Consider the following 110639-nt stretch of genomic DNA (forward strand, 5'->3'; position numbering starts at 1 on the left):
TTTACATCGAGGTCTTGGTAAACTGAAGCCTGTCAGAGTAGACAACACCAGGCTATATGAACCAACAGTCTGATTCAAGATAGGGCACATTCATGTTCATAAAAAACCAAAGGTCTATATAAATGCAACACCTTGACAGGGGCAGGATGATCTATTCGCCCAGGCTACAGGCACAACCGTCGTGGCCGACTCTGGGGTTGCGGCGCTCATCACGCTTTATTGGCTGAGGGAGCCGGTGTACAGCTTCCGGGTCATGTGGCCAGCATGACTAAGCCGCTTCTGGCAAACCAGAGCAGCGCACGGAAATGCCGTTTACCTTCCCACCGGAGCAGTACCTATTTATCTACTTGTACTTTGACGTGCTTTCAAACTGCTAGGCTGGCAGGAGCAGGGACCGAGCAACGGGAGCTCACCCCGTCGTCGGGATTCAAACTGCCGACCTTCCGATCAGCAAGTCCTAGGCTCTATGGTTTAACCCACAGCGCCACCAGCGTCATGTAATGCTTATTTCCCCTAAATTGATTTTTGATTTTTGAATTTTATTGTTATTCATGTTTTTATACTGTATTTTATGCTGCTTTTACAATTAAGTGTTTTAAATTTGTTGTTAGCCGCCCTGAGCCCAGTTTTTGAACCGGGAAGGGCAGGGTATAAATAAAAAAATATTTTTATTATTATTATTATTATTATAAGAGGGTGTAGGAACTAGAGGGCAACACTTACTCGCTCCAGCACTGATCCTTGCTGAGAGTAGCCGGATTTCCTACAATTATCAAGAGTGCCTTGGCTCTTGTAATGGCCACATTGAAGCGCTGAAAGTGGAGAGAAGAAAAAGAAGAAAAATTAATCCACCTGGCCTGGCAGTAAGTGAAGATTACATTCAGAAACACACTATGGCCAAGCCAAGCCACAAACGGTACTGCTTCTCTCGCAATCTCTGGAGGGGAGGAACACAGGTGTAGTGTTTCTTGACCTGTCCTGGATCCCAAAGGAAAGGCGACAAGGGCCTTTCTGAAGATTATAGGATGATGTGCCCAGATTTGTACCTTGGGGTTCTGAAGGAAGCCTATACTGAACTCCTCATCTATATTGAAGTAATTGCTGCTGCTGCGCACTGTTGAGATGAGCACCACACGCCGCTCCTGGCCCTGGAACTCTTCAACACAGCCAACCTGGAGGGAGAGAAGAATAGCCAGATAACAAGGATTGGGAAAATAAATCTTCAAATCCCAAACTCAGGAAAGGCAAGCAGTTTAGCTTGGGGCCTTCTTCCTCCTGGTACTGAGATGCTTGATTCCGATCTCGCTGTTAAATGTTGATTATAAAATTTTCGCAGGAATATTGGCAAGTAGAGTTAAAAACATATGGTCAGAATATATCCATGGAGATCAGGCGGGCTTTCTGCCGGGCAGGCAAATGAAAGATAATATTAGAAATATAATAAATTCTATAGAATACTTGTCTGCCAGGTATGATAAGCAAGCCATAATGATGTTCGTGGATGCAGAGAAAGCATTCGATAATATAGTTTGGGACTTTTTACTAAAACAGCTAGAATATATGGAGGTCGGTATGAACTTCTTCAACGGAATAAAGGCAATCTATACGGAGCAAAAGGCCAAATTGATTATAAACAACGTGGTGTCAGAAGAAATAATGGTAGCAAAGGGTACAAGACAGGGTTGCCCACTCTCCCCGTTGCTATTTATAATAGTACTGGAAGTACTTCTGAACTCAATAAGACAAAATAAGAAAATAAAAGGGATTAGAATTGGTCAAAATGAATATAAAGTTAAGGCGTTCGCAGACGATTTAGTAATAACAACAGAAGACCCGCTGAACTCAATAAAAGAGATACTGGAAGAACTGGATCAATTTGGTAAGGTGGCTGGTTTTAAGTTAAACAAAAGAAAGACTAAAATAATGGTGAAGAATTTAGATTCGAAGGCAATCGAGGAATTACAACAACAAACAGAAATAGAAGTGGCCAAAAAGGTAAAATATCTAGGAATATGGATAACCCCGAAAAATATAGACCTATTTAAGAATAACTATGAGCAGGTATGGAAAGAGATAAAAAAGGACTTGGAGAGGTGGGGGAAGCTGAGATTGTCATTCTGGGGTAGGATAGCTTTAATCAAGATGAACGTTCTCCCGAGAATGTTATTTCTGTTCCAGAACTTACCGATAATCAAGGGCACTAAGATATTTAAAGAGTGGCAAAGAGGAATCTCAAAATATGTCTGGCAGGGCAAAAAACCAAGGATTAAGTTTAAATTGTTAACAGAAGCTAAAGAAAGAGGGGGATTCGCTCTGCCAGATCTGAAATTATATTATGAGGCATCGTGCCTTTGCTGGGTGAAAACGTGGATAAAATTGGAAAATAAGGAACTATTAGACCTGGAGGGGTTCGACAACAGAGCAGGATGGCATGCGTACCTATGGCAGGGGAAGAGGAAGCACAAGGGTTTTGCAACGCATATTTTTAAAGGCCCCCTAATAGAAGTTTGGGAGAGGAATAGATTTTTACTAGAACCTAAAGTACCACACTGGCTATCCCCATTGGAAGTTATGAGCGTGAAAAAAGTAAACATGAGAGGTGATTGGATAACTTATGAACAATTGTTAACAAAAGTAGGGGGGACATGGAAACTGAAACCATATGACCAGGTTAAAGAAAAAGTCTATGATTGGTTACACTATTTCCAAATAAACGAAATGTTTAGACAAGACGTTAAAGAGAGAGGATTCGCGGATAAAGAATCTAAATTCCAGACTGAAATAATAAACAATGATTATAAAATTCTTTCTAAAATGTATAATATGCTATTAGAGTATAACTTGATAGATGAGGAAGTGAAGTCTGTGATGATTCATTGGGCAAGGGACATCGGCCATAATATATACTACGAAGAATGGGAGAAACTCTGGAAAAAAAATCTTAAATTTACAGCTTGCATAACGTTAAAAGAGAACCTCATGAAGATGTTTTACCGTTGGTATTTAACACCTGCAAAATTAGCAAAAATATATAAAACTTGTAATAAATGCTGGAAATGCAGGGAAAAAGAGGGATCCTTCTTCCACATGTGGTGGGACTGCAGAAAGGTCAAAGGCTTTTGGGAAAGTGTATATAATGAAATGAAAAGTATATTAAGATATAACTTTGGGAAAAAGCCGGAGGCTTTTCTGCTAGGCCTAGCAGGAAGTGATATAAAGAACAATGATAGTAAATTCTTCCAATATGCAACAACAGCCGCAAGGGTCCTATTGGCCCAAAATTGGAAACAACAGAACATACCGACGCTTGAGGAATGGAGAGCAAAACTACTAGAATACGCGGAGATGGACAGATTGACGGGGAAAATTAGATATTTAAAAGACCAAAGGTTCATTGAGGATTGGGGGAAATTTGTGGAATATCTGGAAAATATAAGTGAAGGTCAGATAATGCTAGTTGGGTTTAAAAAAGCTCTGTGAAAAGGTTGGAATATTGTCTAAAGAGAAAAAGAAGGAAAGAGAAAATAATGTCAATATAAGCTAGGATTTGTGTGAATTTGTTAAATTAGCGTATGGATGATTTCAGGGGAAGCTGAAGGAAGTCTTATAGAAAGAAATCTGTGATAACAAGGCGTAAATTGTTTTACTTTCTTGTTTGTTATGATTTAAAAAACAATAAAAATTATGCAGAGGAAAAAAAAAGAGATGCTTGATCCCGCTGCCCTCCAGATGTTGCAGGACAACCGCTCCCATCAACGTAGATAATGGCAATGCTGTAGTTGTAAGTCAATCACCATCTGGAGGGCATCTTCAGGAAGGCTGAGGAAAACTCCTGCCTGAAAGCCAATCAGTGTAGACCAGGGTATTCCAATCTTGAGTCTCTAGCTGCTTTTGGACTACAATTTCCATCATCCCTGGCCACTGGTCCTGCTAGCTAGGGATGTAGTCCAATAACAGCTGGAGAGCCAAATCTGGAAGGCCCTGGTGTAAACAATACCGAGTTAGATGGACCAATAGTCAGATTCCATATAAAGCAACTTATTGTGTTTCTGTCCTTGATGCAGTGCTTACTCTGTTCCCACAGCACTTGTGATGTAAGAAGGCATACTTCATCATACAAAACCTCACTTGGGAACTTTTTTGGACCATATGATTAGCCACTGCTGGACACACAAGTGGCAGAACAGATGGATTTTTGGTTGGGTGCAGCAAAGCTATTCTTATTTAAGATGCACCACATCTGATGTGGATATATATCCAAACCATTTCTCCCTCGGCACGACTGGCAGGAAAACTTAAGTCTCACCTTTAGTTCCTTGATATCGTTCACACCCTTTAGTTCCAGACCAATGGCTTTTCTTATCTTCTCCACCTGGGAGAGAAAAGCAAAACCAGTTATTTGTGCACCCCCTCATTCTTATTGTTCAATTCAGTTTCTATCAGGCAAGAATGCTGCACGTCTGCTGCCTAATGCCCTTAGCAAATGGATGAATTCCTTTGGGCCACTAAATAGGAATGGTGGCTTCAGAAATCTTCCCTGCCACAAATGGGCAATGTAGCCTTTCATTCTCTGTTGATGCAGTGGGAGTAACTGGTCTGATATTCCTGGTAGAGATGATGGGAGTGGTGCAGGAAGGATTCAGACCCTGGGCAAAGGCTATATTATATTGGCCCTGCAGTCACTGCTACCTTTAGCAGAAACCCAGGACATGATGGAGCCTCGAGGTTACACAGCACAACTATTCACAGCATCCACATGGAGAATGCAAGACACATGACTAGCTGCAACCACCCAAAAGCAAGTTATATGACTGCCACACCACATTTTTAGCTGCTCCAACCGTAACAGCCATGGCATCTGTCTACAGCAGAGTGCATCCTTCCACTGACCACATACATGCATATAACGAGTTGCAACCACATAAGTTGGAGGACAACTTGGCCAGTGAAAAGGCTCTAAGTTTCCATGACTCCTGGAAGGGAATCTTGTTCAGTGAGCTGGGACCAACAGAAGATCTCACCTGCTTCCTGTATGGAGTGATGACTCCAATCTCTTTGGCGGAAATGCGAGACATGCCTTTCTTGCCCTGCTCCTCCAGGAGCAGTTTTTTGAGGTAGTCAGTCAGCACTTTCACCTCGGCTGTGTTGAAAAACGAAGGGCTGTTCCCTTCACGCTGGTCTTCCCCGCAGACTCCGTGAAAGATGATGGGAAACCCCTGCAAGGAGAAAGCACGCCGACTCAGCTGTGCTCATGCCTATGGCAGAATTCCCAGGTGCCTACCGCTCCTCACCTGCTTCACCAGCTCCTTCCATTTGCAGTAGGACTCAGTGATGAGGCGGTTGCCATGCTCCTGCAGCTCCCCATCATAGAACTTATCATTGGGGAACTTGAGGATGGTAGCATGGGACCTGGGGGGCAAGGAAGACAATAATTTAGCACACACAAGATCCTTTGGACCATGGCAAGTCACTTTCCTCTTATGCTCATAATAATGCAATGCCACATTACACAAAATGGGCCTACTGGTGCTGCAGCAGCGTTTGAACCTTTTCACTGATACAAATGGTAAATGGGTGGGCCTCCTTGTCATGCCATTTGTAAATAACTTTCACAAGTTGGCAGGAGCTGAGTGTGTGAAGGTAAGCGAGTGCTTTTCTTTTTAGGAAATGGGCCAAGAGGCTGTGGGAGAGGCAAAACTTGCCTCTGTGTAAAGGCCATCCCTCTGAAAAGGAAAGGGTAGTAGTAGTTGTAAAACACGACGTTTACAGACTGCAATTTGTAAAAATGTGTTAGATGTCACTATTCTTTGAAGGCAGTGGCTTCCTTCCATGAAATGGGTCTATAAACATCTGGGATCCAGACCTGAATCTCTCATTCCAGTCCCTAGTTCAAGTCACTCTTCTGATATCTTACCCTCAAGTAAAATAAACATTTTGTCTGTGTTTTAGGGCAAGAAGATCATTGTTTAACAGTAACTGGCAATCTTTCTGCATTAGTATAAAGCATTGGCTGGCCCCACTTCTGCTATAGTCTCTTAAGAAGCTGGCCCAGTCCACTTATCAACCTGAATTGGGAAGACAGAACCCAGGAATACCACTCAGGTCAACCTAATGCTGTGTTACATTAAATAGGCAAGATCCATACAGGCACACTTGTGCGCCACCTGCTGGAATCCTGAGGCAGAGCAGTGAATGTACCTGTAGTTGCGCAGCAGCTTAGTGACAAACTGTGGATTGTAGCTCCCATCCTTCTTTGCGTACAGTGAGTTTTCATGCATCAGCCGCTCCAGCAGGGAAAGTCCTATAAGAGCCGAGATGCTGCTCAGAGCTTCCAAATGAATGCAAGGGACTGGGGCTGGGAACTCTCTTATCTATCCTTTTCTAAACCCTTTTTCAGAACAGTAAAGGTAAAGGTAAAGGTACCCCTGCCCGTACGGGCCAGTCTTGACAGACTCTGGGGTTGTGCGCCCATCTCACTTAAGAGGCCAGGGGCCAGCGCTGTCCGGAGACACTTCCGGGTCACGTGGCCAGCGTGACATCGCTGCTCTGGCCAGAGCCAGAGCCGCACACGGAAACGCCGTTTACCTTCCCGCTGGTAAGCGGTCCCTATTTATCTACTTGCACCCGGAGGTGCTTTCGAACTGCTAGGTTGGCAGGCGCTGGGACCGAGCAGCGGGAGCGCACCCCGCCGCAGGGATTCGAACCGCCGACCTTTCGATCGGCAAGCCCTAGGCGCTGAGGCTTTAACCCACAGCGCCACCTGCGTCCCCTTTCAGAACAGTGCTAAGGCCCAATTCATGCGCCTGTCCTGCAGCACAGTTGCTACTAAGAACAAGAACGATGCGGGTGCAACCTCAAGAAGGGCAAGCCATTTGTGTGAAGCACGCTCACATAATTTGAGTCAACTTGCAAAAATCTCTCGGTTTCAGAATGTTTTGTTTATGCACTTAACATAATTGCCAGCTGTATGGTACAGTTTTGCAGAAACAGCTCAAGAAGCACCAAGGAAGCTGCTTCTTACTGAGCCTGGACCAAGGGTCCATCTAGCTCAGGACTGTCTACACTGATTGGCAGCAGCTCTCCCACATTTCAGGCAAGCGTCTTTCCCAGGCCTAATCTGGAGATGCCAAGGATTGAACCTGGAACCTTCTGCAGGCAACCCCCATTCTCTTATCACTGAGCTTGGTTCTTCCTCAACTTGCCACATGGGTTGCATCCGCTGCAACAACTGTATTGCTGGCATTGCATGAATCGAGCCTAGAAGCAGACTGTTCAACAAGGAAGGAGTCCGCACAGAGACTCCTTTGGTCGAATTAACCATTGCCCACTTAAAAACCCACTAGGAAGATTTCAGCACAGAGCTCAAATGATTTATGCTCCTCCTCCTCCCTACCTTAATTACAGATACCTCAACTTGCATGAAATGCCACGCAAAGCAAAATAAAATACATGTCAGTGGGTTTTTAAAAAATTGCTACCTGCTCCTTACTCACCTAAGCCATGGTCCTTAGCCAGAGGAGACCTCAGGATTGGTCCCAGTTGCTGGGGATCACCTGCCAAAACCAGCTGACCTCCTTTAGCATTAGTCCTTGGGTCCATCATGGCTAGGATGCCTAAAGAAAGAGGAGAAAAAGACAGGGCTCTAGCCATTTGCTCAGTCTGGTCCATAAGCAGAGTCCTGGGGCTTGAACTTTAATCTGCTTTCCCCTAAAGCAGAATAAAGCTTAGAACTACAGAACTGACTAGACCTGGAATGTGTTTTGGGAAAGGCAGCCTGATCATCAACAGCGGAAGCAAATGCAGAAAGCAAACAAGATAAGCTAACTGCTGTTTAAAATGAGTGAAGGACGTTTTAGGAAGAAACATTTCGATTCAGGGCCTTCCAGAACTCTGGGGGCTGAACATAGTGAAACATGCTAGCGAGAACATACATGACAAGGCAATTGCCCCACAATGAACCCTGTCAGTTTAGTGAATAAAATGAAAGTTTGCATTCTGTTCCATTAAAAACCAGCATGTTAAAAAAAACGTTTCCCACAGAAATGACAATCCTTTTCAGGGTAGAAAACGCACCTGCAATGGCAATCAGGCTCTGAGGTTCCTCAGCATGACCACTCTCATCGATGAAGACGTGAGTGAAGTGTCCCGGAGGGAACTGAGCATAGACCACCCTAGCCAGGAGAAACAAAAGGGAGCACAGGGAGGATATCTGACTTCCCAGCTAGAGGACAACCACATCAAGTGGCCATTTAACAGAGGAGTCACATGGAAGATGGAGGAAGAAGCTTGTTTTCTGATGTCCCGGAGGGTAGGAACAGAATCAGTGGGTTCAAATTGCAAGAAAGGAGATTCCGAATAAACATTAGGAAGAACTTTCTGATGGCAAGAGCTGTTCGCCAGTGGAATGGACTGCCTTGGAAAATGGACTCTCCTTCATTGGAGGTTGTTAAGCAGAGGTTGGATGGCCATCTGTCACCGATTCTTTAGCTGTGATTCCTGCACTGCAGGGCAGACTAGATGACCCTTGGTGTCCCTTCCAAGTCTGTGATTCTATGTAACATGGCTGCCACCAAAAATGCCATTTCTGTTTTGGTCTGGATTCCATTCACATGGTGGCAAACAGCAGTTATGTGGCATCCTGAGTACTAAACCAGGGCCTTCAGTAGCAGCTGTGTCACTATGGTCTTAACTCTGGTTTTAGGTTTCACAGGTAGCAATGTAACATGCCCAGAAGAAAGAATTGTGCTTCAGAGTGGTGTCTTGGTGAATTGCATCAACTGACAACTAAAACATTTTCTCTCAAAAATAGCTAATAAAGGCCATTTTGGCTGTGAGTCCTGGAATACCTGCTCCCTTCCTTGCAGACCATTTCCACCTGGCTTGGGAGGGCAAAGTCCTGACTTACGCCAGCTGCAATACCTGAGGGCTGTTATTTAGGGATTTTTTTTTAGGGGGGGTGCTGCTGCTGCTATTGATTATTTTTTCTATCTTTATTTTAGATCTTATTATGATTCACGTGGAAATGTTTAACGTGGTTGTGTATTTTTCAATGTTTTATTTATTGCTTAGGACTACTTTATGCTTGTAATTATGTAACTTTTTATGTTGTAAGCGGCCTTGAGCATGGTTTTAACTAAGGAAAGGCGGAACACAAATAAAATGATGCATGTATTTATGTATTCCATCTCCTTCAGTGGTGACTGGCAAAGAGAATGTGAAAGGGTTTATTTAAAATTTTGTGGCAACAATGGTAACAAAACAGTTTTCCATCCAAACATATTATGCCTTCCCCACTACATATGCAAACACATACAGATTTTCACTTCTCACCTATTCACATTTGTCATTTTTGAATGATATCTGAGCCTTCTTACCTTCCTGCTGTTATCAGGGTGGTGATGATCACTCGGTAGTTTTCTAGAATCTCCCTGCTAGGAAAGACGGGAGAATCCAGTTTCTTGTCCCAGTTACAGACATGCTAGAAGCAAAAACAGGTATTAGGCATAAGCTGGGCTCTAGCAACATCCTTGTTCACCTTGTATCCGAGAAGGAAGAGGGTACTACAAGCTTACTACCCTGAGAGGAGTGAATAAAGAACCCTAGGTAGGACAGAACATTTAGCTTGGACACATGAAACTAGTATATACCTTGATATCCTCAGGGATGGTGCGGTAATCCCTGCTGCTAGCATTCATCCTGTAGATTTTCCTGCTGTCCACATGTTTCAGGAGGAGGTGACAGAGCAGGTCAGAGGCACTGTTGGAGGGGGCGCAGGCAAGCACGTGGGAACCCTCAATATGCTTTAGTACCTGAGTAGAATAGGGAAATAATACTGGGGGACTGGTGGCCAGCCAAAGAAAACACTTCCAGGCTTATAAGGATTGGTAGCATTCAGAGGACTCAAGAATTACCCTGAGACTGGTCCAGACTTGCAGGATGCAAGATTGGGATGATAACAAACCAGTTAGGTTTCTGCAAGATTCTTGAATTAGGTGAGTATCCCAGTTCCATCATTTCAATACTCTTAAGCAAGTCTATTTCTCTCCCGCATTTAATAGTACAGTGGTACCTTGGGTTAAGAACTCAATTCGTTCTGAAGATCTGTTCTTAACCTGAAACTGTTCTTAACCTGCAGCGCCACTTTGGCTAATGGGGCCTCCTGCTGCTGCTGCACCGCGGCTGAACGATTTCTGTTCTCATCCTGAAGCAAAGTTCTTAACCTGAGGTAATATTTCTGGGTTAGTGGAGTCTGTAACCTGAAGCATCTGTAACCCGGGGTACCACTGTATACTCAATGCTAATCTAATCACAGTGATCAATTTCTCTCCTCACCTGATTAATGGCCTCCACCATAGTGACTGTCTTGCCCGTACCTGGTGGCCCAAATATAAGGTATGGGGCTGGTCTGGACATGCCTGCTACCACCTGACAGACAGCTTTCACCTGCTCTTGGTTGCTCTCCAGTTTCCGGTCATATAATCTGAAAGAGTGAGTGGGAAGAGTGAGTGAGAAAAAAGAAGAGGTACCAAAGCGCAGGGCAAAGAGAAAGTAAAAAGGCACGTTCATACCACATACTCATATGAACCCTCAGCTCTAAGACCTCCATAAAGTTAGGGCATTTCCATGGCAGAAAGGGACCTTTGTCCACTTCCAATCTCTCCCTGCTTCCTTTCCATACACTCACTTGAGCAGCTGACCGGCAGTGAGTAGAGAATGTCCCAGTGAGAAAGTTGGGAATAGCAGGTTCTGAAGTTGCCTCTCTTGGGCAAGGTCAACGGCACGATGCTGGACTCGTAACGGCAGACGACAGAAGGTGAAGTTCACATCAAACTTCATTTTATTGATGAAGCGAGATGTCAACCTGGGAAAAGGAAAGGGTGCTGAATAAATTACCAACAAGCTCTGGGCATCACTGATCTCAGGTCACTCTTGCAGGCTACCAATTTCCACCAACCTTTCTAGCTCCAACTTGCATACCCTTCCCCCACACAATACCACCTGCTGAATCCATCCGCTTGAGAGCCACCTGCTGCCAATTCAGGCCAATCATAAAGTCAAACTATCCAACTACACTGCTTTCTTTCCCTTTCAACTACTTCCATTTCCCCCTTAACCTTCAGGGCAATCCCACCCCCAACCCGCTTCAGCCATTCTTCAAAAGGCTACAGACCAAAACTGCTCCACTTCATCTGCTGGTCCCACCTGACCTGCTGGAACTAATGAATTTGCTTTCCAGTACTGTCTACCAACCTCCTGGACTTTGCTTCCCCTTCTTTCTTTTGCCTGTCTACAATATTGCATCTCTTGAGTTTTGTCCATCTGATGGTGTCTCTAGCAAGTGAAAATCTAGGTTTGACAGCTCCTGACCCAAAGGATATCCCTTTGCTTTTAACAGCCAAGTGATGAAGAAAGGCAGAGCAGGTTCTGCAATGTTGTGAATTACATCTGCTACATGTCCACAAAAACAAAATTACAAGTAACCACACCTGAGTTGGAAATCTTAATTCCATTTTCAATGGAGGGAGGTCTAAACAAAGCCTCAGGCCGGAGGACTCACCTGTCAGAGAAGCCCAGCTTGAGTTTATCCCATTCCACAGCATGGACATAGCCCTTGTATTGGACAATTGGGTGCCGTTTGCGTTCTTCAGCCAATGTTACTAAAATATGATCACCTCTCAGGACTGATGGGCGGTTCTCGGCCACACCAGGTGCCTAGAGCAGAAAACAGAACCCAGTCTGAGAGGCAACCATGCCCTTTTAACTTCATGCTCCCAATAACTACCTGAAGAGGGGAAGGCGGCATCTTGCACACAATCTGGTCCTTTCCATTGGTGCCTCCTCAGCTGACTTCTACATTGACTTGCTTGCCCCCTTCCTGCTCTCCAACTTGTTCACCTCTACCACTCTCTTCACTGCTCAGCACTGAATTGACATGTTCCTCCTCAGCACCAAAGGAAAGGGGCACCATGAAGTCCTTGAGATCTCCTCTCACCTCCCCAGGTACTGGAAACAGCTGAGGTATTCCTCAGCTCCTCCTAGTGTCCATCAGCGGAGAGGCGCTGGGATCTTAATGTGCTGGGAGGGGAAAGGTTGTGTGTGTTTTAGTGTGGATGGCAGGAGAGGGGAGCCCAGGCTTGCCAGCAAGTGCCCCAACCCACACTACATGCAAGCCAAAGCCCAATCCACATCCCTGATCTAACTGCTACATATGATTCACACAATATGAGAAACTCTCTTCTCTAAGAGAACTCTTTGTCTGCTGCTTACCGTCAGGACAAGAAACGGACTATTCTTGTCTGCTTCCATGCAAACATCGGACTGATCGTATCGATGAATGTCCACCTCCATTTGGATCTCCTCTAAGTAAAGGAGCAGATGAAACTTCTTACTGTAGTTGTCAAACTGCAAGGCAGCTTTCAGGTCGCTCCTATGGAAATGAATCATAGTATCAAATCAAATTTAACCTTCTCAATTCATGAAGTTGGAAGGAACCTCACTGGTTACCTGGTCCAACTTCCTGTCAATACAGGAAATCAACTACTGCAGCAGCATCCCAAACCAGGAAATGCACTGAACCCCCAACAGGTAGCCATCCAACTTCTGCTTATAAACCTCTAAGGAAGGCGAGTCCACCACCTTCCAAGGGAGTTTGTTCCACTGTTTAACAGTTTGTAAAAATATAGCAATATGCACTTAATAAGGGAAGAAACATTGGAGGAGGGGGGCGGTCTTACCGGAGCTGTGCAATCTTCTCATGGGTGCCATCTTTGGGTGCGTGACCATTATTCATGCATTCTACCTGATACTTCAGGTCTTTTGGGTAGTTGTAGTGCTGCAGCGGTATTTTTTGCTCAAGGTCATAGTTCAAAGTGCTAGAGGGCAAAAAGCAGTGCAAGGTTTTATTGATTAATGTCACGTGTAACAGGACAACCCCCAGTTGTAGCAATGCTAACTCCCGTATAGCATGTAAGCTGTCAATCTGAGCAGCAAGCAAACAATTCCAGTTGCCACCAAGCAATACTTCACTTTCTCTCACAGGAGAATTAATTCAATGATACAAAATCAAAGGGCGTGGCACTCTCACCCTCTGGTGACCCACCACCTCCCTTTGGTGTTGACCCTTATATGTTTGGCCTGCTGTCCTGCAGAAGCCCTCTTATCTAGTCTGTGGGCTGGGAGGCAAGTCAATTAATTGCATCCGTTTGCACTTGCCTCAGGAGTCTCCTGACTGCTAGAGCAACCAGTAAGTACATGTGTGCAGCTGCAGTGCTTGTGGCATGAGCAGCGGCTGTGACAGTTTCCTCAATTTGCAGATGTGCTCATAGGCCCCCAAAGGTTGCTGATTCCTGGTATAGAATGTTAGGTTCTGCACAGTCTCCCTGTAGGCAGTCTGCATCCTTTACTTGCAAGTTCAACAATGCCCCACAAATTCCCAGAATGGGCAATTGCAAGGAAGATCCAGGAAACTCTCAAAGCTCTACATGGATGGCCAAATTCACAGAAGCATGTCAACCTCTTGATGATTATACCAAGTGGTTCCTACCATTTGTGGAACAATAACCATAGATCAAACACTATAGACAGTGCTTTGATATGCAGTGATGCAGATAATTCGAAGTGAGGTGGTATATTTACAAGCAGCAGCTCCTTCGACTCCCCCCCATTGTAGGAAAAGCCTGGAATATGGACAATGCCATCAACTGACAGAGACTAGAAGAGATAGCCATAAAAATTTATCTGTATTATAATTGTACCTTTCATTGTAAGCTGCTTTGAGAGCAAATATCGGTAAAAAAAAATGTATCAATGCACAAGTTAAAATTTCACCTGACATTTCAGACACAATATTATCTCTTTCTGCGGATGCCATCTACATGTTTGAGTCTCACTGGATGAGAAGTGGCTGAGGCAGAGCTTTCCAAACTGTGTGTTGCAGCACATTAATGTGTCGGCTGCAGTGTGTAGGTGTGTCACGTGAACACTCCCCGCACTCCTCCCGGGGCTGGAAAGAAGTTAGTTTAACCTCTGGTTTGCTAGTAAAACTGAATTACTGTATCGCAAATGATGCATGTCTAAAAATTGTGTCACCAACATGAAAAGTTTGGAAAGCTCTGAGCTACATACACATGCATGAATCAATCAACCCCCCACCTAGATAGTTCATGAATGACTTATCTCAAGGAAGATTTAGGAGGTAGAATGAGGTGAAGACTTTGGAATGCTTATGGAAGGACATAAATAAGCAAGAGGTCTAACTCTATCTGAAGTCCAGCTCCACGCAACAACTCAGATGTTGCCTATTACAGTCATACTTTGGTTCCTGAATGCCTTGGTACTCATACGTTTTGGCTCCCAAACCCGGAAGTGAGTGTTCCAGTTTGTGAACGTTCTTTGGAACCCAAACCTCTTATGTGGCTTCTGATTGGCTGCAGGAGCTTCCTGTAGTCAATCAGAAGCTGCACTTTGGTTTCTGAATGTTTTGGAAGTCAGACAGACTTCCAGAACGGATTGTTTGACTTCCAGTGTATTTATTTAGCACTGAAAGAAAGCTAGGTGCTGTACAGCGTCAAGGTGAGTTTTTTTAGAATCTACATCAGCTGGGAAAGACATCAGAAAGGAAAACACTTAAGAAACTGAGTAATTCAAAGTAGGTAGGAAGGAAGGAAGGAAGGAAGGAAGGAAGGAAGGAAGGAAGGAAGGAGTGTTATATGGCAGGAGAAAAACAGCTAGGAGACAGCAAGACTGGTTAAGGACAGAGTTCTTAAAGAGTATAAATTTGAGAAGTGGTTTGACAAAGAAGGAAGCAAGAGAGAACACAACACTAACAGAGAATCCCCACGTACTTTTTTGGTGCAATGCCTTCCACTATCTCAACTTCCTGTGGCTTGTGCAGTTTGGCTTGGTATGGCTTGTAAGGTGCTGAGGGAGCCAGCTGTTCTTCTAATTTACTGTGAGCAACAGCAGACATGAAACGTCCAATGATGAAGCGTCCAGTCTGCGCACTATCAAACTCAAACATCATGGTGACAGGAAAGTATCCGTAGTCCTTTGTCTGACAGCGCACTCGGATGCTATACGTTTCTCCTGAAAGTAACAAAGCCTCTTAACAGTACAAGCTATGAGGAGGGAGGAGGGTGCCTGTTTCTCAATCTTTCTAGTGTAATTCCTAACAACAATATCTGAAATCAGGGGACTGAGATACATGCCCCTCCAGAATATGTAATGCAATTTATTAACTGTTAACAGATCATCTGGTTTTAAAATGGATCAAGTAAACAGAAAATGTTAATGGTTTGTGGTAACTTATTTTATATTTCATCTAGCAGAATATAAAATATTTGCTTCTTGAACACACACAAAACATGCTAGGAATTTTTTTGTGTGTGTGCTTTTATGTGTCATCTTAAAGGTAGTGATAGGAAACAATTTAATTTTTATTTTTTTAATTCTGGAGGAGGATGAGGGGCAGCCAATACGGTTTCTCCACATAGTTTTGATCAGATTTTCCCTTTCACTACCATGGTGGTTTCAATTCCATGAAACTGAGGGAAAATTTGTTACCAAAAAAGAACAAGACCCTTTTTGTTTTCTCCACCAATTTTAAAAAAGCACCTCCCCACCAACTTTAAAAAGTGCATAGCAAAAACTTTCAACCTATTTGGCTGCAATTTGGCAGGATTCTTACCTAGGGATACCTCTCATATCTGTTAATTTTCATAACAACTGCCCAAATAATGTTAGGAGAGATTAACTCTTCCAAACAGTAAAGGCTGCCATTATCCTTCTGTAATTTGGCAGGATTCATCCCCTCAGGAGGGAGAAAAATATATAAATTTTAAAATATGCCCAGCACAAAATCCCCATAATCTATATCTTTATTATCTGCTAGGCTTTATCCACTCAGAAGGGTTAATATGCCTGCAAATTTCATCCACTTCTGTCAAAAGGTAAAAAATGGGTGAAATCCATATAATGAAAAGGGGGAAGAATTAAGCTTAGTTTCTCTGAAGTAGATTCTGCCTTGGACCCCAAGCCAAACCACAGACCGTGGCAAACTGAATCAGGGTCTAACTCAATCTGACCCTCGATTCATTTTCAATGACATTTCAGACACTGCCCCACACCCACCAGCACCCATTTAGTGACATACTCTGAAACTTCCAAGAAAATATATATCAACAACAATACTGTTAATATATATCAATGACAATACTGTTAATATATATCAATGACAATACCAGATTTCTAGTAAAATAATAAATATAAAAAAGATATAAAAGGCTTATGATATATTTTTTGTGCTAGACAAGTCGTTTCACAGTCCATTCAGTTTGGGTGAGAAGTTGCTTGAATAATTTGTAAGTTGGTTGTCTCTGCACTGGCACTACTTTCCCTTGGAGGCTCACTAAAGCCCAAGTTGGAGCATATTTCACATGAATGGAAACACTTTTTGAGCTGACTTTTGGGGTTTTAAGGGGTTTCAACAATATTTTTGCAACTATTTAATTGGACGGTAGTGAGATATTTTACATATCTCATGGTTACCCAATTTAATCCCCTTCAATGGGTTAACCAATACATTTCAACAAATAAGCACATAAGTTACCTGGCTGTAATTTCACAGGTAGCTGTTTATAAGTAAAGGTAAATTCACGACGTCCACGTAGTTTTCTGAAACTCGTCAGCGTCACTTCATTTTCTCCATTATTTTGTACCTCGATTACAATATTCTTTTCTTCATTTCGAGATACATGCAACCTGATTTTACCATTCTCCCCATCACAACTCGAAACAATGTCCACTCCATGCTTCTTGGAGACAAATTCGGCTCTAGGGAATTGAAATAGCAGAGTAACAAGTTCCTAAAATATTCTACCCTATATACACATCTGCAATTGCTCCGAGATAATGCCCCATGTTCTAATGTGGAGTTATTCAGAGGGTATCATTGATATTCTAACATTATCGTACAGCAGGAAGTAGAAATAATGACCCAGTATCAAAAAGAGGAACTGAACCCATTACAGCAACACTTTTTAATGCCAACCAAATCCGCACTAAGCCCTGAAGTTCACTGGGTGACCTCAGGGCCAGTCACTGGCTCTCAGCCTTAGCTACCCTCACAAGATTGTCGTGAGGACAAAATGGGGAAGAGAACTATGTATGCCACCTTGAGCTCCTTGCGGGAAAAGTGGGATAAAAATATAACAAACAAACAGCAGCAGATAGTCTGACATCACTTATCCATGCCAAAGTTTTCTCCAGGTTAGACTATGGTAGAGTGTTGTGCATGTCTCTGAAGGCTGCTCAAAAGTACACTTATCTAACAACTTCATCCAGCACTAAGCAGGATTGGATATTATTATCATATTTTGCCTCTATAGCACAGTGAATCCAATTTTAAGTACTGAGTCATAATTGGCTTTTTACATTCAAAGGCCTTGAAAGTTTAAGATCAGGATACTTGTGAAGGCCCTTCTGTCTTCATAAGACCTTCAGCTGAGGGGCCCCTGGGAATGCCCCTGCTATTTGCAATGTGACTGGCTTCTTGACAATCTTGGATTTAAAATGTTGCTTTCAAATTTTATTTTCTTGCAAGACCATATTGAGCTCCCTGCTCTGCCCAGCTTTTGTGAGAGTTAAGGTAAAGACCAGAATTTTTTTTCACATCCCCAAGGCTGCATGTATACTATGACACACATACACAAATCCAAATTCTGTGCAAATATAAATAACTTAAAGGTAAAGGGACCCCTGACCATTAGGTCCAGTCATGACCGACTCTGGGGTTGCAGCGCTCATCTCGCTTTATTGGCCGAGGGAGCCAGCATACAGCTTCCAGGTCATGTGGCCAGCATGACTAAGCTGCTTCTGGCGAACCAGAACAGCGCACAGAAACGCCGTTTACCTTCCTGCCAGAGCGGTACCTATTTATCTACTTGTACTTTGACGTGCTTTCGAACTGCTAGGTGGGCAGGAGCAGGGACCGAGCAACGGGAGCTCACCCCGTCGCGGGGATTTGAACCACCGACCTTCTGATCGGCAAGTCCTAGGCTTTGTGGTTTAATCCACAGCACCACCCGCGTCCCTATAAATAACTTACCCTGCACTATGTAAATTAAGGACATTTGCATTTCCCATAATTTATTGCACTTGCTCTAGCCTTAAGCGAGGAATAAGGGGCTAGATGGCTTCTGATTATCTACCCCTAGTGAGCTAGTCAGAGTGAGCTCACAGTTTATGTTTTCAAGTTTATTTCCACAGCAAAGAGGGCCGAAAACTTTTTCTTAAATGAAGATGAAGATTCCAAAGTTTCTGAAAACAAGGGCCAACCCCAGCCCGATTTTCAGTTATGTGGTAGGACTGGGGACTCGGGAATGCAAAGACCTATCTCTGAAATGCAGAGTACTAGAAAGTTGTGCTCACACACAATCCCAGTCTTTTAAGTCTTCATCATCTCTTTCGTTACCTGTCCTTAGCACGTGACCTGCGAGGAGGTGGGGCAGCACCTGGGCTTTGGTCCTGGTTAGGCTGATCTCCAGCATCATAGCTTGGTCTCCAGTACTGATCAGTAAACTTTACTTTTTTCTTTACCTACACAAGGGGAACAAAGTGTAGTGACCATGAACAACTGGAAGACTCCGAGAATAAAGTTCATAGCAGGAAGCAGGGAGTTCACAATGGGTCAAAAAACATACTTTGGATTCAATACAATCCAACTTCAGAAGGAGCCTTCTCAAAGTGCCCCACCATTGGGGGATATTTTCAGTAGAACCCATCTCTACATACTAGATGGAAACTTGTGTTCAGGGCTGCGTATCCTCTCTGGTTTAAAACAAACAAGAACAAATCCAAGACTTTTGCAGCAAGATTAACTCTGATTCCGTGTCAAATAATCTAAGTACAGCTACTTGTATAAATTACTGATTTGCATATATTTTCTTTGTTCTGCTTTTGGCAGCTTCTTGCTCAATGGAAAAGGGTTTAGCACAGCAATTAAGGGAGAAGCAGACTCGAGAATGGAAAAAGTTGTTGGGCCAGCCAGCCTGTCCTATATAGAAGGAATTGCCGGATGCTAAGTGAGAACAACAATGCATTCGACTCAGCCCTGTCTACACTATTTGGTAGCTGCTTCCTGGAGTCTCGGGCGGAGGCTCTTTCCAATTAACAGCCTTGAAATGTGTCAATGGCAGGTGCCAGTAAATTAACTGCGTGAATTCTGTGTTCCCTTAGTTTTTGTGGGCTTGTGGCTTCTGAGGCTTCCCTGTCACAGAAAATCTGGGTACAAGGGTGGCTTGGTTTCTTCCTTCCCAAGAATGTAAAACGGAACCATAATTTTTTGACATGGTACAGTCAAACAAGTTGATTTTGCTGTCTAAAGAGCTGAAATGGATGAATTAATAATATATGGGGACACCACTGTTATTGTTCAAGTAAACTGAGAAAGATTTACATTTTTAAAAATGTGTAAAGCAAAAGAGAGAGTGGGAGAGGGTAGACCCTAAAGATATACAGTACTGGGCCTCCATACCACCTCCCACTTTAACAGGCCTCAAGAGACATATGTTTCAGTCTCTCTCAGGCCTAGTAGCTGCTCAAAACAATGTATCAGACGAGGAGTCAAAAATCAATAAGATAATCATCTCTCACCCTTCCAAACATCACAGAGTCCTGATGGAACCCAGCAAGGCCAAAGCGCCAGAGTGCATAGAGAACAGCCGAGAAGTTAGGTCCTCTAACATCCTCTCTGCCAACACAAGAAACAGAAAGAAGACAGTTATTCAACAAAGGAAGCTAAACTGAGCAGGACTATTCTGATGGATTAACATCTAATTCAGTACACATAGGAACTCCCCTTTTCCAATACAGTTGATAGAAGGGATTTTTCCCCTAGTAAGTTCTTGCATCACTGCAGCAGGAAAAACTACAAATCTTCTGCCTTCATTGTATTTTAAAGGCACAAGAGCCTTGCCTTGCCCTGAATGTGTAGGCAGTCACAAATCTGCTGGCCAAATACATCTGCTGTGTATTTATGTGTGAAACTTGTTTGTCTTTCAGGGTTCATCTAACTGCTTTTTGTCCCCTTTTAAAGTTCCTCCTAATAAAGTTCCTTTGTTATCAAAGCAGAGAGAGTACTGTGGTAAACTAAAAGTCCAGCAAATTTTTTTGTAGAATAAGCTTTTGTGAACTTTCCTGATGAAGGGGACTCTAATCCACAATTAATGGGATCATAAATATGTTCATCTTTAAAGGTACCACAGCTCAATTGTTGCAAAAATCATTGTGCAATTGTTGAGTTTCTGTGCAACTTCTGAGTACCGTATTTGGCTTATATTCTGAATCTGTTTATTTATAATGTTTCGTTGAGAAGCTTATACATTAAAAGCATGACATTCAAATCAATGAACAAATACCACAAATTGGTAAACAGCATATGCATCTTGGTATACAGTTTATATTTTCTGGGATGACTGTCTACATATACCTGGTTAAACTACTTTCTGCTCTCCATTAGGATTTCAATAAAAACTTAAAAGTTTGTAGCAGCAGCTTGGGCAGTTTTCATATAAACTGAGTGTAGAAGAGAACCATTATTGTTTTGTTTACTCATCTCCTTTGCCTCATGTCCTACTTGTAAATTTAGACAATTGTGTCTTACATACTTGGGATTTCCTGGGAAAGAAAGACAGGATTAACCAACTGTTTTAGAATGCCAATTTTGTTGTACTGTTACATTTTGGATAATTAAAAAGTTAGGATTTCTTTTTTAAAAGACAGGGTGGGATGAGAGGAGCTAACAGGCCTGGAGAACATGAACCAAACAATTCAGGCAAATATTCAGAAATGTAAGAGTCGCTTCCCAGGCTCTTCAGAATACAAACCTGGGAAAGTTCAATGTGACTTTTCCCTCTCCTTGCTTACTGAGCCTAGACAAACTCCCTTGCAAATGACCTTGAAAAACGAGCCTTTTCCTATCAGACAAATTCCAAAGGAGCAGCCAAAACAAAAAAGCAATCTTGTGCCATTATGTGTTTTCTTTACTGTGCTGCGACTCCCTACCCCACACACTTTTTTTAACATTCCAAGAATCTGAACTTAGCTACTCATTGAAAATCCTGTGCATACAAGTCTTGCCAGGAGCTAACCAAAGTACAGTCATACCTCAGGTTTCAGATGCTTCAGGTTGTGTTTTTTCAGGTTACGGACCGCCGAAGCCCGGAAGTACCGGAACGGGTTACTTCCGGGTTTCGGCGGTCGCACATGCGCAGAAGCGCTGAATGTGGGTTGCAAATCCCGCACGGATCACATTCGCAACCCGAGCGTCCACTGTGTTTCTTTGAAGTGTATTTCATTTGGCACAGAACAGTTCAGGTAAATTAGGAGAAGCTGCTTCAAGCCATTAAAATATTTGGGGAAGGCTAGCTCAGTGGCTGTCAGGGCTGTCTGAAGCATATGCATCGCCAGGGTGCAAAGATCCACCTGGCGCCCCCCCCCCCCAGTTGCTCAGTCCCAGGCATGCAGGAGGGTGGAGCCGGCCGGCCGTCTCAGTGTCTTGCTGGCTCAGTCACCCCGAAACTCGTGACGCAGAGCCACCCGCAGCAGAAGAGCCTGCCGCGGCACTCCAACCAATGGGCGGGCTCTTCCCCGGACTCAACTCTCGGACCCCAGACTCTTGGTCTGGCACCCCTGAGAGCCCGGCACCCTACACCCCTAACGCCTATGGGTAAGGCGGCCCTGGTAGCTGTAGTCCTCAACCTGAGCAGTACAGTATGGGGAAATTTTGTTGTTGTTTCTTACAAGCTCCGCTTCCCGTGCTGCATCAGCAGCCCTGAATTTGAGTGCTAAAGTGCCTGTAAAACTGAGGTGGGAAGGGGGGGAGATTTCAGGGCTTGATGAGCCAGCTGGTCCCCAACTTGAGTGGAAGAGTGCAGGGAGGGAAGATTAATAAACACTCTGTATTCAAAAGTGAGGTGCAGGTTGTGCAGACAGCAAATAAATAAATAAATAAATAAATAAATAAATAAATAAATAAATAGATAAATAATAGATTATTTCTACCCCAGCCACTCTAGGCGGCTTTCAACAGAACATTCAAAACAGAATAAAACTTCAAATATTAAAAACTTCCCTAAACAGGGCTGACTTCAGATGTCTTCTAAAAGCCAGATAGTTGTTTACGGTATTTCCTTGACATCAGAAAGCTACAGACGAGAAATATTTCTGGGTTAGCCCACGAAGTAGAGCAAGGAACTCCTTGCAGAGCATCTCCTCTGTGTGCTGCCTGGGAAAGCTCTTGGGAGGAAGAGAAAATTTGTCCTCACACCTTTCCACTGTGAGCATACAATAAACAGAACAAACAATAAACTGTTTGCTAAGCAGCAGCTTGGTTCCTTGTTGTTACCTGACATTTTCATGCTGCTCTCTTCAATCAGGTTAACTGACAGGTTTCTCTGTCCTCTCTTCAGGGTAAAATGGCTTTTCGCTAGCCTGTGATGGCAGTTTGGGGATTAAAAGGCTACCTCAGCTGGAGGTAGTGAGCAGGCTGTCTAGCTTTTCTCTTCTTACCTTAGAACTAGGTTGTTGCTCGGGAGATTTACTTTCGATTTTTCTAATGCTCTGCTTATAGGGGAGGATTTTGCGCATACACAATGCTCAGTGTAAGTCGTCCCATCCCCATCCCCCCATGAAGAGCCCTCCAAACATACAGAAACACCTATCTTGTCTGTGGATACCCCACTCCTTTTCATTTCCACATTGCTGAAAAGGAGAAGGGAGGTCTTAGGCCCAGTTACCTCAGAGTGTCCTAGGCCCAGTTACCTCAGACTAGAATGGTCACATACTTTTAGCAGCTTAAACCTTGACCATTTATAACAGCCTTCCTACCAGTAAGACAAACAATGTTATTTGCACAGATAGGATTCTGTTCTGAGGAACACTAATCATTAATCTTTTTAAGGCATGGCACAGCTTGGTCCCTTTTGCTCTTTTTCTACAATAAATTCCACCTTCTAGAAATTACAACATCTGAAAGTGACCCTTTGGTTCTCCTCCAACAAGTTCACCAATTTCCAAACCAAACTCTAATTCTCCAGCCACATTCTTGTGCTCCCAGATTCTTAAAAACACCCTCTCAGGGGATGCCTACACTATCTTTTAAAACATTCTTCTCATTCCATTCCCCCCCCCTAAAAAAAATATTACAAATGTGAGCGCAGTAGAGAAATTCCTTTCCAACATCCAAAATGGTCATTTAAGAAAATCGTCCCAAAGAGGGGAAATTGCTTTTTTTAAAGCAGTTGTCAGCCTATGAGCAATAGTCCACTTCTATCTGATGCATATCAACACAACAGTCACTGTAAGCAGCTTCAAAGAGGAAGAAATTGGCTTGTATCCAATGAGCCAAACTATGCGGCTTCCCCATCCCACCTAACTCATCTATAAAATCTTTGAACAATCTTTAGCGTCTTCTGCCTTTTCACCATCCGAGACTGCGCCTCATTGTAACAGAGAACTCTCGTGTTGCCATTTCCACTTCCTATTTTGGTCATTTCCCAATGGCCTATTTATTGAGAATTTACCCCAATTTCTTTGAATAAAGTTTGTGGGGAGGTTAGATGATGCGAATGAATCGGGCTGTTGTATCAGAAAATTGTTAACCCCACACTTTCCAGTGCATTTTCCTGTCACTTTCCTCATTGCAAAATGTCCTGTTTTGGTGGGGTAAGGACTCTGGTCACACGCAAGTGTCAAAGCCTGAATTTGCAAGTACTTTATTGGCTCCCATCCCCAAAAAGTGACTGTCTGCAAGTGCCCAATAACTCCATCAGCTACACTGCACCACTAAACCACAAATGCACAATTTTCATAGGGAGTCCTGGGTGTTGTTGGGTTTGTTTGAGCACTTGTGTGTTCATTTCTGTTGCGTATTTTAGAGCATGAGAACTGGGAGAGTGAGGTGAACAGAACAAAGTTGTGTATTGAGAGCTTTATTTTGGGAATATGGGAAGAATTTATTTTACCCGCCTTCCTAACCTCAACCTACCCAACCGTAGCCACGTCAGACCATGAGAATCCTGGGAACTGTCGTTTAAGGTGTTGTGAATTACAGGCCTGGGATGGGCAAACTACAGTTCCCATAGTTCCCTTTTTTATTATTTTGGGTGGGGAAGGGAATGTAATTTGAAGGTCTGGTACTTTACAGAAAACATGGCTGTAGGCTGCTCTGAACCCACCAGAGAAGGCGATGTTTAAAGATCAACAGGAAAAGCTTGCCGTCCAACTTGCATGTTTCAACCAAACCATTCTGAAACCGGTCTACTTATCCTGGAGGCCAACCCATCCAATCTTCTCCTCGGGGCCCTTCCTTTCCTTCGCCTACTACCCTTCCTCTGAGCACCGTCTGACTCCCTCCCTTCGACCCCACATCCTTGCTCCATTTTTCTTGTGTTTCTCCTCAGAACCTCCTTCTCGAACGCTAATATGTAAGGCTGAACAACTGAGAGAAGCCACCCCAGCCTTTTCCCTCCCCTCGAACACGGCCGTCTGTAGTACACCGACGTGCCCCATTTTGCGCCACGGATGCGCCTTTGCGCTGCGCCGAGAACGCAGCCGCTGCTGCTTGCCAAACTCAAAAAGGAAAGGCGTCGGGGCGCGCGAAGTTCCGCTCCACCGAGGAGACCCAGAGGCGAGTTTGAATGAAGCGAGAGGCCCGGGGGAGGGGTCCCACTTTGGGCAAGCCTGGGCTTGCTGCTCAGTAGGGATTCCAGCGCTTTCCCCTTCATTCCAAAGCCAGGAAGCCGAGATGAAAAGCCTCCTGCGCGGCAGAGATGCTGGCCGCTCCACCATCCTTGAACCTCTCCCGCCCCCCATCGCTCTCGTCTACTAACCTGTACCGAAACTCCTGATTGTAGATCGCCGTCAGCTCTTTTTTGTTGCTCACTTTTTCCTTGCCAGACTCCTTTAGGAACTGCAGGAACCGCTCTCCGATCTCCTTATTCTCCCTTACGGTGCGTTTAGGCATGGTGCTCGTTTCCTCGCCTCCGCTCCCACCAACAAGCTCCAGCAAATCCGCCTGCCCGGCTTCCCCCTCCGCCTGTGAAATGATCCAGCCTGCAGCTTACCTGCTTGCAAGACTATCGGCTCTGAATCGGAAGAAACGAAACTGAAAGCTAATGGCCCAGGCTGACTCAGGCTCCTCGTCGGCCTGGGAAGGGTGGAGACAAACCAATCGCCTCTTCCCCTGCCAATCCAAGGATTCAGGCTTGCTGATGGTTTTCCTTTTTTTTTTTTTTATCAGTCCACCCATGGGGTGGGGAAAGAAATAAGGAAGGAGGGGAAAGCACAATTCTATAACCTGAGCTCAATGGTCGAACGCTTAGACGTGGAACAGGTGAAGAAATAAGTAAGAACTGTGAATATGTACAAAATAACTTTTGCTAAGTCTTTAATAACGAGGATTATGACTGTTCCTCTTGTTAGGCAGGCTAAGGCTGCAAACCTCTATACATTCAGTGGGGCTTGAGTAAGTAAAGATAGGATTGCACTGCGAAGCAGCAGATTTTAGGTACTATTAAAAGGCACCAAACATTCAGTTGTTTTAATACATTTTTCACTGCCATCAGAGGAGGCGGATCTTTAATTTCTGCCTCAGGTATCAAAATGGCTTGGGGCATTCTCTAATTTGGAGGCAGGAAGTTTGGCTCTCTTAGCAAGCTGACTTTCACCAACTCCCATTTTAGAAATTTATCCATACAATAGCGACTTAGCTCACAGGTGGGTGCATTTTGGATTAAAAGTGCTTTATATTGCAATTCTGTGCATTTCTACTCACAAGTAAGCCTCATGTATTTCAATGCAGGTTAAAAGGTAAAAAGATAAAGGGACCCCTGACCATTAGGTCCAGTCGTGGCTGACTCTGGGGTTGCGGCACTCATCTTATTGGCCGAGGAAGCTGGCGTACAGCTTCCGGGTCACGTGGCCAGCATGACTAAGCCACTTCTGGCGAACCAGAGCAGCACACGAAAATGCCGTTTGCCTTCCCGCCAGAGCGATACCTATTTATCTACTTGCACTTTGACATGCTTTTGAACTGCTAGGTTGGCAGGAGCAGCGACCGAGCAACGGGAGCTCACCCCGTTGCGGGGATTCGAACCGCCAACCTTCTGATAAGCAAGTCCTAGGCTCTGTGGTTTAACCCACAGCGCCAGTAAATAGGTGTAGAGTTGCATTTTCATTAAATATGCCAAATAACTCAGGGTGGCCCACAAGTGTTCTCAAAACCAGGTTTAGAACAACTAGTAGGTCCAAAGTGTATCTAATGTTGATTCAGTAACCTGAGTCCTTTAGATGGCTTTGTCAGTTATTCAGACCCTCCCTTGATAATTAAAAGTTTTGTTCTTGTGTCTCAGAGGATGATCAGCAGTAGCTAAACAAATACATAGTTGGACAATTCCTCCTTATCAGCATTTCTCCAAAGTCAAATATCCTTCCAAAATTATCTCCATTGTGATTGAGGCATCCCAATATACTGATACAGACTTTGGCATTTGCTTTAGATCTCAAAACTGCATTGTTTAATCTTAAAAGCAAGACCTGTTTTTTTAAAAAAGTAAGACCTCTTCCAACATACACTCCCATGTCATTTTCCCATTTCTCTCCCCATCCACCATCAGTTAGGAAGCATGAATTTTCTTGATTTCTCAGATGAACTTAAAATCAAGTGGATAGCAGACTTTTTATTATGTACTTCATTGCAGATTTCTAAACTTATGTGTAAGCTATTTTAATCTTAAACTTTATACCTACATTTTTATAATTATTGAAAAGGCTGCATATATGTGAGATGGGCCAATGCAAGATCCATTTTTATATGCATGAGCAAGACCGACTCCATCTTGTGTAGCCATCTCCATCTCAGTTATGCTTGCTAGCATCAAAAGCTTAAGGTGAAGCAGGACTACCTGGATGAATTTTACCTTTATGATTTCTATATAATCATATATCCATATATAACCATATATCTTTATGATGATTTCTATATATCCATGTATACGAAGGGTGTTTGAATCATGAAGGCTTCTGCAGAGCTAAATGCTTAGATTTTAGAAATCCAAAATGACCTCTGCCCCATTTCTCCCTCCCCCCCTGTTCTTCTAATGCACTCAATGGTTCGCCAACATAGTAGGAAGCAATAAATCTGATGTGCTGGTACTTTCCTCCGTCCAGGCAAGCCCCTCAGCGGCTAAAAACAGGAAAACGCTAACCACCGTGTCCCTGTTTATAACAGATGGTGTGTAGGAGGGTTACCAACATTGTAATGGGCAAATACGTTTCTTTTCTCAGGGGAAAGGTCAGGCTGATGTACCGTCTGAGGAAAGCAGAAGTTGGGGAGGATTCTTTACATGGTCAGGGGCAAGGTTTATGCATGCGCTCATTGGTTTGATTTTTGCTGCCATATGCGATTATATACGATTATGTCATGTATTATGATGTATGTACTCAGGTATAAAGCCTTAGGGCGCTAGAGCTTTGGCGGCGCCCAGTCTTTGGAAATCATTCCACTGGGTCATTATTGCTCAGCAATAAAATACCACTTCCTTTTTCTTCATTGCTGCGTCTGTCAATTCTTGGACACAATTTGAGTGGGCCACATGTACTTTAAAAATCCTTGCAACAAAGGCATGAGCCCAGATTGCTGTTGCATGTGTTTCATAATATGGTGTTGTGAGGAGGTTTGGTGCCCTGTGGGGGGAAACTGTCCACACAGCCTTAATTCTAGGAAGTGGTTAAGTAGACATATACAGAGAATTTCTGGTGGTTACCTATTGTGGAAATATTATCTCATTTACTTGTATGTATAAAAGGATTTGGAAACCCATCTGAGGTTTTCCAGCTCTGAACAAGCTTTGCTGATTGCTTGTCAAGCAACCTTTCTTGTCTGTAGCTTGAAATAAAATCTGATTCTGCCTGTTTGAAAGAAGCACTTCCTGGACTCTCTCATCATTGCTGGGACAAAGTGACTCAGCCATGTCTGAACCTCGGATGTGCTTTCACCCACATCATATGGTATGTTAACATTTACAGCAATAATAGTTCTTATGCTTGGGAGTGTGGGGATGACGCACCATACTCCAGCATTCTAACAATTTCAATTAAATGTGATATTCCTCAGAGGATCATTGATTCAAAAGGCAAAATATAAATCTTTTAAGTAACTGACTAAAATACAGGGAAAATAGCCTAGCTTTAGCCCAGAAAACCTTAGAACACCAAGTAGCCCAAACAAAAGACAGTTACTTAAAGGCAGTCTTTAGCAATTTCATTCAAACTAAGTAAACATAATGAACTATGAATAGCTGTGGCCAGATCATCATTTTCCAGTGAAGTCCCTTCATATATCCCATGATTGGTAACAAGATGGTAGCTGGCTGAAAACAGGCATCAGAGAGTAATAATTAATGCACATTTTTCATGACAGTTGGAAGTACTTTTGTATCAATATTGGCATTGCTATTAATTTAGGCATGAATGTTTGGGAATCGGGTGAACGTCAAGGTAGCCAGTTGCAGTCACCAGATTATTTAAGAAGGTAAAATGCCACGTTGAATTATGTGAAACATTTCTTCAAACTGAATAAAGGGGATGTTCAACCTAAGTGAGCATGGACAGGGTACATGAGCAAGTTGTAGCAATGACGCTCCAGAGGTTTTAGATGAAACTGATTATATGGTTCCATTCCAATTTAGATTCCGGACTGATTTTGGTACGTACTGTATTGCTCTAGTGGATTATCTACACTGGGGGAAGGTTAGATAGGGGGAGCACGTGATTTTGTGTGTTGCTATATTCATAGGATGTCTATCTCCATTATCAGGAAAACATGGTGGCTTGGAAATGGGCTTGAGGATCTTGATCTAGAGTTGGGCCAAAGAGACAGGTTGCAGATTGTTAGTGGTACATTGCTCATTTCACTAACCAGCAGCTTCCCCAACAGAGCTGGTGCAGATGGCTTCCAATGAGTTGTTGGAAGAACCCAGGAGACTTCAACATTCACAGGGAGGCCAGCTTGAGACTTCATGGCCTCCGTGACAACCATGGGGTTGTCCCAAATTGTCAGCCAAATGCACAGAGTGAGGCATACCCTCAACTTGGTATTTGGTCCAAGTGGCATCACTGGTGAAGTCTGGGCTTAGGGTAGCACATTTCCCTCAATCAGAAAGTTCAGTGTGTAGCCTTGAGCTGCCCTCAAATCCATCTGTCATTGGAGTTGAAGGTGGCCATATTTGGCTTGTGCAATAGCTGCAGCCTTGCCTGGATAGGATAACTTAACAGCAATAGTTACAGATAGGTAGCCGTGTTGGTCTGCCATAGTCAAAACAAAAAAATTCCTTCCAGTAGCACCTTAAAGACCAACTAAGTCAGTTCTTGGTATGAGCTTTCGTGTGCATGCACACTTCTTCAGATACCACTTCTTCAGATACTGGTATCTGAAGAAGTGTGCATGCACACGAAAGCTCATACCAAGAACTGACTTAGTTGGTCTTTAAGGTGCTACTGGAAGGAATTTTTTTGTTTTAACAGCAATAGTCTTCAAGATGAATCTGGAAGGCTAAGAGCTTTGGAATGACGCAGTTAAAAATGCCGTCACCATTTTGGGAAGCTCTGTCAGAGGTCTTGAGTCTGGGAGGAGAAAGAGAGAAACAAAGCTGTTTATATATCGTGGATTAAACTCCTCAGTGGGACTTAAGAGCGACAGCTTTGTAAAATTATGATGGAAAGAGCGATGTTATCTATGAAGGAGATGATATATGGAAACCATCTGGACTTGGATTGGAAGAACAGGAAATTCACACAGGATTATTATATTTGTGTTTATCGGCTTAAGGAGACTATCAGAAGAGATCATAAAGAAAAAAGAGAAAATATATGAACAAGATGTGATGTGGAAACAGCAAGATAAGACTGGATAGAATTATGAACTCTGTTTGGACTGATTGGGACCGATTTGGACATTAACGCAGTAGCAAGAAGATGATCAGAATCCCCCTTTGGATCTTGAAGTATGGGTCCCCCCCAACAAAATTCAAAATTTGGCTTTGTAATTCGGAATTTATGTGATGTGATTTAATTTGATGTGATTGGCCAGTTAATAAAAATTATTTTTTTAAAAAAATAACTTAACAGCAATAGTCCAGACATCAATCACCTCTAGATTATATCACTGCAATGCACTCTATGTGGGGCGCTTCTCAATGTCTACTCGGAAGCTGCAGCTGTTGTAGAATGCTCCAGAAAGACTGTAGGCGATGCCCTAGTAACAGCATATAATACCTGTGCTGAAATTGCTGCTGCATTGGTTGCCAATATGCTACCAGGCCGAGTTTATTGTCTTGCTATTGGCATATACTGTACTGGCCAGAATAAGTTGGGACCAGGTTACTTCCAGGAATGCCTTACTTTGTATACCATTGCCTTGTCATTTTGATCTTTGGGAGCAACTGAAGCAAGACCACCTCCATCTTCGTCATAATTGAAGCAAGACAAATGCCAGCTTGCTGCAGGCTTACAACATAATCATGTATTCGCACTGTGATCACGCTGAAATGCAAACTTAAAAGAGGAACAGAGAAAGTGCAAACCATAAGGGTGTGTGTGTGTAAATTAAAGGTTTAAGAGTGTGCAAGGGCATGACATTTAAAACAAGGGTATCAACAGGAAATACATAGCTAGTGGAAACTTCTGTCTTTGTGGTCAAGCTGGCAGTAAGACTATTTCGGGATGTCTCGAATGTGCAACCTATATGACTATAAAAAGTCTTGTGTAAACAGATCAGGGTTCACCCTCTGATTAATTTCCTGATCACTGCTGTAACCTTTCCTGCTCAAGCAAGAAATAAAAGTTTTGCTTTTAGATAATTCTTGGGTGTCACTCATCACAGTTAATGAGTAAAGGACTCGGCTGGGCAACTGACCTCAGGTGCGGTTTTCCCACATCAGGATACACATTCTTAGTATAGACTTCTGAGGTTAGTCTTATGTCTGCCAATATCAAAATTGTTAGTCTTGCACTTCTGAATGTGATTCCAATGAAAAACAGGCAGACACCACAGTATTGGTATTTAGGTGCCTGCTTAAAATGTACCTTTTCACCCAGGCTTTTCCCAGAGGGTCATCTTGCTATGTTGATATAGCCATCTGATCTACTGATTCTGATCTACTGATATATTGTATTTTATTTTATACTGTTCACTGCCATGAACTATACAGGATTCCTGCTCCCCCTCCTGCAAGCAGTGATGAACAAAAATAAAGAAAAAAAAAGTTTCCAGAAATATACTATGTGGAATGACAGGGCCTAGATTTGTTTTTAGTGACCCAGAATATAAAAAATGGGATCTTTGTAGAAAGCTTGCTATAAAGATCCAGCAATAATGATTACCCCTGACAAATACTGCAATCAGAGAAAATGTGTTGGGAATAAAACAACAAAGGATGGTTGGCCATCTGGTATCAGAATTGGCATTCAGGACTAAATGGCCTTTGGTCCAATTTAACAAACATTCTCATGTTAGGAACCAATTCCCAGTATCTCCAAAGTTTTTAAGGATTTAAAATCTCAACAAATAGTCAACCAAGCAGTGTTTTCTGAGCATGTCAAAAGACTGGTGACACGAAGAAATGCGTTGGTGCAAATCTTTTATTGACCATTTAGACACGTCCATTCATACATCTCTGGGACAAATGCAATGAACTTGCCACAAAGCATTAAAGCACAAGAAACCCAAAGTTCATTAAACATTTACAGTTTTTCATTTCTGTAATTTCTTCCTCCATCTAAACAAAACATCTCTGCAGCAATCAGACAAGTATTAAAAAAGGAAAATGGAGAACCCATCCTGTAAAAATGCAGATGTCTAAATTAACCGTACTTCCAGGAAAGAACAAAGAAAAAAGTAGTTCACTTGAAGAGAATGTGGCTCAAGTCTTTGGATTTAAAAAACAAAAACAACTCCTCCCAAAAAACACCTTTCCAGAGGACCTGGCCTTCTTGAGATTTCTGGGAGAAATCTTGTAAACAACCTGCAAACATGAAAAGCTAAGCCTAGAGGATATTGCTAGGTGGTGATTGGCAGTTTTTTGGGGGCAGGGGGGGAGGGACAGGTCATGACAAGTTGTATCTGGTGCAGTGCAGCACCTTAAAGCTGCCAGCAGTCCCATTAAGCTGAATACAATACCTGGACTGGTGGCAAGGAAACAATATTTCCAGCACTACCCAGCCTGCATTTCTAGTAGGACTTCCTCAGCAAAGAAGTTTACCAACCAATATAAGGACAGATTGTGCTGATCCCAAAGTGGCCAAATGAAGAAAGCCTACTAGGAAATGCATGATTACGTTTACAAAGGAAATTTATGTTTACATGGCAGGGAAACGGAAAACAAGACAATGCTGTGTGTTGACAGTCCTCCATAAGGCTAGAAAACCTGTTAAGTCTGAAAGCCCTAGACAAGTGGCAACATACTAGAGAACCCACCTACTTGGCATAGGACCACCTTTGCTTTGCTTTCTTTGCATGCTAACATTGCCTACACCACCTCTGCTCTGTCCTTAAGCATTCTGCATTTCCTTGCCGATCTTGTAGCTGAGGATTTTGTTCCAGTCAATCTTGGTGCGGGTGACAGGCAGTTGACGACGTAAGGCTTTGAACGTGGTATCTGACATTGTCTGATAATTTTCACTGATTGCTGTCTGTAAACAAGTTAGTGAACTAGAGGTTAGAGCTTGATGCTACATAAACAAGTTCCCTTAAGACTGGTTATCTCTTGACATATTTTAGCTACCCCTTGGTACACTCAGCCAACATGGCCAAACAAATGGTAGAAGTACAGTCATACCTTGGAAGTCGAACAGAATCTGTTCCAGAAGTCTGTTCCACTTCCGAAATGTTCGACTTACAATACGCAGCTTCTGATTGATACGAAGCTCCTGCAGCCAATTGGAAGCCGTGGAAGCTCCATTCTTTCGAAAGAACGTTAGAAAACCAGAACACTTACTTCCGGTTTTCAATCGTTCGGGAGCCGAAAAGTTCAACTCCCAAGGCGTTCAGGAGCCGAGGTACGACTGTACAGTATAGCCTTTCTATGTCACCTCAATGCAAGCTTCTGAGTGGAGGCTTACCCATGAAATTAGTACACTGTACAGCAAAGAAAGAAACATTAGGACTCCTTTCTTTGGGGAAAGGCCATACTTCTTTAGTAGTGTATTTGCATACAGGTTTCAGGTTCAATCTCAAGCACTTCCAGGTAGAGCTGGGAAAGTATCCTGCCGGAAACCCTGCCAGTCAGTATAGACAGTGCAAAGTTCAATGAACCAATGATTTGACTCTGTACAAGGCAGCTTCCTCTGTTCCTTTAAAAAGAACCCCACACGAAATGTATATTTTGAGGACCCACACTATTTCTTATGATGGTAATTTTTGTAATTGTAAATTTTAAAACTGTTTTTCATGTTGTAGTTTAAAGTGTTGCAATCCACCTGGGACCTTAGGGTGAGCTGCATGGTTAACAATGACAACCAAGAGCCAGACTAGTGGTAACAGAAGATCCATGTGCTTAAATCCAGAATCATGTAGAAAAAAAAGGATGGGAGTGATTGGATTTCAAAAGCAAGAAATAGCCTCTTCCTACACAACGGATCTGCTGCCGCACCCTACTTAACATGGTCTAAAGACTGTCTATACTATTGCCACATACTGATCTGGACAGGGCTTCAACACTCTACTGTGTACTTGGAGCCACTCTAATTCTGAATGACAAGTGTATTGTTTCCTCCAGTTCTGCTATGATACTTCCCCCTCTCCTCCTGCATATGGAACGCTGACTGCACCAATGCAGCAACCTTTGAATGTCATATATGAGATCACTGAAATTCCTATAGCTCACACTGCTCATGACTGCAGACCTGGGCACAAAGTCCACAGGTAGAAGTGTCGCTGCCCATTGTAACAGCTCAAAGCTGGCTCTCCAAATCTGTGTTTCTCTGCAAACCAGAGATAAGTAGCTTATAGCTTTCTTGATCATTATATAAATACGCTGACAACTGTATGATGTCCCTCGAAATTGTAGATGTATCCAGTAAACATGTAAGGTAAGTGTCTGAATTTGTACCACTATATATAGAGGGTGTGGTATAGCGTGAGCACTAGGGGCCAGATTTAGAAGCCTGGCAGGCTAGAGGTTCCCTGTGCTACAGGCTTATGTTCTGGAAATACAGACATTTGCAATTGCGCATTATTCTGAAATAACTTACCAACATAGTAATGCCCTACTGTCTACTTCACTGGGGGCAGGGAGGGAGCCAGGTCAGAAACCAGGCCCTAGTGTACAGTACCATGATGGGGAAAGTATCCATTTCCTGGAGTTATGAGTCAAATAATTAAGGATGGGAATGGGGAAAAGAATTGTTGCTCATGCGTTTCTGTTCTCAAGTCTACTCTTTATAGTTCTATCATTATATTCACTTTTAAATCCTGCCCCAGATCTTTCTTTATTAGGCAATTTGTATAATTATATAAACCCTGTAATTATGCTTGCAGTGGAGGCTGGTCCATTAGGACAATTGAGGCACTGTCCCACCAACTAACATTTCCTCCTTAGCCGCCCCCCCTCCCATCTTACAAACCAGTCCAGAAGCTGTTGGCTTCTTACCCCTCAGTCTCAGTGTTGCCTTTGCAGAACTTAGCAAGGAGGTGGATGGAGAACAAAACTAGGATTAGTTGGCTCTGCCTGTCAATGCCTCTGGCTCCACCCCCTGTTGGCTTCTTTGCCTTCTGTCCTACCAGACCCAATGGGCACCAGCCACATGTATGACTGTATAGAGAAGAAAAACTACATTCCTTGTCAGTTATGGTGCATCCAGTAACTAAATAAATACATAAATGGGGAAATAATACATAGATTATCATAGGGCATTGCATGAAGGGCCTTGAACGTGGGAACCTTGCTGAAGTTCGGCAGGTCCAGGCAGTGCCTGGACAACAGACTGCATGGGAATCCAATGAAAGCCGCTATTGAATTCTATTACAGAACAAAGTTGGGATATAAATTCAATAAATGGATGCAACTTAGGGTATAAAATGTTCTTTCTGTAATCTAAAGGTGTTAATTTAAAATAAATCTTGATAAAGAGCAATACTCTTACCTGGTACTCATTTTCTGCATGCTCAATGATTTTAATAAACTCCTTGGCTGTTTGGACATCATTCTATAAAGATGAACAGGCAACAATTAGCATATCAACACATGGTCAACATCTTAAAGTTCCATGGGGAACTCACATTCCCACCCAAGCTTTGGAGTGAACATGAGTACCACAGCTCCCGTTCCCTCAAGATATAGTCAATTATAGACATTATATTTTGATTTATTTTTAAACGGATTACTGGCTAATGGAATTGGTTAGTGTACCTGTTAGTGTTTTGAAAACCACTACAGTGAATGTTTGAAAATTCCTTTGCTACATAGATTTAAAAATCAGCAAGTTTTAGGCAGAGACTGCTGTCCTTTGTAGGAAAACACAACTTAAGAGATCAAACATGTGACCTGATCTCTCTCCACCTCCCCCAGCAATACACTGAAGATTAAAATTTTGGGAACAGGGAACGATGATATGTAATCTGGAACTAGATTCAGGTAGGTAGCTGTGTTGGTCTGACAAAGTCAAAATAAATAAAAAAATTGTTCAGTAGCACCTTAGAGACTAACTAAGTTTGTTCTGGGTATAAGCTTTCGTGTGCATGTACTTCAGAAACACTGAAACAGAAGTCACCAGACCATTATATCAGATCACCCATCTCCTACGACCCTTCTGAGAAAAACCCCACCCCACCCTCCCACTATATATAATGGTCTGGTGACTTCTGTTTCAGTGTATCTGAAGAAGGGTGCATGCACACGAAAGCTTATACCCAGAACAAACTTGGTCTCTAAGGTGCTGCTGGACAATTTTTTTTTTAATGTATTCTGGAAATTATTGTGCAAATTGGACAAGTATGTGTCAGCACTGTTCAATAAAAACATGGTTTCTTTGCAATTCTGGGACTGTGATAAAATATATTGAGAGAAAGTATGCATGTGGTACAGCATGTAGATAAAGCTGTTGTTCCTGACATTAAGCCTGGAGAAAGAATACTTCCTGAACCCTGGAGTGTTTCTTACAAATGCCCTGCTGCCCACAAACACTCATCAGCAACTGCTTGGATATTTGAGTTTGGCCTGAGTGATAGAAACAGTCCCACTCCCAAGGTCACACAGTTCTCCTCAATATCCATGTGTTAGGCATGAATATCTGCGGGGGCTATGCATGTACAGTGGTACCTCGCAAGACGAATGCCTCGGAAGACGAAAAACTTGCAAGACGAAAGAGTTTTTCGTTTTTTGAGTTGCTTCGCAAGACGATTTCCCCTATGGGCTTGCTTCGCAAGACGAAACGTCTTGCGAGTTTGTTTCCTTTTTCTTAAAACCGTTAATACCAGGGTGCATCCATGCTTCGCAAGACGAAAAATTGGCAAGACGAAGAAACTCGCAGAACGAATTAATTTCGTCTTGCGAGGCACCACTGTAAATTTCTAAGGGAACTGAAAATGTCATCCTAAGAAAGCATACACATGTAGGCTCCCCCCTGCAGATGCCAGGGATGAGACCAGAGAAAGCAGCATAGTCCTGCAGCCCCTTAATGGCAGAGCTCCCTCAGAGAAACACCCCCTCAAGCATAGAGTGGTTTTTGTTTTTTTTTAATAATTTTTATTAACTGGCCAATCACATCAAATTAAATCACATCATATAAATTCCGAATTACAAAGCCAAATTTTTAAATTTTGTTGGGGGAACCCATACTTCAAGATCCAAAGGGGAATTCAGATCATCTTCTTATTACTGCGTTAATGTCCAAATCAGTCCCAATCAGTCCAAACAAAGTTCATAATTCTATCCAGTCTTATCTTGGTGTTACCACATCATATCTTGTTCGTATAATTTCTCTTTTTCCTTTACGATCTCTTCTGTTAGTCTCCTTAAGCCGATAGCAAGTGTAATAATCCTGTGTGGATTTCCCGTTCCTCCACTAAGTCCAGATGGTTTCCATATATCTCCTTCGCAGATAACATCACTTTTTCCATCGTAAATTTTGGCATTTGTCGCTCTTAAGTCCCACCGAGGAGTTGATTCATGATATGTAAACAACTCTATTTCTCTCTTTCTCCTCCCAGACCCAAGAGCTCCCACAATGCCTCACAAAATGGCGAACGGCATTTTTTCCTGACTGCGTCACTCCAAAACTCTTAGCTTTCCAGCTTCATCTTGAAACATTGCTTTGGATCGAAAGTTTATCTCCACACAGCCTTAAATCCACAGCTTAAGTCCTTAATTTCTGACTCATTAGGGGAGGGGGATTCTTGTTAAGTCACATAAAAAGGTAGAGGCAGGTTTTTCCCCCCTCCCCCCTCAGTCATTACCGTATCTTGACGTTCTTCTCGTATTTTATTGTTGTCTTGTTATCAGAGATCTCTTCTGTCAGCAGTATTTACTCCCCTTTTTCATTGATGTATGTGCAATTAATCATGTCCAAATTATTTCTTTTAAAGATCATTGCAACCAGCGGCGCGAATCGGGGACGGCGTCGAGGAGTGCCAAAAATCCCACAGGAGGGCTTTGTGCCTAGTGCCCCCACCCCCACAAATTCGGGGGTGGTATAGGGCACAGCAGGCAAGGGCCGTCCCCCCCATAATTCTGGGGGGGTTAAGGAGGCTAATTACCCCCATCATAGCCTCCAAATTACCTTGTGTGGGTCGGAGAGATGTTATTGTCAGCCATATTCCGATGCGCCACCTAGTGGCCCCCCCAAGCATAGAGTGGTTTTGGACATATGAATTCATCTATAGAGCATGCCTTCCTGCATTGCTCCTTCTAAATAAGCAGTTCATGGTACTAGTTTTCTACTTGAGAATGGTATTCACTTCAGTAAAAGCCTTCCCTCTCTTCCCCCCCAGGTTTGAAAGTAAAATTATATGTAGTACAATGGAAACTTGCTGCACTCACCGACACTGCTACAGAATCCTGTATGTCTTTGTGACTCACCAGCTGCACATTACCATCTTCATAGTAATGCACCTAGATTAAAATAAAACCCATATTTTTAAGTAGTATTTAAGCCTCTAGCACTGCCTGGGGGACTATGTTGTGCTAAGTACTGTATAGGCAGAAGGGAAAGCTCCACCTCCCAACCCCAAAGCTAAACATCTCAACAGCAGTTTAGCCTCTTCTCATAATATGCATCATTTCCCAAAAGTCTTTTAAAAAAATGATCCAACCAATATCTTTCTTTTTGAACAGCCATTGTATCATGAAGAACCACTATGGCCAACTAGACAAAGACTTTGCCGCCGATAAGCTTTTAAAAAGGCTCAGTTAGTCTCAATTTCAATTGTATTGTAGATAAAGCAGAATACAGGGCTTTGTTGCCTTAAACACCAAAGTGGGGCTGCATCATGCTCCAGCACATTTCATCTTGGCTATGCAAATCAGTGAGAGCCTTTTTATGCAGTCAGGCATGTTAACTTGTAGCTTCGAAAGTTCTACTCTGGGAAGGTACCAGCCAACAAAGCACTAATTTCATCATTCTAGACTAAACCAAAAGGTTTTCTTTAAGCCAAGACATGTAGAAACTGCTGAAGGAAGCCTCATTGCATTTGCTGGCATTGCTTCTGTATAACTGACCTGGATCTTGAGCACTGCAACCACCTGAGCTGTAGGTGGTGTGATGGTAAACTTCCATTCTGACCTCCAGCGCCCATTCCTACACAGAAACAGAGCACACACTTGCAGTGACCAAATAGCTCCTTAGAGCAAAAGTGAACTGGACAAGTCCTCCCTCCACCATAGGTTAATTGAAGCAGGCTAATTGTTTACTAGTCTCACTTGTTCAGGCAGATTTGCTTGGAATTTATATAGCTGACAACTCCTATGCAGATGAACACTACTTCACAGCTGAACTTTATCCACATTCTGAAAGCAGAGCTTCCAGTGAACTACTGTTTTTTTTTAATTATAATGAAATAGGCAAAATTAAGTAATACAAAAGAGCACTAGGAATGTGCTCTTAGTCCAAAACACAAATGATTTGTTTGTGGTAATTTATTCTGACAGTAGATTAAAACAACAGTTAAGGCCTTTGGGCTTTGAAACAAGTAAGGCTACTGCCTCTCTTCTGATTCAGCTAAATTAGATATTAAATGCCTCCTTGTATTTCACATGCAGGTTGGTTTTTTAAAAAATTCTGAGTCCATAGATGGGACCTGATTATCACGATCACAGGCGACAAAGAAAGCCTTTCATCATGTGCTTTGGTTTTGAGGAAAATCCTTCCTTTTAAGGTGAGACTTGCTCTGGGTGGAAATCCCCTATTAATGCCAGTGGGTGATTTCACACAAGCGCAAATGCCAGCTTCAAAGGATGGAAGGGTTAAATCCCCCCTCTACACCTGCTACGATTAAGATTATCAGCCCCCACCTGATGTTATTTGCATTTTTAATGTCCACATAGTTTGGTCCAAAGAAGAGCAGGTCTGCCCCTGAGGAATTTAAACTTCCAGAGAAGATGGTCCATTAAGTCACAGCAGATAGTTCCCCTTTTCAAGCCATGAAGGATAATATGGACCAGTGTGGATTAAGTTGTGCTGAATAAAGATTATGTATCAGAGACATGCTTACCAGAAGTTTTTGGGCTGAAACTGGTGACTCTCAATGCAAGCAATGACTGTTGGCTGCCCATCTATTGTCTTACTGTAAACCTATTTCCAGAAGAGAAGCTTACATAAGAGAACACAAAAACTTCAAACTCACCTGGCTTTAGATATTATAGCAGCAGAGTGGGATACACTTTTCTGTAGGTTTATTCCAGGCATGGCCCACCACCATGAGCAGCAGACAAATTGCCACCCAATTGTCATCTCAATTTCAGTCAGATGACAATTGTAAAGCAAGAGTTATGCAAATGCTCCTGTCCATGTGCTGACAGACTTGTAAATAGTGCATCAATACCATGTAATAAACCCATGGAAAAACAGTTCCCATGCCAAAAGGACACCCAATTGCTTGGTAAAACCAGTTCTAAAGAGCATCAGGCTGACACACAACAGCCTGCTTTCCTGACTAATGATGTGTTACTTGGGTGCCAATTTGTTATCCTATACTCCCTTTTTGCCTGCATATCTAAATGGATTTCTCTTCCATTGTGTTTAAATGTCAGACATACACTGTATGTCATCTAAGCACAGCACCATTTTACACTTGTCCTTCTGTCAAGGGGGAAAGGGAGGGAATATTTTGGTTCCATTTTGTAGCCAGAATAGGGAAGATGCTGGAGTTGGTTGAAGCCTATAAAATACATTTCAAGGTTATTTAATTCAGCTTTCATATTTCTAGGCCATGTGTAAGTAGCACACACACTTTTTTAACCTCCCATTGCAACACAGAAAAAGCAAAGTGCTACTATTGTTAGCTAATGACATCTATGTCACTGTTAGAGTCAACTTTTTCTGTTCTTTACATTAGTCAACATAAGAACAATGAGTCACCAGAGAAGAACATTGGATACTTAACAGTACAGAAGCCATGTGGATAGTGATCTTTCACATAGGCCCTTAGTGCACCATCACAGGCATCCCTCCAGGTCTTCAGCGCTGCATCTGTGTCCTCTGGCTGGGGATCACTTGCTTCTTTTCTTAAATGATCAAATTTAAAGGAAAGCTTGTTCCTTGGGTCTAGAAATCGACCATTACCAAGATCACCATGTTCCGTAATTAAAACCTTAAAAAGAAAAAAAAACAACATTATAGTTAGAACACTAGCAAGCCATTGTGAGTGCACCTTCCTACAGGCTTCCTTGGCTCTTGTTTCAGGTACAGTGGTATCTCGGATTACGAACTTAATCCGTTCCGGAAGTCCATTCTTAAACCGAAATCGTTCTTAAACCGAGGCACACTTTCCCTAATGAGGCCTCCCGCCACCGGTGCCCTTCCACCGTTTGGATTCCATTCTTTCTGGTTTTGCAAAGTTCGTAAACAGGGCTGTTCTTAAACCGAGGTACCACTGTACATTAAAAAAAAAAAAAGATTGATCCTTCTCTGTTTGCAAGAGGGACCCTTGAGAAACATTAAGTAACCCAATTCTGAAAGGGACAAGTTAAGGAAAGGCAGAAGCACAAAACTGGATCTTATCAGTGGCTGATGTGTAACCCTGCACCACCACTAGCTTCCTGGGAAGGTGGAAAACCCCTATGAGGCAAGCATCTTCCTCAAGGAAGAGACTACTCAACAGCTTTGCTGAACAGGAAGCCTTATATCTCTTTTCAAACTCAACATTAATTAGTATATTCTCCATAAAACTTGGTAAGCCCTCCCCCTCCCATCATTGTCACCCCACCTCAATGCCCTTGACGAAGCATTTTCTCCCTTTGCTCCAGCTGCCCTCTTCTTGCTTCACTACCTTGCTGGTATCATCTCTCAAGTCCACCTTCGGACCTGAAGTGCTTTTGAGGCTGCGCTGGATACCTACAGTTTGTTCAAGATGATACTGCCTTAAAGGCATTAAAGCCAGCCATGCTTAGTTGCTGCTTGACGATTCAGTCCTCTGGGGGAGTAAAGAAATGGCAAGAGGTATGGCGGGGGGCGGGGAGGGAACATATGGTTGAAGCACATTTAAGGAAAGCTTGTGCACATGATGAATCACCTGCTTGCTTTCCCCAACATGCAGCCAGAAGTCACATTCCCCTTAGCTGGGGTGCAGTCTTGTCTTCACCCTATTCCACCCATCCTGAGGCTATAGAGCTTCCTGTTCCTGCAGGGGGAGTTGGAGGAGGTTTTGGGCAATAAGCAGTGAAGCCAGCCATAATCTCTCCAGCTTCTCACCAAATTCAATACTTTAAAGCAGTACTGCGCCACATTTTAAAACAGTACTACATTTTTTATATTGCTTTAAAATGCAGGCATGCTCAAAATTCTCTCCTTCAGCAAACTCATGATGTTCAGTGCCAATATATGCAACCTGAATGACATCCCAAGATCTCTAACCTTTAATCATTCCCACAAGAACAAGCATTTTGCGAGCATAAAGGGGATGGGGGAGACCAGGCACAGAAGAGGTCTTAATATCTAGTTACACATGAAGTTCAATATGCAAACACCATGGAGAATCAAAAGGAGAATAATTTACCTGATCATCATATCCTTCTATCTTAACAGGAGTGAACTGATCCATGTTGTACTGGGCAAATGCACTGTAAGAGACAGAAAACAAGTAAGAAAATATTAGATCCTGACTCTGCAGAAAGAAAACACACATAGCCCTACTGTGTTCAAACATATTTGCAAATTATGGCCCTCTATTAATATTTCACCACTGCAGAAAGCATACAATTTCTATAGTTGGCAGGTTTATATTGAACAAACTCCCATCAGTATTGAAAACAATTATATACAACAATCCCTCCATCCTTCCTATTTCAAGCTTTACTGAAGTGGTTTATGAACAAATTGCATAGCTTGAGCTAACACAGATCCTAACATAAAATAAGGAGTACTTACTGTGCTGCCCCTTCCCTAAGAAGATTGTCATTGTTAAGCAGCAACCGGACATCTAAAAAAGAAGAAGAAAACATTCATACAGATGAGCAACAATTGCACTGCTTCAATATAATGTTTACTAGCACACAGATAAATGTTTTAACAACAAATTGTTTGGATTGGATACCAAAAAAATAGTTCACAAAAAATAGTTCTCATTTTTTAGGAATGTGAGAGCTTTTAGCAGAAAAATAAAGAAAGTGTGTTGCATTTAGAATATCTTCCGATATACTAAGTACTTCTGAAAGGTATTTGCTTTTGAGGCAGTGTTTTTCTTAGTATAGTATATGTCAAAGAATTAGGTTTCAAAGAGTTAAAGAATTATTCAGACTGGAGTGGAGGGAAATCAATTATACGCCCATTTTTAGATGGTACCTAAGCAAATAGCTGACTACGTGGGTGGGAATTAGACCCCCTCCTTTCTTAAACAAAAACCAGGTTGGAATTCTCTACTAGAGTGATAAAAGGTAAAGGTAAAGGGACTCCTGACCATTAGGTCCAGTCGTGACCGACTCTGGGGTTGCGGAGCTCATCTCGCTTTATTGGCCGAGGGAGCCTGCGTACAGCTTCCAGGTCATGTGGCCAGCATGACTAAGCCGCTTCTGGAGAACCAGAGCAGCACACGGAAACACCATTTACCTTCCTGCCGCAGCAGTACCTATTTATCTACTTGCACTTTGATGTGCTTTCAAACTGCTAGGTTGGCAGGAGATGGGACCGAGCAACCGGAGCTCACCCCGTTGCAGAGATTCGAACCACCGACCTTCTGATCAGCAAGTCCTAGGCTCTGTGGTTTAACCCACAACACCACCTGCATCCCTGGATATCAAAAAGGAGCACACTGGAGGACAGATACCCTTTGTGTGTGAAATTTTGCATTTCCATGAATGGCTCCAGAGAAGACCAATTATCTTGAATGTTACTACGGAGGCAGTTGACAAAAATACAAGTGCTACTTGGACAGTTCAAGCGTGGCTCATGAACACCTTTTCTTTATGAACTACTGGAGGTAACTTTATGTTGTGAACTGCCCTGAGATCTACGGATGAAGTGTGGTATACAATTTTAATAAATAATAAGTAACAACAACTGAAGTTCCCACTTTACATGTATATTGGCACCATAAAAGCATTCATGTTCACTCAGCAGGAAGCAGCATATGTAGTTTTATCTTCCTTCCCAGCTACTTGAACCAGGCAGCAGCATAGCAGCTATTTGTTTGCATAGCCCCAATTGCCCTGTCACACAAAAAATAAGATGTTGGGGAAAGGCCTACGTATATAAAATGCAAGACCACCAAAAGCCAAGATACTCACAAGCAATCTGCAATTTTTGGTACAGAAGACATTTTAAAAGCGAGTTTATTTATTAAAAACACCAAATTCCCTATTTCTGAATGACAGTAACCCCAACAGCAAGAACTTTGGTCTTAAATAGTTCAGTATCGCCTCATAGGCATTCAGTGATTATTTTGTTATCTGATAAAATGGAGAACTTATATGAATCATTTCGGTTTTTTAACTTACCATTAAACACTTCATTGAATTCCCCAGGAGGTGCATGAGTGATGAATTTTGCAGCTATACGCACCTGCAAATAAATCAGATCGGCTTCAGTCTGTGCTCTTAAACAGATATTTAGCAGTGGCTGCAGTTGAAGCCACACAACATGCATGGTTGCAACAGGTGCAGCCACAGCAGTGTCATATTGCAATCCAGTTAACAGTGCAAACTGATGCCCTTGAAAGTCCCTGGTTATCCTATTTGAGAAACCCCAAACTAATTAGTTATGTTCCTCTTTTGGGGGTGGGCAACAGCAAACTGCAACATGCATAAAATGGGCCACTGAAAGACTGTTAAATCACAGGGGACAATCAAAGTTAGAGCTTCTGTACCTTTCCCAGTCATGTATACAAGGTTCAGATTTTCCATTTTATGCAGGATTATGATGTTGAAACTTCCTCATCAACACAACTGCTATACCCTAAAGAAGAGAGATTGTCCCTTCTGGTATTAAAACAAATTTATTATGATCTACTATCTGTTGTCATGTCCTCTCTTCCATATAAACATACACAATGTAAAAATTTAACATCCCCAAAATTTGTGATCGAGATCCTAAGGTCCACGTTATATATCAACAGGCCTAGTTTTCACATCAAATGAACATCCAAGTAAATCGAGTCAAATGGCACTCAAAGTGAAAAAAATATTTTCAAGTGATAGTTCTTTTACTATTGATCATAAGATGTCAGACTTTGGCAGAAGTAATAATAATACTTCAGGAATATCTGCAGTTCTGTCAGATTGCCTCAAAGGTTTTTTTTTTTTTAATGGGATTCAGACATCTATGTGCTTACTACATATCTACCACAGTCACCAGTTGCCTGTGATGCAATTCATTTGCTGAGGATGCCTGGTTAGGAAAGCAAATGCTCCAGGTCAGCATTAAATCAGAACAGTTATGAGGTGACTGAGGGACTTCAAATTCCTCCCAAAGTACAAAGGATACCAATCTAAAGAGATATTAGGGATACCTAGATTAGAAATGAGTACAAGGGATTGAGATTGATATAGGATGAGTTTCATGTTTTCTAGGCTAGAAAAAGATGGTTGAATAAAAACTTCATTGAAAGTAATACATATACATAAAGCAACAAAACTTTCTCTGAGGGAAGCAAACATGGGATTACAGCCATAGATATTAAAGCCCACTTCATATACAGGCGGTGACCATTTTAGGCAGGTCCAACTGATATGTGATTGTGATGAGCAGGTCCTTTTGGACCCAGAAGACAGTGGAACGGGGTGTGGCGTGCTTATACATGCTCCACCGACATGCATGGAGGCTGGGAACAGAACCCCTGCATGAAATGATTACTGTAGGCTTCCTCAAATTCGCCCCCCCCCAATATTTTTGGCGTACAATTCCCATGATCCCTAGCTAGCAGGACCAGTGGTCAGGGATGATGGGAATTGTAGTCTCAAAACATCTGGAGGGCCGAGTTTGAAGACGCCTGGGTTACTGCCTGTATTCAATTGTCCTACACTGGTGAACAAGCTGATCGATGCGAGTTTCCCAAGTGGCATTTGCTCAGCAAAAATACACTCCCACCATCACACAAAGCTACTATCTATATGCTTTTTCCAAATTTTAACGCACGTCAGAGGGAAAAAAAACACATGACGTGGATCCAAGGCAGATTTAATTGTATTTAAACATTGGCATGCCTAGTTAGATGATAAAAACAAGCTTTGTTGTTGTTGGCATCCGTCTGTCTCAAGAGAGAATGGTGTGTGCCTCTGGGAGTGAAGTCAAACCACTGTGTTACTAGCAGTGAAGTGACCTCCTGAGGGTGCAAGCCAGGGCAATGTGTATGGAGGTCCTGGGCTGCTCAGATGACAAGACACCCCCCTCGCTGATGTGGTCCAAAGGAAAGCAAAACGATACATTTGGCACCAGCTTAGCTGTACAATGTGCCATACAACTGTCTTAGGGACTCCATTCTGGATTTGTGGATGGTTTACCCCTTAGCATTTTCTTCTCCCAAAGATATCCCTCAAGGCAGCAGAGGTTTAGGCTCAGAGTACAGTAGAACCTGAGTTTTCGAGCATCTCGGAAGCCGAACGAAACCCAGAACTGAATGCTTCCATTTTCAAACGAGCCTCAGAAGTCAAACGGCTTACGAAGCCTGTTTCTCCATTTTCTCAATGGAATTTGCTGACCGCCCATTGCATCTCAGTTGTTGAACATTTCGGAAGTCGAATGGTCTTCCGGAACGGATTACGTTTGACAACCGATGTACCACTGTATTTCTTCTCCTATGGCTACCTTCCCAGGTAGGCAAGCCCCATCTGCCCCTCATTTCCCTCTACAACATGTGCAGAAACCACCTTCTTGACCACTAGACCCGCCATTTGCTCATTCCACCAGAGCTTATTTTTGCATGTAGGGGAAGTCCATGCAGGGTTTGAAACTCATCAGTCACCCTCACCTGGTTTAGCCGGCCATTTGAAGCTGTTTCCTGGAGTGTGGCCGCTGTCTCATGCTGACAGCTCTTAGGTGAAAGCTGAGTGCAGGGCTGGGACCAAAGGTGGACAGACTACCCCAGAAGGAGCACAATGTGTCCCCCACTAGAGGTACTTCCCCTCTCCCAACCCCCCAAGTAAGCATCATTAGACCTGAAACAGATACATAATTGTACTGTCATGATTCTAAGAGCACCATATTACCCAAAAGAAACTTGCTCCAATCCTCCTTCCCCCCAAACGCCACCCACATAGATGTAGCCCTGAGAGGCACATAGCTGGGAACAAAGCCTCCTCTGCCTTTTGGTATATGTAACAGAACTAGAACACTGTGTCTATCATATCATAATGCCAAGGAAGAAAAGGGACTGCTATATTTTGATTCTGAAACATGAATCTGTATAAAAGAAAAATAAGGAATGGAGGATATCCTCCCACCACTCCCAAGCTGCCACTGCTGTTAATTGGGGGGCTGGGCATTAATAATTCCCTGGTGAAAATTACTGAAAAGCAACATCTAGAAATAAGTTTACCCTGTAATTTCCCCCAAGACTTTCCAGAGCATTGCCCTAGATGGCTGAAAGTCTCCTTCAAACTATAGCATGTGCTTTTATTAGAAAGTGCATCTGTAAGCAGTAAGCATGACGCTCTGGTTGCATTAAAGCACTCCCACAAATACTGTACTCAAAGAACATATTACTTTGTCTAACAAGCACCAGGATTCATTTCAATGGAGAGTATCGGATCCATTTCCCCTCATTTGACCATCTTCACCTACAATTATCTCTCGGGGTATCCAAAAAATAACAAGCAGTCAAAATGAGAAACTGAAAGCGGGGGGGGGGGGGGGAGAGGAATACAACCCTTTTGCGGTCTTTTATAATCCAACTAATAGCAACTTATTAAAACACAAATCTATTGTGGACACAGTCCTATCAAATTCATCACAGGTTCTAAAACTTTTTTGATTCTTTTCAGATCCAAACTCAACTAATCAAAAAGTGTGTGTTCATCAGTGTGCTGAAATCTATTTTCATTTCCATTCTCTCTGACAAGATACCTATATCAAGCAATGAATGTGTCCAAGCAGCAAGGGGGAAACAAACATATTCATTAAATCACACAGCCTTATATTATTTCTTTAGAAAAATAAAGGCATAGCAGCTATGGCTAAACTAAAAAATAATGCATTTGCCTTTGTTAAACTGAGCAAAGTTCTAGTTATTTGGTGTGGTAAGGACTATTTTCAAGCTTATCAACAACCTGCAATTTTGACTTCTATTTTCTTAGCGTACTAATGCAGACAGGTCCCCATCTGCTTCAATTTCACATGAAAACAAAGCTGAAAGAAATTGATTTCCCTTCTCTGGAGCAGAAAATGCACCAACATAAAGGTTACTGTATTTGGGTTGTCATGGGTACATGCAGACTCTACATATTCGGACACACTGCAATCGAATATTGTGACTACAGTAATTCTAGCCTTTGCTGAATTAGCAATTCATTGCCATGTCCTACAACAATCTTACTAAATTTAAAGCTGAAATTCCCAATACATAACCTGCAGGTTTTTAACTATGCAATGTATCCAAATCAACACTTCCTTGTAATTTCTTACTATACAGATTCTAGGTTTCATGGTGCCCTCAGCCCAATTTTTTTTGCATCTCTTTACTATGTGAATAAGAGACGTGGGTGGCGCTGTGGTCTAAACCACAGAGCCTAGGGCTTGCCGATCAGAAGGTCGGCGGTTTGAATCACCACAACAGGGTGAGCTCCCGTTCCTCAGTCCCTGCTCCGGCTAACCTAGCAGTTCAAAAGCACGTCAAAGTGCAAGTAGATAAATAGGTACCGCTCCGGCGGGAAGGTAAACAGCGTTTCTGTGCACTGCTCTGGTTCGCGAGAAGTGGCTTAGTCATATTGGCCACATGACCCGGAAGCTGTACGCCGGCTCCCTCGGCCAGTAAAGCGAGATTAGTGCCGCAACCCCAGAGTAATCCACAACTGGACCTATAAGGGTCCCTTTACCTTACTATCCGAATACCGTAATTTTGCATAAAGAACTCTTTGCTGTGCACTTTGTGAACTGTTTTCACTCAGATTTAAATTAAGTACTATAAACTGAAAGGAATAGCGTTAGGACAGTGGAGAAATTAGCAGAACTCAATAAGTCATTAAATGCCAAGACTGGGCCTACAGTATAAAAACAAGGTCTCATTTGCTGCTGTTCAACTTTCTGTGTCATCTGCCATAGTAGCCAAAGTAAGCTAAAGTCAGCAAAAATGCAACATCTGCAGATTAGCAGCAATCACTGAATGGAGTGGATGTCTGTTTCCCTATCTTTCTGGCTAACTTTAAGATGTTTGCCCATGACCAGAGAAGAGCTACAAAAATATGTGCATACTTACATGATTTGCTTATGTGCAACTGGAAAGAAGGGACAAGAAACTGCCTAGTTACCATATTCAATCTCAGACAAGTATTCACACACCTTGTTTCTCATATCCTGCTGTCAAGATGTCATAATCATGGATATTCCACCCCCCTCAAATTTGAACACTATAGGATAAAGCTCCAGAAGCAAAAGAGTCCATCAAATCTATCTGTAAAGCGATCAGCATTTTGCATTTCCACTTCCTAGCAAGTGACTTAGTTAGAAGAAAACTGATTAGAAACAGAAAGGTAGGTATATGCCCTGTATTAGCTGCAGCAGTCTATACCGTATGCGCTCTCATACACATACACCCATGCCATTCTTTACCTGGCATGGTTCTCTCAGCTATGTTGCAGATCAAACAAGCATTTGCTTCCAAGTCACTAGCTAAACACTTGGGTGGAAAGCAAATAAGATTACCTTTATTAGAACACTAGAAGGTTTGATGATTGTATTTCCTCAGAAAGTGTCTAGGAGCCACAGGTAAGGCGAAAAAACTAACGTGTCTACACTGAACTGTAAGACACTGTTCCTGTCACTCAACTGCTTCCACCTCCTGCCTCTAGCACAGGCCAATTATTTCCTTAAATTTTTATAATTCATGTATAAGCACACCTACTATTATTTGATCAAACAAATTCCATAGCCTGGATGTAGCACTCCTTTGTATTCCTTCCCATGCGAGAGGTGCTCTGATGGCATAGCAGAAATGCAAAAGAAAAAATTCCCTGGGTCAAAAGCATATTCCATTAAAGATCAAGAGACATGTTTGTAGACTGGACAGGCAATAGGATAGCTGAAAGTGATTGAGAAATATAGCTTCCTATATGGCACACACATTTCTTCTGCCCCAATGCCGACCCTGGCGAATTGCTTTGAAACGTGTAAAACCTGTTTCTCCAGGATCAACAATGAAATTTATACATAGGAGATAACAATCCTTTCAAACTGCTCCTCAGCTCTCCACAAAAATCGCTTACCTGTGATCCTGAGAGAACAAAATGAGTACTGTGGGTTCAATACTACGTTTCTTAACAAGGAATGTTATTTTGTTAGGCTAACAATGTTGGGATTTCTCCTACACTGGGGAATTCCTTCAAGGGGCACTGCAACAGCAGAAGCGCAAAATAATGTTCATAAGGGTTGTCACTTCACAGGAACAGCACAATCCCCGCCACAGGTTGTCGTGACAATAAAACAGTCAAGATTAAGATGTAGTAAATAAATACTGGACCGGTAAAACAAATAAACCGGTAACTAACTATCAGGCGATCAGAGCGGCATCGTAGATGAGCGTATGCATTTTCCCATAAAGCAAAGGAAGATGTCAATAAAACGGGAAATCGGGGACAGCCTGTCATACAATTTAGTCCCCCATCAGTCGAAAGAGGCACTGGAGAATGTTCTTGCAGTTGAACTTATTAAAAGAGACACGGCGCGTGGGGGGGAAAAGCAGAGAAAACGAGTCTCTCGAAATCGAGGAAGTAAAAGGAACCTTCAGCTCACGAGGCTTCACACTTTCAGGAGCCTTAGAAACACCAGCAAGAAGAACCGAGGAGGAGGATACCGCTTCGCTATGTGCACAAAATAATCGTTTTGTGCCCGAAGAACACAGAAACAGCCCTCTGCTCTTCCCCGGACAACTTATTACCTTCTCTTCATCCGACACCCGATCCTCAAAGTCCGCCATTTTGGGTTCTCTAAACCCAGCCCCACCTGTCAGCCCAGCGCAAAGCGCGCTGGGAATGGGGGCGTGGCTGGAGGCGAGGCACCACCCCGCCCACATGTCAATGGTGAGCGATGCGCTTCTTTGCTTTTCAGGGGATCTTATTGACGCGGACAGGCGCCATCTTAGGTAGGGGCAAGCCTGCCCTTTTAAGTCAAAGCAATGCAACTAGGCGGCCGCTACTCGCTGTGTAGAGCTGAGTGACGTTTACGCTCGCCATGATGGCTAAGGGCAGAGCTACTGGAACGTGGAAGGAGTCGTCCGGCAACGCCCATTTAATGCCCCAGGGCGCAACCCTGCCCAGCGCTTAGATTATATCGGAGGCGGACACAGCGCACCGCAATACTTTCAGCAGCTCAGTTCTGTTCGCCGGACAGCATGTGGATTTCGCAAGGCGTCCTAAAAAATGTCTCTCTGTCTGCCCCCCCCCCCAAACCCATCATCCTGCAAAGAAAGGAAAGTGGGAGAACGCCATTCGCCCAAATTCCTAATGGTTAAGAACAGGGACCGTCAGGCTGCTTCCTTGTATCTGCGTGCTGTGCATCTCACATGTACAGCATGCATTCAGTGGAGCGCTCTTAGTTATTAAAAATGTATATCCCGTTTGTTTGTTTTTTTAAAAAAAAACCTTAAAGACCACTTTACAATTCCAAGCGGAAAAGCAATAATAAATTTTTTTAAAAAATCCCACGTGGGTGGGAATCGTAAATCGGAGCCGCGTCCCTTTCAGCGAAAAAAACTGCACGGGATGGCAGCCCTAAAAAAAAGGGAAAGAACAAAAGCGCCCCTTTTAAAGCAGGCCGGCGGTGGGGGTGTATCCCCGAGGGGTGCCCTCGAAGGCTGTTAACAGACACGTGCGCTGGGACAAGAGAGGGAGCAGCGGGCGGGCGGGCGCGCTCCCGCTTCTCTCAGAGTCAGGCGGCGGCGGCGCGCGCGGCTAGTCCCTCCCTCCCTCCGTTCCTCCAGCCAGCCAGGCCTGAGCGAGCGAAGGGCGGGAGTCATGGCGGAGAGTGGTCCTTCTCCTGTGGATGGGGATGCGGCGCCTTCCTCCTCTTCCTCCTCCTCCTCCTCCTCTCAGCTACCCAGCCACTGCCCTCGGCGGTGGGAGAGGCTGAGACTGGCGGGGGGACCCTGGGCGCGGACGCTGGCCCTGCTGGCGGCGCTCGGGCTCCTTTACTGCTTGCGAGGCCCGCTCCGGCTGCGGGATAACTTGGCGGCAGGTGAGGGGCTGCTCGGGGGGAGCGGGAGGGGAGGGGACTCCGCCGCCGGGGAGGGGCGCGGGCTGGCCCGCCTCCTTTCCCTCCGCTGCTATGGACGGGAGGGGTGGGGGGCTTTGGGGCGGCCGGTTAGGGGGCTGTTTGGGCTACTCGCTGCCCCACAACTCTTCAGCCCTAATCTCAGGTGCTTGAGGTGCCGTTTGTGGAAAGAACTCTGCACGTGCTCCGTGAAACTGGCTTTACGCCCTTCATTTCTGGGCTGAGCCCTGCGGGTGAAAACAGGCTTCTCTAGAGCTATGACTTTGCCTCACACTAAAATCTGGGGTGTGCTTACCTTGGGGTTGGTTGCAGACAAATACAGGGTTCGTAAGAAGGGTCGTATTATCAGAAAGGATTGGTTCTTGCAGGGCTCCTGGGATCTGTTCTCCTTTGTGTTTTAGTGTGTATTTACCGTAAGTGCTTCTGTCCTTCGGGGGCCTCGTTATTTTTTGTCAGGTTATTTGTAAGCCAAGTTGGTTTTAAATCTGGTTCTCCACTTTTTCTTTGTCTCTGTTTATTTTAAAGATTGCAAGGCAGTCTGTAGTCCCTGATGTCTTCCCTTTGTCAGCTTTTTTTTTAAAAAAAGCTTTCTATCATCTGTTGCTGTCTGCAAGCCCTGAATGATGACAGCATCTATACTACCAGCTGTCAGATCCTCTGTGTCATCAAAACAGAAAGAAACTAGACCTGTTGTTTGAAAGCTGCAATTTACACACAGTCACTATTATTTTATTAGAGCAGTGAGCTCCATACTCCCCTTTTGTTGCTTTTAAATTGCAGGCCTTACATAGATGCTAAGTCTCATAATATTTTGTTGGTCTAAAGTTAGTGGTTGGGGAGTTAAAAGCACACTCTTAAGTCTGCAGGCCAACAGCATGACTTACAGCTCAATCCTCTCCATGTTGATTTAAAAGTAAGTGCCATTATATTCAATGGGACTTATGTCATATGGTTACATCCTTAGTATTGGGTATTTTAATAAAACATCCCAAATCATGATGATACATGCATAGGTAAAGGTGAGAAAGGTAAAGGGACCCCTGACCGTTAAGTCCAGTCACGAACGACTCTGGGGTTGCGGCGCTCATTTCGCTTTACTGGCCGAGGGAGCTGGTGTTTGTCCGCAGACAGCTTCCAGGTCATGTGGCCAGCATGACTAAGCCGCTTCTGGCAAACCATCCCGCCAGAGCGGTATCTATTTATCTACTTGCACTTTGACATGCTTTCAAACTGCTAGGTGGGCAGGAGCTGGGACCGAACGATGGGAGCTCACCCCGTCGTGGGGATTTGAACCGCTGACCTTCTGATCCGCAAGCGCCACTCGCATTCTCAATACATGCGTAACTTTAGAACAATGTGTCCATGGGTTAAAGTTGCTAGGGAATGAAGGAGAGTCTGCTTATTTATTTGCCTGGTGGGCCTACTGAGTTTTGCCATACTCTACACATGAAGCACTACATCAAGTAAGTAATTGACTTTTACCTTAGGATCCCCCTCAGGGCTTAATGTATATGCCCTGCTTTTAACTTGGTCTTATTTTGTGTGTTTAAGACTTTGTCTCTTGCATGCTGTGGTTTCAAAAGTCCAGGAAGGTAGACTTGTTCAGACAAAACTAGCTATACTGGTTAAATTGTGAGACTGACACTAATATAAGAGCTGTCAATTTCTCATTGACAACATACCATATTAATTTTCTTTAGACTTTTTATTTACTAATCTCTTGCTAAATAACAATCAGTAGGCCTAACCCACAAACAAGATTGTGTGTTGTAGGTTGGTTAATAAAATGCCTCAGGTAGTATTTGTTTGTATTTTATGAATCAGTCCTAAACATGCATATTCAAAAGTAAATCTTACAGAGTACAATGAGATTTACTTCCTGTCAGCATGCAGCAGTGTTAGTTTACCTTTGAGCTGCTTCAGATATGTTGTTCCTACATGGAAATAGATGTTTGCAATGATCTGTATTCAAATTTCTCACAATTACAAGGAACCCTTAAGTGTTGAGACTTCTTGGAAGATTACGGTTTAATTATTTTGAATACGTTGAACCCTTGTTACAAGGAGCACATTCTATGCTCCATGCTAAAAGAAATGTTTGTGCCCATTCTAATAAACAAATGAAACTAGTGTCTATTGTTGTTTATTAAATTTCTACACCACCCTTCATCCTAGGATCACAGGGCAGTTTACAATGTAAGAACACAAAAATGTATAACATAGTATCAAACAAAAAACAGTTAACCTCCCTCACAGTTTTAAAGGCTGTAGATGGCTTAATTAGCCAAAGGCTTAGAAGAGGGACGTTTTCATCTGGTGCCTAAATATATGTAATGAAGGTGCCAAGCAAGCCTCCCTATGGAGAGCATTCCACAAATGGGGAGCCACTGTGTTGCCATCTTCTGGACCTCTCATGGAGTGGGCACACAAAGAAGTGGCTCAGATGATGATGACAGGTTCTGAGTCTGTTCATATGGGAAGAGGCAATCCTTGAGGTATTGCAGTCCTGAGCTGTTTAAGGCTTTATGGGTAAAAACCAGCACTTTGAATTTGTCTCAGGAATTGATTGGCAGTCATTACAGTTAGACCAGGATTGGCATTATATGCTCAAACTTTCTTGCTCCGGTGAGCAACCTGACTGCTGACTTCTGCACCAGTTGAAGTTTCCTGTTTTCAGAGGCTGCCCCACATATAATGCATTGTAGGAATCTAGGTCCTTATTTAAATATATCTATACTGCTCTTCACCATATGGTCACAAGGCAAGGTACAACGCATCAATATGTGTTTTCAAAAGTATTTAAATATCCATAATTCCCCATATTTTACTCTTTACAGATTTAAGTTAAAGCTATTAAACTTGTGTTAAAACTGTGGTTTGCTGTTTTGGATCCTTGTGTTTGACTGTATCTAGGTTAAGAGAAAGCTAAAATATCAGTTAAAACATTTAGGGTTAGCTGTTTGAACTCAAACTCATGGACTTCTTATGAAGCTAAACATTGAACAAAGAAACAAACCAAAAGTACTTAACACAGCACGTAGTGAAATTATGGTATTCTCTACCATGAACGGTGGTGATGCCTACCATGTTGGATGGCTTTCAATGGATTAGCCCACAGTAGCTAGGTTCTAGCTCTACTGTTGGAAGCAGTACAGTATGTCTTTGAATAGCAGTTTCTGGGACTCACAGGTGGGAAGAGTGTTGTTGTGTTTGAGTCCTGTCCAGCACTTTTAGCTAAAAAGTCTACTTTAACATTAATGGTTCTCCTAACTTCCAAAGCATAGCTTACCTGGGCTACATCATTTCCCGATTCAGACTTTCCAAAAAATACCCACAACCAATGGAGGAATTGACACTGTGTGTGTGTGTAGGTGTGTGCGTGCATTGCTTAAGTAATGTCATCTCAGACACTGAGAGGCAAATGTATTGATTGACAAAGCTTCCCTTTTTCTTTGACAGTGACCATTTTCTTGAGCACATTGACTCCAAAATTCTATGTTGCACTTACTGGGACATCTTCTCTGATATCTGGTCTGATATTTGTAAGTAATTTTCTCTATTTACTCATGCTGGAATTTTTGTTGATCCTACAGAACCAGAAATATAGTATAATCGTGTCTTGTGCAGGGATTGCATTCCAGGGGTGGCACATACATGCAAAAATGCATATACTTGAACCACCCCCTTCGAACCACCCTCACAGGGCCATCCTGACCTTCCAAGCAAGGCAGAGACCTCTTAAGCTCTCCATCTTGCTTACCAGGCTCTGGGAGGCTCTCATGATATTTCATGTGGCCACTCAAGTTCCTGCAATATCTAACGAGAGCCTCCCAAAGCCTGGTAAGCAAGTCTGAGAGCTTAAAAGTGCTTTCCACACCAGGAAAACCAAGTGCAAAAGGAGCTTTTAGGCTCTGCTTTGCATGCAATTAATTTGTGGGATTTCAGCTGGCCAGCTTTCAACTACGCAAGGTTGAAATTGCACATGTTAGGATGCAATTGCACTGTAGAGTAAAAGTGAGATTATACTGCTACATAAGCTAGTATTTAAAATGCTGCCCACAAGTATTGTATAGAACTCTTCAGATTTTCGATGTTTAGAAGAATAAAAGTTATTTTTTTAATTGCTAAGATGGCTATTTAGTTCCTTCTGCTGCTTAGGACAAAGAAGAGATTAATGCATACTCGACCCTAAATTTTGGCCTGCTTTTAAGACTGTTTTTAAAATGTCGAGGAAAATGTCTACAGCAACTAAGAATGGGTCATGTCTGCATCCACAGTACATTTTTGGGATTTTTGGAAGATGAGGAATAGTTATTGTGAAATGGGATGCATCTGTGTTTACAGTGTTACAGATTAATTTTTAAAATTAAAAAGGTAAAGGTACCCCTGCCCGTACGGGCCAGTCTTGACAGACTCTGGGGTTGTGCGCCCATCTCACTCAAGAGGCTGGGGGCCAGCGCTGTCCGGAGACGCTTCCGGGTCACGTGGCCAGCATGACAAAGCTGCATCTGGCGAGCCAGCGCAGCACACGGAAATGCCGTTTACCTTCCCGCTAGTAAGCGGTCCCTATTTATCTACTTGCACCCGGGGGTGCTTTCGAACTGCTAGGTTGGCAGGCGCTGGGACCGAGCAGCGGGAGCGCACCCCGCCGCGGGGATTCGAACCGCCAACCTTTCGATCGGCAAGCCCTAGGCGCTGAGGCTTTTACCCACAGCGCCACCCGCGTCCCCTAATTTTTAAAATTAGACTTTTGTAAACTGTGCCAGTCTGAAGATGAAAGTTACCTTTGATATGCCAGCTGAACTCTAGGTGGCGCTCCTATACAGAAAAAGAAACCAATATTTTTATTCATTTTGATGTGATTCCTTGCTGATAACCACAGCCTTCCAAGTGAAAAATGAAATGGTTTATAGCATTGTAAGGGGCAGCTGTGACAATAGTGTTGAGCCTTCTCTGGCAGTATTCTGAAGCACATTGCTTAGGCTGCCAACTCATTTGTGGGACTCTACCTGAATTGCCTCATTATCATGGCTGTATGAGGGGGTCTTATGCATAGCCACAGTTGCACTATACAGTGGTACTTTGGGTTACATACACTTCAGGTTACAGACTCAGCTAACCCAGAAATAGTACCTCGGATTTAAGAACTTTGCTTCAGGATGAGAACAGAAATGGTGCGGTGGCAGCAGCGGGAGGCCCCATTAGCTAAAGTGGTGCTTCAGGTTAAGAACAGTTTCAGGTTAAGAACGGACCTCTGGAACGAATTAAGTATGTAACCAGAGGTACCACTGTAATGCCATTCCACTGAACATAAAATATGCATATTAGGAGCAGTGTACAAACCAAAAAGATGATAAAAATATTATCATTTGCCTTCAGGCAGTTCTTGTTCATCTTGAGTCCACCAGCATATGATTTAAGGCACCCCATGTTTTACCAGAATTGCTCAGAGTAGCATTTAGTTTTTGTCTGGATCCTACTTGTTGGGGCCAAATCTCTGACATAGGACATGCCAGTTCTGAGTCCCGTGTGCAGCACTGTGCTCAAAAGGTAAGATGAAACCTGCCTGTCTATTCCTAACCCTCATGCAGTGCCACAAATAAATGTACACAAGTGGTTGTAGGAGGGGTGTGCTATCACAGGGTAGTAAAATGACCAAAATCAAGTGCATAGCATTAGAAGAAAGACGGTTAAGTCTGCTTCCCTGGATTAGTTTTAATTTTAAAAACATAGGATACTATTTTTAAGCCAATATTTTCCATTGGAAGGGGGGCAGCAGCCCTGTGGTAAGAACCAATAGATTTATTGGGCTATCTTATATCTCCATTACACTTTTGTTTACAGAGAAATAGGAAGTGGCTGAAATTTGGGAGCATTGCTTACTACTTTGCTGGTGGCTGTGCCCTAAAAGGGATTTGTTTAGAAATAATTCTTTTCTATCATATTATCTGTTGGGAAAACTGTCAACCTTTGCTGAAAGGTACCATAAATATAATTGTGCGCAGCCTTTTGTTTTGTGAGCAAGTGACGTGACTTGAGATTCTTGACCCAATGGTTTATTGTATGTTTTTCTGTTTCTCACTGCAGATATTTGAATGGTGGTATTTCAGAAAATATGGCACATCTTTCATTGAGCAGGTATCCGTGAGCCATTTACGACCACTTATTGGAGGAGCAGAGAATACTAATTCTCCACAGGCAACTTTCTCTGCCACTAGTGGAGAAAATGAGACAAGCAGGCAGAGTTTGTCAGGTGATTGCTTCTAACATCTGGCTTTGTGCAAATGTACTTCATGATAGTTGGCCTTAGCCAAAGCCTGTAAATACAATTTATGTTTATTTTTGTAAATGGACTTAGCTTTGCATCAGGTAATGCCTTGCTTAGGAAAAACAAGAGAGCTAAAGTAAATCAGATTGGGCAAAGCCTTTTTAGTGGGGGCAGGTGAGTTGTTGAGTATTTTATTTTCCACAACCCTTTGCAATTTCCAAATCAATATGATTTTTAGTTTTTTTATAATAGATATATTGCCTTTATATATTTTGCTATATAGATTGAGGTGACAAGTGGCTTTTGTTTTTGGTTTTGTGTTTTGGAAAATTGCTTGCTTTGCACCTATGTGTGATAGAAAAACTGTTTTCTTGAAGTGGTATCTCAATTTAGACATTCATCCAAGCTGTAATTTGGGGTATCGGAAACAAACCAGGGTTTCCTCTGTTTCCTCTCTTCTTTCTTGGGGCTTTCCCTTTTTAAATTTTCTGTTTAACACCATTAATGCCGGTAATTTGTCATGCCATCCACATTTTAATACTATGGTTAGGGTTTGCCATGCCTGCTTCAAATGATTGTTTATGAATCTAGTTTTGAAAGCAAGTGCTAGCCATCATTTCAGATTTGCATGTCATGGTAAATTAAGGCTACTGCAGACCAGAAAAGGGAGAGGAGGAAGAATGTGAGCCCATCATTATTTCTGATTCTGCGGAGGAAATATTTTTTTATATTTGGGCCAGTTCAGAAGTAATGATTTCATATTTATTGAACCAAGATTCTTATAGTGAACCAGGCCTCAACACGCAAGGCATATAGGTTAGAAATCTACAGTTCTGGCTTAATTTTGAGATTAAACTGTTTCTTTTTACAGAGTGCAAAGTATGGAGAAATCCCCTCAATCTCTTTAGAGGAGCAGAATATAGCAGGTATTTTTATCTTTGTTATATTAGTGTATAGCCATTTTTGTAAAATAAATTAAAATAGAACTAGAGCTTCTGGTTTGTCAGAACGTTGTAAGCTTACTCTTTCCTGTAAATTCCATATATAAAGACAAAGATGAATCAGTTTGGATAGATGATTCATTTCTTTACTTTTTTGAAGGCAGTTATTGTCTCAGGGAGGTGGTAGCTAGTTGTTGGACTCCAGCTCCCATCATCCCTGATTGTTGGCCATTCTGGCAGCGACTGATGAGAATTGGTGTCCAACACCAATGGAGGGCAGCAGTGGAGGGCAGCATGTTGGCCACTCCTGCTCTGGGGCATTTCTTCTGGGTTGCATTTCTTCACCAACAGGGCCTTTTTGATGGTTCCCTCCTCCCTCTGTGGAATTCCCTCCCCCAGGAAGTGCATGTGACCCCAACTTTGGAAAACTTTAAGATAAAACTTATTTTAAAAAATAAAAATCAGCTGGCTTTTTATTAATTCCAGTGATCATAGAATCATAAATCATTGCTACTGCTCAATTTCAAAGGGGTATAATGTAGTTTTTTAAAATGATGGCATGTTATTATCTTTCCATGTAATCTTATGCACCACCTTGGGAAGGCTGTTGTTCCCAAAGGTGGTGTATAAATCGCTTGAATATTTTCTTATAATAGACGCAATGAACTTTCCAGTTCTTAAGTTTGAAGAGTTTCAATATGTATCACCACGAAAAGGGTTTCAGTCAAGTTTGAAACTTGTAGTGAATGTTCAATGCAAGGCTGATAATCGCTCATTGGAGAAAATATTAACTGTAGCCTCCTACTGATTCCTGCCTTATTTGGTCTAGCTTGTGCATATAATAAAGATCAAGCTGCTCTGTGAAAGATACTTCTCTATTTCTCATATAAATGCGTCCTTTAGGTTGGCATGTAGATACTTAAATGGGAGCATATCCCACTGGCTTTCTTTTGAGTAGATATGCAAAGAATTGGGCTGTTAATTAAGCCTCTTTTCTTTTTCTTTCTTTTTTTTAAGATATACATGGGTGACTGGAAAGGAGCCACTTACATATTATGACATGAACTTATCTGCTCAGGATCATCAGACCTTTTTCACATGTGAAACGGACTCAGTTCGACCCTCAGATGCAGGTATCAACCGTATCTCTTGTGCGAAAGATAAAAAGATGGCTGGCCATGAATAATTTTTAATGTTGGAAATGCTTGTTCTAAATGTCTTTTCTAAGTCTCTTTTATATTTGATGGATAATTTATGCCATTTTTCCTAATGTTTCTGATCTCTTGGGATGGAGAAATCAGGATGAGAAAAACAAACCTTAAGTCATTATTATTGCCAGAACTTTGCATGTCTGTGATAATATTTTTACATATGTCCTCTGCTCACCTGAGAGTCCTCTCCAAGCCTTCATAGTAGGAAAGAAAGGTGTATTGTGGCACCTTAAAGACTAAAATGTTTACCATGCCATGTGTTCATGGACCTCACCGGATGCATTCAGGAGAATTTTTGTGACAGTTCAAGACCCTCACTGTTCTTGCTACAGCAAGATTGATATGGCTACCCCTCTTGAGTTTGTTACTTTAAATAGTAAAACTTGCAAATGTTATGTACTTCTGAATGTTGAATTACTACTATAAAAAAACCCACCATGCCCTGAGATTATTGTATTTCTTTGTTTTTGATTGCACCAAATTGTATTGAGGGTTACATATTGTGTATTCCTATCTTCGGGACGCGGGTGGCGCTGTGGGTAAAACCTCAGCGCCTAGGGCTTGCCGATTGCATGGTCGGCGGTTCGAATCCCCGCGGCGGGGTGAGCTCCCATCGTTTGGTCCCAGCTCCTGCCCACCTAGCAGTTCGAAAGCACCCCTAAGTGCAAGTAGATAAATAGGTACCACTTTATAGCGGGAAGGTAAACGGTGTTTCTGTGTGCGGCGCTGGTGCTGGCTCGCCAGATGCCGCTTAGTCACGCTGGCCACATGACCCAAAAGTGTCTCTGGACAGCGCTGGCTTCCGGCCTCTTGAGCGAGATGAGCGCTCAACCCTAGAGTCGGACACGACTGGCCCGTAAGGGCAGGGGTACCTTTACCTTTACCTTTACCTTTACCTTTATTCCTATCTTCAAAGCAATGGCTTTTGTCATATCTGGCCTTTGTCAGCTTATGTGTTAATTCTTACTAGTTAGTTCATCTAAATCGGCAAAAGTTAGCTGTCTACACATTAATCTGATGAGATGTTTAATGATATGAGAGCTGTAGTTTTTGTTTTATAAACATCGTATATTGTTTCATCATCAGAGCCAAAACTAACATTATGTTTTCAGAAAAATGCTCCAACATTTTCCACATTATTCTTGCTGGACAGTTGCAGGTTTAGTTCCAAAAGAAACATATATAGGTTCTCTCCCTTTCTTATAAAAACTGAGGACCATCAGATATATTCAAACTGCAATCCTGTACTTCCTCACCTGGGAGTAAGCTCAATTGAAATCAGTTGGACTTACTTCTGAGTAGACATGAATAGGATTGTGCAATCAGTTCATGAATGTTCGCTTTTTAACCGTTGTCAGGATTAGGGTTTCATTTCCCAAAAATTGAACCCAGCCAAGTGAGTGGCAATGATGAGAATTTTATTCACTTAAAATGAATAGCATCTGGCAGAAGAGAAGGAAGCAACAGCCAGACAGACGAGGAGGAAGCAACAGCCAGGCCAATCCCACCAGCTTTGGCACTGTTCTCCATGTAGCCAAACTCATTCCACCCAGAGGCTATCAGTGACCAAACTTACCTTGTAGCCAGCAGGAGGGAAAACAACAAACTTTTCATGAGCCACCTGGGGCCAGTTGCCACAAGCTCGGCCCCCCCTTCTATCGGTCACCTTATGAATTTTTCTCTCTTTTAAAAATAAAGATGAAGAATAACATACATTTATGATAAGGCAGGGGTCGGCAAGGATTACTTTGCCTGGGCCGGTTCACTCCAGCAGAGATCCCTCCGTGGGTCAGATCATGCGCACGCGCGATTTCCGGCGTCTGCGCAGACGTGATTTATGGTGCCACAGAAGTGAGTCCTTGCGCTGTGCTGCACCGGTTTAGCATAGCGCATGGGGACTTGCCAAGCAGGCGGCTCAGTCTGGGGGCAGCTCGTGGGTCAATTAAACTACCCCCATGGGTCGCTTGTGGCCCAAAGGCCTTAGGTTGCCAACCCCTGTGATAGGGGCTGGTGTTCAGTTTGGTAGTGGCTTTATTCTTAGAAAGAGAGATGTTTGTTAGTTTGTTTCTCCATGAATACTTACAGTCATGACTTGCCTGTAAATAAATCCTGTTTTCCCCCAACAGTTATGCAGAAGGCATGGCGGGAGAGGAACCCTCAGGCCCGAATAAAAGCAGCATATCAAGCTTTAGAATTAAATAATGAGTAAGTTTAGTAACAAGTCTCACCCTAATTTTATGAACTAAAATTAAAGCTATACAGCATTGTTAAGTAATTTCTTATTTCAAGGTCAAAAGTAATGGGTGGGATGCACCTAACACTCCCCATCAGCAGAAGCCCTTCACAAGGACATCGGCTTGTGCAATGGAGCTTTCCCTCCTTCTACTCTCCTCATGTGCCCCTCAAAATGGGCTTGGGGTTGGGACAATCCCAAGAACAATGTGGGGAGGGGGGACATCATTCCAAGTGGCAAGCTGTAATGCTCACACAGATGAGTAGTTCATAATAACACACCATAAAATTCCACCCAATATTTTGAGCTTCTACATAGAATGAACTGCAGTCCTTTTTTAAAAAACTTCATTTTTGTAGTTTGACAGTTACTGAAATTTACCTTTTACTTAGTGCATTTTGTAGTCATATTGATTGTAAAATAGCCACCCTCAATGAAAATTAGTAGTCCCTCTCATGCCTGGGGTCAATCTCACAGCCTGTTTTCCTTTTAATGTGTATTGAAACATTTTACATGTATTGTTTGGATGAAAATAGTTTTGTTCCACAACTTTGATTGCAGTTTCTTTGTAAGTATGATCAGCTACTGTACTGTATACATTGTTAATCATGTCACTGTGTCAACATACATCTTTTGAATATCTGGTTTCATTTTCTCTCTCTCTCAGTTGTGCCACAGCGTATGTTCTTTTGGCCGAGGAAGAAGCAACTACTATTGTGGATGCTGAGAAATATTTTAAGCAGGCTCTGAAAGCAGGAGAGACCATTTATAGAAAGTCTCAACACTGCAGTTCCCAGAGTCCACAGCATGAAGCACAGTTTAGTAAGTATCCTTTCACAAATCATTCAAAATGGTCAGTAGTGCTGTGCTTGGTCATATTTGAATCTACAGAAGCACTAGAAAAGTTTAATGCTGAAGGATTAAAATCTACATTAACACAAAAATTTAAAGTACACATACTGTAAGTACAGTATTTTAATTTCAGAAAGTCCTGAATGTTTTGCACTGCATTTCTATATGTGTCTAAACAGAAGTAAGCTGAACTGAATACAATGGGACTCACTTTCAGTTAAGTGTGTAAAGGATAAGGTTTTAGCCTTATTTTAAAATATTATGAGAATATTTTAAAATATGCTGGTCACAGAAAGAGAGTTGCACTCTAGGAAAGAGATCATTCTATTCACAGAGCAGCAACATGATACAGTTCTATATTAACTACATTGCAGTTAGCAGGGCTGTGGGAAATAATGTTTTACCTTTGGTATTTTACCTTTGGTAGGTTCATCCCTCTACCAACAGCTCATCCTATTTGCTTTTTCTAGCAAGTCTCTGTCAATAGCTCAAGATTACAATATCATTCTCTCTCTTTATATTTCTCTCTCTCATGCTGCCTTGTGCCATGGAATGTGGTGTCTTAATTTTGAGGCCACAAACAAGTTGTCAAACTTCAGTTTATTATTACAATGGAACAGCAAATATGTGCTGAAGCTATGAATATGTTGTTTGGATGAAAGGGTGTTAGAGGGTTTCTTGTCCCACATCCTTGGATGTGGTGGCTTGAGGAAATAGTTGGATTCCTTGTGCTTCATATTAAGTCAGTGTTTGGCACATCACATTGTCTGTGCCCCTCCCTTTCTATTTTCTCAGGATATAATGTTCCCCCCATTTTGCAGACTCAGATGGATAAATGTTGATTGACTCATGTGTGTTTTCAAAAAAAGTCACTTTGTGATTTTATGGGTGTGTTCTGTGGTTTAACTCTCAACCTTCTCAATATGTTTGTGGACAGGGAGAACAGGATGGATCTCCTACAGCATATGCAGAAATGAATGCCTGGTTTAGAAAATGTGTGATAACTTAGTTTTTATGTATTTGATGTAGTCTCTCTTTTTCCCTAGGAAGAGACACCAATGTATTGGTTTATGTGAAAAGGAGACTAGCTATGTGTGCAAGGAAGCTTGGAAGAATTAAAGAAGCAGTAAAAATGATGAGAGATGTAAGTTATCCAGACTTCAATCCTTTATCCACTTACCTGGGAGGACATAAGAAGAACTTGATGGATCAGACCAATGGCCCAACTAGTCCAGTAACTTCTTCTCACAGTGGCCAGCCAGATGCCTCTGGGAAACTGGCAGACAGGATTTGAGCACAAGAGCATTCTCTCATCGTGTAGTTTCCAGTAGGTAGTATGCAGAATTGGCATTGCTGCTTGCAGTTGTAGCTCATCCTGGCTAGTGGCTGAATTTAAGTCAACAGCACTTACTTCTGAGTAGACGTGTATAGCAGTGATGAGGAACATCCAGCCTGAGAGGCTATTTTCCCCATGTCATGCCATCTCTCCCCCCCCCCCCCCCCAATATCATTTATGATGTCAGGTCCAGAGCAGAAATGATCAGGAGTCTTAAAAGGGGTGCTGACTGTTCCATGACTTGTTTTCAGTGCCTGTTAAATTTGGCACCAGATGGAAGTCCCACTGGGATTGGTTCCGCTTGGAAGCTACTGAATGGATCTGAACCCTTTCCAAAGTGAGGTTTGAAATCAGTGCTCTTTGGCTGTTTCGGTCAACTGATCAATTCCTTTGCAGAATGGCTTGAGTTCAGTGTGTGCTGCAAAGGAAAAATAGGTCAGTTTCACTTTGTATAGGAAAAGCAGCACCTGTGATTTCAAGATATGAGTGGAATGTACAATCCTTTGTGTTTGGTTATGGAAACCATGAGTTTGCTACCGAGTCTGTTAACCTAGATTGTAAACTTAGGTACATTTACTTGGAGGTAGATCTCATTGAGGGACGCGGGTGGCGCTGTGGTCTAAACCACTGAGCCTCTTGGGCTTGCCGATCGGAAGGTCAGTGGTTCGAATCCCCGCGATGGGGTGAGCTCCCATTTCTCGGTCCTGGCTTCTGCCAACCTAGCAGTTCAAAAGCACGCCAAAAAGTGCAAGTAGATAAATAGGTACAGCTCTGGCAGGAAGGTAAATGGCATTTCCATGCACTGCTCTGGTTTTGCCAGAAGCGGCTTAGTCATGCTGGCCACATGACCCAGAAAAACTGTTTGCGGACAAACGCCGGCTCCCTCGGCCTGTAAAGTGAGATGAGCGCCGCAACCCCAGAGTCATCTGCGACTGGACTTAACTGTCAGGGGTCCTTTACCTTTACCTTTACCTTTTTAGATCTCATTGAGTTCATTGGGTTAGTGTGCGTAATTCATTTTATTCTTAAAATCAAATTTAATGCATATTTACTTAATGGAGTAAACATGCATAAGACTTGGCTGCAAGATAGAAACTCGTGTAGCCTAATTTATTCTCTCCTCCCTGCTCTTATTTACAGTTAATGAAAGAGTTTCCTCTTCTAAGTGTATTGAATATACATGAAAACCTCCTAGAATCACTTCTGGAACTACAGGCTTATGCTGATGTCCAGGCAGTTCTAGCAAAGTATGATGGTAAGAATATATAAATGTCATTGTGTGCTAAATGCAAGTTGCAGTGTGTGCTTGAATAAAATATTCATGAATCACTAGGCCCCTTCCCTCTTGGAGTCCAAGGCCTCCCATGATTAGCAGTCACTTTTCAAATAACTCAGCAGAGTAGATAGGTGGTGCCTGAAAATCAACACAGACATCTGCTCATCTTGATTTGTATCTTATCTTGGACCTTGGGCAGCTGATATAAATTGGATGAAATTATTTTATTTGTTCAACTTTTAAATTGCCCTTTATCCAATCAAAATCCCAGGGTTGTTTGCAAAATACTAATCGTTTTTAAGTTATTGTGTTGTTTGGATTTTATTATTCTAGTTAGGTTGTAAATAGCTGGTGAAAGACTCTCTCTCTCTGTGTGTGTATATATAATTCATTTTAAAAATAGTAACGCTCCCCCCAAAATTTAAAGAAGATATCATTTAAGCAAGACATATAGGAATGACAGTTCTATCCCACTTATTTTTTTCTAGTAGCTCTTTTCACTCCAGAGAGCCTAGGGTTTGCTGATCAGAAGGTCAGCGGTTCAAATCCCCACGACGGGGTAAGCTCCCGTTGCTCGGTCCCTGCTCCTGCCAACCTAGCAGTTTGAAAGCACTTCAAAGTGCAAGTAGATAAATAGGTACCGCTCCGGCGGGAAGGTAAATGGCGTTTCCGTGCACTGCTCTGGTTCTCCAGAAGCGGCTTAGTCATGCTGGCCACATGACCTGGAAGCTGTACGCCGGCTTCCTCGACCAATAAAGCAAGATGAGTGCCACAACCCAGAGTCGTCCGTGACTGTACCTAATGGTCAGGGGTCCCTTTACCTTTATCTTTTTATGTTAACTTTTTACATTATAATTGAATAATGTGTCCTGTCACTAGTATGATATATCAGTGTTTATATATAGATCAGTTAGCAGAAGAGACTAATTCCTTCTTTATGTTCTCAAAGTTACACTGCTTTTTTTGTGGTGCATCTCTCTGCAAAAGATTTCAGGTCAAAAAACTATAATGCGCTTCAAGTTCAGTGCCAGATTTGCCACATTTTCTGTGAGAGGTGCTCTAAAGGAGTTTTTCCTAACAGTTCTTCCTCTCGGACTGCATAGTGCTTAGTTGCTTTTCAGCATACCATGGAACACATACATAAAATGTAAGAAGAGTTTCATGTAAACTCTGAACAGTGATATTAAAACTAATTATCATGTTTTTGATGAAGTTAAGGGTAGGAACACAGTTCAGTGGGTGTCAGATTCACTCCTTGTCCCCTCCAGCAATGGGTGTTCAAGATTCAAGATGCTGAAAAGCTGCTGTGATTCAGATGCAATGCTGGAGCTAGATGGAGCCATTGCTTTAACTCAGAATATATTGCAGATTCTTACACTTGATAGCCAAGTATTTTTTTAAAAGTTAAAAAGTAGATAGTGGCTAAAACTGCCCATTAACATAGAATTGGGGGGCGGGGGATTTGAAGGTGGCTGGAGGCATTTTAGAATGTGTTAATAGATTGCTTTAACCTGGTTTTAAGACATTAGTGATGTCGAAGACTTGCCAGAAACAATACATGATTCTGAACATTGCTGTGTGGCAACCAGCCCAAAATTTTGATCCTCTCATTTGGGAAAAGGAGGAAGAGAAGTAGTAGCTAGGAAGAGTAACTTCGTGGGAAGTTGTGGTGATGACAGTAAGGAAAGCGGTGATTAGGAGAAAAGAGGAAAGAATGGGACTTATGGTTGAGATTGTACAGGAAAGAAAGATGAGTGACAGAGAATATATGGAACAGAAGAGGTTATCCCACATTCTGTTGCTGTGGGCACATGGGTGTTGGGGGCATATGTTTTTTATGAGCCACATCAATGGCCATGGGCCTTTAGTCATCTTGGAATTCTCAGAAATAAGAAGCTACAGACAATTTGCAGCCATGATCCAAAGCAGTGAACATTTGACACATGTACAAGAGAATAAGATGCATAGCCATGTCTTTCTCTGTAGTTTCCTCCCCTGAGCTCTCACACAAGGCAAGTAAACTTAGTCTGAAACATTGCCTTTTCCTCTGTGGTAGCTTTAAAGCACCTCCCTCTTCTTGGAGGGTATGGTTTTGAAATGTTTCTCACTTTAGAATCTAAATACAACAATTTGTTGTTTCATAGACATCAGCCTCCCAAAATCAGCAGCAATATGTTACACAGCAGCACTCTTAAAGGCCAGAGCAGTTTCAGATAGGTAAGTGAAATATTTCAGATTCAGATGTAAAGTGATAAACTCTTCATTCTTCCTGCAAGCAAATAATTTTGCATCTGGCAACTGCAAGTAGTGCTTTTGCTTTGTTGGATTAAGCTCTGGCCCAGCTAATTTGAGCTTTTGCTTAAAATTTTTATTTTCAATCAGCTCAGCTTTAAAAAAAGCTAGATTATTCTTTGCCTCAGTTTGAGTAACTTGACAAAATTTTGAATGTTGCTGCAGATTCTCTCCAGAAACAGCCTCTAGAAGAGGACTTAGTACAGCAGAGATTAATGCTGTAGAGGCAATTCACAGAGCAGTTGAATTTAATCCTCATGTTCCAAAGGTAAGTGTTTGTTCGCGTGCACGCATACACATACACACACAAAGCAAAAGGCAAGCCAACTAAAACAGTGATTATTTTAAGCACTTCTCTACATACATATTGAGGGTAGAACTACACAGTATGCCCAACATTCTGTCTTACGAGGCAGATGTAGCAGGCACTTGGGACTTGTGGGTAAAATCACTTTTAACAAATGGGCTCTGAAACAAGGGATAAACTCAGGTGGGAGAATAGTGATCTCTGGAGTGGGAGTGTCTTCATGGAGGCATTTCCTGCACTGATTTCCACCCCCATCTCCAGCATTCACATTTTCTCAGGCACACATAGGTTTGAGAGCATACATTTGCTAAAATATAAGGCAGAAGTACAGGGTTGTTGTTTTTAGCTCTTCAGAGTTCTGTCACACATTGACACCATGTTTTTCTGCAACATCTAACAATTCATGATTGTTAATCCCAAATGCTTGCAGCCCAAAAGCATTTTTGCATGACCGAGTTTCAGAGAGATTAATGTCCTTATAATTGGTTTGATGCTGAGAGATTATGTAGTTTGTATGTTTGTTGGCAAATTTGTTGTTCCTGGTGCTACTGTTTGATTGTTATCTTCAAATAGGAACAGTGCATTTTCCATTCATTGGTGGTTCTGGTGCTATCAAATGCTCTCTCCATTGCTTGTTTTTGTTTTAAGATTGGCACTGCAACCTCCAGCCTGCCACAATATCCTTCCTCTCTCCTGTGTGTCTCCTAACTAGAGCCATCCCATTTGGATTATTTGTTTATATTTGATGAAAGCAGACTATTTCCTAATCAAGGCATAGGCTAACTCGGCCCTCCACATGTTTTGAGACTACAGTTCCCATCATCCCTGAGCACTGGTCCTGTTAGCTAGGGATGGTGGGAGTTGTAGTCCCAAAACATCTGGAGGGCTGAGTTTGCCTATGCCTGTCCTAATCCTTCCTTCACCATTCAGTGAATTCTTTACTTTAGCCATCACTGAGATGGACTCTGTTTTTTATTGGTCTCTCACAGCACTTCTGAGGTCCTCGGCCTCACTCAGACGTGCTCATGCACTTCTTGACTTGCATGTTCAGATCTCAGCTGTTCTTGTTGGTTTTCTGAAATCACAGTTGCTGGTAAAGTTCTGCAAATGCTGTTAATACTGATAGGAGGATCCTAATCAGTCTGTCCTGAAGTGAATCATGGAGCCCTTGGGGATGGTAGGGTTAGGAAGAACACTTGGGGTGGGTGTAATGTCACAAGACTGGCAGGGAGAGTGGGGGAATCAGAGAAGAGGGTAACAGAAGAGGGAGCAGTTGTATTGCACTGCTGGCAAAGAGATTAACAATGGTGTGTATTCTGTAGAGTTGTCTTGAGTTAAGGATGTGTGGCTGAGCTAGGTGTATGTACAAGAAAGAGCGAGTGTGGGTAGCTATGCCTGATTTGGTTTTGACCATGCTGGTATGTGGTCCTCAGGGGGTGGATCAAGAGGCAGTATGGCTCTCAGATTGAAAATAAAGTTCACCACCTCTGATCTAGGGAGTCTAGGAATCTCGTGTTTTCCTCTAGCCCTTTAAAAAAAAAGGATTTTATGGTTCTGAGCTCACTGTCTTTCTAGTTCAGTGTCTTTTCACCCCTCTGCTATTATTTATTTACAATTTTATTTGTTTTAAAGATGTATGAAAATTGTTACCTGATTTAATTGTTCTGTTTGTAAAACCACTTTGTGTTCTGTTTTGAAAATTATCATAAATCTAAATAGAAATATATAAACCATTTCAGCTTCTGTAATACCAAGCATTTACCTCTGTGTTTCTGCTGGCTGCTTTTGAGCTACTGAGTTGATAAATAGGTTGGCTGATCAAGGCAGTCCTTAGGATCTCCTGCTAAATAGACTCTACTTGCTTCCCCAGCCATAATTTTCCATACAGAGGGAGATAATATATGTTAGCCTCCATAGGGTGGGCACTTGTTTACCTTAATGAAACATTCAAAGACCATGAAATAGTATGCTGTCCTAGAGCATGATTTTGTTTTCTGATTGGTAGAAGCATGTTGACTGAATTTCCAACCTAATATAATTCCCTCCTAAATAGGGTAGTGAATGTGGTGCCCTCTATATGTTGTTGGACTCCATATGAGTTGTACTCTCATCATTCCAGACAATTGACCATGCTGGCTGGGGCTGATGGGAGTTGTAGTTCAAAAACATCTAAGAAGCACCATGTTGGCTACCCCTGTCCTAAGATAAGAGACAATGTTTGAGCTTGTTTAAACATAACTAAGAAAAAGCAACGAGTTGGTGCCGCTTGTTGTCAAGGCATGATTTAATATGAGCTCAAAGGGTCATTTAAGGTCCCTGTTTAGATATGGATTCCAGAAAAATAGAACACAGTGAACCCCTCTGTTTATTCTTGAATTCACACAACGCATACAAATGTATTAATATATATCGCTATTACTTTGACTTCCAAGTAAACGCCGTGCAAGTTGACACTATATAGATTAGTAAAAATAAGAAGAAAATCGGGGAAAATGTGGGGTAAACAGGACCACTAATACTCCCAGGGATTGCAAGCCTTCTTAGGGAGATTCACCTACCACTTTGAGAACCATGGGAACAGAACAACTATCCAGGAAATAATGATCGTATCAGCATTTTTTGGGACAATTTCATCTGTAGACAGTCAGAACTATAGCATATTGTACTAGAACTAAGTTAAAAATAACTCCTCTAGGGAAGAACTTGTTTTTTGCATGCTTTTATTTGTTTTTTTTCCAAAGAGTCAATTGTTAATGGACCACTTTCTTTGTCTAATAGGAAGTGAAAGCTTTTTCTAAATGGCTGAAATTTAGGATTTTGTCCAGTTGAAAACTTGATGTATCAGATAAGTGAGACAATAAGAAACAGATGGGTTCTCAGAAAGATATTTGAGTAAGTGTTTTAGTTCCATCCTTTTGTTTGTGACTATGGCTAGCTCTAAATGAACCTGTAAACCATTCTACATACAGTGGGTTTGATCCTTCTCCGTTTGAATATAGTGCTTTCCCATGCAGGAATACCCATAGGATAAGCATGGTTTCTGCTTTGAAGAAAGATGTCCTTTAATGGGGACCATTTTTTCTTGGAAGCAGGGCCTATTGGGGCTTGAAACTGTTCCTATGGAAGGCATTTCTTTGGTCTTGTGCAAACTAATTGGAGGAGACTGGAAGGATATCTTACTGCTCCTCCAGAGACCTTGTTTTCATCCCCAAACCTTGCTCCTCACACTTCCCTGGGGATCCACCCTCCTGTCAAAAGTGGCCCACAAAGGGGTGGCCACTTTCGAATCTGGCCTGCTGAGCCAAAGTTGTTTTCACCCCTGAACTACAGCATCTCTTGACTGATGGTTGACCAGCTTCTGACCAGATGCCTCCAGTGAAGCTAGTGCCTACCAGCTGCCCAGATAGCCTATTCCACTGTCAAATAGCTTGTAACAGTTAGGAAGTTTCTTCTAACGTTTAGGTGAAATTGGCTTCCTAGCAGTTTCCAGACTTATGTTACGTCTCACTTTTAGTATTCAGATCTTTCAACTGCTCTTCATAGAGCTTGGTTTCCAGACCACCTCACTATGCTGGCTGGACATTCACCAGTCCTTTTTAAATGTGGCACCCAGAACTGAACCCACTACTCCAGATGTGGCCTGACTAGCAAAGAGTGGAACTATTTTCCCATGTGGTCTGGACTCTGTATAGTGCAGTTGCGGCACACACACATTCTACATGCGCAAATTCAATTATGCACTCTTGGCTTTTGAGGAAGCAGCAGCCTTCCCAACCATGGTTGCAGCAGAGGTGGCAGCTCCAAAATAAGTGAAATGAGTGGGGAAGCTGTAGAGGCAGATGGAAGAAGAAGAAGAAGAAATGTTGAGCTGCTGGCTGGACAGAGAGAGGCTTACAGAGCTGTAGGCAACCCCCCCCCCAAAAAAAAAAACACAACTGGAATTGAGCCACATTTCTGCCTGCCTCTCTCCCTGTCTGATTTTCTCTCCCTTTTCGCATCTGAAGGAACCAAGCTTCCCCCCACCTTTCTTGCAGCCTAGGGAGCCACTGCAGGGTCCTCTGCGCAGGACTTCCCCCACTTCCAGCAGGCAGCTTTTGTCTGTGAGATTTTGTGTATGTGCTGCGTAGAACGTAGGGCTCACATGAGCTGCAATCTTACTGTACTGCTGTTAATGAAATGTAAGGCTGTCTTACCTCTTTGAGCAGTTGCATGCATTACCAGCTCACTACCAGCTCATTTTACTGTAAACTTGGCAGGATAATTGTAAATCCTGACAGCAAAATTGGACCTCATAAACTGAAAAAGAGCTTTTTGTCATGCCTTTCTGAGCTCTTCATGCAAAACTGAGGACTGATTTTTGCCCTTAGTCTTTTTGCAGACAGTATACATGACATTTATGAACATATTCTTTTGCAGAATATGTGGCTTACTGGGCACATTGGTGCTGATCAGTGTTAAGGGATTATGTTTTGAATTTGTTCTGCTGGCAAAATATAAACTTTAATATAATGTTGTACAAATGCTTCACTGTTCTAGATAGTGCAATTTGTGCATTTCAGTTGAACTGTTCATTATAACAAATTTTAAGTGTTCTCAATATCTGAGGCTGGGATGACCAACATGGTCCCCTCCATATATTGTACTCCACCTCCCATCACTCACAGCCAATATGACCGGTGGTTAGCAATGATGAGAGTTCTAGTTCGCAGCATCTGGAAGTCGCCACATAAATATTATCTCTTAGCTATGTTGTCTAATATTTCTAATATTAGAAACTTACAATGATTATGTTTAATTTGCTTTTGTAGCAAATGCTACAAGTGCTAGGTAAAAGAGTGACTTAAAAAGAAAATTAAAACATCCATGAGGTTAATTCAGATAACCTGAAACATAAATGTTTAAGCTGCTGTAATTGACTAATTTCTTATCCCGACCAAATTCTGTTTCCAAGACAGATTTTAAAAGCATTTTATTTTCATGTCATATGAAACAATTAAAGCCTTCCTACCACACTCGTAAAGTGTATATCACCCAATGGGATGAGTCTAGATGGTAGACTCCCCTCCCCCCAGTCCAACTTTCCCCTAAATGAGTGTATACATTTGGAATTTCAACCAGCTCTATACATTCCTGACACTGATGATATATGGCCCTTGCAGTCTTGATAGTGGAAGGATGGCTTATCCCCAGACCTAATCCTCCTCTGATAATCGGGACGTCCAAATGGTTCTTTCCTTGAAGGTCTGAATTTATCCACCCAGTCTTCTGTCTGCCTGTCCAATCTGATAGAATGTGCACTGAGAGAGCTAATTGCTGAGAGAATTTGCTGCTTGCCTGCATGACTGATCAAGAGCACAGCAAGTTCATTTCAGACAGTCTCAGACAGATTTTGCTTCATCCTTTGCCTTTAGGGGGAGAAGATTATGATGTCTTATCATTATCTAAGAGTTAGGTGTCTCTTCAATTGCCTCAGAACTGCTGTATCCTTAAGGAGTTTAATATGTCTGTACCATCTTTTTGTGTTGTCCTGACTAGCTCCATGTGTTGTCAAGAAAATTAGCGCTTCGTGTTATCCATAATTCTATCTTCCTTTCTGGTCATGCTTTCTTTCAGATTTCATTATTTGTATTGGTGCAACTTCCAGCTGACAAGGAGCTGGGGAGAATGGTGTGCCAGCAGTGTTAGATACAGGCACAGCTTCTTTAGATTAAGGAAGAGTCACGTTCTGGAATATATTGTGTCTATGGTTTTCAATTTAAGCGATAACAGGCTTGCTTGACTGCTTGGTTTATTTGTGTGTGTGTGTGTGTGTGCATTCCCACCTCTGCTATCTGAGTTTCCAGGGAATGTATGTTCAATCTTATAGTTAAGCATGAATCTGAAATAACAAATGCTTGTTTTAGATGTGCATTTTTCTTGGTCAAAACTAAAGTTTCAAGATGCGAGGTCCTGTGCATATCTACTCAGAAATAAATCTCATTAATTCAAATGGATCTTTCTTCTGGAATTCCAAAACTTCTTTTATCAAACCTTAGTTGCCTTATAAAATTTGTATAGCACTTTTCACCAGACACACTCAAAGTGTTTTCCAACAGTACTGAAAGCTACAGTTATTAAAATGAAATACAATTAAAGCAAAGCAAATATTACAACAATAGAGGGTTGTAAAATTCCAAAGATTTGGGAGAGGTGCAAATTTGAACTGTACAGTGGAAAAGTGTAAGTGATTATTCTGTCCATACCGTTGGGCAAGGTTTCAGAGTCAAGGTACAATCACAGAGAAGGCCCACAATACTCATAGGTGGGACTGCAAATAAGGCACTCTCAACTGATTTTGGAGCTCAAGCTGGTTAATATGGAGAGAGGCACTTCAAGTCATTCAGGGCTTTAACATACTAATAACACCTTAAATTGTAGGTAGCCAGTGAAGCTCCTGCAGAATAGGTGTAATAAGCCTTGGAGCACCTGTTAAAACTTTAGATGCAGCTGTATGTAGAGTGTATTACAGTAATCCAACTGGGAGATTACTAGAACATGTAAAACTAGCTGGGATATTTTGATCCAGGAATCTAGAAGAGGCAAAATACACATTTTCCCAGCACAAGGACCACCCACCAACAGTGTTTTCACTAAGTCAGGATTCAGTTTATTGGCCTTCATCCAGCTAATTACTACCCTCAGGCACTGGTTCAGCACAAACAGGACTATATCTAGTTTAGACGGTTGTCGTTTAGTCGTTTAGTCGTGTCCGACTCTTCGTGACCTCATGGACCAGAGCACGCCAGGCACTCCTGTCTTCCACTGCCTCCCGCAGTTTGGCAGACTCATGTTTGTAGCTTCAAGAACACTGTCCAACCATCTAGTCCTCTGTTGTCCCCTTCTCCTTGTGCCCTCCATCTTTCCCAACATCAGGGTCTTTTCCAGGGAGTCTTCTCTTCTCATGAGGTGGCCAAAGTATTGGAGCCTCAGCTTCATGATCTGTCCTTCCAGTGAAATCCAGGGCTGATTTCCTTCAGAATGGATGCGTTTGATCTACTTGCAGTCCATGGGACTCTCAAGAGTCTCCTCCAGCACCATAATTCAAAAGCATCAATTCTTCGGCGATCAGTTTAGACGGTACTCATATACATTGCTGAATGTCATCTGCATGTTGATGACACTGAGTTCCAAACTCTCTGATGATGTGACCTAATGACTTCATATAGATATTTAAATAGCATTGGGAACAAAAATAAGGATTGCAGAACTTGGGGCTAAGCCAAACTCAGCTCTTTGGAAGCAGCCCTATAGGTAGGTCTGGGATCATTGTAACACCGTGATCCCAACCCACCAAGTTACACCAGGAGTATAACATGGTTGATGGTATCAAAATCCACTAAGAGTTCAAGGAGAAGCAGCAGGGTAACACTTCCATATCTCTCCTAAAGCAAGTTATCAGCCACAGCCGTCTCTGTGCCAAAACCAGACCTGGGACTCAGCTACATTTGTAATGATAAAGCACTTTATATGCATTATAACACTGTGACACCAGATGGCAATGTGGAGTCCTGTCTTTCGCCAATTGGATTCCCCTGTATGAAGTTTACAACAAGTTTAACTGAAACACTTTTTCAATGTGTCTAGATTCAGCCCTAGTGCTGAATTAAATGGGTCAAGATAATTGCTTTTCCTTTTGTCTGAAATTGCATGGCCACAAGTCTCTTGAGCACCTTCCTCAGAAAGGGATGTTAGTGACTGAGTAGTGGTTTAGATCCTCATGATCTAGGCGTGGTGAGGTACCCCTTCCTTTCAATATGACAAGGAACACTCTCTGCTACAAGGAGGCATTTACCACACTTGAGATTACCAGCTTTGACAGTTGGTACACCAACATGATCACTGTTCTGTTTCTCTGGTAGTACAAACCTCCAAACTGGTACCCAAGTGCACTTGCTTCTGGGGGGAAATGGGTGGCTTTTTTGGAAATGACAGCAACACAACTCTCTCTCTCTCTCTCTCTCTCTCTCTCTCTCTCTCTCTCTCTGTGTGTGTGTGTGTGTGTGTGAGAGAGAGAGAGAGAGAGAGAGAAAGAAAGAAACAGGTTCTGCATGCCAAATTTGCAACTAAAATACTTTCAGCATGCCATCTCCCCCTCCCCCCATATGAAAGCAAATAGCTAAACAAGTGATTTAGAACTAGCTATTTTTCTGCAGTTTCCACTTATTTATCTTATGTGTCTGCATGGCATAATGTAGAAAGACAGGCAGATTTAACCCCCTGAGCTGGAGAGTTCACAATTAGTGATTGAGAGGCTAATATAGTCGAAGCTTGACCATTGTTGCAACATTCCCCCTGCCTTATTTAAGAAATCTATCTCAACAGCAAACTAGTTACTGAAGACCATCAGGGGTCATGTCAGAGGTCAGATATTTGAGACCATTTTCCCACAGTGGCTCTCTACAAGTGATCCCTTACTGTGTTAAAAAAAAATTGTCAAAGAGGATTAAATGGGATTAGTAAGAATATTACCCTCCCAGAAGTAGCCCCAAGACACAAAATGAAGAACCTAGTGAAGCAGTAAATGCACTATATTTGACCAGGGCACAACCTTGGCTACATTCCTTCAAGAATCTGAATGGGAAAAGTTAAGTCCTCTAAACTGGATTAGTAAATAATCTCATGGTTTGTGGCATCTGCTGAAAAATCATTAAGTTCACTGCATTCTTACAGTTTGGGGGAGAACTGACAGTGTTATTGACTGCAGTGATCAAGGATGTGATTAGCTTTGGCCATTATTGTGTGGATCAGGCCAGTTCATAAGTGACTTCATCAAAGTCAAAAATTCCTTCCAGTAGCACCTTAAAGACCAACTAAGTTAGTACTTGGTATGAGCTTTCGTGTGCATGCACACTTCTTCACGAAAGCTCATACCAAGTACTAACTTAGTTGGTCTTTAAGGTGCTACTGGAAGGAATTTTTTTATTTTGTTTTGACTATGGCAGACCAACACGGCTACCTTTCTGTAACTTCATCAAAGTCATTCATTTAATGTTCTGTAAACGTTCTCTGATTTGTTTTCATCAATGAAATTTTAAACCTGCAATTCTTAGTACTTTACTCTGAAAATATTTCTCTTTTTCAAAAATAATTTCTAAAGGGGGGGGGAAATACTCAAGTAATTATACACGAACAAGAGCATTTAAAGTAACCATTTGCATTTTGTGGAAGAGTATACCTGTAGAACAGGAATGGTGAACCTGTGGCCCTCCGGATTTTGTTGAACCCAACTCACATAAGCCCCTGCCAGCATGGCCAAGGATCATGGATGATGGGAGTATACTCCAATAGCAACTTGAGAGCCACACTTATCCCTGTGGAATACCCTGCCTTCAGATGTCAAGGAGATAAAGAACTACATAACTTTTAGAAGACATCTGAAGGCAGCCTTGTATCGGGAAGTTTGTAATGTTTGATGTTTTACTGTGTTTTATACATGCTGTAAGCCGCCCAGAGTGGCTGGGGAAACCCAGCCAGACGGGCGGAGTATAAATAAAATTATTATCATCATCCCATCCCTGGTATAGAATAGACTCAGTAGATTGCTTTGTGAATGGCACATGAATACAGTTCTCTAAGAGACCTATTAATGGAGTTTCTTGTGTGTCACTGTTTGGGACCTACCTATCAGTGTGAAACCCTAACAAAGACAAACTCCCTGGGCTCCTCAAAATTTTGTTTTCAACAGGCCCTGCTGGCAGTTGAGCACATCACCCTTATTACTTCTGTAATTTACTGTTGTATCCTCTTCCACTTCTTGGGAGTCATTTCCTTATAAATCGTGTTGATTGTGGTTATTTGTTTCTGCTGTCCTAATCTTGTTCTTGCACGTAAATGTGGAAGTTCATTGCTCTGTAAAAGGAACATGCACTATTTCCCCCACTTTGGCATATTTAGCAGTGCAAACTAAGTTGCATTTTTTAAGAAAGCAGTAAACAAAAACCACCCATGTTAGTAGTATCATGTTGCTTTTCCAGATGCATTGCCTTCATCTAGATAGTGGGCCTTCTTCAATGGAGAAAAGAGTGCCTGTGATTGAAGGGGTTGGGAAGGGGGCTTTGGAGTACACATGGTGCTTTAAATGGCTTTTACTGGACTGCGGAGTTGCTTAATCCCTGGCTACCACTTCAGTTTTCATTATGATTTGTGTTCAGCCAGTGCTGTCTGTTGCTGAAGGGTGTCTTCTGTTTGATAAATTCTCCAAGAACTGGGGTTTAGTATTAGCATCTAATATAATGATTGCATCACATGGACTGAAGATTTTCAGTGATGTTCTGTCTCCTAGTCTGTCTAGAAAGGCAATTACATGTATGTTCCTGGAGCCACTTTGCGTACTGCAATCTGAAGTCTGAATGTGTTTGTAAAATATGAACACTTATCTGATTTAGTCTTTCCCCATTGAATGGTGTCTGTATATGCCTGTACATAAGGCGCTTCTCAAATTTGCATTTGCCAAATATAATATATGGATCAAGCTAAAAGTAATTTTGAAATATTTGAAAGTCTGTGTATACGAAAAACTACCCTCAATAGCCTGTGTAGCTTCATGTCACTTTACACATTTTCTTCCAGTACTTGCTAGAAATGAAAAGCTTAATTTTGCCTCCGGAGCATATCCTGAAACGTGGAGACAGTGAAGCAGTGGCATATGCTTTCTTCCATCTCCAGCACTGGAAGCGAATTGAAGGGGCGCTTAATCTGCTGCACTGCACATGGGAAGGCAGTAAGTATTCTTCGCTAGTGGCATGAGCTAATATTTCTCTCGCTCTCTTTTGGATCATTATTTTTAAATGTGCACCTGGAGCTCAACTGTGAGGCTGTCCTGACTCATTATTGAGGTTCCCTCTGCACTTTAGTTAGTTTTGGTATTAGTTCTTGTCCAGATTTCAGTCACATTGAAGGTGCAGTTAAGATGACACAGGTGTTCAGCTTGTGCTCTCTTTCTGCTCCAAGGTTTTAAAAATGCGTGCATATAGGTGCTCTCTTCTGCAGTGTGAACACTACAAGATCTATTGTGCATGCATATTTCTTTTCCTTGTCCACCCTACCCCTTCCTTCCAAAAGCCAGTTCATGGAGTTACTTCAGTGTAACTGAATGCACAGCCAGAGTACTTCGGGGGAAATACAAAATAGCTGATATGTAGAAGAGCATGTGCTGCTAATATTCCATTCTTATGAAAGAAACCACTGTTTTTCTAAGAAAGTTTTCTAAGCTAGATGGGGTGTTTCAAACTAAAAATGTCAAAAAGTATCTTGGATCATATTCATATTATCTTAGAATCATAGAGTTGGAAGGGACTCCATGGATCATCTAGTCTTGTTCTTTGATGCCAACAAGATGTATGCAACATGCCATGTGAATATTGAATTCCTATCCTATTTGATTTGTGAAAGAAGACTGGATGGCTTGGGAGATGATTGTCAGTGAGTCTGAGGTAGCTAGAATGGTGCTAATTTAATAAAAGGAATCTGATCACAAGTGGTATACAGAACACAGTTTCCAGGCGACTCTAGTAAAGTGAATTTTGCATGGGTCTGATGTTGATTTTTTTTTTTTACCTCCTCAGCCTTTAGAATGATCCCATATCCATTAGAAAAGGGCCATCTATTTTATCCTTATCCCAGCTGCACAGAGACAGCAGACAGAGAGTTATTACCAAGTAAGAAAATGTTCCATTTCTCACATATATTTTTTTCCATCTACAGTTAATCACAAAAGTCTGTTCTCTTTCTGTGTGGCATTGTGCTCAACTGGAATACCTGTGTGTCTATACATGCATACAATAAATATTCCATACACTTGTACACTGAATGCAGTTAGCTTTTAAATAAATGAAGCAGCTATCCAACAATGTAAATTAGCCCCCTTTTGTATCTTATATTTAAGTGGTGGAGGGATTGTGGTCCAACTCCTTCCCATTCTGCAAAGGAAATGTCAACACCTCACACTTTGGGACAGACCACCTCAGTATGACTTCTCCCCACAGAAGCATTGCTGTGGCTTGTTCTTTTTTCCACATGACTTGGGGTTTCTAGTACAAGATCTTATGGCATTCATATTTATTACACATACACACATATAAAATACCTTGCTGTATACAGCAATATATATATATATATATACAGATACAATAGAACATAAAATACCATAAAAATAATACAAAATAATCTTAAAGATGACTGGTATGGAATGGAGTTGTGCTGTGGTGAGTTCTGTGCTGTGAAGATAACCTGAGGAGGGGAATGTTTCCAAAAGGAGTGGCGTTAAAATATCATTGCCCCCTTTTGTGTCTTTAGCCAGTCTCAGTGTTACTTGACAATACTGCCCCTCGGCTTTGTGGTTGTTGAGTTTCTTTCTCTACTTGTTTGACTGGAGCAGCATTCTCTGCACTCTAGGTTAGTTCTATCAAAAGGGAAGAGCATTTTAAATGGCCTGTGTTCTCCTTCATGCACCACAGGCCAGAATGACAGTTTCTTTCAGGTGGGAAAATATTGAATGAGTGCTTCCCTTGTGGGAATGTCAATTTGATCAGCACTCTTGTGGACATTTCCACTGTGAAGAAAATGCTCAATATCTAGGTTTCAGAATGGTCACTGTGCAATTTTAGACACCATCACAGCAGCGAGAAGCTGCTGCACTCCTTCAGTAAGCAACCTGCACGGCTTGATTGAAGACCTACATTTGTGGGTGGTATAGAGGTCTTTATCTGAATTGTCTTGTATATTTATGTTGGTCACCTTGGAGACTGTACTATAAAAAGGCAAGGTATAAATATTTAATAATTAGACTTGCATACATTTGCTTAACCTGCAGTTTCAGATAACACTTTGGAGCTTTAACTCAATGTTTTAAATAAAAAAAGGCTATTTTCTTTCTGGCTTCTAAATAGCCATACTCAAATGAGGAGAGAAACTGGCCCAAGGTCAACTTGTTCAGCACAGACCTAAGCTGGAAATGTGCCATACCTAAAGATTCCAGCTAGTATGGCTGTTTTAAGCACATATATTGCCATGACACAAGCACATAGCTTGGCATGCTTTGTACTTTTGTATTTTTCTGTATGTTGCAAGAGTTTCTCAGCTCTCAGATGTTTGGAGATAGATGTAAAGTAAAGTGAATTTTAAAGATAGGTGAACATGAAAGTTAGGCAATGAAAAACCTTACTCGAAAATATGTTCTGTTAGATAGGTAAAAATGAGTTACACTCACAGAGAAATTCTTGGTGTGCTAGGAAGGGTGCCATTCACTTAAATAACTGAATCCTGTAGTCAGATCTGGAATGTTTTATATGTTCAATATTTTTTGTAGGGAAAAAAATACGTTAATGACATAGATTGTTCTATAGGAATATTACAGAATGGGGAGTGAAATAGATCCATGTGCAACTGTTGCTTGTGGTGATCCCCCCTTTTCAAAAATTATTTTTTCATGCATAAACACTTCCTACAAGAAATGTGCATGGTCTTCAAAGGATTCCTAAGATGTTTCAGGTTTGGTATGATAAACAATTGCAATTAAAAAACATGATTTTTGAAATATTTTGGTATAAAGCCCTAATAAAAGTGAGGTTGTTTTGGCCTTCTGAATGTCAAACCCTTAGGAGGCATGGCTATCACAATTGATTTAACCAGAAAGTGGTCAAAACAGCAGTGGTTAACCAGCAATCAGCCCTTATAAAATGGCAAACCTGCCTTACTGATACCAGACAGCCATAGAGCTTCCTAACCACTAGAGTTTCCTAATCACATGTACTTGACTTGTACTAGAATCTATGCAAAAATAGAGGTTCTTTGCCACACTGGTAAATTCTAACCTTGAGTTAGGCTCTTGATAGTAGCCCATGAACGATCCTTTGTAAAGTGATTTGAAAATATACTTCTCAGTTGCTAAGTGCGAGAATTTTGGTGCCCCTTTATTTTATAATGAGGGTTTTGTTTCATGCCAGGTGCTGGTGAGATTCTGATAAGTGTTAACTTCTCCATCTTGGGAGAACTTTGTTTATAAAGTATATGGCATACTTATAACTAAAGCAGCCAAGGGGCACATCTGCCACAAGTGCACTTGCATATTTTTGCAATTCAATAAAAAAATTAAGTCTTGAAAAGCTCTGTTTAAAAACTAATTAAAATCTGCCCCCAGACTGCTCTAAATTACTCATTTCTCACTCATGCAGGATATTGCTCAAGGAATGCCTCTGCTAGTGACGAACCCTAAGCCATCGGCTTCCCGGTATAATTAAACTCCAGTGCATGAAGACATTTCAGCACAATCACTCACGCATTCCTGTTAAGTTTTTAAATACAAAACTTATCCATAAATAAAATCATCTTAACACTTTTTATGCTGCTACTCTCCAGCAGGTTTCAAATTTTAAAAATTCTGTTGCTTTGGTCAATTCTTAAAAGGAAAGAACGTTTTACTCCATTGAGGCTTTCACTGATGTATATCTTAACTGCAAAGGGTGTATTTTAAAACAATTCTTAATTTAATCAGTGTTGCAGATTCCTCCCCTCTATTTAAAGTTAGATAATAGTTCATCTCAGATAGGTCTTTCTTCTTTGCAAAATCACGACCTTTATCTAACCATCCCTAAAATACCTGGAATATCAAATAACTATTGCCATTTCCCCTCTTCCTTCCAGCATTTCATGATGTGTCTGTGTACCCGCAGAAGGAACTTCCTTTTTTCATCCACTTTACTGCAGGGCTGTGCTCTTTCACAGCAATGTTAGCGCTCCTCACACACCAGTTCCCGGAACTTATGGTCATTTTTGCTAAAGCTGTAAGTATTGACTCAGCTTACTTAATGTATTTATATGACATGCAGGAACCATCTCTGGAACACTATAAACTAATTCAGAACAATGGGCATCTAAAAACCTGATTCAGCATAGCTTAGTGTTCTTTTTTTAAGAGGGGATTTTTCAGAGGTGATACATGACGATCTTGGTTTTCTTTCGGCAGCTGGACTGTATCTCATTATGGGGGAACATCTGATGTACCACAATTTCCAGTTTTAAAGCAGGACATGGGGGCACGAAAGCCATTTCAAACCACATGCAGTTTTTCTTTGACTGTAAGGATTTGCTAATAATTACAGTAGGGTTGCCATACTTCTGGAATACTGTTTTTGCCCAAAAATCTCAACTACTTTGGGCAAAACTCCTTTGCCCAAAAAAGCTCAACAACATTCCAGATTTTCACTGTTTGAAATATGGCAACCACTTACAGTGTTTGAATTATTAGGATGAAAATATTGAGACTATCTCCCAGTATCCTGTTACATATTAAGTACATATACAAATAATAAATAAACGGTTGCATTCTTTCTTTCTGTACCCTGGGAGCTAATTGGGAGCTAGTAGCTGACCAAAGAAAACTTCTTTTATAAGGTCTGAATGGAAGCATTGCTTGTCTATTTACCCTAATACTGTTTAGTTTCCATTCCATGTATGGCAAATATGGCAAGTTAAGTCTCTGAAGCATAAAAGGATTTTACTGTTTCTTTATGTTTTTAAAACACTATGTTTCTGTAAGCTTTTTTGAGTATATAGATAGCTTACTCTGGCAGGAAGGCGGTCAATTTTCACTATGTGATTTTCACTTTGTATTGATAGCACAAGGCAAACACAATTATCAAAGGGATAAGTGCATAACAACAAGAAGTACAAGTAGCATTGTTCAAACTGCAGAATAAAATTATATGGTAAAATAAAAATAATTTGAGATATGTCACATGGGAGAGGCAGAATGGGACCCATAACAAATACTACTTCAATAACAAATGCCCTCATTGACAAGAATTCCTAAAGAGGGTTGTAAAGGTAAAGAAAGCACTATTTTTGGCCAGTTTTCAGTGGTTATATCAGATCAGGATGATTGGCTAATATTTTGTAGAGATAATCTTCAACATATTTTCTTGATAGTCAGTAATCATTCTAATATGCTTAGAAGCTTGAGTCATGAGGGCTCTTGTTACCTAAACTGGTATTCTGAAAAGGGATCAGGTAGACATTTGAATGAACTCTTCTTCAAGCTGACTGCTTTGATTAATAGCCTGAATTGTGCAAATGTTATTTATTTACTTACTGGCTATTTCTTGTCCATCATTCATCCCAAAGGCTTCCAGAGCAGGATACCAGCTAAAACGCATACACTTAGATACAGTGTCACAAAATGTTGTATAGACATTAAAACAACAGGAACAACTAAAACAATTATTAAGACCACAAAGCAGACTAACTACTACTCCACTCAATCCCTTAAAACTGCACGAGCAAATAAACATATCCATCCTTGGCACTGAAACAACTAACACATCAGCACAAAGCATACTTCTAAGCCAGAGAAGGATAGGAAGATGCTTCCAGGATCCTAATGAATACTGTACAGTAAACAAACCATGCATTCCATATTCACAGGGCACCAGCATTGTCTGGTAGATCTCCAATTTACTCTCCTTTTCGAAGCAAGCATCCTACCTCTTTTCAGAATTGTTTTGAAGGTCCATTGAACCACACATGTCAACAGATGATGTCACATGTACCATCTGCTGAACTGTCATTTATTTTCTTTTCTGATGTACTACATGCCTGTTAAGGGTCTTCCACTTTGTCACTATTTTATTTTACTTGCTTACTTTGAGTATTTATACCACCTATTCTAAACATCTTGAAGATGCTTGTAATATATTTAAATAGGCAAGAGTTACAAGGGAGGTGCAGGATGTGTATACAGGTTTTCCCCAGTCCTCAGGTATTTCAGTTGCTACTGTCCTTCTGGATCTCCAGCTCACAGCATATCTCAGTAGAAATGACCTTGGCCAGGAAACAGTTGTCAGAGCAGCCTGATGTTAGTCCAGGGGCAGCCAGTGTGGTGCCCTCCAGATTTTGTTGGGAGTCTTCCATCAGCCCCAGACAACATGGCCAGTGGGCAGGGATGATGTGAGCTGCTGTTCAACAACACCTGGTGGTACCACAAGGTGGAGTTTCTTCACCCAAGCAGCTGTTGCAGGTGTCTCTTGTAGCTTCTATGGTTAAGGTAGTGCAGATCTAGGCTGAAAATCGGGTCATGAGGACAACATGACCCCCAACCCCCCTTTTGTATTGTGTGTATTACCCAAAACAAAATGCTGATCTATGTAGTTTGACCTACTGTGGCATTAGAAGATAGCAGCAACAACCTCTCTGTAAAATACCAAATTGCCCTCAATTTTAGCTCCTGTGAAACATTGTTTAGTACTGTGATTCGGAGTACCTACCCTTGAACTTTTGAACCGGGCATACACCAGATCATTGATTTTGCTATTGTATAGCCTTGGATGGAGAGTGTGTGCTGAATATGTGTATTACAACAAGTGGAGATCAGAAATAGAGCATAGTTACTAATTTTTGAATGTCAAAGTTGCATGAAATCCATATTCTAGTTTCTTTTCATTAAGCAGTGTTCAAAATATGTAGGTCTGATAACAGGGGCCTCATTTCTACCAAATTTAGTTACTCATTATGTGGGAAAATGTTGCTGGACATGCCAGTAACAGTTTTGTGTGTGGTTCATAATTGGCTAACTTTTAAGGAATGAAATATAACTATCTGCTTGATTAATTCAAGGACTGTGCTAGCAAAATTGTATGATTTCCAACAAGATACAAGGTCAAATGTTACACTAACAAAGAATAGCTCAGTGAAGTTCTATGCTGGATTTCTTTATTGTTGCTTCCTAATTTACATATAGAACAATTGCAGTGTTAAACCTGAAAACAATTCTAGCATGCACACATATAAAACTTTCTTTTGAAATAATGCTTGATGGGAAGTACTGTATATAGTTTCAAATATGTCAAACAATATGGTCATTACTAGCTCTGTTCTTACGAGTTTCCTTAATCAGAGGGAGCTTGCACTGACTTGTGTATGCTTTTGGACTTTGTCATTTTGTCTGGATGAGTACCACTCCAGAACATCAAGACTTCTCCGGTAAAGCTGATCATCAGTGCTTGAATTATTGGGAAGAAGGAGAGGGTTCCCACTCCACCCTTCATTCATGCACTAACAGTAAGCCCATAAAGAAATATGGTTCCTCCATTAATGTGCAAACTATTGCCTTGTTGTTTCTTTTACTACAATGGGAATCTTGCTCTGTGATACTAGAAAACACTTTATGAATGGAGCATCTCTATCACAGTTAAGGAAGTCTTCATTGATAGATGGAATCTGCAGATCTTCTCGTATGAACAAAGTGAATACTTTTTATTTTTAGATAATATTCATACATGACTCAGCAGGCATAGTCTTGGAGGCACTGTGTGAGAAAAAGGTAGAACCCCCTTCTAAAATACCTGCCCCCTCACTGTTTTTGTAAGTACTTACTAAATCTGCCCAGTTAAACAAGGACAGGTCTGTAACTGAACATTTCAACCTTAATGAGCAGTTAAATGGGAATAGCAGGGTTTTCGTTCATGCCATATACTAAGTTAGAAACTATCTTTTTCCAAAATGATTTGTTTCCTTAAAAGTAATTTTTCATAAGCTGACAGTGTTCAAATCAGTGTTGTTTTTATAGTGAACTGGTTCATGTGTCACATCAAACTATAGTTACAATAAACAATGGCTTAATTTGAAATCCTAGACCTGGGTGCCCAAACTTTTTTCAAAGAGGACCAGATTTGATGAAGTGAGCATGCATGAGGGTTGGTGAGTTTAGGATTTAACCCCAAGGTTGTTGAGCTTTTTTTAGGATTTTACCCTAGGACATATACTGTGATGAAGGCCAGATTAAATCGACCAGCAGGCCCCCAAAACAGGCTGTGGACATGCCTGTCTTAGACGCTTCACTTTTCCGCTGGTCCTACTGCTGCCATACTGCTGGGAAACAAACCATTTAAAACTATGGTTTAATGTTACTTGCAAACATCGCTGCTGTTTGTCCGCTATAGTGATAGCACAAAATCTTATTAGTGTAGGTTTTTCTTGCATAGTAACATTGGCCTCAATTTTATTTGGAGACCAAATTTCAGTTTGGTCTTTACAAGCATTATAAATTTACTTTGAATTGCATCTGAAACATGCTTAGTCTTGTAAAATGTTATATCTGGAAACAATTATGTGCTTCAATATGAACAAATCTAAAAAGATAAACATTGTAATACCTGTATTTTCTAATTTGCTGATATACCCAGAATATCATTCTATCATAGTAAAAAACGAATACCTACCGTATTTTTCGCCCCATAAGACGCACTTTTTCCCCTCCAAAAATGAAGGGGAAATGTGTGTGCGTCCTATGGGGCGAATGCAGGCTTTCGCTGAAGCCTGGAGAGCGAGAGGCATCGGTGCGCACCGACCCCTCTCGCTCTCCAGGCTTCAGGAAGCTATCCGCAAGCCTTGCAAGCCCGGCGGGAGTTCCCGCGGGCTCACAAGGCTTGCGGCCAGCAGCCTGCAGCCCCGGCAAGTGTCTGCAAGCGATGCGCACCAGGCGGGAGGTCCCGCCGAGCGCGCAAGGCTTGGGGCGGCAGCCTGCCGCCCGAAGCATGCAGAGCCCTCCGGAGGGCTCCCCGTGCTTCGGGCGAGTGTCCGCAAGCCTCGCGTGCCGGCAGGAGGTCCTGCCAAGCGCGCAAGGATTGGGGCGGCAGCCTGCAGCCCGAAGCACGCAGAGCCCTCCGGAGGGCTCCCCGTGCTTCGAGCGAGTGTCCGCAAGCCTTGCGCACCCGGCAGGAGGTCCCACCGGGCGCGCAAGGCTTGGGGCGGCAGCCTGCAGCTCGAAGCACGCGCAGCCCTCCGGAGGGTGCCCCGTGCTTCAGGCAGGTGTGCACAAGGCTTGGGGCGGCAGCTGCGGCTAGGGGGGGAAATAATTTTTTTTTATTCATTTCCCCCCCCCAAAAAAAAAAACCCGAGATGCGTCCTATGGGCTGGTGCGCCCTATAGGACGAAAAATACGGTACATTTAGTCCTCTTGTTACATCTGTCTATAATGCATTTGTCCTTACGTTTCAATGTTTAACTCAATGTTTTTTTTCTTTCAATGCAAATTTTGAAAGATTTTAAACTTAATGAAAGTAAAGATACTAATAGTGCAATCCTGTTCATGTCCTTTCAATTCCATTAATTTCCGTGAGACTTGCTTCCAGGTATAGGATTGCTGCCATGTATAATCTGAGGCTGTGATTTTAATTGCCACTTCACCGTGACCCAATAAAGTTAACAAGCCTCCACCAAATACCTGCTTTGAGTATTATTGTAATAGAAGACAAGATATAAATATTAAATCTAACAGAAAGTGGTCATTTGAACTGCCCGTGAACAATGCTGTAAGAGCCTGGCTTAATTCCAGTTCTTTTCTCCCCTTAATTTTGGGACCATAATTATTTAAAGTATACAGAATTCTCCTGTCATGAACATGACCCTGGAGCCCATCACCATTCCTTCTTTCAGTGTTCAGACTTGCAGAATATTATGTATATAGCCAAAACAGTAGACACACACAAAACAACAACAGCACACAGGAAATATTGGGGGAACCCTGAAGTTTTTACAGGGGGGGGGAGCAAGTGGGTGGGAATTAAACAGCCCCTCAAAAAAGGATGAATGATTGGAACAGTAAACAAACACTCTGCACTACAACACCTTTTTGTTGGTCCTACTTGTTTCTTTTATATGCCTGTTGTCTTTGTCCATGGAGTTTTCTTGGCAGGGATACTGGAGTGGTTTGCCGGTTCCTCCTCCAGGTGGATCACGTTTGGTCAAAACTCTCCACTATGACCTGTTCATCTTGGGTGCCCTGCTCGGCATAGTTCATAGCTTCTCTGAGTTCTTCAAGCCCCTTCGCCACGGCAAGGCAGTGATCCATGAAGGGGAGAAGATCAGTCTACATCCCAATCCCAAAGAAGGGCAGTGCCAAAGAATGCTCCAACTATTGCACAATTGCACTAATTTCTCACGCTAGCAAGGTTATGCTTAAAATTCTACAAGGAAGGCTCAAGCAGTATGTGGACCGAGAACTCCCAGAAGTGCAAGCTGGATTTAGAAGAGGCAGAGGAACCAGAGACCAAATTGCAAACATGCACTGGATTATGGAGAAAGCTAGAGAGTTCCAGAAAGACATTTACTTCTGCTTCATTGACTATGCAAAAGCCTTTGACTGTGTCGACCATGGCAAACTATGGCAAGTTCTTAAAGAAATGGGAGTGCCTGATCACCTCATCTGTCTCCTGAGAAATCTCTATGTGGGACAAGAAGCTACAGTTAGAACTGGATATGGAACAACTGACTGGTTCAAAATTGGGAAAGGAGTACGACAAGGCTGCATTTTGTCTCCCTGCTTATTTAACTTATATGCAGAATTCATCATGCGAAAGGCTGGGCTGGATGAATCCCTAGCCGGAATTAAGATTGCCGGAAGAAATATCAACAACCTCAGATATGCAGATGACACAACCTTGATGGCAGAAAGTGAGGAGGAATTAAAGAACCTTTTATTGAGGGTGAAAGAGGAGAGTGCAAAATATGGTCTGAAGCTCAACATCAAAAAAACGAAGATCATGGCTACTGGTCCCATCACCTCCTGGCAAATAGAAGGGGAAGAAATGGAGGCAGTGAGAGATTTTACTTTCTTGGGCTCCATGATCACTGCAGATGGTGACAGCAGCCACGAAATTAAAAGACGCCTGCTTCTTGGGAGAAGGGCAATGACAGGCCTAGACAGCATCTTGAGAAGTAGAGACATCACCTTGCCAACAAAGGTCCGTATAGTTAAAGCTATGGTTTTCCCAGTAGTGATGTATGGAAGTGAGAGCTGGACCATAAAGAAGGCTGATCGCCGAAGAATTGATGCTTTTGAATTATGGTGCTGGAGGAGACTCTTGAGAGTCCCATGGACTGCAAGAAGATCAAACCTCTCCATTCTGAAGGAAATCAGCCCTGAGTGCTCACTGGAAGGACAGATTGTGAAGCTGAGGCTCCAGTACTTTGGCCACCTCATGAGAAGAGAAGACTCCCTGGAGAAGACCCTGATGTTAGGAAAGATGGGGGGCACAAGGAGAAGGGGGCGACAGAGGACGAGATGGTTGGATAGTGTTTTCGAGGTTACCAGCATGAGTCTGACCAAGCTGCGGGGGGCAGTGGAGGACAGGAGTGCCTGGCGTTCTCTGGTCCATGGGGTCACGAAGAGTCGGACACGACTAAACGACTAAACAACAACAACAACTTGTTTCTTGCTAATAGTCATGTTTCTGTGTCTTCTTGACTCAGCTGATACCAAGTTATAATACAACATTCCTTCTGAAGATTGAGAGAGTTCCTTTTTTCTGCTGACAGCTGTAAGCTTTATTCGCAAATGACTGAGTCACTCATTCCTTAACGCATTTTCACTACTGTAGCCAGTTTGTTCCTACTAAATTAATTATTGGACTATTTGGTTATTTATTTAAATTTATATCCTTCTCTTTCCTGAGGTAGCAATTAAAACATGCACATGTGCAGTCTTTCCTAAATTATAATTACCCTACGTTTCCTTAAGCTTAGAATGTTTTACATTCAGGTTCTGAATTTGATGGACCTCCAGGTGAAGCGAGACCTTCAATTATGAGGACAGCCACAGAACACCTCTCTGTGTCCTGGCGGTGTAAACTTGGCATGTGGATTTATACAGCCATGAAGGCCATGGTCAATTGAAATTAATGCTTATGACAGCACAAGGAAAGGAAGTTGGTCTCAGGGATGTAGGGCTCAAGCTAAGCACTTTATAGGTTAAAAAACAGCACTTAGGCTCTCATTTGAATGACTCTTTTATTTAGATTACATTATTTGCCTTGTTTACTAAATAGATTGCATTCAGATTTCAAGAAAGTGAGTGTGGCTAATTCATTTTCTACATTTACGAGATAAAAAACAGAGCTTCATGCTCTAGTAAGTTAGAGATTTTTTTTTAAAAAAAAATCTTATTATTAACATGTCCTGCAACAAATTGGTAAGTCCTAGGCCTAAACACTGCCCCCCACCAAAGCTCTTGCTCTTTTAAGCTATGAAAGTAGATCAGTAATAACACCTGGGGTAGAAGCGCATAAGATTTGTTCCCTACTTTCAGGTTTAAAATTTGGACTACATGAGGTTATCTTTGAGCAGTTTTTATGCTTTTAAAAGACAGCCTTCCTTCATATCCCCCAACTCTTCCATGTATTCCACAGAGGAGATATTGGATGTTCTCAGCTGTCTAATCTGTTCTGTCAGCTATGTACTTCTGTAAAAGAACAAAACTTAATATCTTTTATTTAACAGAATAACATTGACTTATGCATTTTCACTGGATAATATTTCACTTGTTTCCTCTACAATCAAATCGCCAGACAAGCCTCTTGCCAAGCTACAACAAAAATTGTTGAGAGGCCAAAAACCACAGCCAGTCTTTTAATAGCTGCATCGTATACACAAAGGAATATGCCAACAGTGAAAGCTCAAAATTGGCTCATAGCTGCTAAATTGAAGTGAATGGAAGCTTTCCATTGGGTCCAGTGGGGCACAGCGATCTTGATTGGCTTTTGTTAGCAGCTGGAATGGGTTACAGGGCCTGCTTTCCAGAAGCTTTGAATGTCCCAGTGAGAAACAGGATTACTATTATTTGAACTTGTTTATGTGGTTGCTTAACCTGAAGAGATAGAAGCCAGTTGAATGGCAATCTTAGATTTCTTTGCAAAAACAAGAAGTCATTAGCAATATGCAAGGAAAAGAGCCTGTGTAGAATTGGGTGCTCTGTTCTCATCTCTGTTCCCTTTTTCACTGCCAACATAAGCAGGAAACAAGAGGAATGTACCCTCTGTGTCTCCATCCCTCCAATGTTCATATGATGGAGTCTTGCTGATGGCACTTCCTTAGATCTGAAGTAACAATGCAAAGATCCTTCGGTCTGAAACAATACAAAGCAATCACCTTAGGTGGCAGCTCTAATTCACATATCACAAAATACCAGTGTAACAAATTGTCATCCTATCATCAGCTACTCCATGTATTCTTGCATATTTATTTTGAAGCACTGGGTTCATTTGGAGATTATACTGGTAGGGCAGCTAGACCTCTGAATTCCAACAAATGAATTCACATAATTGCATGACAACTGCTTTTGTAACAGGAATAAATCCCTTTACTGTTTTGTTGAAGGCTCATTAAGTTACACAAGAATTAAATTAATACACAGCTGCTGAGCATCTCAAATTTATAAACACTAGAAGCTTCTGCTTATCTGTGAGAAAATGTATATGGCTTGGAGATGTGTAATGAATAATAGCCTACATTTGAACTATGTGAAATAGTCTCCCACAAGCTGGATGTGCAGGGATGAAAGGTACTGTTTTCTTGCCTTACTAACCTACATCTTAATCTGTAATATTAATTTGAGAGACGACACTTGTAATTTACAGGTTAGCTTCTGTGTGTAATTCCTGGATATGAAGAATGAGCCTTTGATTAAAAGTATCATTAATATAGTAGTGGAGCTGTGAAGTTACTTGGAATGAGAGCTAACTTTAGAGTTAGCTGAGTCAAACTGTTCTATGTCAAGGCAATTGAAGATAGCATGGCTGTCTCCCTCAACATTAATCCATTTGCATAGCTAAAATACTATTTCAAATGACAACTTTCTAGACTGTATTTTCTGATGTGAAGAATGGCAAAAGGTCCCAGTGGATTATAGAAGGCAATTAGGAGAAAGGATGGTCCATTGTGTAAAATAGTATCTGTGCTGAATATGAGAAGGTTGAACGGGGTCACCAGGGCCTACAGTTTTTTTCTCGTAAAGTCGAAGCAAAGATTAAGGCACTATTAAGTGAATATAGCTAATGGCTTGAAAACTTTGTTTCTGCACTAGCTCTGCCTCACTTCCATATTTAAGTTAGTTATTTTTGCTGTCATTGAAGCCTTATTCCATGATTTGCCTATCTCTAATAAGGGTAGTCCTGAAGTACAGAATGCCTAAGACTGACTGAACTGTTTAAAGACAAAACTGTAAAAAGGCTAGCATTCTTAACAAGCCAGTGTTTCATAGAAATGTATTTCTTTGTGTACCTTTCCCCCATCAGCTCCTCAGCTGAATTTTTCTTCTAGGCATATTTTGGTGAATCCAGCCATTTCTCTTCACAATCTTTTATTTTTAAAGCATCTGCATCTTTCTGGAGAATTCAGATTCCCCCCCCCCCCCCCATTGTCACTATGTATACCTTTTTTTGCATATTTAAAGTTCAGTTTCTCTTCTTTTGGAAAAAAAATAGAAATGTATTTAGAAAGTTTAACAATAAAAAGAACTATATTGTGCATCTGTTTCTTCCCCTGCCAAGCCTAATCTGTTTTGATTCCTAAATTATTCCACTTATATTCAATGAAAGCCAGTCAAATATGTCAGCAGAATACATCTTGAATGAGTGTGTTAACTTTAGCATTAAGCTTAATTGTAGCTTTTTCTTTTCTTTCAGTTCTTTGGAACTCTTTTGTCACCCTTGAGCTTCATGATGGAGAAGATTGAGCGCCTCATGCCTACTGGTCTTTGGCATCAGCTGACCCAAATCTGAGTGAACTCAGTCCTTGGGTCAGTGTTCTCAGGAACTCCACCACCAACACCCTCTCTAGCACAAAAGCATCTGCAGCTACGGGTGTCAAGGAAGACAAACTCCGTGACTTAGTTTTGTTTTGCATCCTGTTACTGGTGCTTAAAATTGCTGTATCCCTTTTTAAGCCTTAGAATCTATAACGATTTAAGAACACCATGTTTGGTGGGACGGGGAGGGCAAGAGTGTTGTGCTCACTTTAGCTGTACAATTTGAGATTACTGCTTTCTTTCCAGAAATTCCAGAAAGCAATAAATCTGATAGACTGTGTGTTGAAATTGCCTTCTGCGCGTAAATGTTTTTTTAACAAAAAATAAAACCTGCAGGAGTGGTGTTGGAATCACTTGGCATTTGCTGAGGCCCACACCCAAGTAGCCCACGGACAACAGCCAGAGAATCCTAGTCCTGCTGCTCCTTCATCTTGCTGTCGCTGCTTGTTCACCTGTCCTCTCCCGAGCAAATGATAAATTACAGGAGCAGCCATTCACATTGTCATTCTCCTATTATATTGCCCTAACTGTGCAGGTTAGGCCCAAAGCAAGAAAGCAGGTGAATGGATAGCAGCACAGAGGAGGTGGAACCACTGAGGATTTCTGCTCATGCAACAAAATCTTCCTGCTTTCCTCATCCTGTGTGCCCCCTAAATCTATTCTGAGGCTTCCCCCAAACCTCTGGAGCAGATTGAAGGAGGGCACAAGGTATGCACAGGGAAAGTGGGAGTTCAGTACCACAAGCAGAAATCCCTGTGCTGGTGGGACAAATTACTGGGTTCCACCCCCCTGTTCTAAAACACCCTGAGTATATGACCTCTCAGATTGGTCACCACATTCTTGTGATTCTGATTTTTAACGAGTTTACAGCTACCTTGCAGAGTACATGGATTCATGACCCATGATGCTACCTCACCCTTCAAGATGGGGCAGGGTAGAAATTCATGATCATCACATTGCTGTGGTCACTTACATGTTCTTCAAGCCAAATTATATTCTATTACTAACATGTCCACCCCAGCAACTGGTCCAGGTCCTCCCTCTTCTAAGGGATTAAATTAGCTGAATTGTTTTTTTTCACATTTACCATTCAGTGAGTCATAAATCAGAGCTTAACAAGTGGGCTTTGTCACTTGTGCTTTCAACTGTTTCTGGGATTGCTTAACTTTGTAGTGCTTGATGGAGACTGATACCTTGGGAGGAATTTATTCTAATTGCAGCAGACAAAATTGATGCTTGCCTTGACCTATGATCATACAGAAGCATTAACACAGCTCAGATCTGATATCCCAACCCCCTGTTCTGACTTTGTTCCAAATGGCAGCTTTGTGGGGGTAAACTGTGAAACCTAAACTTTTAAATGATGGCACTGTGACTTTGGATGGTACATGCGTTTCTCAGTTTGCAATTAGAGGCATTGTCAAAGCACACTCCCATCTATTCTAATGAGGGAACAATGCTTCAGCAAAAGATGCATAGCCCCCACAATGGAAAGAAACATGTATATCTGTCTTCAGTGAGTCCTTGCACAGAGGTTGGCTGTTGATCTTGAAGCATGAGATAGTACCACTTCCCAGATGATTTATAGATCATGGGTCCCCTGCCTGTTGAGACATTCATTTTAAATGTTGCCAACACTTATGGTCTCACCCCATTCCATATATTAATTTTGAAAGGCCGGGAACAGCTCAGAATCCGGAAGCCCGTTCTCAGTTACATTTTATGCTTTCCCCCCATTTTAGAGATACATATATTTTCAATAGAAGGCACATGGCAACCTTATCACCTACCACCCCATCTATACTGATACTTGCGTTCATATATGACAACACAGGAAAGCAAGAGATACAAATTGCTGGAACTATTCAGCTACCAGGAGGTAACTCTCTATGTTTTCTTCCAAGTGAACGTAAGCCACAGGGGCTGTTTCTCACGCTGGTATCACTGTGATGATTAATAGACATGTTGTGCTCATGCAGTTTCACTTCACAATCAACGGGGGCCCATAAGGTAGGCGATATAATGCTTTTTAAAGTTGAACCTTTTCCAGCATATGTGTGGGGTTATAAATGAAGCACAGCCTCCCATGTATCACTCCCTAGAGCTGGTTTTTCTCACTGTCTTTTCTTTGACATGAGTGTACTAGAGTAGGATGAGCTTGTGGTGAATGTAGTCCTGGCAGCAATTCTTAGCCTATGTGGCTCCCATAAGACACTGTGTGTGTGTGTGTGTGTGTGTGTGTGTGTGTGTGTGTTACTCTTCTGCTATCTGGTAAAACGTGTTGCCATGTTTATCCACATTGTTCTATGCCATACTCAGTTGTGCACACTGAAATGTGGAGCAACTGGCCCAGCTGAGAATGGTGCTAAAAAGCCAGAGATCATTTTAACCAATGTGTAAGCCTTCTTTATGAATGTTCCAAAACTGCATTCCAGTGTGTGCATTCCAGTTCCAATGCAATTCTATGTGCCCTCAGGTAGCTTTTAGCTCTCAACTGCTTGATCTTACATATATTTACTTGGAATTAAGCCCCAATAAGTTTGATGTGATTTGCCCCCAGTTAAGTGTGCACAGAATTGTAGCTTTTCTTCTTTCTGGAGTCTTAGTTCCTTCTACCATTTCATGTTGCTTTGGCAATGCCTTTCAACTGCAACTTAGAAATGTATGCATAGCATTCACATTGTGCTCCTCACTGAGAGTAGAATTGGCTTTTTTTAAAAAAGTATTTGCTTAATTTTGCAGTTCTTGCTTTTTGATATGTAAGTTTCTCCTAACCTTTACCAGTAAATTCTAGCATTTGGCAAGGTGCTTTGCCATGATGTGTTTCAAGTGGCACATGCTACCTACATAAACACATATGCTTAAGATATACTTCCTGGTGATGTGTGTTACTGTACAAGTGTTTACCTTGATTCTTGTTATTCTTCTGATAAAGATGCTGAAGCTCTGAGTTGGCAATATATGTAAGGAAAAAGAGTTCCGCTGTTTTGCGGGACAGCTTCTGAAAGTGCCTCTCCGCTTCACTTTGATAATCAGACTTAGCACACCATAAAGGCAAAGGCATACTTTGGGTTGACACTGGAAGTAGCTAAGAAATATAAGGGGGTAAAGCAGCCTGTAAGTATGCAGGGTTCAGAAGTTTAGGACTTGTAAGTTTAAAACAGCACCCTGTATAATGCCTGGAAGATAATAGGGAACCATGGTTAATGCCACAACACTGATGCCATTAGCTCTCAGCATCCCTATTTGAATGCCTGCCAGGTGGTTTTATCAGCACACTCAGGGTCAAAGATACAAAAGGTTGCTAAAGGATCTAATGGTCCATGCAGCACCAACTCCCACACCGTGAACAGCAATCAGAAAATGGGGATCAGGTTGTTCTCTGCTGGTTACTCTTAACTTATAGTATTCTTCCCTTACCCCACTCAGTATAGTGGCCAATTCAGATAATACCAAGAATCTTCTTTCTTTTAAAATAAATTGATAACCAAATAATCCAAGCCAACTGGGCTGTTTTTTTGCAGTGTTCTCAGGCAGCCAGTCATCTCTGGATGAAGTTCCTCCATGAAAGAGCTTCATGATGCAGTTTTGCTTGAAACTAAATTCTGTTTTATTGGATCTAATTTAAAGTTGGACAGTTTTATTTATTCTTCTCCTGCATTTAGGAATTATTGCAAAGGTGCCAAGACTTGCGGATTCGTGACTCCAAGCAAGGCTGGGTTCAGAGGTCACAGTCAAGACCATTAATAACAAGGTGCAAACGGCTGGTTTATATGTAATGTGAAGCTTTTTACTTATTTCATTTATGCACTTCGGGGGCTCTGTTTGCTTACGGAGCACTTGGTGTCTGGTACTTATTTAGGAGATTGGGTTCATACAGGCCTTTGAAGGAATGCAGCAAATTGTTCTCTAGTGTTGTAATTCTGCGGTGGTAGCTGAACTTATTTGTCTCTGCTTATTACATATGTGCTGAGCCTGAAGGTTATTCTTCACTTAAGAAGCAATTGTTGAATCCACAGAATTGCAAGCTGGAAGGGGTGTTTTACATGTCCGCCTTTCATATGGAGGACAGCAGGTCTTTAGCTGGGAAGCCTGAAGAACTCAAATTAGTAGAGTGCCCTCCAGTGATGAGATATTTACATGGTTCTCATGACTATCAATAAACATTACTCATCATTTCTAGGATGGGATAGAATCAAGGAGTTGTAGACTGATTTGCTGATAGAAAAAGAATTGTAACCACTGTGTTCACAGAGCTTCATTGTATGCTGTACATACAGTGGAGTACAGGGGTGAACATCAGGTTTGCATGTTCCCACTGCAGGTAAGCTGTAAGTTTCCTGAAGCATCATCTATCAGGTAGAACAGTGGTACCTCTGCTTACGAACACTTCTGGTTACGAATGCTTCAGGTTACGAGCTCCGCTAACCCAGAAGTAGCTGCTCCTGGTTGCGAACTTTGCTCCAGGATGCGAACAGAAATTGCGCGATGGAGGCGCATGTGCAGCGGGAGGCCCCATTAGCGAAAGCGTGCCTCAGAATAAGAACGGTTTCAGCTTAAGAACAGACCTCTGGAACGAATTAAGTTTGTAACCAGAGGTACCACTGTACACATAATATGACAACAGTATTCCAGCGGGTCCTGCATTGTAGGTTCTACATGGAGTGAGAGTCTTGGGCATGTGCTCAGTGGGCCTTGCATCAATGTTGGTAGGCGATCAGTTTAGAAATCTCACATCCTCCACTGCACCAGAGGGCATCAGGCTAACTTGGAAGAACAGAGCCATATGGCAAATACAGCTCTGTCCTCCAAACACCTTGCTTTCACTTCCTGCTCCCCACTCCTGTCACCTGAAGCCGCTGCTTCAGTCTGCATAATAGTGGGACTAGGCCTGCTGCTTTACTCATTTTCTCAAAGTAGCACCAAAACTCAGCTTGCCTCAAGAAAGCACCTTGGAAGAATTCAGCTGCTGGCAATTTCTCAACACAGGCAGCAGTGGCCCTGGTGTAAATTGTCCATTGCATCAAACCTGAATTAAAGGGATGAAATAGTTTTCTCATACTCTGCTCTCTTTTTCAAAAATTTCCACCACCTTGCCCAGCACTACTTCAAGAAAGAAGCAAGCTAACATTAATTTACCTCACAAAGACCCACTGATGGGAGTTGTCGTTCAAAACTTCTGGAGGACACTCTCCCACTTACATTCTTCTGTGGGACTTGCCAGTCACACTAGGAATTGTACTGTGCTGCCCTTTGAAAAATAGTCGATACCAATACTGTATTCTCTTGCATTTCTTTGTGAGAATGCAAAAGGTTTCTCACACAGAGGCCTCATGGATATTTCTGTGTGTAATAGTATCCTCATGCATTTGCCAGCACCAGCCAATGTGTCCAAATTGAAATTCCTGAATCTGTAGACTCTGCTTATGCAATCTGTTTTCTCTCATAGGCTATTTATAAATGAATACAAGTTAACTGCATTTAAAAAAATCACGCTATCTTACCTGAAGCTATTGCTGATTAACAAATTAAGTACTGGTTTACTGTCTACAGGTTTGATGTCTGCATTGACTGTTCCCCCCACCCCCTTTCAGTCTTGCTGCAGCCAACTGGGGGACTGTCACATTTCCCTGCCTTGAATCATCAGCCAAGATTTTAAGACAACAATTCCATCCCCCTCTTTCCACAGCAGTCACCGCCCCTGGCTGCTGCTGGCTGGGTCAGTCTGGCCTGTCTCCTGTGCAGTAATAATGCACTTGAAGGCTGTGTCTAAAAAATCCTCTCCCACACAGGTCGTGGCAGGTTAGACAAATATTAGTTCAAATGTCCCATAAATTGTCCCCAAGGGGCTGGACCAGCAGCCATCCCTTTTCATTGCACAGATCTAACCCCCCTCAAGGGGAAAATTAGCAACTATTAGCATGTGCGAAGCAGAATTCCTGCTGTGGGTGGAAAGCTGTTAAGAAATGCTTAAGAGAGAGGGCTGTTAATATGTACACCGCATTGATGTGGTGATTTAGTAGTAGCAACTCTCGCAAAGGCAGAGACTTATTTCAGTGACTTTTTAAAATTATTATTTGAACAAGGACCCAAGGGCTTATGTGCACATTCCAGTAGCAATGGACACATGTTAAGAAAATTCCAGTAGGATTGTTTTATTTTTACTCAGAGGTTTCCTCTACACACACACACTCACCGTCTCCCTCTAATCAGAGGGTGAATGCCAACAGGATTGTAGCTAAAACAGGCACACTGAAAAAGAAAAGGGAGATAGCAAAGTGACTGGTAAAGCCCTAGGGTTTGCAGGAAAAAAAAAAAAAACGGGGGTGGGCAAAGATGGCACCCTCCAAAAAAAAGTCTAGCCCAATAATGACAGAGCTTATAAGTGGCCATGGAATGCTGACTGGAGTGCGGAGACAAAAACTGGGGAAGAATAGGCAAATGGAATGGAGATTCCTAGAAGGCATGGCTGGCCAGAGCCATGGGCAAGAGCCCTCCGTGCTGCAACTTTTTTTTGTAATTTCTACTTCTGACTATTCCTCAAACACTGTATGTTGACAGCTCACTAATTCCCCTGTTGAGTGGTTGTAAACAGTTAAATGGACTGCATGATGCCAAAGGCACTAAATAACTTCCTGTTTTAAAACTAAAAAAGGATGGCAGTTTGTCATTGCTACAGTAAATTACTACGAGAAATAAAAATTAGCAGCATCAAATGTTCTTAACGTGGATTTTATTCCCCTCCTCCTTTTGTAATTTTAATCTTGAATATATCCAGGTGTGAGCCTTTAAACTTTGCTGAGAATTTCTCATCCCTCTCTTCCATTTGATCCTGTACTTCCGCCAACAGTCTAGCACAGAGAATTTTTGTAGGTTAAACTTTTTTGCTGGCACAGATTAAACAGGCAGGTAATTCCTTCAACCGTTCCTCATAAGGCTTGGATTCCAGACTGTTGATCATTTCAGTCATGCTCCTCTGCACACGCTCCAGCTTGCCAATATACTTCTTAAATGGTGGTGTCCAGAACTGGACACAGCAAAAGTACAACAGGAATGAAGGACACACCAATGGTTTTGCAAGGAGCATAATCTAATATCCTTGTCCATCAAGGAAGATATCCAGCAACATAAATTGCTAATGCAGATATAGACTAATGAAATAACCCCCATCTTCATCATACTGTTCATCTGAGACTTAATGAGCTGGTCTGATGAATCATTGGATACATATTTACATGTTTGTCTACCACTGGACTCAACAGTTGTTTATGAGACTAGCTGCCCATGACAGCAGTGGGATTGGAGCCATAATTTATGTTTAGGCTTACTACTACTCTGCAGAAAATCAAATCAATAAGCTTTTCCTAGCATGCAGAGAAGCAACAGTGAGGAAAGCTTCTGCTTCTAATTCAGCGTCTAATTTCTGTCTGTTGGGCCCTGTGCTTTAAACAGCTGCACATGTTTATAAAAGAAGCTGGCAACTTTATCAAGAGGTGCCCATGCTGTGGCCCACGTTTGGCTTCACTCATCTTCTGCTCTGAAAGACTGTATCTGCATCTTCCTGACTTGTATCCCACACGTTCTGTTTCAGATGGAATTGGTGTAATTCACTGCAACTGTTCCATCCCAGTTCTCTGTGATCCATTCTTAAACCAATTAACTCTCCCACTAGCCTTCTATATCATACATGGCAGATTTAAAGATTATTAGAACATGATCTTCTGTGGAGATTCTTCTAGACACAATACACATCACTTAGGAAGGGTTTGTGAGTGGAACAGAATCCCTGACAAGGCTCATCCCCTTTTAAAAGCTCCACTAGATAGAAAACATCTGCTTTTTAAAAGAGAAATGTGCACGTTCAGTGGAAAATTGAGTACAGAAGATACATTATGTAAGAGAGCACGTAGGGAGTTCTGAATGTTATTAGATTTACCAATTAAGGGAGTCCTTTTAAAAGGGATGGCTAATTTGTCCCTGCTGCCTCCCCCTTCCAATAGTAGAAGCAAATTTATTGGACAAAGTTAGCATTTGAATATACAAACCTACCTTATGTGGGGAGACCATTAGCCTGTCTACTTTCAGTTTTCTGAGAGCCCAACTTGGCAGGATGTTGAAGATCTGTGATTGGATTTCCTATCTCATTATCAGTGCTATTTTTCTAGAAAAAGAAGTGCTGGAACTCACCATAAACACCTTCCTCTTTCTCTCAGAATGGCAATTGTTCCCACCAGAGAGGTGCTGGAAGTGAGTTCTGGCCGAAAGGAAGCACTGTTCATCATTATTATTTGTAAAAATCAGCTGGCTGGGGAGGGACAACTGATCAGGATTGTATATTAGGGCAATGGTGAGTTTAACTATTCCCCTGCTGTGTAATTTCCCTATAGAAACTACTCTTGCCACCCACCTGATTAAGGAAGTTGTATGGTACACATGAGCACAATTTGACACTGATTGGCCAACAAGGACATTCCTTGGCCTGCTCCCTGTGATTCTTTTCCTGGAATTTTTGGGAAATTGAGCAGAGTTTTCCATATGCAAATTGTGGGCCCTATCACAAAGTGATGGCCCTTCCCCTTCCTGAAGGTTGCTACTTCTAAATTGGATTAACACTTTCTGTTGCTTTGGGGAAGTGCTCAGCAGCCATAAAAAGTGGACTTTATCAAATGCCTGTGAAGCACTTGGCAACTGCATTCCACACATCATTTACAATTACAGTAGGAGCATGGTGTTGGATAATTGCATTTTCCTAGTTTTGTTTGGAAAATGCAATTTTCTTTCCCTTGCAACAGAAGCATGAAGTGTTTTGGAAGAGTTCAGGATTCCTTGCAACAAACAACTGCATATTTATTGTACCAAAAATCACTTATGCGTGAAGACTCTGACTACGATTCTGTTTTCATGGTTGCTCCATGATAACAAAATCTTCACCTTATCTCTTCACCTTACCCTCTGCTTTTTAAAAACCCTTTAACTGCTGCCATCACTGGAAGCATTAAGGGACAGCAACCTTATTTTCCCCACTTTCTCAGTCAACTTATTACCAGCATTGCATCTTTTACATGATGGGCTTTGAGGAACACATTGTCCCTGAATGAGTCCTCCTTCAGTGTTAATGCTCCTGAAATTACCAAAATACGCAGCTGCTGGAGAGAACTCTTGCCCTCCCTCACACCTTTGCAGAGACAGGCTGTATTGGATGAGGCCTTAGGCACTCTTAACTACCTCTGCTGCTTACTGAACACACACACACAGAGGCTCAGAAGAAGTAGTCCAGGACTGTTGATGAAGCAAGGCATCTTAAAACCCCACCCCACTTTCCCAAATTCTCTGTCACTCATCAAGTAGGTCTGGAAGCCTCCTCAGCACTGGTATTCGTGCCAGAGGGGAGCTCCTAAGCAGTTTTGCAAGGACGAATAAGTGTTCATCAACGGCTGTTGCCCCTCAGCACTTTTTTCTTTCTTTCTTTTTTAGCACTGAGGTCCTTTCCAGACCACTGAGCGAGCATTACCCTCCGGGAAGGGGGGGGGGGAGAGGAGGCTTGTTTTGTTGTGAAGGTTTAAGTCTTAAATTGATGGCAGGTGAGGCAATAATGAAGATAAATGAAGGGAGCTCTTCCCGGCAGATTAGATCTTGGTGCTGATGAACATGTCTGTTAGGGCAAGCTTGAAAGGCTCTGGGCTGAGTTCAACTTCTCGTCTCCCCTTTCACCTTCAGAAATTCTAGTAATGCCATTTGGAGAGGGGAGAAGCAAACCTGAGTACAAGCAACGTAATCTGTAGATGCTGGAGGGATTTGGACGGTCTGAACTGAAGGCACCTGCCTGCAGCTGGCCAAAATTTAAATACGAACTTGACCGGGTTTTTGGAGCTGCTGCAAAATCTTAATACCACAATAGTGGAATCCTTGGCATTCATATTACACTTTCCGGATGTTAGAGAAACTGCACATACACTATCCTGGTCTGTATAGCAAGCCTGTAAAGTTCATGTTATACCCATATCACAGATGAGCAGGTTGAGGCTAAAAGAGTAGCTTCAGTAGATACTGTGTGTTCATGGCATTTGATCCAGGGACTTTCTTGTTCACTGAAATATATTTCAGAACTGTAATTTTAAAAATGTATATATAATTTAGTAATTTCCACGGTCGTGGATGGCAGTAGGCTTGTCAGATGGCCTATATTTTAAGGTCAGTCCCTGTTCCCAGATCACTGATGGAAAACGTAAGCAGAATGGCAGTGTACTGAGTCTAAAGTCCACAAATACTTATCGGTTCTTTGCATCTTCCCTTTGGATATTGTGGTCTGCCTGTTGCCCTCCTTGGCAGTGAGACTTGACTAAGCAACAGCACAGCTGTCTATGGTTGAAAATAAAGTATTTAATATTTGGGTTTTGTTCAAAAGCAGCATATGAAAATGCAGTGTAGATCAACTGGGACCAACTAGTGTGAATTTACATTGAAATCTGTCAACTGTTCTAGAAATTGCACTATGACCACAGACATGGCTGACTTTGGCAACTCATTTTGCTAATGCAGCAGCAAACAGGATGGGGAAGGAAGATCCCAAGAAGACCATGAGCATACAAGTGTCACTGGTGATGGGATGGATGACCTGACAAAGTCCAAGTCTGGTGCAGAACCAGCCATCAGTGCAGAGCTTCTTTTGCAACAATGACTCCTTGCTGTGACCTGTGGCACTCTTGTGAAATCTTAGAGCATAAGAGGGAGCTGATGCAGACCAGCTCTTCCCACACATTTTCAGTAACGTTTAGTAGGGCACTTGCCACAATATGATTGTTCTTGTATTTTTGGCTCTGGTCTCAGTTAGAATCAGAAATTCTATATGACAAGATTTGAAACAATGACTTTTTGATGAACCAGAATTTGGATGCCCTGGATTTCTGAGCTGAGTTAAGATTTCTCTCCGGCATAACTTTATGAAAAAGGAGCAATTAAATTTCTAATGAATCTTAAGGATGGACTCCGGTATAAATTGGGTATTTCCCATCAAAATCTCTGTTGAACATAAGCCAAAGTGGTACTGAATTACTGAATAGAAATAGAGAAGCTGCACAGGATGGTCTTCCAAATCCTGTAGAAGCACATGATGTTAGAGCAAAAGCACATTATGACTAGAGATGAGAGCAAAAACATCCCGCAAGGTATTCTAACCAATACCCAGGCAATAGATGTTGCTTCACATGGAATCGTAAGCGAATCCATTTCTCTGAGTCATATAATAACAAAATTCAAAGTAGTGATGGAATGTAAACCTTCACCTAGAAATTATTCTTGCTCTGTTGAAAGTTATTCTAGGATTGCTATAATCCTGGTAAAGGTGAGCAATATGTGACAACATATCTCTCAAGTGGATCTTGATTGCCAAGAGAAATTTCTGATCATGCACATACATGCATAGATTGGTCTTCATCAGCCTCTTTATACAAAGTACCGCACACTGATATTGGTTGAGAGATCTACACATGCAATTAGAGACATGAGGTTATGCAGAAACCGCAGAAATACTTCTTTTTAAGTACTCATCTGAAGTAGATTGACAGATTGTGTGGGGTGCCAGAAAAACATTTTTTGTCCAGGCATTCTTTTATTCAGTTATCAGCTTTGCTGAATAAAAGACAAAATAAGAGCAAGCAATAACTGGCACAAGAGATAACTTTAAACCCTTTAATACATAAGAACCGTTTTTAATTCCAAAGTATTGAATGAATTAGACCTTCACAGAAATCAGTTAGACTGAATGATCACTCTTGGAGCTGTGAGTGTGCTGAGCTTTGCAAACCCCCCCCCCTAATAAATGGATACACATCTGATGAACAAATGTAAGAAGCAATATCATTCCAAATGTGGATGTCAGAAATTTCCTATAGAATGTAAAAAAATTGAGGCTATCAGAAGTCCCATGTCCAAATGGATTGCAAGTGAAATATTGCAAACCAAAACTTCAATAAACCTTTAACAATTTAAAATTGTAGCCAAGTCTTCCAAATAGATTAAAAATGGGATTGTGAGATATCAAGGAATGATGGCTGAAGGAGGATCTGAATGGGCTTTCACTGTCTTCAATTTGGAATGATTAGGTGATCAGAACAGGAAGAGCCAGTACACTGAGTAGTAACATAACTGATTTTGAGAAACTATTCCATTGTAGCAACTCCCATAACCCCTGATTATTGACCATGCTGGCTGGGACTAATGGTGGTTGTGTCTTGTCAGCCGCAGTCAACTTAGCCAGTGCCCAGGAATGATAATAGTTGAAGACAAGTACTATCTGGAGGGTCACAGATTACCCCTGGGGTACCCCTGACTGTGATGTAAGAGGTATTAAAAACAAGATTGGGAGAAAATGCTGGAAATTGCAATAAGTGATGCAGACTGATACAAAGCACAGGTTTCAGCTAACAAGTCTTATCAGCAGAAGCATCCAATTGTGCAATGCTGCTCCCCCTTCCCCCATGTGCCCACCCCAAATTGGCTTTGGGGGCAAGTTCAGAGACACTGCATGGGGAGGGGGGGGGTTGTTCCATCTAGCAAGATGATACACTTGTGCAGATGGAAAATTTGTAATAATACTATGTTCAACTCCACCCAAAACCCTTACCAAAAGCAATTCTCCTTTGTTTTATATTACCATGAAAGAAGATTCTATGTGTTTGGTATCTTATTTCTCCCTAAATTAATCTAATACATGAGGAGTTTGAGATGCAACTGTTCTCATACATACTTCATTCATAGGTGGTGGAAGTGCTCTAAGATGCAGGCATATTGAGATAACATTCTAAAAGAAACAATGTGAGCAACATTTCATAGGCTCCGAACTGCTGCTGTTTGTTATGTAAGATAGTTAGAAATATGAGAGGGGAATCCTAATGGTTATGGTTTGCCTAACTTCTGGTTTGCTGGTGGCTGCTAAAATTGTAACTGCAAAAAAGGGTGAAGTGCATAAAATATATTCTATGAAAGAGTTGATTACTAAAATTTGGCCCCCTGCCTAAATGGCAAGTTACATAAACTGTGACACTGAGAGAGAAAACAAAAGACAGGGGAAAAGTTTATTGTGGCGCCGATTTATTAATTTCTCTGCTTAAATATAACATTAACATAAATATTTATAACTGCTTTTCGGTTTTGTAATACCAATTCAAGCTTATTTTGATTTTTTTAAAAAATGTAATTGCAATGAAAACATAGCCTGCAATTGCAACGGAAAGCATACTTTGTATTATTTTTCTTTATAATAAAAAGACATTTTTAAAGACTGTGAAACAGGAAGCTAATGCTTTGAATCTTACCACTGCCTTGAACTTGTTAGGTCAGTGGTGGCAACATGTAGCCATCTAGATGTTATTGAAGTCTAACTCCCATAAGCTTCAGCCAGCATGGCCGACTTTCAGGGATGATGGGAAATGTAGTGCAGAAACATCTGGAGGGCCAATGGTTCCTCACCATTGCACTAAGTCAGGCATGGCTAAACTTGGCCCTCCAGCCATTTTGGGACTACAACTCCCATCATCCCTAGCTAACAGGACCAGTGGTCAGGGATGATGGGAATTGCAGTCCCAAAACAGCTGGAGGGCCAAGTTTGGTCATGCCTGCACTAAGTGGTCTTAAGCAAGCTACTGTGTTCTAGCCTTAGTCCTTCAGCTGTGCTATAGAGATGATAATACTGACCTACCTTGTAGAGCTGGAGTAAGGAATACTGAGAAAATGTATGTGTATGTCTATTGGTAAGCAGGCCAATGAGAAGAAAAACTGGTCGGGTGAAGCAAAGGTTTTAGAAGTCTTTCAAGTGTCAAATTGGAATGCAAATAATAGAATCCAATTAAAACAATGGTGAAAATGGTGAGGGGATTTTAAAAAGGTATATATTGCTTATTTTGTTGAAACAAATGAGGAAAACGTTTGGATTTGTAATGCAACATTTGACATTGCCCATGCTTTCATAATGTTCTTCCTCTTTCTTTCCTTAAGTTGAGCTCCCTGCTGTTCATATTGCCTGGTACTGAGTATATAGCTCTCATCAAAGCTTCTGTAGGCCAGCAGCAAACTGTGTCAATGCCACACCAGAAAGAATAGGAGATGTGACCTTCTTGTGAAGGTGGGGAAATTAAAAAGGTGAGCTGCTTGTTGCCATGGCAGCAGAGGACCATGTTCCCAGGTTTGTGTTCTCTCCCCAACCAGACAATGGGAAAGCTAGGTGTCATTTGTTCTCAACATTTCTTGGACTTATTCTATTCTTATGAACATACCCCTTTCAGGCACACAATAGCCTTGGGAGACTTTCAGCATAACGTTTGATAAGGGATGATCTAATGATGATCCAGTTTTGCTTAACCATTAAAATACTTCCTTAAAGGTGTGAATGCAATTTTGGAAGACTGCTTTATGTAGCATTGCAATTCAGTCACTACTAGTTGGCAAGAGCTTATCAAATCTGGTTCTTTTTTTCTATTTGAGCAATGAGAACTTAGACGTTCTGCAGCAACAGCACCCTGAAAGGTGCAGGCTAGTAATTTTCTGCAATGTCAATTCTGCATCATATATATTGGAACATATATCTGAACGTTGGAAAACACCTTTTGAATTTGTAAAAAGCCAGGAATGAAATAGGATCTTGCTGCTGACCCCCAATAAAATTATTAGGTACACCACTGTCTAAGCTAGCAATGCTGATATTTTCCATTAAGACAGGAATGGAGAACCTCCAGGTCTGTATGCTCCTTGAGCATTTTTGTAGACTGGAAAAATGTCCATAAACTCTAATAATGTTTCTTGCTTGCATGGATAGAAGACAGAGATGGGCGTGTGGATATGTGTAGAAACTAGTCTACCATACAAAAGTGATATTCATGTTCATTGCTCTACCCAGTTTTGCCTCTCGTCCTGCCAATTGCTGGCATGTGGCCCTTAGAAGGTTTCCCAGAAGGGAATGTGGCCCTTTGGTTTAAAAAACCCACAAACGTTTCCCAGCCATACATTAAGATTCTCTCAACACATCTTTGGTCTTTGTGCCTAGGAAAAGGCTATGTTGTCTGAAATCTGCAGGTCCAGTTGCCATGGTCTCCATCCCTGATCCTGCATCAGAGAGAGAAAGGGAGCTGGTACACAGGAAGTTGACATATGCAGAGTCAAATTATTGATCTGCCTAGCTCATAAATGTCAACGCTCAAAGACTGGCCCATGGCTTTCCAGAGATTCAGCTTGGGTCTTTCCTAACTCTATCTAGATATGCTGGACATTGGACCCGAGACTTCCTAAAAGGTAATATGCATTAGGTGAAATATTTGGTTTGGACATGGACTGTGTAGGATTATCAGGAGCTTTGTACCTTCAAAAGTTCTGTAGAGGTTATTAACAGGGGTTTTGTTGGTTTGTTTGTTTTTTTAAGTTAAGTTGCCTAAGCTGCAAACTTCTGCACATTTACTTGGGAGTAAGTCCCACCAAACAAGGTGAGATTTGTGTTTAAGGAGAATGTGTACAGGTTCAGTAAATTAATATGGTTCTGACACTGCTGTGGCCTGTCTGGGCAGACACGTGCAATGCAGCTATTGCATAACAGTGAGGACAATATGCTGATTGCAGATGCGAAGCTCCCATAGTTGGGTATTTGCATTTATTCAACAAAACTGGTTCATCCCCTGTGGCGTGGGTGTGCCATGTGGCTTTAGACTGATTCATTGGCTTCTGCTGAGCTCGCAAAAGCTATAACAACACTGTGAACCTAAACAAGCTTAACAGTCCTGGCTTCATCCTAAGGAGTTATGTTCCAGAGACAAAGCCCACACAGTCGCCGTGAAACTGTGAAATGATGTCGCACAAAAGACTGACACTTGGGTTTGTATTGCCAAATAGCTTTTATATTCATGGTTTTGAAAATGATCCTTATAGGACCCTTTTAATGCTTGCAGGTCTCTACTGGTGCAAGGGGCCAAACAGTGACTCTGCATCCTAAAGGATTAATTTACAGAGCTTGGCTTAATGACTTGATTCACAAGATGGGGGTCAAACCCTGCACTAGATTTCAGGTGATCAAAGCTATGGCTTAGGAGCTGCATGTGACTCCATGAGACCATGACCCAAGTCATCCTTGATGGGACCCAAAGGGTCATCTGGTCCAACCCCCACAACGCAAGAATCACAACATAAGAGATTTGTGTTTGCCTGTTCCGCCTTG

General features: G+C 42.0%; 3 protein-coding genes and 1 long non-coding RNA gene across 4 annotated transcripts in view; 1 reads left to right on the forward strand and 3 right to left on the reverse strand.

Annotated features, from left to right (window-relative positions):
• Positions 1-25395, reverse strand: part of MOV10 (Mov10 RNA helicase) — a gene marked incomplete at its 3' end in the record, with an annotated part of 25875 nt that extends 480 nt beyond the window's left edge. Inside the window, exons 1-20 of the mRNA XM_079982196.1 lie at positions 24888-25395; positions 19651-19747; positions 18470-18594; positions 16607-16830; positions 14844-15084; positions 12735-12872; positions 12268-12427; positions 11558-11712; positions 10685-10861; positions 10333-10480; positions 9648-9809; positions 9375-9478; positions 8074-8171; positions 7494-7613; positions 6199-6301; positions 5292-5409; positions 5022-5216; positions 4307-4372; positions 1047-1172; positions 724-812 (exon numbers count right to left, since the gene is read on the reverse strand). Of these exons, the coding sequence (XP_079838322.1) occupies positions 724-812; positions 1047-1172; positions 4307-4372; positions 5022-5216; positions 5292-5409; positions 6199-6301; positions 7494-7613; positions 8074-8171; positions 9375-9478; positions 9648-9809; positions 10333-10480; positions 10685-10861; positions 11558-11712; positions 12268-12427; positions 12735-12872; positions 14844-15084; positions 16607-16830; positions 18470-18594; positions 19651-19747; positions 24888-25021 (2780 nt within the window). The 5' untranslated portion in view covers positions 25022-25395. The remainder of the gene's footprint in view (positions 1-723; positions 813-1046; positions 1173-4306; positions 4373-5021; positions 5217-5291; positions 5410-6198; positions 6302-7493; positions 7614-8073; positions 8172-9374; positions 9479-9647; positions 9810-10332; positions 10481-10684; positions 10862-11557; positions 11713-12267; positions 12428-12734; positions 12873-14843; positions 15085-16606; positions 16831-18469; positions 18595-19650; positions 19748-24887) is intronic.
• A 2908-nt stretch (positions 25396-28303) lies between these two features.
• On the reverse strand, positions 28304-30644 carry LOC307219387. Its single transcript, XR_013840390.1, has 2 exons — positions 30457-30644; positions 28304-28423 (listed from the first exon to the last, which is right to left on the reverse strand). It is a non-coding gene; the product is annotated as an uncharacterized lncRNA (long non-coding RNA).
• A 1033-nt stretch (positions 30645-31677) lies between these two features.
• Positions 31678-50923, reverse strand: CAPZA1 (capping actin protein of muscle Z-line subunit alpha 1). Its single transcript, XM_079979843.1, has 10 exons — positions 50786-50923; positions 44199-44262; positions 42634-42685; positions 42263-42326; positions 40652-40858; positions 39761-39840; positions 38769-38847; positions 38091-38162; positions 35197-35259; positions 31678-32745 (listed from the first exon to the last, which is right to left on the reverse strand). The coding sequence occupies exons 1-10, from the start codon at positions 50918-50920 to the stop codon at positions 32605-32607; spliced, it is 957 nt and encodes a 318-aa protein (XP_079835969.1). The 5' UTR covers positions 50921-50923; the 3' UTR covers positions 31678-32604.
• An 882-nt stretch (positions 50924-51805) lies between these two features.
• ST7L (suppression of tumorigenicity 7 like) lies at positions 51806-94732 on the forward strand. Its single transcript, XM_079981891.1, is given in 17 exon segments — positions 51806-51908; positions 51910-51933; positions 51936-52080; positions 55576-55658; positions 58204-58369; positions 59256-59310; positions 60343-60458; positions 62663-62741; positions 63437-63591; positions 64668-64765; positions 66098-66212; positions 68378-68450; positions 68691-68793; positions 79441-79591; positions 80436-80528; positions 83512-83651; positions 94323-94732. Coding segments are annotated over 17 exon segments (1740 nt in total). The 5' UTR covers positions 51806-51860; the 3' UTR covers positions 94419-94732.
• The last annotated feature ends 15907 nt before the right edge of the window (positions 94733-110639 follow it).

The sequence above is a fragment of the Podarcis cretensis genome (assembly GCF_951804945.1).
Source record: "Podarcis cretensis genome assembly, chromosome: 6".
In the NCBI taxonomy this organism is placed as follows: Eukaryota; Metazoa; Chordata; class Lepidosauria; order Squamata; family Lacertidae; genus Podarcis; species Podarcis cretensis.

Bases quoted from the DNA above. Each gene is read 5' to 3' on its own strand.
- CAPZA1 (XM_079979843.1), bottom strand. From the start codon at position 50,920: ATGTGGGCGGGGTGGTGCCTCGCCTCCAGCCACGCCCCCATTCCCAGC. The intron at 42,327-42,633 runs GTAAGTACTCCT...TGTCTCTTACAG, and splicing joins CTTAGGGAAGGGGCAGCACA to TGCATTTGCCCAGTACAACA. The intron at 38,848-39,760 runs GTAAGCATGTCT...GTTTCTGTGTAG, and splicing joins TTTCAGCCCAAAAACTTCTG to GAATGGGCGCTGGAGGTCAG.